General features: G+C 38.0%; 1 pseudogene; it reads left to right on the top strand.

The window, feature by feature from the left end:
• The first annotated feature begins 32,439 nt into the window (after positions 1-32,439).
• LOC149188931 (protein ACTIVITY OF BC1 COMPLEX KINASE 1, chloroplastic pseudogene) lies at positions 32,440-129,129 on the top strand (annotated as a pseudogene).
• Positions 129,130-144,179: the final 15,050 nt, after the last annotated feature.

The raw sequence follows: 144,179 nt of genomic DNA, 5'->3' as shown, positions 1-144,179 counted from the left end.
CCTGAAACATAGGCATTGTATAAACACATAATATCAACTCATATCCACATGATAATGACCTCATAATTTTTTTAGAGCTGCTCTTCCCACTTGATTCCTCATAATACCAGGAACCTCTTCATGCCATTCACCTGCATAAGAAATCATTCCTCCACAAGAATGATACCTGAAAACCCTATCAGATAGTGACATATATACATAGATACATATGTATATATAATCATTAGCATAAAACAATCATGATCATGTCATACAACGACATACATACACACATATATACATATAAACATTAGCATTAAACAATCATGATCCATGACAACCCTGTTAGACACGATATACATACATACATGTATACATATATAAACATTAGCATAATCATGATCACAACATAATTACCAGATAGCATAAGGTCAAGGTTAAGAGAATTCCTTTTATCGATGGACAACATGCAGAACATTGAGAACAACAATTCCCAACATAGCCAAGGCATTTGACGACTCAAATCCATTTACTTTACCTTTTCGGTTACCTTTCTCATGTGTGTATTGCCAATGTCCATTTACCACGATGGGCCTAACCAGTCCAATCGGTTGTCATATTCTTACCTTCCGCTACCCTTATACATGCATCAGGGTTCATCTGAGTCTTACATTACCTATCAGGTTCCATTCATCCCTTCCTAAGCTTCATTAACTTTCCTCTTTCCCAAACCAATTCCAAAGACCCTCAAAACATAAAAGGCAAGAACAAGAAACAAACAAGAAGAAAACCATGAAAACCAATAACAATACGACACCACAAAAAAATTGGCATGGCCATGCACCAGTCATAAACAAAGCTGCAATCAAGTGCAACCAAATCATAAATACCGAAAGCAAGAAACTAGCAACAAACACCATGACTCCATCCCCATGGTTCCCACTGCTTCCAAAGGAAAGCTCAACCTGTTCCTTCTTCATAATTTCATGGCAGTCTCTTTGCCATGCAATCCCCTACATCCTATTGTCATAAACACATAATTGTCAGTGCATAAATAAATATAACAACATACTAGTTACCTTACCTTGTTGTGCCAAGCACATTGCCTTGTAACTAAACACATACATATATCATTTCTCAAGGGACTCTAATTCCCTTGATGAATCCAACTATAACTATAAACCGACTGTTATAACTATCAAATAGATGTTCATGAATATAACACATATCCTCATAATTTTAGAGAAAATCTAGGTTAAAAAGACTTCCTATACTCATGCAAGTGCTCATTCATTCAGAACTGTGGTTTCCAAGAATTGCCAAAGGAATTCTTACCCAATCCCTTTCTTTTATCTTGCTACAATCAAGCCTTACTATGTACTATCACATTACCTAATTGTTAGTTATATAAACAAATCAATTGTTACCTTGTCATGCTAATACCAAGCATGTTTTCTTGCAACTATTCACACATGTCAATGACATGTTTCGAATGTCAAGACATCATATCTATTGATTGAAATCAACCTTTACCGAGACTAACATCCATATCATAATCAATAGTCAACTCATAGTCATTAATCATAATACTTGATCCATGTGGATACTGGTGGCCACCCGCCTATTCCACCTAAACCTCCATTCGATTTGATCTGTTTCCTTGTTTATTTCAGGATTTACTATTTTTAGCAATTTTTCAGGTCCTTAACTTCTGGAGCAGTTTTGAAGCCCTAAACGATGTTTTTTTGAGGTTCATAATAAGCCCATAGCCATAGGAAATCGCAAATCCTGTAATATTGGGAGAGACCTTTCAAACAAGGTATCGTATGCGCCAAACAAAAATAATATGACCAAGTTATGACCCCAGGAAGTTGGCTGCCCAACTAACCCCAATGGGGCCCACAAACTCTTGGCATTACATCTCCTGGGTTAAGGTTTTGGTTGTTTAGGGTTTTCTCTTGTTGTTCAATAATAAATAGGTCCTTGAGACTTATTATAACACAGTTCAAAGGCATGTAGCTGCCACATCTCTTCCTAGAGATAAGCTACCATCGCCCAAGCTAGTTTATTTCCATTATGTTTGTAAACATATTTTAGTATTTTGATATTAATGAAATGAAGTGTTATTTCTGCTGCATCTTTGTATTTATGGTTATATTTGTATTTTTGTTGTGTTCCTCTTTAAGTTTGAATGAGTGGTATCAGAGCGGTCTACTATTTCTTTGTTTTTCTTTGCATGTCCCCAACGAGGTCAGGGTATAAGGAGTTAGGGATCGAACTAGTTGAACCTTTGCAAGACCAACCTCACAAACCTCAATAACCTCCCATGGTGGAAGAAAAGAAAGATGAGGGGGCAAGAGATCCTTTCAAAATATTGCTCGAGGAAGCTCTCGAGTGACAAAGGAATGCGATGATGGATAAATTTTCCCAAATCCTTCGACAGCTACCCACAGGCGATGCATTTTCATCTAGCAGCCACTCTGGAGGCACCACTCCTTTTAAGGTACAAGTTAACTTTGATATTCCTATATTTGAGGTCCAGATAGATGAAAACATCATAGATAAATGGTTAAATATGTTGGAAGGATATTTTTTTTCAGTTCATGACTTTTCCATTAAGGAAAAGATTACTTTTTCACTTCTCAAATCTGCCCCACACGTCAAGGACTATTGGGAAACCTACTATGAACAAAAGGACGAGAGGGAATCCTCATTGTTTTCAACCACATCCACTTGGGATTCTTTCTGAGATGCCATCAAGGAAGAATATTACCTTGTCAGGAGCTATGAATATAAATACATAAAGTGGACCATGCTACGACAGGGAAGGGACCAAGATGTGCCAGAGTTCACAAATGTTTTCCATACCCTCCGCACAAAGTTGGGTATCAAGGATTATGAAAGGCATTTGGTACTCAAGTATCGTGGTTGTCTACACAAGTACATCCAGGACGAGATGGATTTCCTCGACATCTCCTTGTTCGAAATGACATACAGATACGCTATCAAGATTGAGCATAACTTTAAATAGAAGAAGCGAGACTTTGGATCTGTGAATCCGAAGCAAGAAAAAGGTGACTCCAAACCACAGAGCAAAGGCTAAAGCCAAGGCAAGGCGACCTAGGACAACCCGTCGAAGCTGCAAGCAAAGAACAACACCACAAAGACAAAGAAGGACACCAAAAAATGGTGCGAGTTCCATAAGAGCTCCACTCATAACACAAGTGAGTGTCAGGCCAAGAAGTCATTGGTAGCCGAGCTGAAGGCTTCCGATACAGACACATTTTCCGACTCTGAGTCAAAACCCGACAAGGGGAATAACAAATGGAAGCAGATCATTGACGCGAATCCCAGTTCCACCATGGCCACCACCAAGATCGAGAAGAATGAGCTTGAAGATCCAGAGAAGGGGGAATGCCTCTTCCACTCACAGATGTGGGTGAAGGGTTCTCCACTGCAGTTCATTGTCGATAGCAGGAGCCAAAAGAACCTCATTTCAATAGAGGTCATGAAGCGGCTGGGTCTACCGATGACAACACATTCGTAGTTATACACCACAGGGTGGCTTCATCAAGGACGAGATCTCCGCATCAACCAACAGTGCTGCCTTCCCTACAACGTCAAGCCCTTCACGGATGAATTAATGTGTGATGTTGCTCCTCTTGAAGTTTGCAATATATTATTAGGACAATCATACTTATGCAAGCGACATGTTGTATATGAGTCTAAACCTCACTCTGTGATTATTACTTTGGACAATAAGTTGTACAGGATACCGGAGGTAGCCCCACTTACCGCCATCTCTTTGATCACTGCAAATCAATGTAGTAAGACTATGTCCTAGACTAGGAATTTTTTTTTCCTTATGATTCACCCTCAGGGAAAGAAGAAGGTTGTAGCCATGACTTCTGGACAGGGCTCATCCGCACAGCAACAATATATGGACAAGGTCGTGGAGGAGTATAGGGACATTTTCACCTCACCTACACATATACCTATGCATTGTCAGGTCAAGCACTCCATCAAATCTGACCTCAGAAGCGCCACTACCTAATGAACCGATCTATAGACAATCTGTTCTAGAGAACGATGACATCAAGGGGAAGATTCAGGAGCTGTTGTAGAAAGGGCACATCAGGCCAAGCTCATCACCCAGTGGAAGCCTGATTGTATTGGTACAAAAGAAAGACGGGACCTAGAGACTCTTTATTGACTATTAGGCACTGAACAAGATCATTGTCTGAAATAGGTACATGGATAGATGACCTTTTGGACCAGCTCAAGGGGGCCAAATATTTCAACAATATTGACTTGAAGTCCAGTTATCACCAGGTGCCTATTGAACCCTTTGATGTGTGGAATACTACCTTCAAATCCAAGGAGGGCCTTTTCAAATGGTTGGTCATACCTTTCGAGTTGACGAATGCCCCCGCAGCCTTCATGAGATTGACATACGACATCTTGTGACCCTTCACCAATGCATTCGTGGTGGTGTGTATTTAGATGACATCTTGATCTTCAGCCAGAGTTGGGAAGAGCACCTCCACCATATTCAACAGGTCCTTCAAACCCTGCGACAACACCAGTTGTGTGCCAATTTGAAGAAATTCACTTTTGGCATGACATAGGTTTAATAGCTAGGGTACATCATGATGAGCAGGGTGTGCATGTGGACCCAACCAAGATACAAGTCATTCGAGATTGGCTAGCCTCAACAACCGTAACAAAGCTCTGCAACTTTTTGGGTCTTTCCAATTTCTACCATAGGTTCGTGTTGGGGTTCTCTCATATCACTTGGAATTTAAGTCAAGTCACCAAGGGCAGAGCGAAAGCAAAGTTTTTTTTGGTCCGAAACCCAACAGAATGCATTTACCGAGTTGAAGCATCGCCTCTGCTCTACAACAGTGCTCACATTATCAGACCTGCATTAACAATTTGAGATTGAGACAGATGCCTCCGACTATGTTATTGGTGCAGTTCTTACTTAGCAGGAGCATCCAATGTCTTACCACAGTGAGACACTTTCAGACACAGTCCAAAAATATCCCACTTACAACAAAGAGATGTATTCCATTTTGCAGACCTGCCGTCAATGGAAGCATTACATTCTGGGGAAGGAAACAATCATTCACATAAACCATCGACCCCTGCAATTCATACAGACACAAGGGAAGTTGCAGAATGATCACCATCATAAATGGTCCACCTACTTGCAACAGTTCCATTTGAACATTAAGCACAAGAAGGGAAACACCAATAATGTTGCAGACTGCTTCAACCGACCACCAGTCCTGGCATTGATCATTGTGCTCGACTCCTATGGACACGAGACTTTGAGGTGGCCACATACGTACCAGAGCGATCTAGAATTCGATAACACATACTAGACACTCCTGGAAGGGAAGCAAGTTCCAAAATTTCACATTTAGGATGCACTGTTATGCCACTTGGGACACATATGTGTTTCCTTTAAGTGGGCATGCAAAGATGATTTGGGAGGCGCACTACAGTCGGGTCACTGGACATTTTGGAGTAGAGAAAACAATGGTGGTACTGTAGAAGTATTTTTATTGGCCAAAACTTCACGAGGATGTTGGAAAGTACATTAGATCTTGCACCGCCTGCACCACTGCCAAACCAACCATCAAGAAGCATGACCTATATACTCCTCTACCTACTCCTAGTTGACCTTGGGAATCTATCTCCCTGGATTGCATGTTAGGCCTTCCTTCTACTAAGCAAGGCAACGACTGCATTTTCATGGTCGTCGACAAATTCTCTAAGATGGCCATCATGGCAAATTGCAAGAAGAGTATCAAAGCAAAGGCCGCTGCTAAGCTCTTATTTGAGCGAGTGTGGGTACACTTTGGGATCCCACATTCCATTGTCTCAGATCAGGACAACAAGTTCCTGAGTGCATTTTGGTCAAGTCTCTGGTTGATGCTGGATACAAAACTTACTAAGTCCACGACTTTCCATCCTCAAACTGATGGCCAAACAAAGGTTGTCAACAGGTTGATCATACACACTCTACGCATGTACAATTCGAAGCATCCACACACATGGGATGAAAGCCTCCCCTATGTCCAACACAGCTACAACAGATCTCTCCATAGATCAATGGGCCACAATCCCTTTCAGGTAGGGTTGGGATTTCATCTATTATGTCTCATTGATGTGGCCATACCATTTGTAGCTACTCAGGCAGATTTGGCTCATGTCAGGTCTGAAGCTGACAGGGCTAACAACTTCATTAAGCGCATTCAACATCCGCCAGAAGGTCCATGATATATTGGACATAGCCAATGCTAAGTACAAGTAGCGCCATGATAAACATCGAGTGCTACACAAGTTCCAAGTGGGTGACAAAGTTTGGCTACATTTGCAGAAGGAGCACCTCGTTGAACCCCACCGCAAGCTTTGCCCACTCCAATATGTGCCATACACCATCATCAATGTTGTAGGTGTCAATGCCTTCGATCTCAACATCCCACGGTTCCTTGGTTTGCACCCAATGTTCAATGTAGACCACCTTTAATCGTACTTTCCACCATTGTTGGACACATCTGACATTGCAGAACAACTCACACCAACAGAACTCAACCCAGACTACATGGAACATGCCACCACTGATCAGCTTATGGACATGTAAATCAAGAACTCTCACCAATTGAGGATCCAACTATATCGAGTTGTCAAAGTAGGCCAACTCCTTCACTAGGGCAAGTGGTTCAGGGACCAGGTTCAACAAAAATTTCCTCACCTCGTGGAGGCTCTGCGTACAATGGGGACCATTGCTTCCTACGAGGGGAGGAATGATCCAAGTGGATATTGGTGGCCAACCGCCTATTCCACCTAGACCTCCACTCAATTTCATTTGTTTCCTTGTTTATTTCAGCATTTACTATTTTTAGCAGTTTTTTCAGGTCTCGAACTTCCGGAGTAGTTTTGACCCCCTAAACGATGTTTTTTTGAGGTCTGCAGTAGGCCCATAGCCATAGGCAAGGGCTTTTTTCAAATCATGTAGTACTCAGGGAGACCTTTCCAACAAGGTATCATATGTGCCAAACAGAGATAATATGACCAAGTCACTACTCTAGGAAGTTGGCTGCCCAACTAACCCCATTAGGGCCCACAAATTCTTGGCGTTACATCTCCTGGGTTTAGGGTTTTGGTTGGTTAGGGTTTTCTCTTGTTGTTCAATAATAAATATGCCCTTGAGAATCATTGTAACACAGTTCATAGGCATGTAGTAGCCACATCTCTTCTCAGAGATAAGCTACCATCGTCTGAGCTAGTTTATTTCCATTCTGTTTGTAAGCATATTTTAGTATTTTGATATTAATGAAATGAAGTGTTATTTCTATTGCATCTTTGTATATATGGTTATATCTGTGATTTTTTGCGTTCATGTTTAAGTTCGGATCAATACTACAAATAGCACTCACTTACACTCAAGTACAAACAACTATCTCATCACATATCATGTTAGTACAAACGTTTTCAAACAACATCATTCCTTCAACAATCTTATAGACCCATACTCATATCATACAATTAATCAAACACTCAAACGACAGATATATGAAATAAAAGACACCAAACACTCAAACACCAAATAGACTACATAATCAAACTCATGTGTTAATGTATCTCATAGGAGGTTATCTTGTTTGCACAATCAATCTAGATTAGCATGATATAAATTCACAACACATCAACTCAAACATAAATAAGGTCATGATATCCATAACAGTAACTAGCTAACATGTTCATATCATAAGCTCATAAACAATTGGCATTCATGCATAACAATCACATTTGCATAATCAGTCTAGATTAATATGACATAATATCACAATAGGTCGACTGATCCCTGAATATCGTAACCATAACCACCTGCATAGGCCAATCAAGGTTAGTACGATACATATAACATCAACATCTTAACTACAATGAACATAATCATCATGCATATGACCACAATGTATATAACAACAAGTTACTACCATGCATGACTATCTGATGCATGTACATATGGTCACGCTGATTAACTAACATCTATAATATATGTAACCATAACAACAATAAAATGACATGTATATAAGTAACCCTATGTCTTATAACAACTATTAAACACATACATGCACGCCCACCATAGAAACCTGTATGACGATCTGTTCTTACCCCGAAGTCTAGTTTTGCAACCTCTCCTTGATGATTTACATCTCCTGCTCTATCTCAACGATCACATCAACATCATAACATCCAACAACATCATGATGACACAAAATATATAATGAACTCACAATCCATGTCTGACTTACTATACATGCATAACTATAACCATGACAATGCATGCATAACAACATATAGAGACTAACATGCATAAAAAATGCATATACAGCTGACATGCATTCATGACAAACACATCCCAACAACAAAATCATCAACTCCTACATGGAAACACATCTGCAACAATAACTGCCATCATGCATATACATCAAGCACATATACAACCTTCATGCATGCATGACAATACACATTCTGCCCATATAGTCCAAGTGTTGAACCATGCTTTGATACACTTTGTAACTCCCTCCTCCCACTTTTAACCAAGCTAATTGGTCCATCGAGGTAAACATGCGATGAAGAGTTACTATGATATGATTCAACTCCCTAAGTGCAGTTAAGGAAGTGGAACTGATGAACCAACACTTCACAGACCTCCCTCAGATGCTACAGGACCCCTAGGAGCTATTCCACCACTCAAGGTGACCAACCCATGAGTTAACCTAGCCCTTTAATGAATTAAACCCCCAGTCACTCCCATAAGGCCTGCAAGTGAGAGACTACAATCTTTTTCATTCAGTTTTGTGCCAAAGACTGTGAGATTTAAGCCACTTTTTCAGGGCTAGTCTCAAAACCACTGCTCAGAACTTGATGAAACTTTCGATACAATGTATAACACCAAGACAAAGCCTCTAACACAAAACTTGATCAATGAATTGACCTAACCAATCCCAACTATGATATTCATTTCATCAAACATATCACAAATATGAAATCTATAGGTTTCGACAACATATCTTAGCATAGGGGTTTCATACTTATCTAATAATCATCAAGAAGGATTGATGGCTTCTCACATTAGCTATATTATCATCTATGAGGTCATTCATTCATTATTGTTTCACATACTAATCAAAACACGATGAGATCCATACATCATAATTGTCATAAAACATGCTTATAATCAGTAAATAACCAAAGATATATCAATGAGGAAATAACCATTAAAGCCATATAACATCAAATACCTTTACTCATGAAAATACCAAGGGAAAAATAACTCTTATTAACATATGAAAATCCAACCAAGTCAGGGACTTCCATGTACTACTTGACCATAGATTAGGCTAAACCAATTATTTCTTTCAGTTAGTCACCCTCATGCCATATTCCAAGCATGAATGCAAGATCTCATGGAATAATCCAAATAAAACCAAACCAGGACTTCCAAAGGCCAAACTGCCTCAACCCTCAACGAGTGATTCCAACTCATGGTCAGACATCACTAACCATCATCAGATTGGTCTCTACCCAAGCTGTCAAGGGCTCCAGAGCATTTGTTCCAACCAAGGATCGAGGACTAGTAACTCAACCCACAGTTGTTGCTGGGCTCTAGAGTGTTTGTCCAACCAAGGCTCTAAGACTAGTAACTCAACCCACCAAGGGCTCAAGATAATTTTTCCAACCAAGGCTCCAGGACTAGTAACTCAACCCAAGCTGTTATAGGGCTCCAAAGCGTTTGTCTAACCAAGGCTCTAGGATCTACTAACTCTACCCATAACCAAAGGAACATGAGAACCAACCAGAAATAAAAGGAAAGAAATCAACAACGCCATGGTTATCCAGCAAATGGCAAGGCTAGGCAAAACCTATGTCAATCTGGGAAATACTCCATGCCAATGATAGATCATAACCAAGAAACCACATGCATGTGCCATGCATGCTAAAACTAGCAAGGAAATCATACATGAACTCGAAACCTGTAAGAAAAACCCGTTGTATTTGTTGATCTCGATGTCCTCTTGAACTTTTATGTTCTTCCTTTTCCTTCTTGCCCCAAATCCCAAGTATGCCACACTCCTCTAAGAGTGCTCCAAGAAAACTCTAAGTGTCCAAGAGTATGAGAGAGAGAGAATAGAGAGAGAGCTCCAAAACTGAACTGAAAGTAGTCTATGAACTAATCCTCAGAAGCCTTTTTATCATTGAGGCCTCTATTTTCTTCATTTTCCATTATTTTTCTTTCATTTTCCTCCTCACATGAAAGATGTGACCTTTCACCTTCCTTTTCTCCTAATTTCCATTATTTTCATAAATAAAATGCCAATAAATGCCTCATGCCTTTCCATAGCCTTTTCCATTGCCTTTACCAATTTCCTTTAGCCATAATAAACCAAATGAACACCCACTAGGATGTTTTTTCCCACAATTTAGCTTGGGAATACGTGTCACATGACCTTCATCTTATATTTTCATTTACATGGATTTTTAACTAGCGCTGTTACAGAACCTTCCCCCTTGGGGGAACACCGTCCTCGGTGTTCAATGACACCTACAACCAGCAAACCGTTGAAAACCAAAACATACTTCCTCTGGAGCTTTATAACACAACTCATTGCAATATTTACAATGACCACTACTTAAAACTTGACAATCATACCCTTTACTGGAGCTTTATAACACAACTTGTTACAATATTTACAATAATAACCACATATATACTTATCCACATTTGCTTCAACCAACAAGTAACCATAGTGTTTATGGAGCTTTATAAATTCATCTCGATACAGCATTTACAATAATATACACATGCACATTTTCTCAACTAGAAAATAAAAGGATACGATGCCTGCATCCACAACAAGGAATCCAGAGGCTCACACCTCCACCCTCAAAAGTAGTACCAGGATTCACCTCCTTCCCTGGAAGTCCAAAATTCATTGTAACCACATATATACTTATGCACTTTGCTTCAACCAACAAGTAACCATAGTGTTTATGGAGCTTTTTAAATTCAACTCGATACAACATTTACAATAATATCTCAACCAGAAAATAAAAGGATACAATGCCTGCATCTGCAACAAGGAATCTAGAGGCTCACACCTCCACCCTCAAAAGTAGTACCAGGATTCAGCTCCTTCCCTGGAAGTCCAAAATCCATTGTCAACATCAAATCTACAACCAATGTACAACGTTACAATCATACACCACGTGTCCTCTCAATGAATAGTTACCGGCTCATTGTTCCAGGGAACAGCCCCAATGTGCATCTGATTCCATCTAGAAATGTTAATGACCAAATAGAATCCATCCCTGACCTTCCCTTCTCTGCTACACAGTCCCTTGAGCAATCCGGTCACCCCCTTCCATGCAGTTACACACCTTCCAAGTTCCACGGGCATTCCCTTCTCTGCTACATAGTCCCTCGGGCAACCCCTCCCTTGGTAAGGTTTCCTCGCATCGAAAGGTCCAAAACCCAAGGCATATCCCTACCTCAAAACCATCATATTGTTCTTAGCATGCTCATGGCAATCAATGGACACTACTGCTGCTTGTTCCAATTCATTTCACTGGCATTGCAAATTCTTGCAGTCGGTTTCAACCATCCAAACTGGGCATTGCATGCTTTCTTGTACTAAGCACATAATTTCCATCAGATTCAAAATAAATTGAAATAACTTCAAATCATACCTCATTTGTAGCTCGTCAATAAGGTACATTTTCAATCTTATTTACTTGCTGTCACAATATGTCAAACCAATTGTTTGATCAAATGATCATGTATAAAGATATCACATTTAGTTAGCTCAAAACACAACCATCATAAATTAAAATAATTAATCACATGAAATCATCATAAACCATAATCATAAATCACATGTAACCATCATAAGTCAAAACCATAAATCACATGCATAATAAAACTGAAATAAAATACCGATACTTATCCTTCATCGGTCCTTACTTTTGCCTTTGTTCTTTCTGTACACACACCGAATTGGTTTCCACACCCGGCAAGCACCCAATGCCTTTGATTCTCTTCATTCACATACACGTACACACAGTGTACATCACAACACATACATCCACACACGACGTGCAACGCCACACAATACATACACCCACACTTGGCACACATACACCTACACCTGATGTACAACACAAAAAATACACCTATATCATATGTACAAAATAATACATATACATACACAGAGTGCAACACAACAAATACACATGTCATGATACCACGACTACACAATGCACATACATAGTATCGCATGCCCGCAACATAGCATGTATGACATGCACACAATACCACATGTACACCAGTACCATATGTACAACATGTACACAGTACCACCTGTACACAACACCACGTGTACAACATGTGCACAACATCACATGTACATGACACCACCTACACAATGTGTACACATCGCCACATGTACACCCCACCACCTATACAACATGTACCTAATACCACATGTACAAAACACCACATGTACAACATGTACACAACACCACATGTACACAAAGCCACATGGACAACATGTACACAACACCACTTGCACACAACACCACATGCACAATCATGCACACAACACCATATGTACATAGCACCACATCTACAATGTTCGCGCAACACCATATGTACATAGCACTGCATATACAACATGTACATAACACCATATGTACATATCACCGCATATCTAACATGTGCACAACACCATATTCTCACAACACCACATATCCATCATGCAGACAATACAATATGTACACAAGACCACATATCCAACATGTACATAGCATCATCTATACCAAGCACTACATATGCAATATGCACACAACACCATGTATACAATAGGCACACAACACCATAAGTACAATCATTGAATGTACAATATGCACAACATACATACAACGGTAGCACTACACATCCAAAACCACATTGTCAACCAAGAAACCTTGCTTCCAGTGTCTCTCTACCATCCATGCTTATCCTAGCATGTTGTAGATCACAATGTTTTCATTCCGTTGATGTATATCTCAGCGTTACCTACCCAAAACATAAGCATAGTATAAACAAATAATATCAATTCTTATCCACATGATATTGACCTCATAAATCTGTCAGGACTACTCTTCCCACTTGATTCCCCATAAGACCAGGAACCTCTTCATGCCATTCACCTGCATAAGAAATCATTCCTCCACAAGAATGATCCCTGAAAACCCTATCAGATAGTGACATAGATACATACATACATACATATATATAATCATTAGCATAAAACAATCATGATCCTGTCAGACAACGACACACATACACACATATATACATATAAAAATTAGCATTAAACAATCATGATCCATGATGACCCTATCAGACACGACATACATACATACATACATGTATACATATATAAACATCAACATAATCATGATCACAACATAATTACCAGATAGCATAAGGTCAAGGTTAAGAGAACACCCTTTATCCATGCACAACATTGAGAACAATAGTTCCCAACATAGCCAAAGAATCTGACACCTCAAATCCATTTATTTTACCTTTTCGGTTACCTTTCTCTTGTTTGTACAACTGATGAGTCTCATCACTGAGTAATTATATGGGCCTTAATTGGCCTTAATTCACCTCCTAGCTTGGTCAAACCAACTATTCTCACAACCTATTACATACTTTTGATTATATTTTGCTTATGAGTTGAGTTAGAGTCAGATATTTTGCTTTGTGGTCTAATGTGCATATAATGCAGGAATAAAAGGATAAAAGCAAAGGAAATGCAGGGGTAAAAGGTAAAAGCAAGGAACTATGGTAAAAGACCTTGGTAAAAACTCGGATGGGACAAGAAAGAGGAATTACAGGAGGTAAATCTTCCTCATTTACTGCCCATCCATTCGAATATCCCTCCATCTGCTAAAAGTACACACAGCCAAATCAAGAGTACAACAAGACAACCAAGCAAGTGGAAGTACAAGCAACCTCCCTACTAGAAGGCAATCCAGTTAGTGAAAGTGAAAGGACAAGTTACCATTAAGTTGGGATCTGTACCTCCCTAATTTTGAGGGAAGTCGATGAGACTTCAGATGTATAAATAAAGAGGCTCATGACCTCAATTTTTTTTTAGTTAGTCAATAGCCAGTTATAAGTTAGTCAGCTAGGCAATCAGACAGTGAGAAGTATGCAGACCTTTTGACTTGTAACAGTTTGATGTAATACAATGTTCTTTGATAATGAAGATGAGTTTTGATTTAAGCCAGCACTGAGTTAACTTAGAGGGCCGAAGCTCTTCGGTTAGGGCCCGACCCTAGCAGCCAAAGCTCCTCTTTCTTGTATTGTTAAGTAGCTTGGCTTCCTACTTTTTGTCCATTTGTTTAATCATATGCATTCTCATTACAACAATAATATAGATTCATGTTTTCTGTTCATTTACTTAAGCAATTCATTTCCATTGTAGCACTAGCATAGATGCATGGTTTGATTATTCCTTTGGTTAAGTAGATGCATGTTCATTCTAGTGGTTTAGCACATATTCCTAGCTTTCTTGTTCATTTACTTAAGTAGTTTCCTGTTTTCTGTTCATTTGAATGAATAGTTGCAGTCCATTACATCAGGGTAGAACAGAGTAGTTGTATTTCAGTTTGTTCCACTCATGTCTACATTTAATCAATAGATTGGCAAAGAAAAAGATCCACGAGGTTGCTCACAGGTGTCTCAGCGTCACCTCCTCCCTTTAGGACCATGAGGTGAGGAAGAAACCTTGCTGCAACCCCAAAAACACATGGTTTTGATTTTTTATAGAGGGTTTGTTGTTTTGCCCCGTCACCGAGTCGTTTCATAGTGCTCTGCCCCTTTAATGGTCATCATCTTGTTTACTCTCTCCTTGTTAGTCGCCCTCACTCACATTCCCCGTTCATTCTCTTGCAATATGAAAAGCTTAGTAGAAGTCGTTCATCCATGTTCAAACTGTTTTTAACCGTCGAATGATTTTTTTCAAGCCAAACTGCCCAAACTGCCCAATCACCGCTCAACTTGACTTTTTGCGCTAACTTTCTACCTTTTGAATCCCCACTGTCGATCAATCTCCACCGTAGATCTGCCTTGACAGATCCGACGGTCATCGCACCATATCGTGGACTCCCGTCTGACGGTTATTGGGCTGAGGGCACGCGATATGGGTGGTTCCCCATGCTACGTGTCGGCCGGGGAGGTTAATCGCGTGAAATTCTACAAAACCATTTATGGTTTTGAGGACACGCAAGATACCGCCGACTGCCCTCAAAACTTGCCTGTCACATCGCCTTATCATTTTTCACGCTCCAACCTCCACCGTCAATCTACCCTGCCAGATCTGACAACTGTCGTTTCACCCGATCCCATTTCCGCACGTTCCTTTTCACCCGCGATCTCTGCCATCCATCTACTGATCACCTCCACGATATAATCCTAGCCGTCCATCCCGTTAGTTGACCAGGTTCGCCCATCTGCCTACGTACTCTCCTGCGTCCTGATCTCATCCGTCTGTTTGTCTTCCACCCGCATGATTCAATAGTCCTGGTGCGCTTTTGCTCCATCGCGTCCTCCCTTCGCCATTTTGACCCCCGATTGCTTCTGTCCACTCAAAAACAGACTTAGCCTAGTTTCATTGTTTACCCCTCAATCTAGTTTGATGCTTTCTAGATGGAGCAATAGGTTAGTGTTAATTTCTGATTCTTCTTAACATAGTTGTGTAATTGGTTAGCTAGGGTTTGGTATGAGTTAGGCTTGTATGTTGTTTTCATCATCTCTGCAGTAGGATAGCTCTCTCCTAGAATAGGTTTGCTCTCCTTCCATCAAAATCAAGCTTCTTCTGATCCTATAGAAGTCTGGCTTGGAACCCCTGGGGTCTCTTTCCAGATAAGAAGTGATAATAGTGAGTACCCTCACTCCTACTTGTGGATACAACATAGTCACCTCCAAGTTTGTATGAACCCCGGGTTGATAAGTAAAGTCGGTAGCCCTAAGAGTTGTATCATTCTTGCTGCAATACCTAGGCTCATCAATTTTTGGTGCCATTGCCAGGGACATGTCAAAGTAGGATGTGAACTACTGTTTTCTTCTATTTTCTAGTTTCCAACTTTCTTCCACTAGTTTATTTATGCAAAAGTAATCTAGTTTCTTTCTGTCATTTTGTCATTTATCTGCTTTCCATTCTGCAAGTTAATCTAGTTTCCTTTCTGTCAGTCGCCTTTCATTTAGCAATTTCATTATGCAAAGTAGTTTCCATTATGTTAGTTGTTTTTCATTTAATCAACAATTTCCTTTCTACAATTACTTTCCAGATTTCAAGAAAAATCTCACAAAAACCCAAAAACATTTCCTTTCATGCCTCGTAGGATTAGGGATACTTCAGGAAAATTCTTGCCAAACACCCCCACCTCATCCAACAGTCAACCTTCTTTCTTCTTCACTGACGGTGAATTGGAAGCCCCTTTAGGTGAGCAACTTGACATATTTGAGGAACCTATAGGGGAAGAAGAAGAGGAAGAACCCATTCCTACTGAACCAATGGCTGAACACTTAAATGACAGAGGAGATAGAGGGAGAATTGGGAGTGCCTTCCCCCACCAATGGGGACACTAGAATGAAGAACATCAACCCTTTTTCTCTACCTCATTTCCATGGCTTAACCACAGAGGATCCTTATACTTTCCTATTTGAGTTTACTATTGTCTGTTGAACTTATGACTACACAAATGATGAGCAGAAGTTGAAACTGTTTCCATCTACCCTCAAGGAGGCAGCATTGCACTGGTTCATGGGTTTACCTGGAGATAGCATAACAACTTGGGCTCAGATGCAGCAGGCCTTTAACAACAAATATAGGGACTACTATAGGTCAAAGGACACTAAGGATGAAATTTTTAGGATGACCATAGGCCATGATGAATCCCTAGAAGACTATGAAGAGAGATTCCAGCTCAACTACAAAAGGGCCAGGTGCACACTTGACCCTGAGTCACTGAAGTTGGTCTTGCTTAGAGGAATAAGGGAGGATATCCTAGACACCTTACATATGTTATTAGGAGGAGATATCTACCAACTACCCTATGAGGACATCAAGACTGTCTTTAGAAACCATTCTAGGGCAACCAGAAACAAGGGTAGAAGTAGTCAACCTATGGCCAATACCTCATCTTCCAACTCATCCATCAAGGGTGAAATTGGAAATATGATTGAGGACTTCAAAAGTGAGATGCTGCAAACCCTTTCCTTGCAATTGGATACCATGCATATCAGAAGAAAGCAACAGGAAGAAGAGAGATCCCTTGCCATCTTCTGCCCTAAGTGCACCAGAAGGCGTCCTAGGAATGAATGCCCATTAAACTGTATTGAGATCTGCTCATTCTGTGAAGAAAACCACTTCACAGACAAGTGCCCTTCCTTACCTGGACTTAAAGTTGTATACCAAGGAGCTGAATGGGTCAATGAGCAGCTTTTCTACATTAACCAAAGGAGACCTCCTAGGCCTAGACCGTTCCAACAGGGTATGCAAGGATCATCCCCTGCATATTACAAACCCAACCAAACCACAACTACACCCTCTTTGGGACCCCCTGCAAATCCTTCCTGGTCTACACCCCTCCATGGGCCTATGCATCTCAATAACATTCCCATCCAGCCAACCAATCATTTCAACCGTACAATCAGCCACAACATCAGTGGAATGCCCCACCCCAAGGGTGGAGGCCCCAATTCAACAATGTTCCAGCTCTATTGCCTCCATCACCTACCCAACCACAACTCCTTCACTCTTCTCCACCTAGGCAACCCTTTATGTCTGCCCAACCAAATCCAAACCCAAACAATAGGTAGGCCTAACAAACGTATGGTGGAGAGACATCATACCCAACTTATGTTGTTGAAATTCAAGAGATCAACCTGAGATCTAGGAGAATTCTCCTAGATAACCAACCTCCCTCTCCACATAAGGAGGTTAAGGAAAAAGGAGAGGAAAGCAACCTTAAAGAATATCCACCCTTTCCTAAAAGATTAGCCCAACCACACAAGCCTACCCCAGAAGAAACTAAACTTCTGGGAGAATTGGAAAACCTATGTGTAAAGATCCCCCTTCTCCAAGCAATCAAAGATGTTCCTATTTACAATAATCTGATTAAGGAGAAGTTCTTTAAGCATCCAGGAAGAAGAAAAAGGGATGCCCCTACCATTAATGTCATTGGGCAGTTATCTGACTTAATGCTGGGGCAAGCAATATGTCCAAAATACTTAGACCCTGGAAGCCCTGTAGTTGATGTCCACATCAATGGCACCATTGTCCCTCACACTCTGATTGATCTTGGGGCTGCCATTAATGTGATGAAAAACAACACCATGCTCAAGATTAACCTCCAAGGGTCATTAAGGAAGACCACATTAGTGTTGCAACTTGCAGACCATTCCACAGTCACCCCTGAGGGAATTGTGGAGTATGTTATGGTCTCCATTGATTCCTGGGAGTGCCCAACATATTTCCTAGTTCTCCAGCCCAAGGCTAAGCTTACAGTTACCCTCTCATCCTTGGGAGGCCATGGTTGGCCACAACTGATGCCTACATTAGCTGCAGAGCTGGGAATATGACCATCAAGAATGGGCATATGTCCAAGCAATTAGTCCTATACCCTCCTGCTCAACCCTCCCTAGAACATGACTTACCTTTATGGTTGGAGGAGGAGGAAGAAGATGAGCTTTATTCTGCTGAACTGTATACTTTGGAAGCCATCATAGGAGGAGGACAACAAGATGAGGACGATGTAATTGAACACCTGCTCCAAAGTCCAACTCCCAATCCATTACCCCTAGAAGAAGAAGTAAAAGAAACACTGAACAATCATCCATTTGACTTATGCTTGGCCGATTCCAACCCAATCCGAGTCAAAACCATAGAATTTGGGCTAGAGAAAACCTTGAAGATTAATCCATCTCTCTCTACTTCAGAGGAGGAACAACTATGCAACTTGTTGAGGGAGAACCTAGAAGCCTTTTCTTGGAACTACAAGGAAATGAAGGGAGTACACCCCTCGGTGTGTACTCACCACATATACATCAAGGAAGGTTGCAAGCCAGTCAGGCAACCCCAAAGGAGAATGAATCTAGCCCTCAAAGACATAGTCAAGGAAGAACTGTAGAAACTGTTAGATGCAGGGTTCATTTACCCTATCTCTGATAGTGAGTGGGTCTCTCCTTTGGTGTTAGTTCCCAAGAAGAATGGGAAGTGGAGGATTTGTGTCAATTATAGGGAGCTGAACAAAGCCACCAAGAAGGATCATTTTCCCTTACCCTTCATTGACCAAGTGTTAGATGGCCTGGCAGGGAAGAAATTATTTTCTTTCCTAGATGGATTCAGTGGGTACAACCAGATCCAAATCTACCTAGAAGACCAGGATAAAACCACTTTCACATGTCCTTCAGGTACTTTTTCCTATAGGGTCCTTCCTTTCGGCCTATGCAATGTTCCTACCACTTTCCAGAGAGCAGTCCTAAGTATTTTTGCTGAATTAGTTCATGACGCTGTGGAGATTTATATGGATGATTTTACACCTTATGGTTGTGATTTCCAAGAGGCCCTGACTAACCTAGGCAAAGTATTATGCAAATGGATTGAGATGAACCTGTCCTTCAGTCCAGAAAAATGTGAATTCCTAATGACTAAAGGGACTGTGCTAGGTCACTTAATCTCTTAGTAAGGGATGCAGGTGGACCCAAGAAAAGTAGCAATCATTCAAAGGGTCCCACCTCCACAAAATCTAAGAGATGTTGGGAATTTATTAGGGTTAGATGGATATTACAGAAGATTCATCAAAGACTTCAACAATCTAGCCTCTCCTCTGTTTGGATTATTGGCCAAGGATTCTAAATTTATATGGTCAAAGAGCTGTCAAGAGTTCTTGAACATTTTAAAGGGTAAGGTAACAACATTTTAGAGGCCCAAACTAGACCCTCCCCTTTCACATTCATGCTGATGCCTCACATAAAGCCATAGGAGCAGCCTTAGGACAGGTAGAAGAGAAATTGCCTTATGCCATCTATTTTACCAGTAAAAACCTGTCAAAGGCCGAACTAAACTATACTGTGACAGAAAAAGAACTCCTGGCTGTTGTGCATTCATTGAAAAATTTTAGGCATTACATTATAGGCTATCAAACATTTGTGCATACTGATCATGCTGCAATTAAATATTTAATGAGCAAACTAGATGTAAATGCTAGAATCATAAGATGGTTACTTTTATTGCAACAGTTTGATTTAACTATTGTTAATAATGTTGTTGCTGACTTTCTGTCTAGAATGAATCTACCTACAGGTGAAGAAGGAATGGTGGATGATCAGTTCCCAAATGAGCATTTATTTTCTATTTCAGTGCTCTCCCCATGGTTTGCTGATATAGCAAACTATCTGGTTTCAGCACAGTTCCCACCAAACCTGCCCTCCATAGAAAGGAGCAAGATAATAAGGAAAAGTGCCCCCTTCACTTGGATTGGGGGTAATCTATTAAAACTTGGCCTAGATCAAATCTTGAGAAGATGTGTAAGGGAAGAGGAAGTCTTTGACATCCTTCTGACTTGCCATGATGGGCCTTGTGGAGGTCACTTTGCGGCAAAAAGACAACATTCAAGGTGTTGCAAGCAGGGTATTATTGGCCTACTCTTCGTCAGGATGTGAAGAAATATGTTAGTAGTATGATTGGTGCGAGAGGATGGGAAATCCAACTTCAAGGGATGAAATGCCCCTACAGCCTCAAGTGACTTTCGAGCCATTTGACAAGTGGGGCATTGACTTCATTGGGCCTATCAACCCTCCTTCAAAGCAAAAACATCACATCATTGTGTGCACTGATTATCTAACTAAGTGGGCAGAAACCAAAGCAATCAAGGCAACAACAGAAGAAAAGGTGGCTGAGTTCCTAAGGGAGAACATATTCTACAAATTTGGGTACCCTAGAGAACTAGTCACAGACCAAGGCAGCCAGTTCACCTCCAACATGATCGAAGAACTGCTCAAGCATCACAAGATCAAACACAGGACCTCCACTCCTTATCATCCACAAGCTAATGGGTAAGTGGAGGTGACCAACAGAGCACTGGAGAACATCCTGACCAAATTAGTGAAAAGCAATAGAAAGGACTGGGCTGAGAAACTAGTTGAGGCCACATGGGCCTATAATACAACATGGAAGGCCACCACTGGGTTTACATCCTATGAGTTGGTCTATGGGAAAGAGGCTTTGCTATCCATTGAATTTGAATATAACACATTGAGGATGGCAGCCCAACAAGATTTAGATCTTAGCCATGCACAAAAAGAAAGGTTGTTCCATTTGAATGGCCTAGATGAATTCAAAATGCAGACCCTCCTTCATACAAAGATAATTCAGCTTCAGAGGAAGATCTGGCATGACAAGCATATTAAGGAGAAGCTATTTCAAGAAGGAGATTGGGCATTATTATATGATTCAAGGTACAAAGACTTCAAGGGAAAGCTAAGAACGAGATGGCTTGGACCATATGTGGTGGAAAGATGCCATGACAATGGTTCAGTGCGAATCAGGACTATAGATGAAGAATCCATTCCGTTACTAGTTAATGGACACATATTGAAATTACACAAGAAGCCTTCATCTAAACAAGAGTTCATTGACAACATCAATAAGACAGTGATGGTGGTGGAGCAAGTTTCAGCTCCTCCCTCATCAGGTCACTGAAAAAGAAAAAAAAATAGAATAAGGATTCAGGCGAAAACCTCCATGAGGCGCCTGAGTTCCATCTTTGGGTTGAAAACATCCATGAAGCGGCCCAAGGATGAGAAAAAAGGAAAGAAAAAGAAGATCCCTGGGTGAAAACCTTCCTTGAGGCGCCCAAGGTAGATATCTAGGGTGAAAACCTCTTTGAGGCAGCCTAGGTGTTTTTCAAAAAAATATAATAATAAAAGAAAAAGAAAAAGAAAACATAATTGTTGTTTGTAGGAGGATGAGAAAGACAATCAAGGAGCAAAGAGAAGATCTAAAGGGGGCCCCTCCTCACATATGTTCATCTCCACTCCTTACCATGCATCCCTCCATAAATTCCATTGTTTTTCACTTCACTACTTCAATTTAGGAGCAGATTATGTTTTCCACAGCATCACCTCATCCATTACCATCATCCCTGCCTTCACACACACTCCTACTTCCTCTATACATGCAGCAACATCTGATATGCAGTCACAGAAATCATCATCGGACAACAGAGGAGGAGGAAGAATGACCATCAGTAGCACCTCTGATCTTTGACACCTGTAGCGTGGCATTAAGGCCACAGGTAAGTGTCCTACTCACTCACTCATCTGCATCATCTGATCAAAATTTTTAAAGGGTAAGAGGTAGTTGGTTTGCAAGTGAAAAGGTGGCCAGTTTCCTCTAAAAAAAGGCTATGCCCCCAAAACCTCTGGATGCCTATAACATGGACAGTCTTCAATGACTTGCCAGTAGAGGTTGACATCAAAACTTTTATCTATGGTGTCAGTCCTTCTGTCAGTAAGGAGGAGACAAAACAAGAAAAAACAAACATAGCTAGATGTGGATGAGATGGATACAGAAGAAACTAATACAGAGGGACATAATGAAGAAGGACACAAGGAAACATGATGCTAAAACATCATAAGAAACAAAGCAAGAAACTGATGAAGATGAGACAAAATAGAAAAAAGAAGAAAATCAGAAAAATAGAGAGGCAGAAGGCATTGAAACAAAAAGAGAAGAACCAAAAGAAGCATGTATAGCCAGCCTCTCCTTGAAGGCCATCCAGTAGAATACTAGCTAAACCTTATGCTCTTTACCTCAGAAAATAATGGCTGCAATTTTAGAATCACACACTGAGTATGAGGACATGTTTAGGTTGCTAAAGAAATGATAATATCACATGCCTACTAAAAGAGATGAAACACTGCCACCTAGCCTCAAAATCAGACAATATCAGTGGGAAGAAGGAGAAAGGAAAGAAGACTGCTATAAATAAGAAGAAAAGAGACCACAACAGAAGCAAGAAATGTTAGTAAGGCTACCAGAGCCACTAAGTTGTTTAGAGGATGAGCAACACTTTCAGTAGGGGGGTGATGACGAGTCTCATCATTGAGTAATTATATGGGCCTTAATTGGCCTTAATTCACCTCCTAGCTTAGTCAAACCAACTATTATCACAACCTATTACATACCTTTGATTATATTTTGCTTATGAGTTGAGCTAGAGTTGGATATTTTTCTTTGTGGCCTAATGTGCATATAATGCAGGAATAAAAGGACAAAAGCAAAGGAAATGCAGGGATAAAAGGTAAAAGCAAGGAACTATGGTAAAATACCTTGGTAAAAACTCGGATGGGACAAGAAAGAGGAATTACAGGAGGTAAATCCTCCTCATTTATTGCCCATCCATTCAAATATCCCTCCATCAGCTGAAAGTACACACAACCAAATTAGGAGTACAACAAGACAACCAAGAAAGTGGAAGTACAAGCAACCTCCCTACTAGAAGGCAACCGAGCTAGTGAAAGTGAAAGGACAAGTTACCATTAAGTTGGGAGTTGTACCTCCCTAATTTTGAGGGAAGTCATTGAGACTTCAGATGTAGAAATAAAGAGACTCAAGATCTCAGTTATTTTAGTTATCCAATAGCCAGTCATAAGTTAGTCAGCTAGGCAGTTAGACAGTTAGAAGTATGCAGACCTTTTGACTTGTAACAATTTGATGTAATACAATGTTCTTTGATAATGAAGATGAATTTTGATTTGAGCCAACACTGAGTTAACTCAGAGGGCTAAAGCTTTTGGGTTAGGGCCTGACCCTAGCAGCCAAAACTCCTCTTTCTTGTATTGTTAAGTAGCTTGGCTTCCTGCTTTTTGTCCATTTGTTTAATCAAATGCATTCTCATTACAACAACAATATAGATTCATGTTTTCTGTTCATTTACTCAAGAAATTCATTTCCATTGCAACACTAGCATAGATGCATGGTTTGACTATTCCTTTGGTTAAGTAGATGCATGTTCATTCTAGTGGTTCAACACAGATTCCTGGCTTTCCTATTCATTTACTTAAGTAGTTTCTTGTTTTTTGTTAATTTGCTTGAACAATTGCAATCAATTACAACAGGGTAGAACAGGGTAGTTGTATTTCAGTTTGTTCCACTCATATATTCATTTATTCAATAGATTGGCAAAGAAAAAGATCCACAAGGTTGCTCACAGGTGTCTTGGCCTCACCTCCTCCCTCTGGAACCATGAGGTGAGGAAGAAACCCTGCTGCAACCCCAAAAACATAGGGTTTTGATTTTTTACAGAGGGTTTTTTGTTTTTCCCTATCGCCGAGTCGTTTCATAGTGCTCTACCCCTTTAATGGTCATTAGCTTGTTCACTCTCTCCCTATCAGTCGCCCTCACTCACATTCCCTGTTCATTCTCCTGCAGCAAGAAAAGCTCAGAAAAAGTCGTTCATCCATGTTCAAATGGTTTTTAACTGTCGAACACTTTTTTTCAAGCCAAACTACCCAAGCTGCCCAATCATCGCTCAACTTCACTTTTCATGATTACTTCTGCCTTTTGAATCCCCACCATTGATCTGCGTTTTCAGATCTAATGGTCCTCGCGCACCTTCTCACCAACTTGCTCGATCAATCTCCACGGTAGCTTTGCCTTGATAGATCTGACGGTCATCGCGCCATATCACGTGGACTCCCATCCAACCATTATCGGGCTGAGGGCACACGATATGGGTGGTTTCCCCATGTTACGTGTCGGCCAGGGAGGATAATCACGTGAAATTCTACAAAACCATTTACGGTTTTGAGGGCACGCGAGATACCGCCGACCACCCTCCAAACCCACTTGTCACATCGCCTGATCACTTTTCGCACTCCAACCTCCACCGTCAATTTGCCTTACCAGATTTGACGGCTGTTGTTTCACCCAATCCCATTTCTGCACATTCCTTTTCGCCCGTGATCTCTGTCGTCCATCTGCCTATCGCCTCTGCGATATAATCCTAGCCATCCATCCCGTTAGTTTACCATGTTCGCCCATTTGCCTACGTACTCTCCTACGACCCGATCTCAGCCGTCCATTTGTCTTCCACCCACTTGATCCAACGGTCCTCATGCGCTTTTGCTCCACCGCATCCTCCCTTCGCCATTTTGACCCCCGATTGCTTCTATCCGCTCAGACACAAACTTAGCCTAGTTTCATTGTTTACCCCTCAGTCTAGTTTGATGCTTTCTAGATGGCAACAATAGGTTAGTGTTAATTTTTTATTATGCTTAACATAGTTGTGTAATCGGTTAGCTAGGGTTTGGTGTGAGTTAGGATTGCATGTTGTTTTCATCATATTTGCAGTAGGATAACTCTCCCCTAGAATAGGTTTGCTCTCCTTCCATCAAAATCTGGCTTCTTTTGACCCTATAGAAGTCTAACTTAGAACCCCTGGGGTCTCTTGCCAGATAAGCAGTAACAACAGGCAGTACCATCACTCCTACTTGTGTATACAACACAATCACCTCCAAGTAGGTACGAACCCCTGGTTGATAAGTAAAGCTGGAAGCCTTGAGAGTTGCAACATTCTTGCTGCAATACCTAGGCTCATCAATGACCACCATACATTTACCACAATGGACCTAACCAGTCCAACCAATTGTCATTTTCTTACCTTCCACTACCCTTATACATGCATTGAGCTTCATTTTATTCTTACATTGCCTATCAGATTCCATTCAACCCTTCCTAAGCTTCGTTAAATTTCCTCTTTCCCAAACCAATTCTCAAGATCCTCAAAACATAAAAGGCAAGAAGAAGAAATAAACAAGAAGAAAATCATGAAAACCAATAACAATATGACACCGCAAACAAAGTGGCATGGCCATGCACCAGTCATAAACAAATCCGCAATCAAGTGTAACCAAATTACAAATACAAAAGCAAAAAACTAGCAAAAAACACCATGACTCCATCCCCCATGGTTCCCAGTGCTTCCAAAGGAAATCTCAACCTGATCCTTCTTCAAAATTCCATGGCAGTCTCTTTGCCATGCAATCCCCTACATCATATTGCCATAAACACATAACTGTCAGTGTAGAAATAAACATAACAACATACTAGTTACCTTACCTTGTTGTGCCAAGCACATTTCCTTGTAACTGAACACACATATATATATATATATTATTTCTCAAGGGACTCTAATTCCCTTAATGAATCCAGCTATAACTAGAAACCGACTATTATAACTGTCAGATATATGTTCATGACTATAACACATATCCTCGTAATGTCAGACAAAATCCAGGTTAAGACAACTTCCTATACTCATGCAAGCACTCATTCATTTGGAAGTGCAGTTTCCAAACATTGACAAAGAATTTCTTACCCAATTCCTTTCTTTTATCTTGCTGCATTCAAGCCTTACTGTGTACTATCACATTACCCAACTGTTTTTTATATAGACAAATCAATTGTTACTTTGTCATGCTAATACCAAGCATGTTTTCTTGCAACTATTCACACATGTTTGTGACATGTTCCAAATGTTAAGACATCATATCTATTGATTGAAGTCAACCTTTACCAAGACTAATATCCATATCATAATCAACAAGCAACTCAGAGTCATTAATCATAATACTACAACTAGCACACACTTACACTCAATTACATATCAGCTATATCAACACATATCATGTTAGTAAAACCGTCTTAAAACAACATCATTCCTTCATACAATCTTATAGACCCATCCTCGTATCATACAATTAATCAAACACTCTATCAGACCAGGCAGTAACTCCTCGAAAACAACTTATTCCTATTCATTTAGGTTGGTCTGTATTATATACATGAGGGAGAGACTGTTCACTTCATCTCCCGGTGACTATTCATATTTCTTATTATTTATTTACATCAGTTACACCTATTCACCCAATCCTGATGATTAGGTGTCAACATTCCCCACCTTAATCTGAAGGGATGTTGGTGAGTCCAAGCATCGTTCAAGCTTTTCTCTTCCAAGCGCTTTAGTGAAGATGTCTGCAATTTGCTTGTTCGTGGAACAATGGCAGAGATGGATGGTTTTGGCCTCAACATGATGTCAAATAAGATGATATTTAGTATTGATGTGCTTCGTTCGATCATGGAAATTTGGGTTCTTGGCCAACTTTATTGCAGAGGTATTATCAATCATGAGTGGAGTTGATTGTACTTGTTTTACCTGCAAATCTTCAAGAATTTTCCTGAGCCACACAATTTCTTTTGTTGCCTTAGCTACTGCCACGTATTCTGCTTTTGTTGTGGAATCTGCTGGAACTGATTGTTTGCGTGATCTCCAGGAGACAACTCCTGATCCAAGACTCATAGCATATCCTGAAGTAGATACCCCAGTTTCTTTGTCTCCATCGAAGTCTGAATCATAGTATCCAATCAAGCTGAAGTTGTCCACCTGTGTATACTTGATTCCAAAGTCTCGAGTTCCCTCCAAGTACCTTAGAACTCTTTTTGCAGCAAACCAATGTCCCTCACAAGGCTTTTGCATAAACCTGGAGAGGATTCCAACAGCAAACGAAATGTCTAGTCTAGTAGTAGTTAGGTAGTTGAGACTTCCTACAAGTTGTCTATACTTTGTTGCATCCTCAAATTCTTTTCCTTCAATGGATGTGAGCTTTAAGTTTTGTTCCATTAGAGTCGTAAGAGGATTGAATTTTTTCATGCCAAACCTGTTCAACAGATCTCCAGTGTACTTCTTTTGAGAAAGAAATATGTACTTCAGATGTTGATTTACTTCAATCCCAAGATAGTAATGAACATAGCCCAAATCAGTGATTTCAAAACCTTTCCCCAATTCCTTCTTTATGGATGCAATGTAGCTTTCATTGTTCCCTGTCATCAAAAGATCATCTACATATACCACAAGATATACAACTGTTTTGACAACTTTCTTGACAAATAAAGTTGCATCATCAAGATCATAATGTTTGAAATTGAGTTTCAGAAGATGCTTAGTTATTTTTTCATACCAGGCTCACGGTGCTTGTTTGAGGCCATACAAGGATTTCACAAATTTGCATACTTTATGTTCATGTCCTTTCACAGCAAATCCTTCAGGCTGGGACATAAAAACATTCTCTTTTAGATCTCCATTCAAGAAAGCATTTTTTACATCCATTTGATGGACTTTCCAACCGTTCTGAGCTGCTAGGGCAAAGAGTGTTTGGATGGTAACCCATTTTGCTATGGGGGCAAAAGTCTCCTCATAATCAACCCCTTCCTTATGTGCAAAACCTTTTGCCACAAGCCTGGATTTGTGCTTGTCAAGTGAGGCATCAGCTTTATACTTGTTCTTGTAGACCCACTTGCAGCCAATTGGTTTGGTTCCTAATGGAGGATCAACCAGCTTCCAAGTGCCATTCTTTATGAGGGCATCATACTCCTTTTGCATTGCTTCTTTCCATTCATCATGAGAAGCAGTTTCTTTAAAGGAAGTTGGTTCAAAATTTGTAGAAAAATTCAATTCACAATCATAAGAAACATCCATATCAACAGGTGAATTAGAGTCATCTACATCACCTCCATTTTGCCGGTTTGAATTTCTAGTTCCTGCCTTTCCAACCTCATCAGGATGAACACTTTCAAGTGTCTTTGTCAGCCACTTTGGAGGACCTTTCTCAGACGGTCCAGGCTGCTCTGTTGATTGAGTTGGCACAGAATCAAGATTGAGTCTCCCAATTCTATCAATCACATCACTTAAAGCATCATCCGTTGTTGGAGTTTCATGCGGGGGAGAGAGTGCTTTAGAAGAAGATTCCACATGTTCTAGTATAGGAATCCCCCCTTCAAGATGTGGAATCTGATTATCAAATTCTTGAAATGATTTTGCATTTGTGAATCTATCCAAGCGATCAAGTACCGCTCAACAACATTGTCAGTTTTGGATGATTCAAGAAAGATTACATCTCTAGATATATCAAACTTTTTATTGACTTCATCATAGAGACGGTATGCTTTGGAGGTGTTTGAATACCCCAGGAAGATACACTTACGACTTCTTGCAACAAGTTTATTTCTATGTACCTTTGGTATCAAGGCATAACAGGTGGAACCAATGACCCTGAGATGCTTTACCGAAGGAATGTGACCATACCACATTTCATAGGGAGTTTTGTTTCTGATAGCATTAGATGGACATCTATTCTTTATATATGCAACACATAGAACAACATCAGCCCAAAACATTATTTTTACATTTTTGAAGAAGAGCATGGAGCGTACCATATTTAAGATTGTCCTATTCATTCTTTCAGCTACACCATTCTGTTGGGGATTATAAGGCACAATTTTTTGATCCCATGTTGGCAAAGATAGTTTTCAAATTCATTTGATGTGTATTCTTTTCCATTATCAGTGCAAATAGACCCAATATGAGATTGTGCATCATTTTCAATCCATTTATAAAAGTTCTTGAATGTTTGAAAAGCATCAGATTTGTTCTTCAATAAATAAACCCAACACATTCTGGTGTAGTCATCAATAGATGTCATCATATATTTATTTCCATTTGCAGAAGGAACATGCATTGGACCACATAAATCTGAATGAATGAGTTCAAGTTTTCTATGTGCTCTTGAATGTGAATCATGAAAACATTGTTCGCTATGCTTTCCTAGAATGAAAGCATCACATTGCTTAAATTTCCTGGGAATTGTAGGCAAACCAGCAACACCATTTTTCTTCAACAAGCAGAGGCTGCCATAGTTCAAATGTCCAAATCTAGCATGCCATAATAAACTTGATGGAAGTGTACCTTCTTCATAATGAGAATTGTATGAGAAATGTTGTGCACGAGCAGAGGTACCTTGCAGCTTGAGAAGCCTTTCTTCTTCTATTCCTCTCATGACAAGTGAGTGGTCAGATGCTTTTCTCACCTAAAGCTTGCCATCAAACATATGAATGGAGTGACCTTGCTGGCGGATGTGGACCAAGGACAACAAGTTTCTCTTCAGCTGTGGGAGATATAGAACATGATGTAGAAGGAAGTCTGGAAGACAATGCAATTTAAGCCTGATTGTGCTAAGCCCTGATGGCTTGATTTTTGATTGGTCTGCAAAATATACTGCTCCATCAACGTTGTCAGTAAATTATTCAAAAAAATCTTTTCTATGAGTCATGTGGCAAGTTGCTCCTGAATCAAGCAACCAATCATTTTTCCAAGAAGCAAGTGAAGCATTAAATAAATCTTCATTTACTTTGATATTACATTGTGCCACAACATAATGAGCAGATTCAGGTGCTTTACCTTTGTCTGTGTCATTAGTTTTACCTTTCTGTTGGTTTCTTTGCTGCTCAATTTTGTCCCAAGGTAACCTGCATGTAGAGGCATCATGTGATCCATTTCTTTTGCAGCGTATGCAATGCAAATCTGCCTTTTCTCCTTGAGAGTGTCTGCCCCCCTGCCTCTGAAATATCTTCCTCTTCCTCTTCGACCACCTCTTCCTCTGGAATAATCTTGAGCAAGATTCTTTTCTTTATGAGCAAGGCACACAGCCTCTTCAGAAGATTCAGGGGTTGTCTTCTTTCCAAAAGCTTTCTCTCTTTCAACAAATTTTTTCACAAGAGAGTCAAAGGTAATATCTTTGAGATTTCCATTTGCTTGCAATGACTCAAGATAATTGGAGTAAGTAGGATAAAGTGCCTTGAGAAAAGCGATAAGAGGAATATCCAATTCAACCTTAGTGGCTTTGATATCATGCATTATAGATTTTACTTCGGATGCAAGAGCAAGAGGATCATTATTTTGCAATTCAAGAGTGAAGAGTTTAATCATGAGTTGAACAACTTCAAGTGCAGAATGTGAGTCATAGAGTTCTTTCAGCTTTTGTAAGGCTTTGAAAGCAGTTGAAAATGGTGAAATATGGCGACTCACCTCTTCAATTACAGATGCTGCAATTAATGCATAGGCTTTGCTGTTCTTATTTTCCCAAATGGCAAACTCTTTGTCTGAGGTAGGCTGTTCTGGCTCTTTGTCTCCGTCTCCAATACACACTCCTTTCCACAACTCATTGAAAATGAGGGTGTGTTTTATCATTCGGGACCACTCAGGATAGTTCTCCTTGCCAGTAAGAATTATTCCCGTAATAGATATGATTGAATGCATACTATAAAAAAATACTTATTTTGGCAAAAATCTGTATACTGTAAAAAATACTTCTGTTGATAGAAAAATACTTCTGGCAATATACAATAAAATTGTACTTCTGGTGGTAATTTTAAAAAATTACAATTCAAAGGGGCATTGGTATGACAGTACCATATTGAAATAAAGTACTATAATGAAAAACTTAGTGTATTCAAACTATATAGAAAAATAGTACTATTGTGCACATGGTCTCACGCATAGCCATTAACTATGGACTTTCAAAGCTTTTTTTTTTCAACGCACAACAGCAGGTGAACATACCAATCAAACACACCATTTATGCCATGATATTCTCACTTCATATAACATTCAATGCACTCTCACGGTGTTCCCACACATCACACTCTTCAATTAAAGGTCGAGAAGCATCACACTGTGTTAAAGCATTAAAGAATTTTGACCAGTGAAAGAACCAACAAATCAATCACCTCGATTAGACTATTCCTCTGGCCTGTGAGGAATTTAGAAAAATGGATCAGCCTTGGGAATCCACGTACAAAATCTTTTCTTGGGCGCCACCAGCACCGACCCCTTCTGTTTTGAAATGTTGATGAAAGACAGCTTCACTGACAGTCGAGACATCTTTAGCAAAACCGGATAGAAACCATGTTAGATAGGCTAGCGAACTTGTGTGAACGCGCTGCTATATAATATCCCTTTTCTTTAGACAGGCGAATGCATAATATAATGGAATGGAGGTCTCAGTTCAGTTAATGGAATGCTAGCAGCAGTTTGAAAGCACATCTTGTCTCTTGCAGATCGTCATGTACATTCTGCGCAGGCTCACGATGTCGCATAGCAATAACTGTGCAAAGTGAGAGCCTCTGTCGATCTCCCATGAACTCTACCGGAACCAGCAAGAGTCCACTTCTCACCATGCAATCCACACCATTTGTGAACATCGCTACCTCCGGTGAGGAATTTCCAAAATCAATTCTCCATCAAGAGAACCAGGCAAACCATTCTCAAAGGAGAGAGAAGCATCGTGACACCTGGTGACACTGGTGAGCCACTACGCAGGAACAGAATACAAAATCTCAATTGTTAATAAAAAGGGAAGGAAGACACAAGCAGAAAACAATAACAAAAAACTTGGAGAGAGCAGCGTATGGAGGGAGCAGCGTTCAGATGTTTATGAAATTCATTGATAGCGTTTCAACACAGTACAAGGAGCAACGTATATATGAGAAGCAGAATTCGGTCAGATGGGTAGGTGTGAATTCTACAACATACACTGAATATAAGCAGAAACTGACATCAGGAGTTGCACAAAACCTAATTTTGGGAGCTGTCTCTGATACCATGTCCGACTCGGCAGTAACTCCTCAAAAACAACTTATTCCTATTCATTCAGGTTGGTCTTTATTATATACATGAGGGAGAGACTGTTCACTTCATCTACTGATGACTATTCATATTTCTTATTATTTATTTACATCAGTTACACCTATTCACCCAATCCTGATGATTAGGTGTCAACACACTCAAATGACATATAGACGAAATAATAGACACCAAACACTCAAACATCAAACAAACTACATTATCAAACTCATACACTAATGTATCTCAGGGGAGGCTATCTTGTTTGCACAATCAATCTAGATTAGCACGCTATAACTTAACAACACATCAACTCAAACATAAATAAGGTCATGATATCCATAACAGTAACTAGCTAACATTTTCACATCATAAGCTCATAAACAATTGTAAGTCATGCATAATAATCACATATGCACAATTAGTCTAGATTAGTAGACATAATATCACAACATGTCGACTCATACCTGAATATTGTAATCATAACCATCTGCATAAGCCAATCCAGGTTAGCATGATACATATAACACCAACATCTTAACTACAATGAACATAATCATCACACATATGACCACAATGCATATAATAACAAGTTACTACCATGCATGATTATCCGACACATGTACATATGATCACACTGATTAACTAACATCTATCATACATGTAACCATAACAACAATAAAATGACAAGTATATAAGTAACCTTAATTCTGATAACAACCATTAACCACATACCTACACACCCACCATACAAACCTATATTACTTCTGATCTTACCCTAAAGTCTAGTGTTGCAACCTCGCCTTGATGATTTGCATCTCCTACTCTATCTCAACCATCACATCAACATCATAACATCCAAAAAAATCATGATGGCACAAACTATATACAATTACCTCACAATGCATAATTATAACCATGACAATGCATGCATAACAACATATAGACACTGACATGCATAACAAATGCATATACAACCAACATGCATTCATGACAAACACATCCCAACAACAACATCATCAACTCCTACATGGAAACACAATTGCAACAATAACCACCACCATGCATACACATCAAGCACGTATATAACCTTCATGCATGCATGACAATCCACATTTTGCCCATCCAGTCCAAGAGTTGAACCATGTTCTGATACCACTCTGTAACGCCCTCCTCCCACATTTACCCAAGCTAAATGGCCCATCGGGGTAAACACGTGACAAAGAGTTACTATGATATGATAAACTCCCTAAGTGCTATTAAGGAAGTGGAATTGACGAACCAAGACTTCACAAACCTCCTTCAGATGCTACAGGACCCCCATGAGCTAATCCACCACGCCAAGTGCCCAACCACTATGTTAACCTAGACTTTCAATGAATTAAACCCCCAGTCTTTCCCATGACAAGGCATGCATGCGACTGAAACCCTCCAGTTTCTCCCATAATGTCTGTAAGTGAGAGACTGCACTCTTTTTCATCCAGTTATGTGCTAGAGACTGTGATATTTAAGCCACTTTTTCAGGGTTAGTCTCCAAACCACTTCTTGAAACTTGATGAGACTTTTCAAGACAATATATGACACCAAGACAACGCCTCTAACACAAAACTTGATCAATGCCTTGACCTAAACAAGCCCAACCATGACAATCATTTCGTCAAACATAAATATGAAATCTACAGGTTTCAACAACATATTTGAGCATAGGGGTCTCATACTTATCTGAGAATCGTCAAGAAGGATTGATGCCTTCTCAAATTAGTTGCATTATCATCTATTAGGTCATTCATTCATTATTGTTTCACATACTAATCAAAACATGATGAGATCCATATATTATAACTATCATAAAACATGCTTATAATCAACAAAGAATTAGAGATATATCAATGAGGAAATAACCATTAAATCCACATTACATCAGGTACCTTTACTCATGAAAATACCAAGGGAAAAATAGCTCTTATTAACATATGAAAATCCAACCAAGTCAGGGACTTTCACGTATCACCCAACTATAGACTAGGCTGATACAAATATTTCTTTCAATCAGTCACTCTCATGCCATATTCCAAGCATGAATGCGGGATCTCATGGAATAATCCAAATAAAACCAAACCAGGTTTTCCAGAGGCTAAACCGCCTCAACTCTCAACTAGTGATTCCACCTCATGGTCATACATCACTAACCATCACCAGATTGGTCTCTACCCAAGTTGTCAAGGGCTCCAGAGTGTTTGTTCCAACCAAGGCTCCATGACTAGTAACAACCCACAACTGTTGTTAGGCTCTAGAGCATTTGTCCAACCAAGGCTCTAGGACTAGTAACTCAACCCACCAAGGGCTCTAGAGCATTTGTCCAACCAAGGCTTTAGGACTAGTAACTCAACCGAAGTTGTTACAGGGCTCCAATGCATTTGTCCAACCAAGGCTCCAAGAACTAATAACTCAAACCACAACCAAAGGAACATAATAACCAACTAGAAACAAAATGAAAGAAACCCACAACACCATGGCTATCTAGAAAATGGAAAGGTTAGGCAAAACCTCTGTCAATCCAGGCAATCTGTTATGAAACCAACTCAAGAAAAGATAGAAAAGATAAATCAACGCCTTAGAATTCAGACTCTTCGAGGGGGCAACCTCCTTTACATTACATAAATGAACAATTCTTGGATGATACAAATGAAAAGACCTCCTTTCTATAAATAGGAGTCTAAGGGGTCATAACATAATCAGAGCCGACATAACAATAATAATGTAAGGGCACAATAATAACAATAGTGGGCTTCTATGGGGCACAATAGTAACAATATGGGCACTACATGGGTACATCAATATAATAAGTGGGTTGTACTAATAACAATAAGGGCTTACACTAGTAGTATAGGGGCCTAACATGCCCCTCTCCTTCAAAAAGCGTTGTCCTCAACGCTTGAGTAGTTCTTGATGCTTCTGTATAAAATTCTTGTCCTCCCATGTGGAATCTTCAGTGGGTAAGTTCTTCCACTTGATGAGATACTCTGAAATTGATCGATTTCGTAGATGTCGGGTTCTTGTTTCTGTGACTGCTCCAGGTTCCAATATGATTTTTCCTTCCTCTTCAATTTCTGGCAATATTGTTTGAATTGGGATCTTTTGCAACTTTTGAATAAGTGGCCATACTTCTTCATCCTTCTTCCATTCATCCCTTGCTTCGTTTATCCAATTTGGTTGGATAATAGAAATAGCACAAAACAATGCTTCCACATCCTCATCCTTGAAGAGTCTTCCCATTCGGTAAGGTCGCCATTTTTTAAGTGCATGTAGTATTGCCAACATTTCCTTCTCATAAATAGCTTGCTTGAGATGTAGTAGTAAAAATACCCAATCACCTACATCAAAACAATTTTCACTACGATGTTGATCTACCTGTTGTTTCGTTTGATTTTGCACCAAAGTGGCATTATCCTTTAAAATTTGGAGAACTTGTTGTTGATGCTCGATGTGATCTTTCACTGCTTGAACCTTTTTCTTCTTGATATGTCCTTCTATCTCTAGATTTTGAGTGGTAATTTCTTCCAATCCTTTACAAGATATGGTCGGATTCATTTCTTGATGCTCGATGTGATCTTTCACTTCTTGAACATTTTTCTTCTTGATATGTCCTTCTATCTTGATAGTTTGAGGAGTGGTAATTTCGACCAATGAATTACAAGATATGGTTGGATTCATTTCTTCTTTCTCGATGTGATCTTTCACTTCTTGCACCTTTTTCTTCTTGATATGTCCTTCTATCTTGAGAGTTTGAGGAGTGGTAATTCTTGCCAATGCTTTACAAGATATGGTCTGATTCATTTCTTCTTTCTCTGGGGTGGGGTCCTGGTGTATATCTTCTTCTTTTGATGTTTCTTGATCCTTTTCTTCCTCCTCTTCATATTCTATGTAAAATAATTTCTTCCCAGCACACTTATGACCTTTAGTGCATTTGCTATCACAATTGTAACAAAGCCCTTTTTCTCTTTTTTCTTCCAATTGTTGTGGTGTAACCCTTGTAGGTTGCGGAAGGCTAGGAGAAACAACACTTCCATCTTTATAGTTGTGAGAGGTATGCTTCCTATTTTCCATAATTTTGCTTTCCAATATGTCACAAAGCCCTTTTAATCTTTCCAATTGTTGTGGTGTTGCTTTAAAGAAGGTGTTTCTCTTTGTATCCTCATAATGTGCTATCATTTCCTCCGTGAAAATTGACCACGTAACGAGTTGTTTACGAGAACAAAGCCCTTCATACCATAAAAATTGATCCGGTTCTAAATATGAAGATGCAATACATACCTTTTGTAACAATGGTACACCATGTAGATCAAAATATTGCTCCATCTGAAGTATCCAATTTACTGGATCCTTGCCGTCAAACTTCCTCATCTTGCTTTTTCTTGATTTTAGGAGCTCGATCTTGAAACAACTATAACTCTGTAGTTTCAGATCTTTGAGTTCTAAAATTTCAACCTATAGTAGCCCTCTGCGTCCTCTTTCCAATGCCACCAATTTGATTCCAATTGGATTCTCCAAGGAAGAGTTATGCCAAATCTCCCACAGTGACCTGATTATAGACTAGTTCAGTAGAGCAAACTTGTACGACGTGCCATGAATCACTGTTTCGACCTTTGGATCTAAAAAATGCATACAAGAAACTACAGTCCGTCCTCTTTCTGTACCTTCTTATGAAATTTCAATCTGATCCCCAGAGACAAAGTTATGACGATTTTCCCTAGGTCGCCTGTTTGGAATGTAATTCAGTAGTTTGCAAAAAGACCAACTTCCTCAGATCATATCTCCGCAAATATAGAGCAAAAAGCTCTGAAATTTGGACCCCGAGGTTCAGCGCGATTTCTTCTCAAATGGGTTTTTTTTTCAACTTCTGAAATGTCGTAGAAAAAAATTTATAGCGAAAATGCCACGATGACCTGTTTGGAGCAGCGAAACCCTAGAATCCAAAGCTCTGATACCAAATGTTATCAAACCAGCTAAAGAAAAGATAGAAAAGATAGATCAACACCTTAGAATTTAGCCTCTTCGAAGGGGAAACCTCCTTTACATTACATAAATGAACAATTCTTGGATGATACAAATGAAAAGACCTCCTTTCTATATATAGGAGTCTAAGGGGTCATAACATAATCAGAGCCGACATAACAATAATAATGTAAGGGCACAATAATAACAATAGTGGGCTTCTATGGGGCACAATAGTAACAATATGGGCACTACATGTGTACATCAATATAATAAGTGGGTTGTACTAGTAACAATAAGGGGTTACACTAGTAGTATAGGGGCCTAACACAATCCTCCATGTGAATGACAGATCATAAACAAGGAAGCACATGCATGCAAAAACTAGCAAGGAAGTCATACATGCAACTCGGTGCTTGTAAGCAAAACCCATTTTAGTTTTTGATCCCAATGTCCTCTTGCGCTTTCTTGCTCTTCCTTTTCCTTCTTGCTCCAAATCCCAAGTATGCCACACTCCTCCTAGAGTGCTCCAAGAAAACTCTAGTGTCCAAGAGTATGAGAGAGAGAGAATATAGGGAGAGCTCCAAAACTTAACTTACAAAAGTCTATGAACTGAACCTCAAAATCCTTTTTATCATTTAGGCATATATTTTCTTCATGTTTCATTATTTTTCCTTCGTTTTCCTCCTCACATGCAACTTGTGGCCTTTCACCTTCATTTTCTCCTAATTTCCATTATTTTCATAAATAAAATGCCAATAAATGTCTCATGCCTTTCCAAAGACTTTTCCATTGCCTTTGTCAATTTCCTTTAGCCATAATAAACCAAATGAACACCCACTATGATTTTTTTTTACCCCACCATTCAGCTTGGAATACATGTCCCATGACCTTGGTCTTATATTTTTTTTTTACATGGATTTTTAACCATGGTTGTTATAATTGATGACTTATTTCATTAGTTGAATGGAGAAATAATGTTCTCAAAGATTGATTTGAGATCATGATATCATCAGGTACACATTAAAGAAGAGGGCACCTACAAGACTGCCTATGAGTTTGTTGTAGTTCCATTCGGTTTGACTAATGCTCCAACTACTTTTATGTGCTCGATGAATAGTGTGTTGTGTCCTTATCTGGACAAGTTTGTTATTGTGTTCATTGATGATATATTGATATATTTTAAGAGTGAGGAATAACATGCCAAGCATTTAGCAGAAGCATTGAAATTGCTAAGAAAGCATCATTTGTATGCCATCCTTAGCAAGTATAGTTTCTTTCATATGGAAGTACAATACTTGGGACATGTTGTTTCCAAGGAAGGTATAGCAGTAGATCCAGAAAAGGTAAGGGCCATCATGGAGTGGGAAACTCTTAGGAATGTTGATAAAGTCAGATCATTAATGGGATTGGCAGGTTATTATAGGAGGTTCATCAAGAAATTCTCACACATTGCATATCCTATTACATGTTTGCAGAGGAAAGGTAAGAAGTTTGAATGGACAAAGGAATGTGCCGCCAATTTTGAGCAGTTGAAGCAGTTGTTGACAAATTCTCCAGTTCTTTAGATTGTAGATCCAGACAAAGAGTTCATGGTGTGTACAGATGCTTGCAAGAGAGGACTTGGTGGATTCCTTATGCAGGAGGGACAAATGGTATGCTATGAGTCTAGAAAACTAAATGAGCAAGAGAAGAAATATGTGACTCATGATCTTGAGTTGACAACTATTATTCATGACGTGAATATGTTGAGGCATTATCTTCTTGGCAGAAGGTTTGTATTGATAAGCGATCAGAGTGGATTGAGGTACTTGTTTTATCATCCGAATCTGAATTCCAGGCAAGCTAGATGGTTGGCCATGATTAGTGAGTTTTACTTCGAGATCAGATACATCAAGGGTAAGGAGAACAAGGTTGTAGATGCTATTATTTCTTATCATTGCTCTTTATTTAAGCCATTTCCATGGTCTGCTTCTTCATCTGGTCTTGATAATGAACCACACTTGTTGGTTCGAAATGCGTCGGCCAAAAAATTCTCTCATGTGATTTTTATTGAAAAACTTTGTTTAACTTAGTTATATATTCTCTCAGCAGAAAAGTACAATTGAACCATGTTGCAAAAGTGAGCTCATATGGTAAAAATTTACAGGATCAAATCTTACAGGTAGGACAATAGGATGACAGTACATGGAGCTTATGCACAGGTTATAGTAGGGTGCGGGTGATCAGGATGTGGAATAATGCCTCATGACAGATGGCTTGGTGAGATTCAGGGACATGATCTATGTGCTAGATGACAGTGAGCTCAAGAAGCTTATCTTAAGGGAGTTTCATGTCAAGCGATATACAGGACACCCAGGATATTAGAAGATGTTGATAGTAATGAAGAAGTTCTAAAACTGTCTGAATTTGAAGAAGGAAGTGGCCAAGTTTGTGGCTAGATGTTTGGACTGTCAATAGGTGAAAGCAATGTGTATGCATCTAGGTGGGTTGCTTCAACCTATTCCGATTCCAAAATGGAAATTGGAGGTCATTTCTATGGACTTCATTATAGGTCTTTCAAGGACATCGAGGCAACATGATTCTGTCATGGTTTTGGTTGACGGGTTGAACAAGGTAGCTCACTTCATTCTAGTGAAGACTACTTATTCAACTAGTGAGGTAGCACAGGTCTTCATCAGGGAGATCGTGAGCTTGCATGGTGTTTCGAAGAATATTGTGTCAGACAGGGATGTTAAGTTCACTTCCAAGTTTTGGAAGGAGTTGTTTGTAGGTTTGGGGACAGAGTTGGCCTTCAATACAACTTATCATCCATAGACAAATGGACAGAAAAAGAGGGTTATGGGATCCTGGAGGATATGTTGAGGATGAATGTCATGCATCAACAGAAGAGATGGGAGGAGTATATTCCATTGGTCGAGTTTGCTTATAACAATGGTTATCAGGAGTCGCTGAGGATGAGTATGTTTGAGGCACTGTATTGGTGGATTTGTAACACTCCCATCAACTGGAGTGAGCCAGTGAATAGGGCACATATTGGACTAGATATGTTGGGAGAAATGGAACATGAAATGCAAATTATAAAGAAGAATCCTAAGGTAGCACAGGACACACAAAAAAAAGTTATGCATACTAGCACATGGCATTTAAGGAGTTTCAGGTTGGGGAGCATGTGTATTTTTGCATCAAGCCCAAGAATATCTCCTTGAGGATCGGATCATGTGCCAAGTTGGCACCATGGTATTGTGGGCCTTTTTAGATCCTTGAAAGGATTGGACCAATGTCCTACAAAATTGCATTGCCTCTGACAGTGAAAGTCCATGATGTTTTTCATGTTTCATTGCTTAAAAGATATGTAAAGGATGTTTATCATGTTATTGATTGGTCTGTATTGAAGGTGGAACTAGAAGGAGAATTCCAACCAAAACCTCAGTGCATATTGTAGTGGAAACAACTCATGCTCCAAAACCGAGCAATCGAGTAAGTTAAAGTGTAGCGGAAGCACTTTGGGCCTAATGAAGCTACATGGGAGATGGTTGATCAAATGGAGTCTATGTATCCTTCATTGCTTGCTAATGGAGGAAAGTTAGTTTTTGATATTGTACATATTTATGTATGGTTTCCATTGTAAATACCCAATGAGTTGTGTTATAAAGCTCCAATAAGTGGTATGGTTGTCATATTACTCATGATGGTTTTACTTTTGAGCAGGATGTCATTGTAAATACTGCAACAAGCTAGGTTATAAATCTCCATAGGCAATATGTTTTTGGTTTTCAACGGTTTTGTTGGTTGTAGGTGTCATAGAACATGGAGGATGGTGTTCCCCTAAGGGGAGGGGTCTGTAACAACCTTGAGTTAAAAGTTAATGTAATAAAAGTTAATAAAGGCAAAATAAAACCAAGGTCATGGGACACTTATTCCAAGCTAGATGTTGGGCAAAATATCCTAGTGGGCATCACTTGATGTGTTTATGGCTAAGGGAAAATTGGAAAAGGCATTGGAAAAGGATTTGAAAAGGCAAAAAAAAGGTATTTTTGGCACTTTATTTATGAAAATAAAGGAAATTAGGAGAAAATGAAGGTGAAAGGTCACAGGTTGCATGTGAGGAGGAAATTGAAGGAAAATAGATGAAAAATGAAGAAATTTGGGGCATCAAGAATAAAAAGATATCAGAGCACATGATTGTAGCCCTTTTTCAATTCAGTTTTGGAGTTAGTCTCAGAGAGCATAAGAGCACCAAGAGGAGAAGGAAAAGCAAGCATGAAAAGGAAGGAAACAAAAGGCAAAGGGAGGCAAAGGAAGGACAAGGAAAGCAAATGAAAGAAAGGAAAAGTTGGATCAAGCAGCTTCAATGGGAATACTTGTAGGTAATAGGTTGGATGTATGATTTCCCAACTAGTTTTGACATGCATGATATGTGCATGTTGGTATTTGGTCCTTTTGTTGCCATTGGCATGGGTTTTTCCATGTTTGACAGTGGATTCTAACCTTGCCTTGCCATTTTTGGATAACCATGGTGTGATGGATTTTTATTGATTTGAGCTTTGGATTACTGGAAGGTTTTGGATCTGGGTGAGGTTTTCTTGGGAAAATTCCCAAAGGCCCAGGAATCCCTTGAATGGTAATGGCGGGATACACGGTAAAGCCTGAGGGTGGAGACAGGACAGTTCCTCAACTTATTGGTGAAGAAATTCTTAGGCATCCAAGCTTGGTTTGGTTTTGTGATCTCGGGACCAGTTTAGGTGAGATCATGGTATGGTGAGGGTGGAGGTGGTTTAACCTCTGGATTCCCTTGGTTGTTTTTGGATTGGTTTATCCTATGAGATCTCGCATTTATGCTTGGAATATGGCACGAGGGTGATTGGCTGAAAGAAAGATTTGGTTCAACCGAATCTATGGTCGAGTGGTACGTGGAAGTCTTGGACCTGGTTGACTTTTTCATATGCTTAATAAGAGCTAAGTTTCTCTTGATTTTGATGAGGGGTTGGGCACCTAGAGGGGTTGGGTTGCTCCTGGAGGTCCCGTAGCACCCGAGGGAAGTTAATAAGGTCTTAGGTTGTCGACTCCATTTCCTTAAGCTCATATAGGAGGTTGAGTCTTATCATAGTGACCCTGAGCTCATGTTTACCCCGGGAAAGCCGATGAAAGTAGGTAAATGTGGGAGGAGGTAGTTACAGTTCCCTCCTTTACTGAATAAACTGAAACTTTCCATCCTACCTGATATTCTTCCTCTAATTTCCATGGCATGCATCCCACCAATCAACCACAAAGCTTGAAGTCCAAGTACTAAAAAAATTGTAAAATATTTCTAAGGTTCCATCTAGTCTAATTACCTTCCTCGTCCCATTTGGAATATTACCGAGGGTGAATTTTTTTGAGCACATAAGAATTCTCTTAAAGGAAGAAGCTCTTAAAAACATTCTAGTGGCTACCAATCCATTATTTTATTAGTCCAAAAATTTATATTTTCCACATTTCTTGGCTTCCAATATTGACCTGAATGAATGAGAGGGGTCGCTGATACAAATAATTTCCAGATCGAGGAGGAACCTCTTGAGGCTTGAATTGAATCCAGACTTCTTATTCTTTCTCCTTGAGAACTTCCTTCCACCAGTATGCTTCTTGAATGATGAATATCCAAACCAATTTCCCCCCTATTGATTGATTCATTAGCATAGAGTCCCTAATGTGAAGCCCTCCATGATTTTTAGGATGATTCACTATATACCATTTAATCAAATGGAAAATATTTATTCTTGTTTTGCCTCCTTCACATAAAAAATTGAATTTTTTTTTGCCAAAACAAAGATAATGTTGTGTGGATCAAGAAGCATTGAAAATTGATAAAGTGGTAAAGCAGAGAGGACTTCTTTGCTTAGACGACACGCCCTGTAAGATTGCACCATTTACCCCGCCACCCCCCAAGCAACATATTTTCATTTGAATTTTGAAAGAACACTTTCCAAATCTTGGGTTGAGTGTCATTTCAAGTAGACAAGAATGCCCAAATACTTAAATTCTTTCCATGTTTCCACCGTTTAAAAGCCCATTATTTTTACTACTTATCTTTGCTTTCTAAATGAAATATTCCATGTATAAATTTGAGATTCCCTAGAATTTGCTTGACCTCCCAAAGCTCTTCAAGAAAATTATCCAGAACGCTTTTGAATATTTTTGTTATTATCGAGGAAGCTCCACCCATCAAAGGTGTATCATCATTAAATTAAGAGTGATTGATGCTCTTGATAACTCTAAAAAACTTTATTCTTAGGAGGTGCTCACATCTTCTTTCAAATTTCAATATGTGGCTGAGGGAATTTGTCATAGTGATATGGAATAAGGGAGATAAGGGTAGCCTTGGCAAAGGCCTCATGAGGCATAGAAAAATATAGCTGCTTTCCCATTAACAAAGGGGGGAATCCAAGGCGATTTTATGCAAAGAGAAACCAAATGAATGAATTTAGCCTCAAAGCCAAAAAATTTTATCAACTCAAAAAGGAAGTCATGACTCACTCTCTCAAAGGAATTTTCCATGTCAAATTTGACAAGCATGCCTTTGTCTCCCTAAATTTGACTGGAATTGATATCCTCTTGAGCAAGATTGATTTTATCAAATATTCACCTATGATGCACGAAACCTCCTTGGTTTTTTGATATTACTTTTTGGAAGAAGGGGATTAAGTCTTCTAGCCAAAATCTTAGAAATCACTTTATATGAAAATTACAAAGCGAAATGAACCTAAATATTAAAAAATAAACAGGGCTTAATTATTTTGGAATTAACGCTAAAAAGGAAGAGTTAGTTCCACTCCCCGTGCAATTGTTCTTAAAAGTATAACCCACCATTTTACAAAAATAAGATTTTATTACCTCCAAAAACCAATGATAGAAGTGGGCAGAAAATCCATTTGGTCCAAGACCTTTGTTTGGGTTGACAAAGAATGCTACCTCATGGATTTCCTCTTCGGCGACCTCTTTTATCAAAGCAAGGTTATACTCCTGAGATATAGATTTTGGAATCTGTTCCAATATTGATAATTCCACTTCATAGCTACCTAGGGCCATGGCGTTGTACAAATCAGTAAAGTAACATATCACCTCTTCCTTGAGTTAAGTCTAAGATTTTAGTACCTCTTAATGTTATCTCTTTGATATTATTTTTTTAGACTCGATACTTTTCCTGTTTAGGAAAAAAATATATATTCATATATCCTGTCTTTAACCAAATACTTTGGGACTTTAAACATTAAATTTCCTCTTCCTCTTCTATTTCTTTATGATAAACAACAAATTATTCTCTTTCTTCCTTCAACAGGTCATTTGTCATAGGGCCATCCTCTATTTTGGATTATAAAATTTCCATTCTCTTTTCATGTGTCAGTCTCATTGATTGTCTCTCTGTATGTTGTTCTCAAGCCCAATCTTTAAATGCACTTTTTAATCACTTAATATTTTGTTCCCAGGTTGTCATTGAGCTTCCCATGACCCATTCTCACTAGGCTTCCTTTACAAGATCATTGAAACCCATGGTTCTTTCCTAGATTGGACAATAACGTAAGGAAAGGGGCCCAAAATCAATATTTTCAGTGATTTCAAGCACAATTGGTTTGTGATCCAAACTACTTCAAGGAAGGATTCGAGAACAGACCAATATATTTTGAGACAAGAATGACTCAACTATTAAGAATATATCTAAATGAGCAGTAATATGGCTTGGTCCAGATCATTTGTTTCTCCAAGTAAATATGGCGGAGGAAGGTTTTGTGTCCAACAAATTTAATTTCTGGATGAGATCTTCCAAATTTTCTTAAAACTGATCTCTAACTCAAGATTACATTTTCTTTTTCCAATGATGCAAAGTTGTATGAAAATATCCTCCAAAGATGCAATCAAAGCCAAAAATGGAATCCCCAAGGGCCAATAAAGAATCCAAACATTCTTGTTTCTCTCAAAATTGTACTGGCATATAGATATTAACAAAAGATAAAGCCTAGATAAATTCCTTCCATATATTTATATGGAGCAAATGATGCAACCTCTCACATTCACTAGTGTATTTCCCTAATTGATTGCCTATTCTCCTAGTGTGATCCTTCTTGCAAATCCCCACTATGTGGTTTTCACAATTCATTAATCAATGATGAACTCTCGTGATTTAGCAAGGAAACCAGAATATCTTGAATGAATGATAGTTGGTTCTGCAAATTATTCCTCTCAGGCAGCGCAAGCCACAGTTTTGTATAGTGCCATGTCGAAGTCTAGAACTGTTCTTCTGGTAGTTCAAGAAGCTCATGCTTTTAATGTTCCTTTGGAAGAGGAAGCCTTTAGCTTTGAAACTTTTTTTCCAGATCAAGGTTTGGTATGCAAATTTAATGGGTTTTGGTCACAGTTGACTGATCTCTGCAAGTGAATTTCTAGTTTGTGGAAACCTCTCTTGATTGATGAATTCAATATTTACACTAGCTTGGGGTTTTTGTTGTTGTTGTCTTTGATAATATTTAGGATAACAAAGTTATTTGTGAATTTGGGCCCTAGTTCTAGGGTAGTGTTAGTCTCTTCATGCAACCCTAATCTCTTACCTTTGATCCAATTACGATGTCAATCTCCACGACTCTAGTTTGGGTAAGGTTCCCGAACCTTCCCTTGCATCTTTGGAATCTACCATCATTAAATTCTATTGGAAATGCAATTGGGAAGTTTTATTTCCACAACCCATAAAATGAATTTTTTTATAAGACCACTTATGCTTGAATATGTGTGGAGATTGTAACTGCCCTGGTAAAAAATCGATGTAATAAAGTTAATAAAGGAAAAATAATAACTAAGGTCATGGGACACGTATTCCAAGTTGAATGTTGGGAAAAACATAGTGATGGGGATCACTTGTGATTAATTAATGGCCATGGAAATTGGCAAAGGCAATGGAAAAGGCTTTGGAAAGGAATGATGAATTTATTGGTATTTTATTTATGAAAATAAGGGAAAATTGAAGAAAATAGAGGCCTCATTAATAAAAAGGCTTATGAGGACCAGTTGGTATCTTTTGTCAGTTCAGTTTTGGAGCTCTCATTCTTTTCTCTTACTCTCTCATACTGTTGGACACTTAGAGTTTTCTTGGAGCACTCTTAGAGGAGTGTGGCATACTTGGGATTTGGAGCAATAAGGCAAAAGAGGAGCAGGGAAGTGCAAGAGGAAATCAGGATCAACAACTACAATGGGTTTTACTTTGCAGGTATTGAGTTGCATGTATGATTTCCTTGCTATTTTTGGCATGCATGTCACATGCATGTGCTTTCTTGGTTGTGATTTGTCATTGGCATGGAGGATTGCCTAGATTGACAAAGGTTTTGCCTAGACTTGCCATTTCTTGGATAGCCATGGTGTTGTAGGTTACTTCCCTTTTTTTTGGTTGGTTCTCATGTTCCTTTGGTTGTGGGTTGAGTTACTAGTTCCTGGAAGCCTTGGTTGGACAAACACTCTTGAACCCCTATAATAGCTTGGGTTGAGTTACTAGTCCTGGAAGCCTTGGTTGGAAAAATGCTTTGAAAGCCCTTGGTGGGTTGAGTTACTAATCCTGGAAGCCATGGTTGGAAAATGCTTTGGAAGTTCAACAACAGTTGTGGGTTGAGTTACTAGTCCTAGAATCCCTAGTTGGAACAAATGCTCTATAACCCTAGACAACTTGGGTAGAGACCAATCTCGTGATGTTGAGTGATTTCTGGCTAGGAGGTGGAATCACTGGTTGATGGTTGAGGTGGTTTGGCCTTTGGATTCCTTAGTTTGGTTTGTTTGATTTGTTTCATGAGATCCCACATTCATGCTTGGAATATGGCACGGGGGTGATTAGCTAAAATAAAGACTTGGTTAGACCTAATCTATGGTCATGTGGTTCGTGGAAGTCCCAAACTCGGTTGCATTTTGCATATGTCAATAAGAGTTTTTTTCCTCTTGTATTTGATGGGTAAATGTACTTGTTATTATGTGGTTTATATGGCTGTTATATCCTTGTTATTTATGTTTTCTATATGCTGGTTATGAGTATGTTTTATAACAATGATGATGTATGGATCGCATCATGTTTTGATTAGTAAACGAATGAATAATGAATATATGACCTAATTGTTGATAATGCAGCTATTATGGCAAGTCATCAATGTTTCTTAACGATTCTCATATCATTAAGATAGTAGGGGTACAGTCAAGTACTTGTACCAATATTTGCATTAGTAGCCTTATTCCCTTGTTATTTATCATTTCTGAAAGTTTCATGAAGTTTTGGGCAGTGGCCTAAGCCCTGGCCTTGAAAAAGTGGCACAAATTCCAGGGTCATTGGCTCAAAACTAGGTGGAAAATTCCACAGTTGCTAGCATGCCTTGTTGTGGAAGTGACTAGAAGGCCTCAATCACTTGAAGGGCTTGTCATGGGAGCGGCTAAGGGTCCAAACTAGTCAAATTCCAGGTTTCCTTAGGGGTTAGTCACCTGGAAGTGTTGGTTGGCTTCTGAAGGTTCCGTAGTATGTGTGGAAGGTCAGATGAGATGTGTTTTATAGATTTGAGGCTTCTGCGATCTGCATTTTGTGTAGTGATGTCTTCTGGAGTCATCATATTCATGTTTTATTGTATTGACGTTTTGAACCAACCTCTGTGGTTCATCATCAGGACCAGATGTGTGAAAAAGTCAGATAATGATGGGGCAATAAATAGAGGAGAGGTTGGGAAGGTAATGTATGGAGCCAACAGGTAATGTATGGAAGGTAATGTGTGGACTGATTAGCTTGGTTAAATATGGGTGGAGGGTGTTACAGGGTGGTATTAGAGCATGGTTTTGTTCTCCTTGGGTGATGTCTGGTTTCCGTTTTTTTGGATGAATGCATTTTCATATGTATATGTAAGTTGCATATGTGTCCTTATGCTTGTGGTCTATGCGCTTGTTGTGTATGCAAGGTAGTAGTCATGGTTGTTGTTGTGATGTCATGCATAAGTGGATGGTGTTGTTGTCTGAATGTATTCGTCATGAATGTGTGTCAGTGTTTGTATGTATTGTGTATGCATGCATGTCGTACATATGTTGTTATGCATGAATTATGTCTAGTTAGTGTTTTAGTTGTGGCATCATTCATGGTAACTGGGATAATGATTGAGATGATGTCTATATACTATGATTATTGTGATTATACATATATTGTGCTAATATGATTGGTCTTGCAAACGAGATATCCTCCCCTGAACTAAACTGAGGTATGTTGGTTTGTTTATGATTTGGTTTAGCTGACATGATATACCTTGCAGGAAGAGAAGAGAAAATATGACTAACAAGATGGTAGACTAGAGTTCATGAGATTATCCCTATAGTTCAAAGGAGAAGCATGGTGATGAGTACTCCCCTCACATAGCAGATACTTTTAGAAGTTTGAAGGCATAAATAAGGAGTTGCAATGAGGACAATGACTGAATCATTTAATCATAAGAGAGACTTGCTAGGGCACATGAGAAACAAGTAGAAGTCAATGTAGTTATCCTTCAGAGCTTGTCAAACTTGCAGAGAAAAGGACCACTTTAGATTAGCCATGGGTAGGAGGATAAGACTAATGGGGCATATGACAGTAGATCTCATGGTCGGAACATGTTCGATAGAGATGACACTGTCAAATATGGCAAATTCTTGGATACACCTAATAGATAAGGAGGTGGACATGGGTGTTACTGTAGTTCCGGTTCAGAAAAGTATCATGATCATGATCATTATCATCCTTATAGGAGGAGTGACAGGGGATATTTTCTAGATGAGTTCAAGAAAACAAAGCCACCTACATTTGATGGAGAAATGAAGAAGTCACAGGATGCAGAAGCGAGGTTATTTGGGACGAACAAGTTCTTCATATTGCATGATTACTCAGAGAACATGAAGGCTAGAATAGCTATGTTCAGTCTTAAAGGTAAAATAGACACTTGGTGGGAAGATTTAAAGAATATCAGAGGTCTTCATGAAGAGGAGTTGACTTGGAGTGAGTTCAAGATATTATTCAGGAAGAAGTATCTATCCGAGAGATACTACGATGAATTCTATGAGCTAAAGATGGGATCTATGACCGATGAGGAGTACACTAACAGATTTTTGGAGTTATTGAGGTATGTGCCTTACCTCAAGGAGGGGAAGGGAAATATTCAACGATTCATCAATGGGATTTTGGTAGAATTCAAGGAAATAACTAAGTTCGATGAGCCTAGACCATTGAGGAGGCCATCTAGAAGCTAAAGAATTGTTATGAGCAATCAAAGTGTAGATCTGAGAATAAGCCAGACTAGAAAGGCAATGAAAAGAATAAAGGAAAATGGGACAAGAAGTGAACAATACCTCAAGACATAGGTAACAAAGAAAATGCGGCACCACCTAAGAAGTTCAACAAGTTGGATAGAGGACAAGGATATCAGTCTGAGGAGAAGAACAAGGGTGTAGGTTGGAAACCCTTGTAATGTTGGACTTGTGTAGTAGATCATTGTAGGAGAAATATTCCACAACATCAGGGTGGTAAACTGAAAATCAATAATGCTAAGGAGGCACATACAATGGGGGGTGTTGGACAAAGTATTCCTAGGATTTATGTAGTATTGGATAATAGGGAGGCAGATCACCAAACATCTATCATCGAAATGGACGATAAGCTTTGTGATCAAGTTGTTTATATTTTGATTGACCCTAGATCTAATTATAGTTACGTTAATCTTGACCTGGTGGATAAGTGTGGTTTGAATAAATAAGTGAATGTAGAGTCTTGGTTAGTGCAGTTGGCTATAGGTACAAAGAAGAGATTTAATCATTGGGTAAGAGCTTGTGCTTTTGTGTTGAATGACATGCCTACATCAACGGATTCGAATGTACTGCCGTTAGGATCATATAATAAGATTTTGGGTATGGATTGGTTGTATCTTCATAGGACCAATGTTAGGAAACCAGCTCACAAAAAGATATAAAAGATAGACCAATGCTTTAGAATTCAGCCTCTTCGAGGGGGCAACCTCCTTTACATTACACAAATGAATAATTCTTGGATGATACAAATGACTAAACCTACCTTCTATATATAGGAGTTTAAGGGGTCACAACATAATCAACCCGACATAAACAGTTATAACATAAGGGTACAAAAATAACAATAGTGGGTTTCTATGGGGCATACTAATAACAATATGTGGACAATAGGGGCACAATAATAACGATAAGGGATACAATGACAATAGTAATGGGGGAATCACTAGTATTATAGGGGCCTAACATGTCCCTCTCCTTCCAAAAAGCATTGTCCTCAATGCTTGAGTAGTTCTAGATGCTTCTGTATAAAATTCTCATCCTCCCATGTGGAATCTTCGGCGGATAAGTTCTTCCACTTGATGAGATACTTCGAAATTAATTGATTTTGTAGCTATCGAGTTCTTGTTTCTGTGACTTCTTTTGGTTCCAATATGATTTTTCCTTCCATGTCAAGTTCTGGCAATATTGTTTGAACTGGGAGCTTGTCACCTATAACCTTCTTTAAACATGAAACATGGAAAATTGGGTGCACTCGGGAAGCTGCAGGAAACTCCAATTTGTATGCCATAGTACCAATCTTTTGCAACACCTTGTACGAACCATAATAATTTGGTGATAATTTATTATCCTTCTTAGCTTTCTTGAGGGACATTTGTTTATATGGTTGTAGTCGTAGGAATACCCTATCACCTACATCAAAACTTCTTTCGCTGCGATGTTGATCTACCTGCTGTTTCATTCTATTCTGCGCCAAGGTGAGGTTATCCTTTAAGAGTTGGAGAACTTGTTGCTGATGCTCGATGTGATCTTCCACTGCTTGAACCTTATAATTTTCTCTTAAATATGATGTGATGGATGGTGGATGATATCCATAAAGTGCCATAAATGGGGTCATTTTTGCTACAGTATAGAAGGAAGTGTTATGTTGGGTGTGGAGCCTGATTATCTTCTATATTCAAAGGTATCGCCACATTGGACCCCAGTTCGAAATGGGGGCGGCAATGCCGCCCGTAAAATATTCGCTGCAGGGGGGTCCAGGGGGGGCGGCTGCGACCTTTGGGAGCCCCCCTTGGCGGGGGGTTTCGGGGGCAACACCCCCGAAGCTAAAAACAGCTATAAAATTGCCTTGTAAAAGTATAGTAATTTCTAGTCAATCTGGGCCGTTCATTAGGCGGATGATCTGACGGTAGAACTTATGTTTAGTTTAGGGTTTTTTGCCCTAGAAGGCAACCCCTCTCTTTGTATGAGGGCATTGTATTTGAGGCTGTGTGATAGATGTGTATTCTGTGAGCGGGAAATAGAGAGGTGAGACTGTGAGAGAAAACAGAGGATATTACAGCGGATCTGCTGTAGGTTGTGTCTCTTCATTTTGCTGGATAATAGAAAGGAAGGACTGGCTGTTCGGGGTGGACGTAGCCCAAACTGGGTGAACCATGTATATCTGTGTCTCTCTTGTTTTATACGTTTTCTGTGTTTATATTTCTGCAATATTTTATGTGTTCCATTGCTCCATAATATATAATTTTCTAACAACTGGTATCAGAGCCAAAGGTCTATTTGGCTGATAAACTCGTAGGAAAGAAGGGTTCCTGGTTCGAGTGGGAGCAATGGTGGAAGATGGTAAGTTTAGGGTCGAGAAATTTAACGGCCAAAACTTCTCACTGTGGAAGATGCAAATGGAAGATTATATGTATCAAAAAGATATATACCTACCATTGGGCGGAAAAACAAAGATGTCGACGGGTATGAAAGACGAAGAATGGAACCTTCTCGATAGAAAGGCACTCGGAACAATACGGTTGTGCCTTGCTGCGTCAGTCGCCTTCAACATTTTGAAGGAAACCACGACAGAGGGTTTGATGCAGACGTTGTTGAAACTATATGAAAAACCTCGGCCTCAAACAAGGTATTTCTTATGAAACAGTTATTTAATATGAATATGTCGGAAGGTGGATCTGTTGCAAACCAATTAAATGATTTTAATACAGTTACAAGTCAGTTTGATGATGTTGTCGGTGCTATCCTTAGTGAGGAAATGCGGCGGAAAAGCTCCGGTGAGACATCGGGAAATGCTTTGAGTGCAGAGTCTAGAGGAAGAAAAATGGAAAGAGGAAAGAGCTCAGGATATCGCAGTAAATCAAGGAAAGGCAGATCCAAGTCCAGATCAGGGATAGTGTGCTGGAAACGTGGAAAGAAAGGACACCTAAAGAAATACTGTAGATCTCGAAAGGGAAAAGAAGGAGATGCACAGCAAGAAAACAATCATGAAGCAAATGTGACAGGTGAGGTGTTACAAGATGCTTTGATTCTTTCTTTCGAAAATATTACTGATTCCTGGGTGCTAGATTCAGGGGCTTCATTCCATGCCACACCTAATAAGAAATACTTTCATGACTATGCTCAAGGAGATTTTGGACAAGTTCGTCTGGGTGATGATAAACCCTGTAAAATCGTTGGAATGGGTAAGGTTCTTGTAAAACAACAGAATGGAAACCAATGGCTATTAAAGGAGGTAAGGCATGTTCCAGATCTAAAGAAAAATCTGATTTCAACAGGGCAGTTAGGCGGTGAAGGTTGTGTGACAACTTTCACAGATAAAGCTTGGAAGGTCACCAAAGGAGCCCTGGTAATAGCAAAAGGTGAAAAGGTTGGTACATTGTATTTATGCAATGGTATTTCTAACTCTGTTAATGCTTTAACTTCCAAAGGAGCAGATGCAACATTATGGCATCATAGGCTCGGACACATGAGTGAAAAGGGGATGAAGATTCTTCACTCAAGGAATTTGTTGCCGGGTTTGAAGAATGTTGATTTGGACTTCTGTGAGAATTGCATTTATGGAAAACAGAAGAGAGTCAGATTTCTCAGAGTTGGGAAAGAAAAGAAGAATGAAAAATTAGAGCTTGTGCATACAGATGTATGGGGACCTGCTCAGGTATCATATCTCGGTGGCTCTCATTATTATGTTACTTTTATTGATGATGCAACTAGAAAAACCTGGATTTATTGTATTAAGAATAAATCTGATGTATTTGATACTTTCAAGAAATGGAAAGCTTTGGTTGAAATTGAGACAGGAAAGAAATTGAAGTGTCTTAGATCAGACAATGGAGGTGAATATTGCAGCAAAGAGTTTGATAGGTACTGTTCAGAGCATGGAATTCGCAGAGAGAAGACAGTTCCAAGAACGCCACAAGAAAATGGTGTGTCAGAAAGGATGAACAGAACAATCATGGAGCGTGCAAGGTGCATGAGATTGCATGCAGGATTGCCTTTACAGTTTTGGGCAGATGCTGTAGATACTGCTGTTTATCTAATAAATAGAGGGCCTTCAAGTTCCTTGGATGGTGGTGTTCCAGAGGAAGCATGGACAGGTAAAAAGGTAAACTACTCTATTTTAAAGCCTTTTTGTTGTGAGGCCTTTGTCCATATTGATAAAGAAAATAGAACAAAGCTTGAGGCAAAGTCAAAGAAATGTACCTTTATTGGATATGGTGTTAATGATTTTGGTTATCGCTTATATGATTACAAAAATCACAAAATCATTAGGAGCAGAGATGTAATATTCAATGAAAAGGTCTTGTATAAGAATCAGTTGCAGGAAAAGAAACAGGAAAAGGAAAACAAGGAATACACAGTTCTTGATGAAATCACTGAAAAAGTAAAGGTGCCTGAAAATAATAATAATCAACAACCACAACAACAGCAACCACCACAACAACAATAGGCACCCCAAACACCTGAAAGTGGCGTTAGAAGATCTACCAAGATAAATAGACCCCCTGAACGATACTCTCCTTCATTATATTATTTATTGTTGACTGATCCCGGTGAACCCGAATGTTATGAAGAAGCAATGCAGGTTGAAAGCAGGAAGAAGTGGGAGGTAGCCATGGAAGAAGAGATGGACTCCTTAATGCATAACCAGACTTGGGATTTAGTCAGGTTGCCTGCAGGAAAAACTACATTGAAGAATAAATGGGTTTACAGGCTGAAGGAAGAAGATGGAGGAAAACAGAGGTACAAAGCTAGACTTGTGGTGAAGGGGTTTGCATAGAAGAAAGGTATTGATTTTGATGAAATATTTTCTCCTGTTGTTAAAATGACTTCAATCAGAACTATTTTAAGTTTTGTTGCAGCTGAAGATTTGCATCTTGAGCAGTTAGATGTAAAGACAACCTTTCTCCATGGGGATTTGGAGGAAGAGATATATATGCAGCAGCCACAAGCATATGAGGTGAAAGGGAAGGAGAAACTAGTGTGCAGGTTGAAGAAGAGCTTGTATGGCTTAAAACAGGCTCCAAGGCAGTGGTATCTAAAATTTGACAAGTTTATGTCTGAACAAGGTTATACTAGATGTCACTCTGATCATTGTGTTTATTTGAAAAAGCAAAATGATGGCAGCTATATTATATTTTTATTGTATGTAGATGACATGCTTGTTGCAAGATCTAACATGTAGGAAATAAATGTGCTCAAAAGAAAATTGGCAAATTCATTTGCAATGAAGGATTTGGGAGCTGCAAAACAAATCCTTGGTATGAGAATAACTAGAGACAGGAAAAATCGAAAATTAACATTGTCTCAGAATGAGTACATACAAAAGGTGTTGAAAAGATTTAACATGCACAATGCAAAACCAGTTAGTACACCTTTTGCTAGCCATTTCAAACTTAGCAAGGAAATGTGCCCAAAGACCCAAGAAGACATGGATTATATATCTAAAGTTCCATATGCATCAGCAGTTGGAAGCTTAATGTATGCAATGGTCTGCACAAGGCCTGATATTGCACATGCAGTGGGAGTTGTAAGCAGGTACATGAACAATCCAGGAAAGGAACATTGGATGGCAGTGAAATGGATTCTTAGATATTTTAAAGGTACCACAAATCAAGCATTATGCTTTGGTGGTTCAAACATTTCCCTACAAGGATATGTTGATGCAGATATGGCAGGTGACAGAGATAATAGGAGGAGCACTACAGGATATGTATTTACTGTTGGAGGAACAACTGTCAGTTGGGTTTCAAAAATCCAAAGTGTTGTTGCACTTTCAACAACAGAAGCAGAGTATGTTGCTACTACAGAGGCTAGTAAAGAAATGATTTGGTTACAAAGGTTTATGGGTGAATTGGGTAAGGAGCATGATATGGGCACGTTATACAGTGATAGCCAAAGTGCCATTCATCTTGCAAAGGACTCAGCATTTCATTCCAGGACTAAACACATACAGCTCAAGTACCATTTCATACAATCAGTGTTGGAAGATGGAGAGTTGAAGCTGGAAAAGATACACACTAGCCAGAATCCTGCAGATATGCTAACAAAAGTTGTAACCAGGGAGAAACTGAGAATATGCTCAGTTTCAATTGGTCTTCAAGGATGACGATGAAGATGAGAAACAACCAGGTCCAAATAGGAGTCATTGTCCAACAAATGGAGCAACAGTGGAGTTGCTACAATCAGTATCCAAGTGGGAGATTGTTGGGTGTGGAGCCTGATTATCTATATATTCAAAGGTATCGCCACATTGGACCCTAGTTCGAAATGGGGGCGACAACGCCACCCGTAAAATATTCGCTGCAGGGGGGGTCCACGGGGGGGCGGCTGCGACCTTTGGGAGCCCCCCCTGGCGGGGGGTTTCGGGGGCAGCACCCCCGAAGCTAAAAACAACTGTAAAATTGCCTTGTAAAAGTATAGTAATTTCTAGTCAATCTGGGCCGTTCATTAGGCGGATGATCTGACGGTAGAAATTATGTTTAGTTTAGGGTTTTTTTCCCTAGAAGGCAACCCTCTCTTTGTATGAGGGCATTGTATTTGAGGCTGTGTGATAGATGTGTATTCTGTGAGCGGGAAATAGAGAGGTGAGACTGTGAGAGAAAACAGAGGATATTACAGCGGATCTGCTGTAGGTTGTGTCTCTTCATTTTGCTGGATAATAGAAAGGAAGGACTGGCTGTTCGGGGTGGACGTAGCCCAAACTGGGTGAACCACGTATATCTGTGTCTCTCTTGTTTTATGCATTTTCTGTGTTTATATTTCTGCAATATTTTATGTGTTCCATTGCTCCATAATATATAATTTTCTAACATGTTATACCACCATTCAACCAGAGGCAACCATTTGACCCATTGTGTCTGTTTATCATATACAAAGCAATGAAGATATCTTTCCAAACATTTGTTTACTATCTCAACTTTCCCATCAGATTGAGGATGATAAGATGAGCTATGAGCTAACTGAGTACCGAGACAAGAAAATAATTCTGTCCAAAAATTTCTAGTGAAAATGGGATCTATGTCGCTTACAATAATCTTTGGGTTTCCATGTAGCTTTTGAATTGTTTCCATAAATGCAATAGAAACTGTATTGACTTTAAATGGATGTGATAATGCACAAAAGTGTGCATACTTGGTAAGTCTGTCAACTACCACCATGATGACACTCTTTCCTTTGGACTTGGGTAAACCTATGATAAAATCCATTGAAACCTCCTCCCAACGTTGGCTTGCAATGGATAAAGGTTGTAATATACCTAGGGTCTAAATTGTTTCAACTTTATTTTGTTGGCAAAACAAACATTCCGCCACAAACTTTTGAATATTTGATTTAAGGCCATCCCAAAAAAATTCCTTCTTAACCCTGTGGTAAGTTTTTAAAAATCTTGAGTGCCCTTCGAAGGGAGAAGTGTGCAATTCCATAAAAATATTTTGTTTGAGTTGGGAATTCTTATATAGGTATAAGCGATCTTTGTACCATAACGAATCATTTTTCCACCTAAATGTATCAGATGCACTGGGATCTTGTTGTAACTTTCAAATGAGTGCCCACACTTCTTTGTCATTCTTCCATTCCTCCCTTGCTTCGTTTATCCAATCTGGTTGGATAATAGAAATGGCACACAACAATGCTTCCACATCCTCATCCTTTCTTGAGAGTGCATTTGCCACAACATTTTTCTTCCCTTTTTTGTAGATGATTTCAAAGTCATAACCCAACATCTTTGTGACCCATTTTTGTTGCTCTTTAGAGGATAATCTTTGTTCTAAAAAGTATTTAAGACTATCATGATCCGTTTTTACCTTGAAGTGTCTTCCCATTAGGTAGGGTCGCCATTTCTTAAGTGCATGTAGTATTGCCAACATTTCCTTCTCATAAATAGCTTTGTGTAAATACTTTCCCTTGATTGGATGACTTTCGAAAGAAATGGGTCTTTCATCTTGCATTAAAAAAACACCAATTCCATTTCCTAAAGCATCACATTCCACAATAAAGGTTTTTGTGAAGTCTAGCGTAGCTAAGACCGGTGCTTGGCACATTGCCTCTTTAAGATGTTCGAAGGCCTTTGTTGCTTCTGGAGTCCATGTAAATGCATCTTTCATCAATAATGTTGTTAGAGGTGCTACTATTCTCCCATAATTCTTAACAAACTTGTGATAATACCCTGTCAACCCGAGAAATCCTCGCAGATGCTTTATGGATGTGGGGATTTTCCATTCCTTAATGGCTTTAATTTTGCTAGGGTCTACCTTAACACCTTCATGAGATACAATATGACCCATATATTCCACCTCTTGGACTCCAAAGAAACATTTGGAGCTTTTTGCATATAATTGTTTCTCCTCCAATAGTTTGAGAATTCTGTCAACATGATCCTTCCAAGACTTGCTGTAGATTAGTATATCATCAAAGAATACTAACACAAATTTTCTAAGGAAGGGTTTGATAATGGAATTCATAAAACCTTGAAATGTAGAAGGTGCATTGGTAAGGCCAAAAGGCATGACCAAAAATTCATAATGACCCTCATGAGTTGTAAATGTTGTTTTCGAAATGTCTTTAGTCTTCATTCTGATTTGATGATATCCTAAACGAAGATCCAACTTGGTGAAGTAAATTTATCCATGTAATTCATCCAATAATTTATCAATGACAGGAATGGGAAATTTATCTTTAATAGTGAGCTTGTTGAGCTCCCTATAATCTGGACACATGCGCCATGATCCATCCTTCTTGTGCACCAATACTACAGGCGTAGAGAAAGAACTTTGACTAGGTTGAATTATACCAGCCTCTAGCATTTATGCAACCATATGTTCAATTTCACTCTTTTGGGAATAGGGATATCTGTACGGCCTGATGTTTGGAGGAACACTTCCTGGAATCAAATGAATAGCATGATCATGATCACGAATAGGTGGGAGACCTTTGGGAGTCTCAAATACATTGGAATGATTGTCCAAGGCTTTTTGGAGATCTAGAGAAATAGATGATTTCGATGTGGGAACCTCTAGCGAACATAATTGTGCAATTACATCTCGTTGTTCCTTCTTTAGAAGCTTTGTCATACCGTTAGAGTTGATTAACTTTCCCGGTTTCCCTACAATACCCCTTAATTCAACTTCCTTTCCTTCCGCACAAAATTTCATGAAAAGTTCTTGAAAATTAAAAGATATTGTACCCAAGGATTGTAGCCATTAGACTCCTAGTACAACATCAGCACCACCCATTGGAATGGAAAGCATTGGGCTATTCAATACATATTCTCCCATGGATAGCTTGATATTATGGCACTTTCCAGAGCAATTTGTGGTTCCTCCACTTGCAACCATCACTTGACACTTTGGTGCTGGATATAGGAAGCAATTCAATTCCTTTGCTATCTTACAATGAATGAAATTATGGGTACTTCCTGAATCAATCAACACTATTACCTTTTTCTTCTTGATATGTCCTTCTATCTCGATAGTGTGAGGAGTGGTAATTCCAACCAATGCATTAATAAATATGGTCAAAATCATTTCTTCTTTATCTAGGGTTTGTTCCTGGAGTATATCCTCTTCTTTTGAAATTTCTTGTTACTTTTCTTCCTCCTCTTCACAATCTATGTAGAATAATTTTTTCTTATCACACTTATGACCTTTAGTGTATTTTCTATCACAACTGTCACAAAGCCCTTTTGCTCTTTTTTCTTCCAATTGTTGTGGTGTCAACCTTGTAGGTTGTGGAAGGCTAGGGGAAACAACACTTCCATTTTTATAGTTGTGAGTGGTAGGCTTCCTGGTTGCCATAATTTTGCTTTCCATTTTTCTTGCTAACCTGAATGCCTTCTCTAATGAATCAGGTTCCCAAAGGTGAACCTCATGTTGGATATTATCCTTTAAAGTCCCATGAACACATCAATCCTATGTTCCTCTGGAATATATTTTACCCTTATGTTCAATTTTTGGAAGTCCTCAATGTGCTCCATCATTGAACCCTTTTGTTTGAGATTTATCAATTGTCTAAAAAAGGTGTTGCTTTTTGTATCCTCATAATGTGCTATAATTTCTTCCGTAAAAATTGCCCAAGTGACAATTTGTTTACGAGAGAAAAGCTATCGATACCATACAAACTGATTTGGTTCCAAATATAAAGTTGTAATACGTACCTTTTGTGTGTTTTGCACATTATGGAGATCGAAAAATTGCTCCATCTGTAGTATCCATGGTCCGGGATCCTTGCCATCAAACTTCCTCATATAGATTTTTGGAACATGGTGGGTCTTCAATCCAACATTAGACTCTATGAAATCATGATTAACATTTCTTTTGTTCTCATCATGAGTTTCCTTTTCTACCCTTTCACCATTAGTGACCATTTCTTGTAGCAACTTATTCAAATTTATCTTCAATTCTTCCATCTTATCGTCCATGCCATTCATCTTAGCATCCATGCCATTCATCTTAGCTTCCATTACATCCATCTTAGCTTCCACGCCATCCATCTTAGCTTCCATGCCATCCATCTTAGCTTCCATGCCATCCATCATAACTTGCATTCCATTCATATTAGCTTCCACGCCATTCATCTTGGCTTCATTTACTTTTAGTGAGAGTGAAATTTGTTGTACCTGGTCTTGTAATTTTGATATATCATGTTGCATTTCTACCTCTTCTTCATGAGTCATGCTAGAGCTTTCAGGGTTCTTACTAGGTATTTCCATTTTTTTTCTTCTGGGAATTAATTAATGCTAATAATTCTTCACTATTCCCTTTGAATTCCTTCAAACTACTTTTTCAAACCAATCTTATGCAAAATTTAAAAGAAAACTACACAACTTTTTTTCACTTTGTAAGAGCTCGATATTGAATCTATTGTATCTGAAGTCTCATCCTACTATAACTCTTTGAGTCCTTTTTCTAACCCCACAAGTCTGATCAAGATTGGATTCTCCAAGGAAGAGTTAAGCCAAATCTCCCACGGTAACCTGATTATAGACTAGTTCAGTAGAGTGAACTTGTATGACGTGCCACCTGTCACTGTTTCGACCTTAGTACATGAAACTGATACACAGAGAAATACCGGCCGTCCACTTTCTGAAACTTCTTACAAAATATCAATATGATTCTCAAAACAAAAGTTATGACCATTTTCCCCAGGTCACCTGTTTGGAATGTAATTCGAGAGTCTGCAAAAACCTAACTTACTCATATCATATCTCCGTAAATATAGCGATACAAGCTCTGAAATTCGGACCTGAAGTTCAGAACGATTTCGACTCAAATGGGTTTTTCTTGTAGCTTTTGAAACATCACAGAAAAAAAATTATAGCGAAAATTCCACGATGACCTATTTGGAGCAGCAAAACCCTAGAATCCAAAGCTTTGATACCAAATGTTAGGAAACCAACTCACAAAAAGATAGAAAAGATAGATTAATGCCTTAGAATTCAACCTCTTCGAGAGGGCAACCTCCTTTACATTACACAAATGAACAATTCTTGAATGATACAAATGACTAAACCTCCCTTCTATATATAGGAGTCTAAGGGGTCACAATATAATCAAGCTGACATAACAGTAATAAGATAAGGTCACAAAAATAACAATAATGGGTTACTATGGGGCATACTAATAACAATATGGGGACAACAGGGGCACAATAATAGCAATAAGGGATACAATGGCAATAGTAATGGGGGAATCACTAGTATTATAGGGGCCTAACATGGTGGATTGTTATGACAAGGCTATTGAGTGCTTACATGACAATGGAGAGCAGAGAATCTTGATGGGTAAGAAGAAGACAACATCAGTTAGAATGGTGATCAAAAAATGATCCAGGACCTTAACCAAGGTTAATAACAATGTCGAAAACAATGTACATGCACATGACCACCAGTTCTGCGTAAATAAGCGTGAAAAGGTTAGTATTGGTGTTAAGCGCTAAAACCTTTGATAAAGTGTTAAAACCTTTGTAAAGCGCTAAAAATTTTAACAAGTGCTAAAACCTTTATAAAGTGCTTTTTCTTTAAATTCAAATTAAGCACATAGGCAGTATGCGGCCAAGCGGTAAACGATATATCGTGCGGGTGAAAGGCTGGAACCGGTACTCAACCCAAAGCATGCGATTCCACTCAGCGGTCAACACGTAGCAGAGCAAAACTGCTTTTCTCGCACGCCCTCGATTAGATATCATTCATGCATGAAATCTACGTGAGATTGGGCAATGTGCATTGGATTGAGTGGGGTCACATCAATGGTGGAGATCGTCCAGGCAAGTTGGCCAGTGGATGATGTGACAACCATTGGATGGACGGGATAGATAGACAGTTTAGGATTAACCCGATCACAAAAGATCTATGGAGGATTGTCCCTAACTGCCGGGGTTATATTGCACATATGTGTGCCCAAAAGTTACGGGAAGGCTAATGGCTACCTCCGACAGTCAGCCTGGCAGAGCAGCTAAAGTTTAGCAGATGTACTAAGTTTAGTTGAAGTCAGGTGCGGTGGCTAATATTGGTGGAGATACCACATAAAAGAACTCACAAAGTAGTTTTACAGGGGAATGCAGAGAGGAAAATCCATAGAAACAGAGGTAGAGCCCGCGAGATAGAGGTAGAGCCCGAGAGCTAGAGAAACTCAGAGAGAGTGAAAAAAGAGGCTCGCTAGGCTAATTAGAGCCTTCTGAAGCTGATGGAATAATCAATAGAAGCTGAAGAAGTCATCTTCATGGATAATTCCAGCCAAGAAGATTGATTCTGGAGTTCAAAGCCACCACAGGTTGGAGGTAGTTGCAGGAGCTACCATAGCTCATTCTCAGTGATCTAATAGTCAATTATGACTGTAATAAGCCTTCTGAATCCATTGCAGGGATTTGCAGAAGCATTTAAAGGCTTCTAAGGGCCAAGAAGCTACAGGGAAGTTTTAGGCAACAAATGATCAAATGATCAGTTTGTTGTAGGTGTCTAATATGTACTGAAGACAGAAGAAGAAGTTCCTAGGCAATTACAGAATTTTGAGGGAGTTAGTTCCATCAAGAAGCTCAAGTTAGCTCAAAGCATTAATTGAAGTAATCATGTCGAGGGAAGCCTAGATCTGTTTTCAGAGTGAAGACAGCCAGGGATATAGATGGTATTCTAAGCCCATTGGTTCAATTGTTAACCTTTGGAGTTAAGTGTGGAACTTGTAAAAGAAGCTTTACCACAATCTTAAAGAGCCAAGTCAAGTTGACAAGAGCTCAAGGAGATGTAGCCCTTGATATTAGGGTAAACTGCTAGATTATATTGCTATTATGTGTGGTTGTTTATTTGCTGCATTTATTGTTATGTGTGTTTAATATCAGCATAAGCAAATAAGCACTTAAACAATTATAAACAAAGACATACACCTATTTCAAGTACTTAATTCCGCAATTGTCAACATAAGCTAGATCATATATTTGTTAAGATTTGGAGTGGGAGGTTCTTGTAAGTATAACAATATGTTAAAACCTCATTTCAGATCAGGTGGTATCAGAGCTAGCTGCTTGATTGATAGAGCATAACTGCTTGATTGACAAAGCAATAGATTGCTTGTTTGACTTGAAAGGTGTTAAACAACACAAGGGATTTGACTGTTTAATTGTTTGTAAACTGACTATTGTTTGAGTTTGCAAAGGTGAAGGGAAAGCTACTGATAGCTAAGTCCAGGAAGGACAAGAAGGAAGAAGGGCTGGAGGCATTCTCCTTACCCAAAGGACCTCAAGGCAATCCTTGAAGCACAAGAGGTTTGTTTGCAAAAGGCTGCTTGAATGAATTTGCAGTCATTTAGTTCAGAAATTTGTCAATAGATTCTGAATTTTATTGAAGTACTTTTGTTCATTTCGATAATGACAACTTCTACAAGTGAGTTCTCAAAATCTTCCTCCTTCGCAATATTATTTGATGAATACATGAAGCAAGACTTGTTCATCATGGTGGATATGGTGAGAGAAATGTATGAGGATGAAAGGAAGAGTAACAAACTTCGAGAGCAGTTGAAATCCATGAAGGAAGAGAGGCAGTTTATTTCTGACAAATTGTAGGAAATGGAGAGACAACTTCATATTGCAAATATGAATCTGGAAAGGATGCATGAGTTTGAGACAACTCCTTGTTGCTAGAGAAGCCTTAATCAAGTATTAGCTTGAAGAAGAGGTAAAAAATCCTAGTTTATCTTCAATTTACTCTAAGAATGTTTATGTTGGTTCTTTTGAAAGACATACAAGAGGCATAGGGTCCAAGTTGATGTCACAAATGGGCTATGAAGGAAAAGGATTGGGAAAACATGCACAGGGCATTGTTGAGCCAATAATGGTTGAGGAAAGGCCTAAGTATTTGGGTCTTGGCTATGGACAATCTTATGGAAAAAGTTCCAAAGAAGCCATGAATGTAAATGAACAGTTCCTAGAAGGATTTTCATTACAGGTCTTCTACCTCAAGAGTTTAAAGATTGTATTCTTGGGGAATGCAATAGTTTGAAACATACTTTGCAGGAAGAAGGTGTTCATAAGCATGCACTTGAACTAGAGAGTTGTGAAAGCTCTAAAAGCATTGAAGAGATTAATGGTGTTCCAAAGGGAGCTTCTTCTTCATTCAACTCACCTCCTCATGAAGATAATAAAGGTGAAAGAGAAAGGTATAAATCTGATTTCAATCATATTTCCTTTGATCATGTAAAGCATGGTAAATTTCCACATAAGCATTGGAAAATAATTGCATGTTCCTTTTGTGGTTTGGATAACCATAGTGTTTCTAGATGTTGGAAGAGAATGGCCACATATAGGAAACTACTGAAGAAAAGGAGGCAAGAAGCCAAAGGTCCACTGGACAAGGAAAATCATGCTGTCAAGAATATGCACATGCGTTGCACTTACTTCCATAAGCAAGGACATATTGCTGAAAATCTAATCCGAATTGGATCCATAAAGAATGATTAAACAAAGCCATGGTTGTACCAGGTCAGGAAAAACTTCTAAAAATTCCAAAATAGTGATCAAAAACACCCTGAACCAGTGGCAATGGCAGCCAACGTGGAATGACGAGGACCCTGGTCAAAGTGTGCTGACCGAGGCCCATGGAGACTGCGCGGGAGGCTGAATTAGCCCTTGGGAGCCTCGGATCGGGAAACAGAGGTGGATTTTTAGCGCTAATTGTGCATCGCTGGGCGAAAGGGCCAAAATGGAGAAGCCCTAAGCACTCAGACACATGGGGAGCCATAGAATCGTGGGCGAAAAGCGAAAAAGCACTAAAGGACAAGGCAGGACCCGCGCTTCGAAAAACCGGTGGTATTGATCGGGGCACCCTCAAACGGTAAGTGGTTTTGGAGAAATCAGAGCGATCCCACTCAATGATCGAGAGAGAAAACCGCCACTGATCACGCGTTAATGGTCGAGCTAGTCAATTGTGCGAAACGTGCATATGGCGTCGGATCTGGAGGCCCCAGATCGGACGGCTGAGATCGCGCTCGATGGGGGAAGTGGAATCAACGAAGGAATGAGCCGCGATTTAGAAGGATTTGAAGTTCGTTTTGACCGCCACGGTGGAGGAAGACTTCATCCACGATGTAACCGAAGAACTAAACCAACGAAGCAGGCTGGCGTGTTACAGGAGGACATGTGGCCACTCCCTGTGAGCCGATGATGACGCTGAGCCAGGGAACTCCAAGCGCAGCTACAGAAGGCGATTTGACGGAGGCGGAAGAGGAACTGAATAGACATGGAAACGAATGGCTTAAAGCCATGAACAGAGACAAAATACACAGTCAGTCAGAGAGAGAGACAGAGGAACCAGAATCCCGAGAGGAGGACGGAACACAAGGGAAAAGACAGTGAAGAAAAAGCAGAAGAGGACAGAGGGCCGAGCTAACAAAAGGCAGCGTCAAGCACCCAAGAGCTTGAGGGATCCAAGCCATCCCAAAGGGGATCTATCTGGACTGAGCACCACATTGGGCTCTTTCCATTGTAGACCAGAAGGTCATAAAGCTAGTAGACAAATGAGTCTGTGCACTCCAGTGGCTTGGGGAATCCAAGAACCACCCAGCCAAGCAAATCTATTTTAGGTGACTCATATTGAGCTCCTGCATTGTAATTCTCTGCTTGAAACACAATAAAATAAGGCCACCACTAAAGCTGGACTGGAGATGTAGCCCAGGAGAATAGGGTGAACTCCTTATTAAATTCTTGTGTTCTTATATTGCTTACTGTATTTCTCTGCTGTCTTTCCATTCAACTGTCTGTGTATTGGAAATCTGATCGATCTGTTGCTTAAATAACATAGATACACACACCAACACATGGGTATGTAATACCTTCATTTAATAAATCTTTAACTGAGTCACTCATAGGGTGATTATCAGATCAAGTGGTATCAGAGCTCTAGGCTGTAAGGTTAGACAAGATTGTGTTGGTTAGCTGTTGAATGCTCACTAGATCAAAGCTCAAATTAGGAGAAGGAGAGTTGGTCGAAACTGATCCTGAAATTAGGAGAGTCTATCCTCGGAAGACAATGTCAGAGGAAGGGTCTATGGGGCCAGATCCTCAATTCATAGAGAGTTTCCTAGATATAAAGTCTATGGTAGAAGAAATGTATAGGGACTTTAGAAAGCATAAGGATGGAGATTCATTAGGTTCTAAACAAGATAAAGAAGAAGATCAGTCTCATTCCCATGAACACTCAAAAGGAAAAGGGAAAGATGAAAGCTTTCTCACACCTCCTAATAGCCCTGTGCATAATACGAAAGCATCTTTGATTAAGCTAGATGTTAAATTTGATTTTCCTATATATGATGGAGAGCTAAATGCTAAAAAGTTGGACAATTGGATTAGACAAATTTATGTATATTGCAGAGTGCAAAACATTGAATTAGACAAGAGCAAAATTCAGCTGGCAAGTCTACGCCTAGGAGGCACTGCCTTGGTTTGGTGGGAAGGCAGAACCCAAGCTGACATGAAAAGACATGGTAAGACTATCTCTGTCTGGAGTGACTTTGTTTCTGCAATCAAGAAGCAGTTCTATCCATTGGCCTACATGCAACAAGCCATGATGAGTTGGCAAACTCTTCGGCAGTTGAAAGGGCAAAGTGTACAAGGGTATACTCAAGAATTTAGAAAGAAAGCATTGATTCTAGGGATCTCATTAGACTCACCAGAGACTCTTTTGAAGTACATTGGTGGTCTACACAGCTACATGAGGCATACCATCCTCATGTTTAATCCCACTAGTATAGATGAGGTATCTGTACAAGCTACTCATCTAGAAGCTAGAGGAAAGAATGGAAATCCAAAAGTTGGGGGACCATCCCAATCCACTGCAAGCAAGAGCAAGGAGAAAAGAAAGCAGAAGTGGAAAGCAAGGAAGGCTAACACTGCACAGAAAAGCAGAGCTTCATGCACTCACTGTAAAAAGGATGGGCATGATGATGAGCATTGTTGGATTTTGCATCGAGAGCTGAGACCTAAGAAGTCCGAGGGCAAGAAGAAGAAGACTGCTGCAGCTATTCAGAAATATTTGGGGTTAGACTCGGGAGATGAAACAATCATTGCAGCCACAGGTATAAAACGTTGTCTGCTTTAGAGAATGCTGAAATCAAGAAGCAGGTGCAGGAGTTGCTTGAGAAGGGGTTCATCAGGCCTAGCACATCACCATGTGGGTCACCAATCATTTTGGTGAGAAAGAAAGATGGCTCATGGAGAATGTGCATTGACTATTGAGCACTGAATAAGATAACAATAAAAAATCGTTATCCCCTTCCTCGCATAGATGATCTTTTAGATCAATTGAAGGAAGCTGTTTATTTCACCAAGCTGGATTTGCACAGTGGATACCATCAGGTCAGAGTTGCAGAGCAAGATGCATGGAAGACTGCTTTCAAGACAAAGCAGGGATTGTATGAGTGGCTAGTTATGCCTTTTGGCTTGACCAATGCCCTTGCTACTTTCATGATATTAATGAATGATGTACTCAAGCCTTTTCTTGATGATTTTGTTATTGTGTATCTAGATGACATTCTAATTTTTAGTAAAATGCGGGAAGAACACTTAAAGCATGTTAAGCAGAAATTAGATGTTTTAAAAAGAGAAAAACTTTATGTTAAACTCTCAAAATGTGAATTTGGAAAAACATCTCTAAATTATTTGGGTCATATAGTAGGGGGTGGTGAATTGAAAATAGATCCCTCTAAAGTGGCAGTCATTATAAACTGGCCTAAACCCAAGTCTGCTACAGAAGTGAGAAGCTTCTTAGGAGCAACACGATATTGGAGGAAGCTCATTTCTATTTTTTCCTCAATTGCAGCTCCCTTACATGCTTTGACGGGATTGAACAAGTTGTTTCAGTGGGGAGGCAAACATCAGAAAGCCTTCGACACCTTGAAAGAAAATATTAGTACAACACCTATACTAGCACTGCCTGATCTACAAAGACCATTTGAGATCCAAACAGATGCTAGTGACTATGCCATGGGAGCAGTGTTGACACAACACGGTAAACCCATATGTTATCATTCTGAGAATTTTAATCCTGCAGTAGTTAACTATCCTACATATGATAAAGAATTGTATGCATTAGTTCAGAGTGTGAAAAAGTGGAAACATTAATTAATGGGCAAAGAGACAGTAATACATACTGATCATCAACCACTTCAATATCTACACTCCCAAACTAAGTTGCAGCAATCAAGACACTACAGATGGATGGGGTTTCTACAACAGTTTCATTTAGTCATCAGATATAAAAAGGGCATACATAACAAAGTTGCAGACATGTTATCTAGACCCATTATAAATGCATCTACTATACTTAAGCATAATTCTATACTACATGAAAGCTACATTGAATAATATGCTCAAGATATAGACTTTAAAGATGTATATGCAACTTTGAGTCAAGGAAAAAAGGTAGAAGAATTGGATTATCATGTGAAGGACCGACTCTTATATCATTGTGGGAAACTCTGCATTCCACAAACAGAGAGAGTAAAGATAATTAGAGAGGCACACACTTCTCTGATATCAGGTCACTTTGGGGTAAGTAAAACAGTTGCACAGCTGCAAAGATTTTGCTATTGGCTGAAAATGAATGAGACAGTTTCTAGATATGTAAGAGGGTGTACTATGTGTGCTAAGAGAAAGCCCGGTAATAGAAAACTAGGCTTGTACACTCCATTACCAATTCCTTCTCACACCTGGGAAAGTGTTTCCATGGATTTTGTTGGAGGACTGCCTAAGTCAAGGAAAGGTCACGATTATCTGTATGTGGTTGTGGATAGGTTCAGCAAAATGTGTATTTTGATACCTTGTAATAAACAGATTACAACTGAAGAAACTACAAAATTGTTCTTTGAACATGTATGGGTTCATTTTGGATTACCCACTTCTATTGTATCTAATCGAGACACCCGATTTGTGGGGAAGTTTTGGTCAAGTCTATGGGAGCTGATGGACACCCAACTGAAGAAAAGCATAGCTTTTCATCCACAAACCGATGGCCAGACAGAAGTAGTTAATAGGACAGTGATCCAGTTACTCAGGGGATATTGCGGCAAACATCCTAAGCTTTGGGATGAACATTTTTGTTATATGCAGCATGCTTACAACAGAGCAAAACACTCTTCTACACAGATATCTCCTTTTGAGACCTGTTTTGGTTTCATACCAAGGTCTCCTTTGGATTTTGTCTTTGGTAAAGATACCATAGTTGATGGACACAGTGATGTGGACAAGGCAACTAGGTTCATTGAACAGATCCAGGAGATCCACTAGGCAGTACAAGAACAGTTGGAAAAGAGCCAAGCCAAATACAAGGCTATGCATGACAAGCATCGGATGGAGCATAGTTTTCAAATTGGAGACCAGGTCTGGCTGTATATCAGCAAGGACAGGATGCAAGGTGAAGGTAAAAAGCTAAAGCCTATCAGGTATGGACCTTTTAGGATACTTGAAAAGATTGGTGAAAATTCTTTTCGCCTTGATCTACCAGCTTACATGCACATCTACTTAGTCGTAAATGCAGATTGCTTGAGATTGTTTGAACCTTCAATGATTGAGGATCCTGAAGAGCAAAGTCAATTGCCTTCTACTGATGACCTGCTACCTGAATATTTGAATGAGTTGCAGGAAGACACCGTCTTGGATAGGAAGGTGAGGGCGACGTACAAAGGAGATGTTGAGTACCTCAGAATTAGACTCAAAGGTTCAAAGCTAAGCAGTGCAAAGTGGATTGAGATTGGGCAAGTGAGACAACAGTACCCTCACTTAGTCGATGCTTGAAAGAAAACCAAATTTTGGTGGTCCAAAAGCTTTTTAGTGGGAAGGCCATGATCCAAATTGGATCCATAAAGAATGAGTAAACAAAGCCATGGCTGTACCAAGTCGGGACAAACTTCTAAAAATTCCAAAACAGCGATCAAAAACACCCTGAACTAGTGGCAATGGCAGCCAACGTGGAACGACGAGGACCCCGGTCAAAGTGCGCTGACCGAGGCCCATGGAGACTGCGCGGGAGACCGAATTAGCCCCTGGGAGCCCCGGATCAGGAAACAGAGGTGGATTTTTAGTGCTAATCGTGCATCGCTGGGTGAAAAGGGCCAAAATGGAGAAGGTCCGAGCACTCAGACGTGTGGGGAACCGGAGAACCTTGGGAAAAAAGCGATAAGGCACTAAAGGACAAGGCGGGACCCGCGCTCCGAAAAACCGACGGTATTGATCGGGGCGCCCTCAAACGGTAAGTGGTTTTGGAGAAATTGGAGCGATCCCACTCAACGATCGATGCATGGCAAGCGGAGGAGAGAGAAAATTGTCACTGATCGCGTGTTGACAGTCGAGCTAGTCAACTGCATGAAACATGCGTATGGTGTCGGATCTGGAGGCTCCAGATCAGACAGCTAAGATCGCGCCCGATGGGGGAAGCAGAATCGACGAAGGAATGAGCTGTGATTTAGAAGGATTTGAAGTCCATTTTGACCACCACAGTGGAGGAAAAATTCATCCGCGATGTAACCGAAGAACTGAACCAATGAAGCAGGCTGGCACGTTACAGGAGGACATGTGGCCACTCCCTATGAGCCGATGATGACGCCGAGTCAGGGAACTCCAAGCGCAGCTGCAGAAGGCGATTCGACAGAGGCAGAAGAGGAACTGAACAGACATGGAAACGAATGGCTTAAAGCCATGAATAGAGACAGAATACACAGTCAGTCAGAGAGAGAGATAGAGGAGCCAAAATCCTGAGAGGAGGACAGAACACATGGGAAAAGATATTGAAGCAAAAGCAGAAGAGGACAGAGGGCCGAGCTGACCAAGGCAGCGTCGAGCACCCGAGAGTTTGAGGGATCCAAGCCATCCCAGAGAGGATCTGTTTGGACTGAGCACCACATTGGGCTCTTTCCATTGTAGACCAGAAGGTCACAGAGCTGGTAGGAAAACGAGTCTGTGCACTCCAGTGGCTTAGGGAATCCAAGAACCACCCTGCCAAGAAAATCTGTTTCAGGTGACTCATATTGAGCTCCTGCATTGTAATTCTCTGCTTGAAACACAATAAAATAAGGCCACCACTGAAGCTGGACCGGAGATGTAGCTCTGGAGAATAGGGTGAACTCCTTATTAAATTCTTGTGTTCTTATATTGCTTACTGTATTTCTCTGCTGTCTTTCCATTCAATTGTCTATGTATTTGCAATCTAATCGATCCGTTGCTTAAATAACATAGACACACACACCAACACATGGGTCTATAATACCTTCATTTAATAAATCTTTAACTGAGGTCACTCATAGGGTGATTATTAGATCAAAATCATTGGACTCTAAATCCAACAATGCTTCCACGAAATCCGAAGAAGGTGGAAAGAGAGAATGGCAAGAATGGAAAGGAAGTTTCCATAATTGATGTGCTGCAGGATGATTCAAAGGTTGATATCAATGTGCAGTCAAAGGAAGCACCTTTGATATGGATTGGTAAGAAATGGTTAGAGTTCTTATCCAATTAAAGTTGCATGTCTTTTGATTTGATGCATTTCTCTGCTAATGGAATGCAAGTTGCAGGGTTTTGCCAATAAGGTGAATGGAAAAGTTGCTTATGTAGACTCACTTCATTGCAACAAAAATTATATTCATTTCAACTCTGTAAGTACGACGTGCTTAAGAGAAAGTTTAAGGATGGAATGCATGCATGAGAATGATATGTATGGACATAGGGATGTTGATGATTTCCTTGTATTTGAACATGTATGTGTAATTGACTTGATGGTCGATTGCCTTGTTTAAACATGCATGCAATGTAATATTGACTTGGAAAAAGTTGATTTGGTCTCCAAGATTGTAAAAGGGAGATAATGATGAAGTGTTTCATCTTTGAAAAATAATCATTAAAGTTATTTTTGTACATGCTTGACTTGAAGGGTCAATTGTTTGAAAAGGCATGTTTTGTTGGCTTGTTATCTAGTCAATCATTTGTATACAAGATGTAAAGATATGATGTGATTCACATGATGTGAAATCTGTTTCTTTTGATGAAGCAAGAGTCTATGTTGCTTTTGATAGGATGTCAGTAAAACATACTCTCATTGGTACAAATGTAAATTTATATTAAGAAGATGTAATCTCACATTTGTTTTAGCCACCTTGGATCAATGATAGAGAAAGATATGTTTAGCTACCTTCTGTAACCTTCTTAGCAGAAGTTCTGAATGAGTTAAAGGAAGACAGTTCTTAACAGGAGGACAAGTGCATCCAGGAAGGAAACTGTTGACTACCTTCAAAGTTTTTGGTTCAGAGGCACTAGCTATGTAGGGCAAGTGTGTGAAGGCTGAAAGAAGAGGGCATTGTTACTCTCATCTACTGTACAGATCAGAATATCAGCCTCTTGGGGTCCAAAAGATTCTCAATGGGGAGGAGTGACCAAAAAATGATCTAGGACCTTAACCAAGGTTAAGAACAAGGGTTAATAACAATGTCGGAAACAATGTACATGCACATGACCGCTAGTTCTGCGTAAATAAGCGTGAAAGGGTTAGTATTGGTGTTAAGCTCTAAAACCTTTGATAAAGTGTTAAAACCTTTGTAAAGCACTAAAACCCTTAACAAGCGCTAAAACTTTTATAAGGTGCTTTTTCTTTAAATCTGAATTAAGCATGTGGGCAGTATTCGACCAAGCGGTAAATGGTATATCACACGGATGAAAGGCTGGAAGCGATATTCAACCCAAAGCACATGATTCCACTCAGTGGTCGACACGTAGCAGAGCAAAAAAAAAATTCTCGCTCGCCCTCAATTATATATCGTTTGTGCCTGAAATTTGCATGAGATTGAGCGACGTCCATTAGTTTGAGCGGGGTCGATCAACGACGGAGATCGTCCGGACAAGTTAGCCAGCGAACGACGTGACATCCGTTGGATGGATGGGATAGATCGATGGTTCAGGATTAACATGATCGCAAAATCTATATGGAGGATTGTCCCTAACTTCCGGGGCTATATCGCACATATTTGCGCCCAACAGTTACGGGAAGGCTAATGGCTACCTCCGACAGTCAACCTGGCAGAGCAGCTAAAGTTTAGTGGACATGCTAAGTTTAGTTGAATTCAGGTGCAATTGCTAATATTGGTGGAGATACCACATAAAATCACTCACAGAGTAGTTTTACAAGGGAGTCCAGAGAGGAAAATCCAGAGAAACAGAGGCAGAGCCTGAGAGACAGAGGTAGAGCCTGAGAGCCAAAGAAACTCAGAGAGAATGTAACAAGAGGCTCGATAGGATAATTAGAGCCTTCTAAAGCTGAAGGAATAGTCCATAGAATATGAATAAGTCATCTTCATGGAGAATTCTAGCCATGAAGATTGATTATGGAGTTCATAGCCACCAGAGGTTGGAGTCAGTTGGAGGAGCTACCGGAGCTCATTCTCAGTGATCCAATAGTCAATTCTGACTGTAATAAGACTTATGAATCCATTGCAGGGATTTGGAGAAGCATCTGAAGACTTCTAAGTGCCAAGAACCTATAGGGAAGTTTCAGGAAACAAATGAATAAATGATTAGTTTGTTGTAGGTGTCTGATATGTGTTGAAGGCAGAAGAAGAAGTTCCAGAGACAGTTGCAGAATTCTGAGGGAGTTAGTGCCATCAAGAAGCTCAAGATAGCTCAGAGCACTGATTGAAGGAATAAAGTCCAGGGAAGCCTAGATCTGTTTGCAGAGTGAGGAAAACCAGGGATATAGATGGTATTCTAAGCCCATTGGTTCAGTTGTGAACCTTTGGAGTTAAGTGTGGAACTTGTAAAAGAAGCTTTACCATAATCCTAAAGAGCCAAGTCAAGTTGACAAGAGCTCAAGGAGACGTAGCCCATGATATCAGGGTGAACTCCTATATTATGTTGTTGTTATGTGTGGTTGTTTATTTGCTGCATTTACTGCTATGTGTGTTTAATATCAACATAAGCAAATAAGCACTTAAACAATTATAAACAAAGACATACACCTATTTCGAGTACTTAATTCCGTAATTATCAACATAAGCTAGATCATATATTTGTTAAGATTTGGAGTGGGAGGTTCTTGTAAGTATAACAATATGTTAAACCCTCATTGCAGATCAGGTGGTTTCAGAGCTAGCTACTTGATTGACAAAGCATAGTTGCTTGATTGACAAAGCATAGTTGCTTGATTGATAGAGCAATAGATTGCTTGTTTGACTTGAAAGGTGTTAAACAACACAAGGGATTTGACTGTTTCATTGTTTGTAAACTGACTATTGTTTGAGTTTGCAAAGGTGAAGGGAAAGCTACTGATAGCTAAGTCCAGGAAGGACAAGAAGGGCTGGAGGCATTCTCCTTACCCAAAGGACCTCAAGGCAATCCTTGAAGCACAAGAGGTTTGTTTGCAAAAGGCTGCTTGAATAAGAGTTTGACTCTGCAGTCATTTAGTTCAGAAATTTGTCAATAGATTCGCAAGATTATTTGATGAAGACATGAAGCAAGACTTGTTCATCATGATGGATATGGTGAGAGAAATGTATGAGGATGAAAGGAAGATCAACAAACTTCGAGAGCAGTTGAATTTCATGAAGGAAGAGAAGCAGTTTCTTTCTGACAAATTGCAGGAAATGGAGAGACAACTTCATATTGCAATTATGAACCTGGAAAGGATGCATGAGTTGGAGACACAGCTCCTTGTTGCCAGAGAAGCCTTAATCAGTATCAGCTTGAAGGAGAGGTAAACAATCCTAGTTTATCTTCAATTTCCTCTAAGAATGTTTATGTTGGTTATTTTGAAAGATATACAAGAGGCATAGGGTCCAAGTTGATGTCACAAATGGGCTATGAAGGAAAAGGATTGGGCAAACATGCATAGGGCATTGTTGAGTCAATAATGGTTGAGTAAAGGCCTAAGTATTTGGGTCTTGGCTATGGACAATCTTATGGATAAAACTCCAAAGCAACTATGAAGGTAAATGAAACAGTTCCTAGAAGGAGTTTCATTACAGGTCTTCTACCTCAAGAGTTTAAAGATTGTATTCTTGGGGAATGCAATAGTTTGAAACATACTTTGCAGGAAGAAGGTGTTCATAAGCATGCACTTGAACTAGAGAGTCGTGAAAGCTCTAAAAGCATTGACAAGATTGATGGTGTTCCAAAGGGAGCTTCTTCTTCATTCAACTCACCTCTTCATGAAGATAATAAAGGTGAAAGAGAAAGGTATAAATCTGATTTCAATCATATTTCTTTGATCATGTAAAGCATGGTAAATTTTCACATAAGAATTGGAAAAGAATTGCATGTTCTTTTTGTGGTTTGGATAACCATAGTGTTTCTAGATGTTGGAAGAGAATGGCCACATACAGGAAACTACTAAAGAAAAGGAGGCAAGAAGCCAAAGGTCCACTGGACAAGGAAAATCATGTTGTCAAGAAGATGCACATGCATTGCACTTACTGCCATAAGCAAGGACATATTTCTGAAAAGCATTGGACTCTGAATCCAACAATGCTTCCACGAAATCTGAAGAAGGTGGAAAGAGAGAATGGCAAGGATGGAAAGGAAGTTTCCATAATTGATGTGCTGCAGGATGATTCACAGGTTGATATCAATGTGCAGTCAAAGGAAGACTCTTTGATATAGTTTGGTAAGAAATGGTTAGAGTTCTTATCCAATTAAGGTTGCATGTCTTTTGATTTGATGCATTTCTTTGCTAATGGAATGCAAGTTGCAGGGTTTTACCAATAAGGAGAATGGAAAAGTTGAGTATGTAGACTCACTTCATTGCAGCAAAAACTATATTCATTTTAGCTTTGTAAGTACAGTGTGCTTAAGAGAAAGTTTAAGGATGGAATACATGCATGAGAATGATATGTATGGACACAGGGATGTTGATGATTTCCTTGTATTTGAACATGTATGTGTAATTGACTTGATGGTCGATTGCTTTGTTTAAACATGCATGCAATGTAATATTGACTTGGAAAAAGTTGATTTGGTCTCCAAGATTGTAAAAGGGAGATAATGATGAAGTGTTTCATCTTTGAAAAAGAATCATTAAAGTTCTTTTTGTACATGCTTGACTTGAAGGGTCAATTGTTTGAAAAGGCATGTTTTGTTGGCTTGTTATCTAGTCAATCATTTGTATACAAGATGTAAAGACATGATGATGATTCACATGATGTGAAATCTGTTTCTTTTGATGAAGCAAGAGTCTATGTTGTTTTTGACAGGATGTCAATAAAACATACTCTCATTGGTAGAAATGTAAATTTCTGTTAAGAAGATGAAATCTCACATTTGTTTGAGCCACCTTGGATCAATGATCAAGGAAGAGATGTTCAATTACCTTCTATGACATTCTCAGCAGAAGTTCTGAATGAGTTAAAGGAAGATAGTTCTTAACAGGAGTGTTACCGGGAAAAGTGTCTATTTAGAACTGCTCTATCCCACTAAGGTGTGACAGCTGCCTTAGAAACAAACAGAGAAAAACTACTTTTGTATTTCCTTTATGAATTAAAGATAGAGGGGGATAGAAAGAACCGACCTGTGTCTTGCGCTAGTCCTTTGATCCAATCCCCCTTTTCTTTGACAGCTTCCAGCTACTTGCTCCCTTACTTTGCCCAGCTTCACCAAGTACCTGTAAGATCACAGAAGAAGAAAACTATACAAAGACATGGATCTATATTCATAAACAGCTTAGGATCAGATTTAAGCTAACCATACAAATGTAACAAGCATCAATGATACAAAAGCATGGAGGAGAAACTCAAATAGTTTTTATTGATATACAAGAAGATCTAGGAGGAGTTACAACCGATGATTCCTGGCCCAGCATCAACCTCCCAGCAAAGAAGCCCCTCTTCACCTCCAACAAAGCATAAATCACCCAATACTCTGATATCTATCTCAAAACCAACAGAAATTCCTTACAATGTGCAAAATTCCAGCCTCTGGATCTCTGGGATGAGGGATCCATATATAGATGTATGCAAGGAGGATGAGTCAGCCTGTGATTTGATTAGTGTCTTCTCTCTGTCAGTTCTTGCTTCCACTTGGAGATTGAAAGCCTCTTACTCATCCTTGGTCGAATTCAGTGAGGCAAGTGTCATAGGAGAAGATTCTGGAAGCTTCCATTGTCTTTCCACCTCGCGGAATGGCACTGCCATTTGTCATTTCCCGCTCAAAGCACCCTCATAGTGCATTTAGGTGCGTTGCAACACACCTAGCTAGTGTGTTTAGGTGCTATGCAACGCAGCTAACCAGTGGAGCAGCTGAAATGATCCTGTTTTGACTTATTCTGAGCAGTTTCTGGTGGAGAACTTCTGGGAGAAGCTGTAATTTGTTGACCTTGTTCCTTTAGGGGTTGGAACAACACTTTTAGGGACTTAGGAGCCCTTGGTTTATGGACATTTCATGCTTGGAGCTGCAAGGCACAAAAATGTCTATAACAAGGAGGACAAGTGCATCCAGGAAGGAAAGCATTGACTACCTTCAAAGTTTTTGGTTCAGAGGCACTAGCTATGCAGGGCAAGTGTATGAAGGTTGAAAGAAGAGGATGTTGTTACTCTCATCTACTGCATAGATCATAATATCATTCTTTTGGGGTCCAAAGGATTCTCAATGGGGAGGAGTTATCAGAAAATGATCCAGGACCTTAACCAAGGTTAAGAACAAGGGTTAAGAACAATTTCAGAAACAATGTACATGCACATGACTGCCGGTTCTGCGTAAATAAGCGTGAGAGGGTTAGTATTAGCGTTAAGCACTCAAACCTTTGATAACGTGTTAAAACCTTTGTAAAGTGCTAAAACCTTTAACAAGCGCTAAAACCTTTATAAAGTGATTTTTCTTTAAATCTGAATTAAGCACGTGGGCAGTATGCGGCCAAGTGGTAAATGGTATATCACATGGGTGAAAGGCTGGAAGCGGTATTCAACCCAAAGCACGTGATTCCACTCAACGGTCGACACGTAGCAGTGCAAAACTGCTTTTCTCGCGCGCCCTCGGTTAGATATTGTTCATGCATGAAATCTTTTGGAGATTGAGCGATGTCCGTTGGATTCAGTGGGGTCACATCAACGACGGAGATCACCCAGGCAAGTTGGCCAATGAAGGACGCGACAGTCGTTGGATGGACATGATATACCGATGGTTTAGGATTAACCCGATTCCAAAATCTCTATGGAGGATTGTCCCTAACCATCGGGGTTATATTGCACATATGTGCGCCCAACAGTTACGGGAAGGCTAATGACTACCTTCGATGGTTAGCTTGGCGGAGCGGCTAAAGTTTAGTGGATGTGCTAAGTTTAGTTCAAGTTAGGTGTGGTTGCTAATATTGGTGGAGATACCACATAAAAGCACTCATAAAGTAGTTTTATAGGGGAGTTCTGAGAGGAAAATCCAGAGAAACAGAGGCAGAGCCCAAGAGACAAAGGTAGAGCCCGATAGCCAGAGAAACTCAGGGAGAGTGAAACAAGAAGCTCGCTAGGCTAATTAGAGCCTTCTGAAGCTGATGGAATAGTCCATAGAAGTTGAAGAAGTCATCTTCATGGAGAATTCAGAGCCACTAGAGGATGGAGGCAGTTGCAGGAGCTACCAGAGTTCATTCTCAATGATCCAATAGTCAATTCTGACTATAATAAGCCTTTTGAATCCATTGTAGGGATTTGCAGAAGCATCTAAAGACTTCTAAGGGCCAAGAAGCTACAGGGAAGTTTCAGGCAACAAATGATCAAATGATCAGTTTGTTGTAGGTATCTGATATGTGCTAAAGACAGAAGAAGAAGTTCCAGAGATAGTTGCAGAATTCTGAGGGAGTTAGTGCCATCAAGAAGCTAAATATAGCTTAGAGCACTGATTGAAGGAATTAAGTCCAGGGAAGCCTAGATCTGTTTGCAAAGTGAGGACAACTAGGGATATAGATGGTATTCTAAGCCCATTGGTTCAGTTGTTAACCTTTGGAGTTAAGTGCGGAACTTGTAAAAGAAGCTTTACCATAATCCCAAAGAGCCAAGTCAAGTTGACAAGAGCTCAAGGAGACGTAGCCCATCATATCAGGGTGAACTCCTAGATTATATTGCTGTTATGTGTGGTTGTTTATTTGTTGCATTTACTGTTATGTGTGTTTAATATCAGCATAAGCAAATAAGCACTTAAACAGTTATAAATAAAGACATACACCTATTTCAAGTACTTAATTCCGCAATTGTCAACATAAGCTAGATCATATATTTGTTAAGCTTTGGAGTGGGAGGATCTTGTAAGTATAACAAGATGTTAAACCCTTATTTCAGATCAAATGGTGACATCTATGCTGGCAAAGCACAGTCGGAGGAAAGGGTGTGTGTTATTTGTAGTGCATATTTCTTTGTGACAAAGGTAAGGAAGTTGAGGATGCAAATGTCTTGAGTAGGTACCTAGTTCTACAATAGTTTCAGGATGTGTTTCCGACAAAGATTTCAGAGTTGCCCCCTCATAGGGAAGTGGAATTTTCTATTTAGTTGGTACCAAGGGCAACACCAGCATCAAAGGCATCATATAGGATGAACACTCCAGAGTTAGTAGAGTTGAATTTGCAATTAAAGGAAATGCTTGACAAGGGGTACATTAGGCCAAGTGTTTCGCCTTGGGGCGGACTAGTATTGTTTGTGAAGAAGAAGGATGGTACTCACAAGCTATGCATTGATTACAGGAAGTTGAACAAAGTAACAATCAAGAACATGTATCCATTACCGAGGATTTATGACTTGTTCGACCAGTTGAAGGTAGAAGAAATGTTCTCGAAGAATTATCTAACATTTGGATATCATCAGGTACACATTAAGGAAGAGGAAATATACAAGAAAACTTTCAAGACCAAGTATGGGCATTATGAGTTTTTTGTAGTTCCATTCAGTTTGACTAATTCTCTAACTACTTTTATGTTCTTAATGAATAGTGTGTTGCGTCCTTATCTGAACAGGTTTGTTATTGTATTGATTGATGATATATTGGTATATTCTAAAAATGAAGAAGATCATGTTGAACAATTAGCAAGAGTATTGATATTGATGAGAGAGCATCAATTGTATGCTAAGCTCAGTAAGTGCAGTTTCTTTCAGAAAAAGGTACATTACTTTAGATACATGGTTTCCAAGGAAGGCAAAACAATGGATCCAAAGAAGATAAGGGCTATCATGGAGTGAGAAGCTCCTGGGAATGTGGATGAGGTAAGATCATTCATGGGGTTAGCAGGTTATTACAAGAGGTTCATCAGGAACTTCTCGCATATTGCTTATCATATTACACCATTGCAAAGGAAAGGTAAGAAATTTGAATGGATAAAGGAATGTGCAGCCAGCTTTGAGCAGTTGTTGATAAATGCTCCAGTTCTAAAGATTGAAAATCCGAACAAAGAGTTTGTGGTATGTACAAATGCTTGCAAGATAGGACTTGGAGGATTCCTTATGTAGGAAGGACAGGTAGTGTGTTATAAGTCACAGAAACTAAATGAGCACGAGCATAATTATTTGACACATGATCTTGAGTTGGCAACGATCATCCATGCATTGAACATGTGGAGACACTATCTTCTTGGCAGGAGGTTTGTATTGATGACCGATCAAAATGGATTGAGATACTTGTTTGATCAGCCCAAATTGAATTCTAGGTAAGCTAGATGGTTGGTCATGATCAATGACTTTGACTCTGAGATGAGGTACATTAAGGGAAAAGAGAACAAGGTTGCAGATGCTCTTAGCAGGAGGATACAAGTGAATCATATAGCAGATACGAGTTCTTATGGGATAGACTTACATGAACGGATTTTAAGGGCAGGAAAACAAGATGATAGGTACATGGAGATTAGGCATAGGTTATAATAGGGTTCATGTGAGTAGGATGTGGACTATTGTCTCACAACAGATGATTTGATCAAATTTAGAGGCATAATCTATGTACCAGATAACAACAAGCTCAAGAAGACTATCTTGCAAGAGTTTCATGCAAAACCATATTTAGGTCACCCATGGTACCAAAAGACACTGAAAATAGTGAGGAAATTTTATTATTGGCCGAATCTGAAAAAGGAAGTGGCAGAGTTTATGGCTAGATGCTTGGATTGTCAACAGGTGGAATACTTAACTGATTTTGATTCCAAAGTGGAAGTGGGAGGTCATTTCCATGGATTTCATCACAGGTTTTCTAATGACATCTAGATAACATGATTCCATCATGGTTGTGGAGGACAAGTTGACTATGGTAGCACACTTCATTCCAATGAATTCTACTTATTCAACTAATGATGTAGCACATGTATTCATCAAATATGTAGTGAGGTTGTATGGTGTTATCAAGAATATTGGTTAGACAAGGATGTTAAGTTCACTTCCAAGTTTTGGAAGGAAATGTTTGTAGGTTTGGGTACAGAGTTGGCCTTCAATACAAGTTATCATCCGCAAACAGATGGACAGACAGAGAGGGTCAACCGGATATTGGAGGACATGTTGAGGATGTGTGTGATGCATCAAAAAAGGATATGGGAGGAGTACCTTCCATTGGTTGAGTTCACTTACAATAATGGGTATCAGGAGTCTTTGAGGATGAGTTTGTTTGAGGCACTCTATGGGCAGAGTTGTAACACTCCCATCAATTGGAGTGATCCACTTAACAGGGTATTGATCGGACTGGACATGTTAGCAAAGATGGACAAGAAATGAAAGTAATCAAGAAGAATATGAAGGTAGCACAGGACAAACAAAAAAGTTATGCAGATTAGAACATGATGTTTAAGGAGTTTTAGGTTGGGGAACAAGTGTACTTGTGCATCAATCCCAAGAATAGCTACTTGAGGATTGGATCATGTGCCAAGCTGACATCGCGATATTGTGGACCTTTCAAGATCCTTTAAAGGATTGGACCAATAGTCTGTCAACTTGCACTACCTTTGATAGTGAAATGCCATGATGATTTCCATGTGTCATTGCTTAAAAAATATGTTAAAGATGTTGATCATGTGATTGAATGGTATGTATTGCAGGTGGAGCCAGAAGGAGAATTCTAGCCGAAACCTCAATGCATTTTGCAGAGAAAGATGCTCATGCTCCAGAATCGAGAAATCGAGTAGGTTAAAGTGCAGTGGAAGCACTTTGGGCTAGATGAAGCTACATGGGAGATGGTTGATCAGATGTAGGCTATGTATCCTTCTCTATTCGTTGTTTGAGCGAATGTTCTTGGCATACGTTTTTGTGTGATATTTTGGGGTATGTATATATGTATATGGATGTAAATACCTCCATGAGCTATGTTATAAAGCTCTAATAGGTGGTATGGGTGTCAGTTCATTATGGTTGTCATGTTGTTATGTTTGTCATTCTGGTTTGCTTCTCAGTATGATGATCATTGTAAATACTACAACAAGCTAAGTTATAAAGCTCCATGGGAAGTATGTTATGACTTTCAATGGTATTGTTGTTTTTTAGTGTCATTAAACACTGAGGATGGTGTTCCCCCAAGGGGGAGGGTTTTGTAACAACCCTGGTAAAAAATCCATGTAATAAAGTTAATAAAGGAAAAATAATAACTAAGTTCATGGGACAAATATTCCAAGCTGAACATTGGGAAAAACATAGATGTGGGGATCACTTTTGATTAATTAATGGCTATGGAAATTGGAAAAGACAACGACAAAGGCTTTAGAAAGGCATGAGCCATTTATTGGCATTTTATTTATGAAAATAATGGAAAATAGAAGAAAAGGGAGGTGAAAGGTCACAAGTTTCACGTGAGGAGGAAAATGAAGGAAAATAATGGAAAATTGAAGAAAACAGAGGCCTCGTTAATAAAAAGGCTTCTGAGGATCACTTGGTACCTTTTGTCAATTTAGTTTTGGATCTCTCATTCTATTCTCTCCCTCTCTCTCTCTCATATTATTGGACACTTAGAGTTTTCTTGGAGCACTCTTGGAGGAGTGTGGCATACTTGGGATTTGGAGCAAGAAGGAAAAAGAGGATTAGGAAAGCACAAAGGACATTGGAGTCAACAACTACAATTGGTTTTTCTTGCAGGTACCAAGTTGCATGTATGATTTCCTTGCTAGTTTTGGTATGCATGACATATGCATGTGGTTTCTTGGTTATGATATGTCATTGGCATGGAGGATCGCCTGGATTGATAGTGGTTTTTCCTAGACTTGCCATTTCTGGGATAACCATGGTGTTGTGGGTTACTTCCATTTTGTTTTTGGTTGGTTGTCATGTTCCTTTAGCTATGGTTTGAGTTAGTGGTTCTTGGAAGCCTTGGTTGGACAAACACTCTGGAAGCCCTGTAATAGCTTGGGTTGAGTTACTAGTCCTGAAAGCCTTGGTTGGACAAACACTCTAGAAGCCCTTGGTGGGTTGAATTACTAATCTTGGAAGCCCTGGTTGGACAAACGCTTTGGAAGCCTGGAAACTGTTGTGGGTTGAGTTACTAGTCCTGGAAGCCCTAGTTGGAACAAACACTATAGAGCCCTTGACAACTTGGGTAGAGACCAATCTGGTGATGGTGAGTGGTGTACGTCCGGGAGATGGAACAATTAGTTGAGGGTTGAGGTGGTATGGCCTATGGAAGCCCTAATTTGGTTTGTTTGATTTGTTTCATGAGATTCCACATTCATGCTTGGAATATGGCACGAGGGTGACTGGCTAAAAGAAAGATTTTGTTCAACTCAGTCTATGGTTGACTGGTTCGTGGAAGTCCCAGACCTAGTTGCATTTTTCATATGTCAATAAGAGCTATTTTCCTCTTGTATTTGACGGGTAAATTTACTTGTTATTATGTGGTTTACATGGATGTTATATCCTTGTTATTTATGTTGCCTATATGTTGGTTATGAGTATGTTTTATAACAATGATGATGTATGTCTCTCATCATGTTTTGATTAGTAAACAAATGAACAATGAATAAATGACCTAATTGTTGATAATGCAATTTTATAAGGCATCAATATTTATTAATGATTCTCAGATTGGTATGAGACCCCTATGCTCAGATATGTTGCTATGACATGTAGAATGCACAATTGTGATATGTTTGATGAAATGCCTATCATGGATAGTAGGGGTCCAGTCAAGTACTCGTACCAATATTTGCATTAGTATCCTTAATCCCTTGCTATTTATCATTTCTGAAAGTTTCATGAAGTTCTGGGCAGTGGCCTGAGCCTTGGCCCTGAAAAAGTGGCATAGAATCAGGGGTTATTGGCTCAGAACTAGATGGAAAAGGCCACAGTTGTTGGCATGCCTTGTTGTGGGTGTGACTGGAAGGCCTCGGTCACTTGCAGGCTTGGTCATGGGAGCGACTGAGGGTCCAAACTAGTTAAATTCCAAGTTCCCTCAGGGGTTGGTCACCTGGAAGGGTTGGTTGGCTCCTAAAGGTTTCGTAGTATGCGTGGAAGGTCAGATTGGCTGTTTTTTTTCAGTTCCACTTCCTTAAGGTGACCTAGGAGGTTGAATCACATCATAGTGTCCTCTCGTCACATGTTTACCCCAGTGGATTAGTTAGCTTGGGTAAATATGGGAGGAGGGTGTTACAGAGATGGATTTTAATAAGGATTTTCCTTCCAAGATAAACCCAATGGCTCTAGAATATGTATGTGTTCAAAAATCTAGATTATGAAAATGTTTCATTTTGATCGAGCATGTTATGAAACATAGCATGTAATAAAAAACTACCCCAAGTGTTTGTAGAATAATAGAGCTCAGAAAAATAATTGGAGGCCTAAATGGTGGGAAGGATCTCAGATTGAACATTATACAATATACGAAGAAGAAGAGACTCGGGGTAAGAAAGAAGCAAACAAAAACGTAGAAGAAGTTCTTGTCAAAGAAGATTCAGAAAAGGAAACAAAAATCAGTCAGGAAGAAGTGCATACCAATTATGAACCTCCAAATTCAGTGACAATGAAGTCATTCAAAACAAAACCTTGTGAAAGGTGGATCCCCTTTTGAATCCTCAAGGAATAATTCTAGAAAAGAAATTTCTTGGGCACATCAGGGACACAAGGAAGAACCTAAAGACCACAATGCTTATTCTCCAAAAGGTGACCCATCCTATTTAGCAGAAAACACAAGTTGGATCCAAGTTGGGAAGAATGAAAAAATTATTTCGCCAAGGAAAATAAGAAGCTAGTCAAAATCAAACCAAAAAATAGTGAAAAATGGAATGTAAATGTATTTGTATCTTGGGAGTATTTTTGAAAGTTTTTAGCTAGAAAGGGAATAAAATTTGTGTATCATGGGGTGCTCACTTAAGGGTTTGGACTAAGCATCTGTGCTCAATCTCAAACCCCCAAGGAATATTGGTAACTTTGATTAAATGTAATTATTCTAGGCTAGATCCCAACTTTCCTTTTTAATAAAAATTTCATACCCATTTCATTTAAAAAAACAAACAAAAGAACATACCTAATTTGAAGGGTTATTAAGAAATTTGGTAACCATCCAGTGGACTAAAGACTGATGATCAAGCAACCCAAGTGATGATTGATCACATTAGGTGGACACACCACCTGAGGCTCCTCTTGAAATAACAGAAATAATGCCACTGCCATTACAAATCTTATATTTTTTTTAAGGATCTCTTGATACCTCGTTTTTGTGTCTTGGATTAAGAGAACTAAGGGTCGTTCTTTCTTGATTAATGATTTCACTTCCTCCATTATTTTTCTGACCCTAATTCCTTGCAATTACAGGAATAACCTTCATTACTTACATCTTGGTTGAGTTTCCCCTTATTGAGGGGCAAAGTTTCCTCCTTTTTTGATGTTTCTACTTCCTTTTAGTTTTGGATCTAGAATTGACAGAGTGCCCATTTCCTGATCTTCTTCCATTTTCTCCAATCTCACCTCTCTATTAGTCTTTCAACATGCCTTTCATTAGAGCCTCTATTGTTCTTTTTCCTTCTCAACATCTGATTCCTCATTTGTCAAACTCAAAAATGATGGCCCCATCCTGGTGGTTTTGGGATAGATGAATTCTTCCTGCTCAATAGAAGACTCCATTATCTATTGTGTTGGCATCATATCTTCTTCTAAAGTGGGCATATTTTCATCAATTCTTTCTAGATATGGACCTAATGTCGATTTTTTATCTCTCTTGTAAGGAGGGGTTATCATATAGGATTTGCCCTTCTTCATTTTCCATATTTAATGCCTCATAATTGTTACTATTCCCTTTCTTCCCTTTGTTGGTTCCTTCTCTACTTCCAGGATTGGTTTTTTTGGGGGAGGTTGGTCCATTCCCTTTATTTCGAGTCTGATTTGGTTTCCTCGATTGATTGTTTTATTTTTTTATTGGGCCAATTCTCCTTTTTTGTTATTGTCATTATTCTCTTTCCTTTGTTTTTGTTGCTCCTCCTATTCTTTTTGCAACTTCTTGCAAAGTGGCCATATTCATGGCATACTTTGCATTTGAATGGAAGTTGGTCATAGTCTACCTCTTGGATATGGGACCAACTATCCAGATTGATATTTATGGTTGTTGGGATTCCCTTATCTAGATCCACTTCCATGTAGATCGTGGTGCAAGAGAAAATCCCCTCTTATGGCTCAACATGATCGATATATTTTCCAAAGGAATTTCCAATACTTATGAAAATGGTATCATTCCAACAATATAATGGAAAAAATGGGAGTTTCACCCATATTGGGACTATAGATAGAAAATCACTTTCCAGGTTAAAATATGGACTCCACCGATCTAGATATAAAACTTGAGCCCCCATGAAATAAGGCCCACTTCTGGAAATCAGGGCTCAATCCTCCTTGTTTTCAAAGAAGAAAGTAAAAAACCCTTTTTTTGCAGAAGGTCAAAGAGACAAAACCCTTGATTATGGGTTTCCATTTTTTTTCCAATCACAACCTCAAAAAATGCAAGGAGGGTCATATCCCAATTAACTGGTCGATCAGATGCACTCACCCAGTTATAAAGCTCAATTTCTTGACTTAGGCGCAAATACCTCCACATTTGATATTTTTTTTCTAATTTCTTGATGGAACAAGAAGGATGTGTCTTCTGAAACCTTGGCCCATTCACAACCATCGACTTAAAAGCATCTATATCAAGAGCGGGCAAAGGGGCAGGGGCACAAACCAGTGGACACATGATCGATGATCAAGCAACCCAAGAAATGATTGATCACATAAGGTGGACACACCACCTGAAGCTCCTCTTGAATTAATAGAAATAATCCCACTGCCATTCAAAATCTTATAATTTTTTTTAAGGATCTCTCGATCCCCCATTTTTGTCTCTTTGAGTAGGAGAACTAAGGGTCGTTCTTTCTTGATTAATTATTTCACTTCCTCCATTATTTTTTATGACCCTAATTCCTTTCAATTCTAGGAAATAACCTTCATTACTTACATCTTGTTTGATTTTCCCCTTATTGAGGGGCAAAGTTTCCCCTTTTTTGATGTTTCTACTTCCTTTGAGTTTTGGATCTATAATTGACAGAGTGCCCATTTCCTTATCTTTTTCCATTTTCTCCAATATCACCTCTCTATTAGTCTTTCAACTTACCTTTCATTAGAGCCTCTCTAGTCCTTTTTCCTTCTCAACATCTGATTTCTCGTTCATTGAACTCAAAAATGATGTCCCCATCCTGGTGGTTTTATGAGAGATGAATTCTTCATCCTCCATAGAAGACTCCATGATCTATTGTGTTGGTACCATATATTCTTCTAATGAGGGCATATTTTCATCAATTCTTTCTGGATATGGACCTCATACCAATTTTTTATCTCTCTTGTAAGGAGGGTTTATTTGATAGGATTTTCCTTTCTTCATTTTCCATATTTAATGCCTCATAGTTGTTACTATTATATTTCTTCCCTTTGTTGGTTCCTTCTCTGCTTCCAGGATTGGTTTTTGTTGGGGGAGGTTGGTCCATTCCCTTTATTCTGAGTTTGATTTGGTTTTCTTAGATGATTATTTTATTATTTTATTGGGCCTCTTATCCTTTTTTATGGTTGTCATTATTCTCCTTCCTTTGTTTTTGTTGCTCCTCCTATTTCTTTTTGCATCTTCCTGCAAAGTGGCCATACTCATGGCATATTTTGCATTAGAATGGAAGTTTGTCGTAGTCTACCTCTTGGACATGGGACCAACTATCCAGTTTGATATTTATGGTTGTTGGGATTCCCTTATCTAGATCCACTTCCATGTAGATGGTGGCGCAGGATAAAATCCCCTCTTATGGATTAGCATGATCGATATACTTGCTAATGACATTGCCAATACTTATGAAAGTGGTATCATTCCAACAATGCAATGGAAAAAAGGGGAGTTTCACCCATATTGGGACTATAGATGGAACATCACTTTCCGGGTTAAAATATGGACTCCACCGATCTAGATATAAACCTTGAGCCCCCATGAAATAAGGCCCACTTCCTAAAATCAGGGCTCAATCTTCCTTGTTTTCAAAGAAGAAAGTAAATAAACCCTTTTTTGGAGGAGGTCAAGGAGACAAAACCCTTGATCATAGGTTTCCATTTTTTTTCCAATAACAACCTCACAAAATGCAGGGAGGGTCATATCCCAATAAATTGGGCGATTAGGATGCACTCGCTCAATTATAAATCTTAAGTTCTTGACTGAGGCGCAAATACCTCCACATTTGAGATTTTTTCCAATTTTTTGACGGAACAAGAAAGCTTTGCCTTATGAAACCTTATCCCATTCACAACCAATGAGTTAAAAGCATCTATATTAGGAGCGAGCAAAGGGGCACAAACAACCCCCACCCAAATTGGTCATTATGCCACTAAAAACACCAACATGTCAAAAACCCTCAAAGGCCCACGATTGTAGAAAATAATTGGATGTTTTCTAAAGTTGTAGATTCTAAAAGGTAATTATATGCCATAAAGTATGCTAAGTTGGATTTAGTTAGTGATAATATTTAAAATTTATGGGAAATATGTAGTGGTGTTAATAGTATTATAGATCTATTGGAACTCACTACCGATACTTTCAAACAATCAAATTTCTTAAGATGTAAACTTTAGATTAGAGTTAAGAACAACCTAGATCCATCTCAACTACACAAAGCTCAAGAATGATTAAATCTCTTTTTATTCTAAAAGATATTTGAATCTCAAGAGAGTTAAGATGGATTTAGGTTGGTTTAATTTTCTCCTTTAAATAGGCTATATTACACATGAATACCATGGGTGAATACCATGAGTGCTCATGAGCTTGGAGCTCAAAACCACCAATAACTTGACCAAGACAAGTTTACCTTATTATTTTAGTTTAAAGTTATATTATTTTAACATAGAGTTATTTTTAATTTTTTCTTTATTTTATTTCTAACCGAGTAAAAATATTTAACTTAGTGTTAATTTTATTTTTTATTAATAATTATAACTATTACTTTTATTTTATTTTTATTTTTATGTTATTTAGCCAAGTAAAATGTTTGCATAACATAACCCTACATGACAACATTTCTTCCATACTAGGTTGGATAACAAGGTCATGGCCAATTTATAATTTTAATAAAATTTTGATAATATATGCAATGACATATATATGAGGGATTTTTTTTTTGACATGTTTTATAATTTTATTTATTGATGTGATATAGCATTAATGAAATATATAAATAGATATTTAAGTTGGAAAAAAATTGTAAAGATTAAATTTTTATATAGTCATTAATTAAATATACATATGAAATTCTAAAATATAATGAGTATGAAGGAATTATTATTTTAATTTGTATGTTGAAATGAATCTTAATATCTATATATATATATATGAAATATGTATATATATATATATATATATTTCATATTTTTATATTTTTATATTTTAAAATATATGTATTTTGAATTATATATTTATTAACTAAATTATGTTTTTTAATATGATGATTATAAATATGATTTATTATTATTTAAATTTATTTTGATGTAATATATATATATATATATATATATATATGATTTTTTTGTTAGAAAAAATTGTTAGTAATTTTATTCCATATAACAAATTGAATTACATTGATTTATTTTTATTACTTTTACAATTGAGTCGGTATTATTATTATTATTATTGATGATGTCTTATTTTACAAACACAACATGTCTCTCATATTTATTTGACATTTAATGTTTACACTAGTTTACACCCATCACAACAACTCCTCTACGTGATATTTTAGATTGCCTCTCTACACAATGATGTATATTGGTTTAACTTCTAAAAAAATTCAAATGAATATTGGTGAAATAAAAAAATATCTAAAAATAATTAAACAAACATTGGAAATAAAGTAAGATGTATGTAAAATATAAATTATATTTCACTTAAATATTGATTGGTTGTGATGAGATTACAAGGATAAGTATAAGACATATTTTTTTTAAAAGGAAATGGACATTTTATATTACTTCAACTAGGAACAGGGCAACACCTTTACATTCAGAGAAATTTTTTCATCTTCATTGTTCCAGAAAGTCACAAAAATGATCCTACTTCTAACTGGCCAATTATTGAATATACTTCTAACTTCATTTATTTTAAAGAGTCTCCAAAAGACTCCATTATACAATATATACATGTAGCTCATAAAAAACAGTTAAAGAGCTAACTACCAACTTGCCCATTTTTAGTGGTTTCTTCATGTTCTAGCTAAGCAAATTCCGAATGAGGGAGAGGATCCTCGAGCATAGATTGATCATGAATTTCCTCCTGGTGTTGGCCTTCTCAAGCTCCCTGAACCACGTTGTCCGCAACTCCAAACATCACCTTGAGGATGCCCAACGTTGTTGTCTCCACGGTGAGTTCAATGTTGTTGACTTTGAATGCCATCCTATCTACTAGCAATTGTAAGCGATCAACAACGGTCATCCTCAATTCAAGATGATCACATATCATAGAAAAATTAGGGTGAGAATCCATAGATGCCTTATCACCTTGCTTAGATATGAGAGTTGCTATGCTTGTATCCATTTGGTCCTTCAAAGTTATCCTACTTTTGACTGAACTGGGCTCTCCATCCTACTTATATTGCCAGAATTCAAGTGTTTTAATGAAATCTCCAGAACCATCAGTCTCCATTTATAATACATCTCTCACAATCCACTTCTACCTCCCACCCTCTACTCGCATTCAATTCCTTCCCCTTGTTTTTGCAACTATTTGACATGTTTTTCGATCACTAAACCACCTCTGTTGTTCGTGGGCTCTAATGATATTGAAGCATTCAAGGCTTGTTGCATGCAAGCTTACTGACTTACTGGATTATAACACAATATAGAGGAATAAGAAACCAAATCCTCCACCTGGTAGGAAGCATGGGTCCATCCCTCTTGATGACACAACTGGTGGGGATCAGTTGCAAGTCATCAGATATGTCAGCCGCTAGTTCCAAATTTCCAAGCTATTCCTCATGCATACAATTAATGCCATAGCATATTGTTTTTGATCTCTATATCTTGATGGGTCAGGATATTAAATTTGTTCTCAATGTTTGATTTTTATTCATGGTGAATTAACTATAGATGAAGAATGATAACCCATCATTAACACTCCTTGATCAAAGAGATACTACTTTATCACCAAACGAGTCTGCAACTTGGTTATGGTCCCTTTTTACATGGTAAAATTCAACCTTCTCAAATTTTTGGACTTGCATTTAGATTTTGAGAATTATTGAAGAGAGATCACTTTTTAGAGCTTTGATTATTTTTAGAATTACAATCATGGAATCCTCGTAGACTACCAAATAAGCAATCTTCTTTGCTATTGCCACTTCCAGGTCTTGTGGTAAATCCATAAGCTTTGCTTGGTTATTGATAGCTCTTCCTAGTCCCTAAGCAAATTGTGTCTCTATTTCTTCCTGAGGGCGATAAATTATCCCTCCCACTCTTGCCTCCCTAGTATAAGATTTTATGAGTGAATTTTTAAGATATTTTGACTTTTTCTAAGTTACATGTCATTGAGTTAGTATTGATTTTGTGGGTTGGTGATAGTAGCAAGAATTTAAACTAGGAACCATTCCAATAACTCTCACTCTAAACCTTTTTATTGTTAAATAAACATTTAATATATATATATATATATATATATATATATATATATATATATATATAGATATATATAAAATTTATTTAAGATAAATTGTTTGGTGAACACTACAAAATTTTTGTGATTCCTTGCAACTAAACCCTAGTTTTTGCATCCTCTGCAACCTCCCAACCACCCTTTCCATGGTTGACGCTAGCGAAAGAAGTGGCACTCCTTCATACAGTTGGATAACTGCAAGCTACAACCACACTAGACAACCCTCTGCTTCCAACCCCAATGGATCTAGGTAGAACACCAACTCAGATCACCAACATGGTTTGTTGCCTCAAAATTTGTTTGGAAAACATACACTAGGCAATTGCCTCCCAAAAGCAACAAAGGATCCCAAATTCAAATTCCAATCTAGTTGCATTGGAGATATATTTAATATATGCGAGATCACGTCATAATAGGTAAATTTATGGGCATTTAGCCCTCAAAGAAAACACTCTCCTATTGGATCTAACAAAAATGGAAAATTAAAGGGTAGATTAAACTCGAACTAGGAGCTAAAGGACTCATTACCATAATATTTTCCATCATTGAAGAGAGAACTTAGGTGTTTGAAAATGGAACGTACTTCTTTAACTCAGCTAGGCTATACCTTTGCTTCAGGATGTAAATATTTATTCCTGGCAAGGAAGACTTAACAATTGCACTAATTTGGATCCAAATGTACTCACTAATTCCTTGCAATTGCCTAGCATTAGTAATGCCTTGGCCACTTTTTAAAAGATTTTAAAGCAACCAAACAAGCCAAGCATATATTCTATGATTTCATTTGTGTTTACATGAATATCTCAAAACCACTCCTAGAGTCCATCGATATTTACTATCTAAATGAGCTCTGGAAACAAACCTTAGAGTATGAGCTCATCCCCTTTTGTTGTAAAAGGTGCCATGAGTACGACCACCTCAAAATAAAATGTGTTATTCTTGTAGCTAACTCAATCCCTAACATTGTTCCTTCCCCTGATTATGATGGCTTCTCAGAGCCAACAAACAAGTGCAAGGATCCCAAAAAACATCCCCCGCAACCAACTCTTTCAGGGAAGCAACCACTGACCAAAAATCATTTCAACCCCCTCTCCTCTCTGGATAGCCATGATCCCTCTTTAACCAATTTGTTTCTGAAAGTCAATATGCCTAATTCCAATCCTCCACCGAATCATTCCGTTGATCCACCCCTCTCCTACCCTCTACCTTCCAAGACCCCTCCCCTAAATCAACCTAATATTGGTTGTGGCCTTGACATCTCCATGTATCCCAATGAGGACATGGATATGGAGTCTCTTGATCTCCCAAGAATCACTAAAGCATGGAAATGAAATGACCCCAACTCCCTTCCAAAACACCAAGTCAAACTCCTAAGTAGAGCATTTATCAAATCTCACAAGAAAGATTCCAAATCCTCACTTGGTCAACCCTCTACGGGATCATTAAGAGTCCAATCCAAAACAATTAAGGAGACTGAAAATCATGACAGTGAAGAAAAAACAACATAAACTTTGAAACGGGAACTGATATTGTTACCCGTTTCGTAGAGATAGCAAAAAATTGACCCGATTTTGAAAAGGGGCGATGCAAAACACACATATTTTTTTAGAACATAGTTTTTGGCACTTTAAATAACTGATACGATTACCCGTTTCGTAGGGGTAGTAAAAACGTGACCCGATTTTGAAAAGTGGTGGCGCAAAATACAATTCTTTTTTTTTGGGAGCATATTCTTGATAATTTAAATTTTCTTATGTATCAAATATAAATATTTGTTTTTAAATGTTAGTGGTTTTCATGCTGATTTTGAAAGGTGTTGATGCGGCATACCTTTTTTTAGAGGACTTATTTTTCACGCTCTAAAAATTATTATATCCTTCTTCTTTTTTTTCTTCTTAATGAATTTTCAAGTTGTTTTATTTTTCTTTTTTTAAATGTTGATTACTTAAAAAAACAAATATATATATATATATATATATATATATATATATATATATATATATATATTTTTAAACCATAAAAGAATTTGAAAAAATATATATATATATATATATATATATATATAAAATTAGGTAAACAAAAATTAAAAAATTAACAAAAAAATAAAATAAAATTTAAAAACAAACTAAATTAAAAAAAATAGAAAATTTAAAAATACTTGTAAAATGAATATTAAAAACATTTTAAAAAAATCTAAAAAAATAAATAAACTAATATACTTATATATATATATATATATATATATATATATATATATATATATAGATATATATTAAACTTACATTTTTTATTTAAACACAAAACAAATTTTTTTAAACAATTATTATTATTATTGTTTTTAAATATTAAAAAAAAATTAACCATTTTTTTTTATTAAAAAAAATTCTTAACAACTACTTCTTCTTCTTCTTTTTTTTCAACAAATTTTTATTTTTATTTAAAAAAAAATAAATTATTGAAAAAATATTAAAAAACTTTCTAAAAAATAAAAAATAAAAACTCCTCTGGCCGCCCGTGGTTGCGTGGCAGCACCATCATGGACGGCCAGAGGAGATTTTTTTTATTTTTTTAGAATAATATTTAAAAATAAATAAATAAATAAAAACAAAAAATAAAATAAAATATTTTTTTTAATATATTTTTTTTAAATAAAAAAAATGGTTTAATTCTTTTTTTAAACCCAAAAAAATATGTTTAAAAAAATATTTTAAAATATATATATTTAAAAAAAAATTGTTTAAAAAAATTTAAATTTTTTAGTTTATATATATATTTAAATAAAAAAAATGTAAGTTTAATAAAAAAAATATTTGTTTTGTTTTTGTTTTTTTTTTAAATAGAAAATACATATTTCTTTATAAATTTTAAATGTTTTTTTTATTTTTTATGTTTTCTTTAATTTGAAAAGACATATATATTTTTAGATTTTTCATATTTTGTTGGTTTTTTATTTTTTATATTTTGAGTTTATTTTTGTTTTTTCTAATGTTTTTAATATTAATTTTACTAGTTTTTAAATTTTTTTAAATTTAGTTTGTTTTTAATTTATTATTATATTATTATTTATTTTTTTATTTTTTTCTAGTTTTGTTAATGTTTTCTTTAGTTTTTCTATTTTTATTTACTTTTATATATATATATATATATATATATATATATATATATTTTTCCAAATTCTTATATGAGATTATTTCTTTTTATATATATTTTTTTATATTTGGTTTTTTTTCAGTAATCAACATTTTAATCTTAATTTTAGTAGTTTTTAATTTTTTTTATTAATTTTCCTTCTTTTTTTAAATTTAATTTGTTTTTTATTTTCATTTTTTTTTAGTTTTTTGTTAATGTTTTTAAAAATTTTCTATTTTTACCTACTTAATTTTATTATTTATTTTATTTTATCTTTTCTTTTCCATATTTTTTTTTATAAAGGATTTTTCGGCGAAGATCACATGAGACATCATTTGTCGACGCGTTTCGAACCAACCAGTGTGGTTCATCGTCAGGACAAGTTGAAGAAACAGATCCAGCTTAGCAGGTTAAATAGACAGAGCAAAGCCTCCAACGGCTAAAAAGACAACAACTACTTTTGACTAGGTCCAGGGATCAAAAACCCTATTATTAACCTGGGGGGCTAGACCAATAAATAAAATAATAATATGATAAAAAATATTAATAAATAATTAAAATAATAAAAATAATTAAACAGTTATGTACGATTAGTACCTAAAAATAATTCCTAATAATAGTTAGTTAAAGATAAATAATAAAAATTATATCTAGGAAAAAATAAATAAATAAATAATAAATAATTAATTAATTAATTAATAAATAAATAAATAAAAATTAATCTAGAGAAGGACCGGTCCCTTAAAAATAATATTATGATAATAGTTAAGTACCAATATTAATAAATAAAAAAAATTTAATAATTAATTAAAAAGCAAATAGGTCCCATTAGTAACTAAAATTAATTCAGAATTAAAATTCTATTCAATTATTAAATATAATTAAAATTATATAAAGTTATAATATATTTATTTAGTTATAAATAAATAAATAAATAATTAATTAATTAATTATATAAAATTATATAAATTAAAACTATATTTATTTAGTTATAAATAAATAAATAAATTAATAAATAATAATAAATTAATAAATAAAATTTAATCTAGAGAGGGACCAGTCCCTTAAAAATAATATTATGATAATAGTTAAATACCAATATTAATAGAAAATTAAAATTTTTAATAAATAATTAAAAAGCAAATAAGTCCCATCAGTAACTAAAATTAATAAATATAATTAAAATTACATATAATTAATATAATATATATAATTAAAATTATTTTAATTAATATAATATAATTAAAATAACTTTAATTATATTATATTAATTAACCTCATTATATTATTTAAATTTATATAAAGTTATATTAAAATTAAAATAATATTTATATTAAAATTATGTTTTTAAATTAAAGTTATATTATCCTAGGGACCAACCCCTAAAAAGATTTAAAAAAATAAGTAAATAAAATAATAAATAAATATATAAAATAAAAAAAATAATACTAATGATAATAAAAAAAAAAAAAAAAAAAACTAGGACGAGAGTGCTGGGACCCAACACCGACTGATTTTCCAGCCATCATCTCTATTGAGATTACTCGGCCTCTTTTCAATCTCAAGCGCCTCCCTAAATTTCCGATGATGGAAGTGCGAAACCTTCGCAATAACACTAGCTTCCTCAATACAAACATGATGCTTGGTTTTCTCGGCGTGCTCAGCTAAAGCGGAAGACTTAGTACGCCTATGCTTGAGATCTGCTACATGCTCACTAATCCGTTGATTAATGGAGCGACCATTAATTTTTTTAAATATGTTTTTTTACTATTTATTTGTTTATATTTTTTAAGTTTTTCAATTATTACCTTTTATAGGTTAATTTTGTGTTTCTTTTTTACATTTTTATGATTTATTTATTTATTTTTATTTTTTTTAATTTCTTTCTTTTATTTTTTATTTATTTATTTTTTGTTTGTTTGTTTGTTTTTGTTTGTTTGTTTTTTTCTTTTTTCTTTTGGTTTTGTTTTTGTTTTTGTTTGTTTGTTTGTTTGTTTGTTTTTTTTTAAGTTTTGTTTTTAGTATATACTTTAATTTATGTTTTGTTATGTTTTTTTACCTTCTTCTTCTTCTTCTTCTTCTTCCTTTTTTTCTTTCTTTCTTTCTTTCTTTTTTTTGTGTTTTTTCTTTTCTTTTTTTGTGTTTTTTCATTGTTTTAATTTTTATTTTTATTTTATGTTTTCATTATTTTTTTGAAATTTTAATGTTTTTCGGGGTCATGATAAAATATTTTACGCCATTATTTCGAAATGTTGAAATTTACTCTTGAAAAAAATAAGTGTTATCCCAACATCAACACTTTTCGTTTTGAAGGTGTTTTTTGCATAAAATTTACCAATGAAAAAAAAGTGTTATTCGAACATCAACACTTTTCGTTTTCAGGGTGTTTTTTGGACAATTTTTGCACAAAAAAATGGTTTTCACCGCCATTTTTAAAACATGTTGAAAATTTGCCCTAGAAAAAAAGGGTGTTATTCCAGCATCAACACTTTTCGTTTTTAGCACTGTTTTTGATGTTTTTACGAGGTTTTTTGGCCAGAGTTCCCATTTTGAGTTCATAGTTCCCGTTTCAAAGTTTACATTGTTAAAATCAAAACAATAGAAAAAACAATCAACAAATCCTAGAAGAATAAGGAGGTATCCTGGTCAAATTAGGGAGAATTAAGTTAATCTTGGAAGTTTTCTCTGCCACCAACCCATCCCCAACATGAAGATCATCTCTTGGAATACAAAAGGCCTCAATTGCAAAGGAAAATAGAGGCTCCTTAAGGGAAAATGGTATTCTGAACATTCTATCTTCATGATAATTTAGGAAACAAAATCTACAGGTGATTTAATTAATAAAATAACTAGTAAATGCGATAGAGATTGCAAATCAGTAGAAATTGATGCTTAAGAAAAATTTGGTGGCTTAACCATCATATGGATTGCGCAGGAAGCTCTTATTCTAAATATGCTTTCTACTTTTAGAATTATCACTATTCAATTTCTTCTCATTAGCTTAACTTGAAACTGACTTGATCAAGTTTGAGGAAACAATGTTGATCTCCCACCTGGTTGACCTAGATACCAACAATGGCATTTTTACCTAGAACAATTGGTACAATGATTCCCAATAAGTGGCCTTCGAGCTAGATATATTCCTTGTATTTGAAACAATAATTAATTGAAACATCTTCCTTGAAGCCTCGATCCTCCTTAGCTATGGCTCTAACCAATGGCCTATACGCCTAAAAATTGACATTAAAACTTGTCCCAAGAATAGACCTTTTCGTTTATATAAATTTTGGTTCCAATATATTGACTTCTACATGAACATAAGCACCTAGTGGGATGAACAAATAACTATAGAGGAAATGTCTATGTATAAGCTTTAGTAGAAACTAAAATATATCAAATCAAAACTCAAATGCTAGAACAAACAAAATTTGGTAACATTTTACTAGAAAAACAAAGACTAGAAGAGCAGATACAAAATATATAACATGAAGCTATCCTTTTTTAGCAAAATATAGCAACTAGTTAAAGAGGAGGCCTCCACTATCTCTCAAATTAAGGAATACCAAAAGAAAGAATAACTCTTATGTCGACAAAAATCAAGGTTACATTGGCTCACATGAGGAGAGAAAATACAACGTTGTTCCACAAAACAATGCTACAACATCACCATCACAATTGTATCTCTTCCCTCAAAAATCTTGAGGTAGTCAAATTACAAGAGCATCAATATATAACATAAGAGCTCAATCAATTTTATCAAGAGTTCTTAACAGATCCTCTTCCCTCTAGGAAACAAGAGGTCCAACAGATAACCCAACAGATCCCATCGTTATTAACTTGGAAATAGAACAAGGCTCTTCTCATGGAAATTTACTTTGAATAAGTTAAAGCGACAATTAGAGTGATTCCTTGCAATAAAGCTCCAGGCCTTGATGGGTTTACCACTAATTTTATCCAAAATTGTTGGCTCATAGTGGGACAAGACGCCTGGTAAGAAATGGAAGAACCCAAGCAGTGAAATCCATACTAAAAGCCTTCAATGCCGCCTTTCTCACATTGTTGCCAAATAAAGAGAAAGTGGAGAATCCAAATGGATATAGGCCTATATGCAATTTCATCTACAAAGTCATCATGAAAATCATTTCCAACAAGATTTAACCTCTCCTTCCACAACTCATCTCATTGGAGCAAATAGGTTATGTCAAGGGGCACCAAATACTAGATGGAATCATGGTTGCACACGAAACCATCTACTCCCTAAATGCTTCAAAAAAAATGGGCATGCTTTTGAAAGTGGATATTTCAAAGGCCTTCGATAACCTCAACTCTCTTAATCATTCTTGCAGCCTTTGATTTTAAACAAGATCGGATTGAATGGATCCAAATCCTATTATCTTATGCATTCTTCTCCATCCTTGCAAACAAATCTCCCATCAGTCCATTCATAACATCTTAGGGAATTTTTCAAGGAGATCCCATTTTACCCTTCCTCTTCATATTTATAATTCCTGTTAAAGTGGTGATAGAAAAGAACAAAATCAAAGGACTTCGACTATTTGGAGCAGACCTCCCTCTAACTCATAATTTTTTTATAGATGATACCATGGGCATGGGCATCCCCACCATCTAAGAGGCAAATATCCTCTTTCAAATTTTGGATAAATCTCTCAAGCCTTAGGTATGGAGAGTAACAAAACCAAATCTCAATTCACTTTTTTAACACTTCTCTTTATGTCTAGTGACACATAGAAAGATTCCTCAAATTCCAAGTAATAAACCTCCCCTAAAATTACTTAGGCACCCTTATCACGAACAAATCCCTCAAATGGATCTTATGGGAATAACTTATAACCAAGCTCAATAATAAACTGGCTACATGGGCATTCTTCTTTCTTAATGTAGTTGGTTTCCTCATCATTATTAAAGTTGTCCTCCAAGCCCTCCACATCTACCTTTTATCTACCCTCATCCTTCCCACTTCCATTTTAAACAAAATCCGTTGAATCCAGTGCACATTTCTCTTAGGGGGATCCATAAAGGAAAAAAATGGTCCCTGGTTGCATGGGACAAACTTTTTCTACCCAAAATAAAGGGTGGATTGGGATTGTTGGATCCCATCACCATGGAAAAAGTACTTAGCACTAAAACATGGTGGAGATGGATCTAAGGGGGACTAGATCTATGGAAGTGTCTTTGGCACTATAAATATGTCAATCATACCCTCCTTAGATACTCATATGAATGTATTTTCCCCATGTAGTCTTATCTATCTAGACTCTAGCAAAAAAGGGCATGCATCTAATTTAGAAACGTTATTTCTAGGAAGTCATGGATGGATACTTCTGATTTATTACGGGAAGATTCATGGAAAAAACTCCCTAAATTTCAAAGTTAAGAACACCTAGATAAGCTTCACCTACAAATGAAAACTCAAGGTCTAACAAAGGTAAATGACTACTGGAAAGGCCCTCACCTAAATCAACCATGGAGGGATGACTCCCATTAGAAGAATGACACCCAAAGCCATAGGAGGAATTGTGGAGAAAGTTTTGGAACAACCTCCAAAAAAGGCTCATTCCCATATCCTCTCAACCCGATAAAGTTGGATGGGTTTACAGTCCAAATAGTTCCTTCACTATTCAAGAAGCATATAATCTAGAAGCAGGACAGCAAGATATACCAAAAGCACTCATATGGAACAACATTTGGAAACAAAAATTATTGCCAAAATTATCCTTTTTCCTATGGCTTCTTGTCCAAAATAAGACCTTAACATGGGACCATATTCAAAAGTTCAATCATCTTGGACCCTCTTGCTACCCCCTATGTGAAAGTACATCAATGTATACCTTCCAGCAAAGGAGATACTATCCTCAAGCTTGTAGTGTGGTCTCCTCTCCCAATACAACAGAGCTCTCGTGCTATATTTTGGATACCTCCTCTTTCCTCCCTTCCTCTTGGTGAGATTATGTAGGCTAATTATATCCTCTAGGAGAATGTATCTAGACACCTATGGGCTTGAGAAGTTAAGAAAATTCTACAATAATGGACCCCTAGCCAACTCATACACAAGTGGGTCAAGTTGATCTTCTTGGGAATGATAGACTCTAGAAACATTTTTCACAATTATGAAATAATTATTATCTCATAATTATAATATTTTGGAAAATTAATTATGAGAATTTGCTCAATCATGTAATTCCACACTTTTATCATGGGATAAATCTCACATAAGTAAAAGAAAAGGTGAAAAGGGATGCATTTTAGCCAAACAACTAAGGTAAGTTGATATTGGGTTTCTCTCACTGTAATGGAGTGGAAAATAGGGTTATAACAGTGTGGTAGAAAACATCTTTGGAAATAGTTTGTATCTAAAGGTTACATCAATGCTCTAGGGTGGAAAGCAAATAAAATCAATGTTTGAGGGTTATGCCTTGAGAAATATGGGTTATTGAGGCTTCAATATATGAAGAACCATCCTTGAGAAGTCACATAGAGTAATTTATTGCGCACATCCAAGCATGAAGAATATTTATGATGAGATTAAGAAGCTTTTCTATGGGAAAACATGAAGTATGACGTGGACCAATTTTTTGCTCAAGAGAAGGCGACCATCACCACCCAATAGAACTCCTACAACTACATGACATCCCTATGTCTAAATTAGAGTTCATCTCTACAGATTTTGTTGTAGATTTTCCAATCACGTCAAAAAGGCACAAAACCATCTTGGTCATCGTTTATAAGTGGACCAAAAGTTCCCATTTCATTCCAATTAGAGACATGCATGATGTCACTGATAGGTTTATAAGTGAAGTTATCCAGCTACATAGATTACCCACAAAGATAATTTCTAATATACTCTTGATTTACATCTAGGTTTTGAACAATTTTGCAATCATTGTTGGGGACTCATTTGAAATTTAGCACTGCATATCATTCAGAAATAGATAGAAAAATTAAAAGAGTAAGTTAGGTTATGGAAGACATGCTTAGAATGAATGTTATGGTTAGCCAAACTCATTGGAAGAAATACCTACTATTAGTAGAGTTCAAATACAACAAAAATTAGCATAGTTCAATCAGGATACCTCCTTAACAAGCTTTGTATGGGAGGCCACATAACATATTGTTGAGTTAGGAAAGGTTGGAGAACAAAGTGACACTATGGCCTGAATTGGTACAATAAATGGAGAAACATGTGATTCAGATTTGAAAAAGGTTTAAGGAAGTGTAGGATAGACATAATTGTTATGTTGATTCACATATTAACAATCTAAGTTATGGTGGGGGACCAAGTTTTTATTCATATCCCACTCAATAAGAGCACCATTATGTTTGAGAAATGAATGTAGTTGTCACCCTGATTTATAGGACCTTTTAGAATCAAAGAGAAAATTAGACCAATTGCCTATCCATTAGAGAAATTTTGAGGTCTAAAATGGGCTTCCTAAGGAATATTATAAAATAATAGTGGAAATAATAAAATAATATTAGATTACCTCATCAAATTTTAAAGGGAAAAAAGAAAAATATTTTTTGAACTTGTATTTTCAACTTATCTCCCTATGATTTTACTCAAATTTCGAGTGGGAGCACACCTTGGATGAAAAATTTAATTCTGCATCCAAGGAGTACCCATGTTTCATACTGTTTTGATGGACCTTACTACACAAAAAATGTGAAATACATGTGAAAACGTGATTGCAATCACTTTTTCACATGTATTTCACATTTTTTGTGTAGTAGGGTCCATAAAAATTATGCAACATTGGTACTCCTTGGATGCAAAATTAAATTCCACATCCAACGGGTGCTCCCACTCGAAATTTGAGTAAAATCATAGGGATATAAGTTGAAAAAATGGTGAATCGTCCCCTAGTGGTTCACTGGTCATATTAGTTCTTATAAAGTTTATTTTTGTTGTACATTTTTGTTTTAAGGCCCATTTTTTACCTCAAAAGTTCTCTAATGATCCTATGTTGTCATCCCACTTGCATTCATGATGTTTTCCATGTATCATTTTTATGACATATGTTTATCATGAATCTCACAAACCAAATTGGAGGGAATTGCAAGTATCAAACATGGGAACCATTATGGTTGAACCATTACGCATAATGGACCATAGGGTTTGACAACTTAGACAATGCTTGGTGGACTAGGTTAAGGTCTAGTGGGACAAATATAGCTTAGGGTCTGCTACCTTGGAGAAAGAAGAGACTTTATGTCGAGACTAGCCCACATTTCTTGACCACATGTGATGCCACATTTTGACCTAGACAACTACTTATATTGAGGCCCTATTTGTATTTTCATGGTGTATTATCGATTCATACCATATGATATTGTTGCATTTCAAATTAGATTAGACAAATGGACTTAATTATATAAAACGCTCCATGAATTATCTTTTGTTGATTAAAATATCTAATGTATGATTTACTTCGAGCATGTTGAGGTTATTTGTAAATAATTGGTTTGTGGATACGAAGTCTGATAATATGATGATTAAGATCTTATGTATATATATATATATATATATATGTTGGAGCCCAAGTATAACTTTGGGTTAATTTTGGAAATTTAATGTAAGTGTATAGTAAAATATAAATGTAAATGTGAAAAAATGAGAAATGACATGTGATGGAATGTAATGGAGGGTAAAGTTGTTAGAGATATTTTATTAAAAATATTAAAATAATCCATCCTAGGTTTAGGGTTAGGGGTTTTTGAAATATATTTCTAATGATATTCGTGGTTGGTCTCGAGTTGGCATTTGGAGAGAGGGTTTTTGTGAACTGCATATGAGGGTTTGGAGGCAATACGACCTTCCTGCCACCATGGTAGGGAGGGTTGCAACTTTTGTACATTTTGTCTGTGTTAATGGAGGAGTTTGAATTCCCATTTTATGTGTTATTTGTAATTGTCTAGTGTTTATATGTTATTTTACAACAAAGTTGTGTGTGAGTTCAATAATGTTTATTTTCAACAGTTGTATTTATGTCGAGTTTATGTAGTTGTTTATAAAGGTTTTTATATTAAATTTATAGTTTTCTATTTTAAAGCACAACAATGTTATGAGTTTATTTCCATTTTTGTGTATTATGCAACAACATTTATGTACAATAATTTGGGAAATGTGATGTGCTAGTACTCTGTTATGTAATGGGGCACGCATGCTGGTTTAAGTTGTTTTTAGTCTTATTTGTTGTGTAATTGTTGGTTATGTTGATGTCTATTTATTTTGCAATGGTTTATTTTCTAGGTTTCTACCATTGTCAATAACGACACTGATATTGTCTTCGTCACTGTGGGTGATGACATTGTCAGTGTTTCCGCTACTTTCAGTGACGACATTGTCAATGTTTCTACAAATTTTGGTGATGACACTATTGATGTCGCTATTGTCATTGTAGCATTGTCGATGTTGCAACTACCTATGTTGTCATCATTGTTAATGTAGCATTTTCATTGTCACAATTGTTCGTTTTGTTGCCGCTATCAATGTATCATTGTTTATGTAGCGTTGTTTGTGGTTTTGCGGTTGTGTAAATGTTCATATGTCAGATTCAGTTCTTTATTTTCTTTTCATTTTTCATATCTCTCGTTTGCCCTCCTAGCCAGAGAGTAAGGGAATTTCACCAACAAATGCACCAGCTAGGAGCAAATTTATGTTGGGTGAAATATTCACCAATAATTTGCACCAGCCAAGAAAATCATGGTCCCCCTCTTCAATAGAGTAGCAATGGAGAGAATCCAAGGTGGATGAACTTTTGGCCTGAGGGAGGATATGGGCATGACCATCTTGTAGCTTCAGGAAGAGTGCAAAATCAATAGTTTCTTAGCTAAAAAATTTCTGGGTTGATTGTGCAATGTATTGTGTTAGGGGAGATACAGTCCAATCCAGGTCAGTTCACAGAGGACCCATGCAACACCAAATTGAAATCTGGGACAGACATATGGGAAGTATTTTTTAAGACCCCCACTTGTATCTCTGGCTATTCCTATGCAAAACAATTGGCACATTAGTAAAATATAAATGTAAATGTGAAAAAATGAGAAATGACATGTGATGGAATGTAATGGAGGGTAAAGTTGTTAGAGATATTTTATTAAAAATATTAAAATAATCCCTCCTAGGTTTAGGGTTAGGGATTTTTGAAATATGTGTAATGAGATTCGTGGTTGGTCTCAAGTTGGCATTTGGAGAGAGGGTTTTTGTTAACTGCATATGAGAGTTTGGAGGCAATGCAACCTTCTTGCCACCATGGTAGGGAGGGCTGCAACTTTTGTACATTTTGTCTGTGTTAATGGAGGAGTTTGAATTCCCATTTTATGTGTTATTTGCAATTGTCTAGTGCTTATATGTTATTTTACAACAAAGTTATGTGTGAGTTCAACAATGTTTATTTTCAACAGTTGTATTTATGTTGAGTTTATGCAGTTGTTTATAAAGGTTTTTATATTAAATTTATAGTTTTCTATTTTAAAGCACAACAACATTATGAGTTTATTTCTATTTTTGTGTATTATGCAACAACATACATTATGTACAATAATTTGGGAAATGTAATGTGCTAGGTACTCTGTTATGTAATGGGGTGCACATGCTAGTTTAAGTTGTTGTTAGTCTTATTTGTTGTGTAATTGTTGGTTATGTTGATGTCTGTTTATTTTGCTATTGTTTATTTTCTGGGTTTCTGCCATTGTCAATAACGACACTGTTAGTGTTTTCGTTACTGTTGGTGATGACATTATCAGTGTTTCCGCTACTTTCAGTGACGACATTGTCAATGTTTCTGCAACTTTTGGTGATGACACCATTGTCGATGTTGCAACTGTCTATGTTGTCATCATTGTTAATGTAGCATTTCCATTATCATAATTGTTCGTGTTGTTTCCGCTATCAATGTAGCATTGTTTATGTAGCGTTGTTTTTGGTTTTGTAGTTGTGTAAATGTTCGTGTGTCAGATTCAGTTCTTTATTTTCTTTTCATTTTTCATATCTCTTGTCGACCCTCCTAGCCAGAGAGTAAGGGAATTTCACCAACAAATGCACCAGCTAGGAACAAATTTATGTTGGGTCAAATATTCACCAATAATTTGCACCAGCCAGGAAAATCATGGTCCCCCTCTTCAATCGAGTGACAATAGCGATGGAGAGAATCCAAGGTGGATGAACTTTTGGCTTGCGGTAGGATATGGGCATAACCATCCTGTAGCTTCAAGAAGAGTGCAAAATCAGTAGTTTCTTAGCTCAAAATTTTATGGGTTGATTGTGCAATGTATTGTGTTGGTCAGTCCAGGTCAGTTCACAGAGAGCCCATGCAACACCAAAATGAAATCTGGGACAAACATATGGGAAGTATTTTTTAAGACCCCCACTAGTATCTCTGGCTATTCCTATGCAAACCAATTGGCACATTACTTTTTCAACTATCCTAGAACAAAAAAAGATATAGAGGCAGACTTTTGCAAATGGCGAAACTAACCCAACAAGAGAAGAGGAATCCAACAACACTAAAAAGTGATAGAGGACTAAGTATCTAAGTAGATGTAATGGGCGTGGATAGTGGAAGAAGGGAGAGCAGTAGAGATATATAAGCAGGTTGTAGTAGATAGAATAGAGTAGAGAATAAAAGAGGACATGGGGTCTTGCGAGCAAGAGTTTGGGATGCCCAAAGAGGAAGATGTGTGTCAAGAAGGAGTGCAGAGTAGAGAAACATATTAGAGAGAAACCTTCAAATCAATATTCAAAGTGGTTTTGGATTACGCAGTAACAGTGCACATGGACATGGATGTTCAATTGTAGCTGTCTTGGGATGAGGCAGATTTTTGTCAGGGTCTATTGGAGCCCAAGTATAACTTTGGGTTAATTTTGGAAATTTAATATAAATATAATTGTAAAATATAAATGTAAATGTTAAGAAATGAGAAATGACATGTGATGGAATGTAATGGAGGGAAAATTTGTTAGATATATTTTATTAAAAGATTAAAATAATCCCTCCTAGGTTTAGGGTTAGGGGTTTTTGAAATACATGTGTAATGAGATTCGTGGTTGGTCTCGATTTGGAATTTGGAGAGAGGGTTTTTGTGACCTGCATATGAGGGCTTATAGGCAACACAATTTCCCTACTTCCATGACAGGAAGGGCTGCAAATTTTGTACATTTTCTTTGTGTTAATGGAGAAGAAGTTTGAACTCCCGTTTTATGTGTGTTATTTGAAGTTGACTAGTGCTTACATGTTAATTTTTAGCAGAGTTTTGACTATCAGTTCAACAATGTTTACCTTCAATAGTTGTGTTTATGTGCTTATGTTGAGTTTATGCAGCTGTTTACGAAGGTTTTTATGTTAAATCTCTAGTTTTTTGTTTTAAAGCACAACAATGTTGTGAGTTTATTTCCAGTTTTTTGTATTATGCAACAATATATTTTTATGTACAACAGTTTCGGAAATGTAATGTATTTGTACTTTGTTGTTTAATGGGGTGGGTATACTATTTTAAGTTGTTGTTAGTCTTATTTGTTTTGTAATTTCTAGTTATATTGATGTTTGTATATTCTGCTATGGTTTATTTTCTAGGTTTCTTCCATTGTCAGTGTTTCCTCCACTGTCGGTGATGACACCGTTGGTGTTTCTGCCACTGTTAGTGGTGGCATTGTTGGTGTTTCGACTACTTTCGATGAAAAATCTATAGGTGTTTCCACCACTATCAGTGATGACATTGCCAGTGTCGTAGTTATTTGTGTTGCCTCCACTATTAGTGTGGCGCTGTTTATGTAGTGATGTTTGTGGTTTTGCAGTTATGTTAATGTTCATGTGTCATATTTAGTTATTTATTTTCTTTTCATTTTTTATCTCTCTTTTTGGCCCTCCTAGCCAGATGGTAAGGTAATTTCACCAACAAATGCACCAACCAGGAACAAATTTCTAGCAGGTGAAATTTTCACCAACAATATATATGTTATCATTTTATGCTTGGATGATAACTAATTTGTAGGTTGGAAGGAGGATATATAAATAGATCCATGCTAGTAACTAGTTTATGTCAAGACATCTAGTCAGTAATTGTATGATGTACATTGTTCTATTATACTTTGCATTAATTTATATGCATTGTTGTGGAATTGGATAAGGTGCAAATTGCAAGTAACATGATTTCCCAATTGAATAATTCAATGAAAAGCATCCAAAACTAGTGTTATAGTCATGTTACATGTTAGAGTGTTGACCCTAGTTCTTTGAGGAGGGGTGGAGGCATTTCCCATAGTATAACCTCCAAACCTATAGTCATGGGAGGTCTATGATGGACACACTCCCCTAAACAAGTGATGTTGACTATCAGTTTCCTGCTAGGGAAGTTAGGTTGATATGGTTGACGATTCTGCCATTTTGGTTCTATTAGTGGTTAGATCGATATAATCAATCCAATGGTATATTACAGTAGAGGACGGATAGTATGGGAGAAGAAATAAGTTAGGGAGGTTGGGAGGATCCAGGTTAGCTATAAACTCTAGATGGGAGGTGTTGGATACCAAATTTTTTTGTTAAATTTTTACAAGTATAGGGCCACATAGTAGGGATGAGGAGCGTGGGTGGTATGAGAAGCGTGCAGCACAGGGTTGGCGTAGGAATCATAACACGACGCATATGGACATTGCGCAAGGAGGTGATGGTGGTGCCCGAGGATGGAAAGCATAGACAAAGAAATATCAACAGTTAGGATTCTACAAGAGAAGGGAGCCGACTGAGGATGTTGTGGCAGAGTGGAGGTGGGAGGTGACGGTGGTGCTCAAGGATGGAAGGCATGGACATAGAAATATCAACAGTTAGGATTATGCGGGAGAAGGGATCCAACTAAGGATCGCATGGCAGAGTGGAGGTTGGAGATATTTTGCAGGTGGACGAAAAGGCGCAAAGTGGAGTTGTTAGGCGGGAATATATTTTGAAGGTTAGTTGTTATGCATGGTCCAACTCGGGGAGGGAAGTAGGAAATATCTTAACGGTTTGCAAGACAGCTAGAACGATCAGGCAGAGGGCCGAGAAGGTTTGAGGGGCTACCAAGCGAGGATAAAACAAGATGATAAGGACATAATGCAGGTTGATGGTCAAATGTCGGATGTCGAGAAGAAGAGGAAGAATGACCATAGAGTCTATGTCTATTTTTATTCTATGTTTGCATATTATATGTGTCAGTATGTCTAATTTATAAAAGTATCTATTAGAGTTGATAATCGTGGAGAAACCCTCATTAAAGAAAATTCGAGGTAAAAAATGGCCCTCAAAACAAAATGTACAACCAAAATCAACTTTATAAGAACCAATATGATTCAAGATGATGATGTCAACCATGGGGGATGATTCACCATTTTTGGAGTAAAAAGGTAAAAAGATTAAAAATTTTAAATTTAAAAAAAAATACTTTTTCAACTCGTATTTTCAACTTATCTTCGTATGGTTTTACTCAAATTTCGAGCAGGAGCACTTGTTGGATGTGGAATTCAATTCCTCATCCAAGGAGTACTCATGTTGCATACTTTTGATGGACCTTGCTGCACAAAAAATGAGAAATACATGAAAAACGTGATTACAATCACATTTTTTCATGTATTTCTCATTTTTCGTGTAGTAGGGTCCATAAAAAGTATGCAAAATGGGTACTCCTTCAATGAGTAATTTAATTTTGTATCCAACGAATGCTCTCACTCGAAATTTGAGTAAAACCATAGGGAGATAAATTGAAAATACAAGTTGAAAAGTAGTTTTTTCTTTTTTCCCTCTAAAATTTGATGATGTAATCTAATCTTATTTTATTATTTCCATAATTTTTTATAATATTCCTTAGGAGGCCCATTTTAGACCTCAAAATTTCTCTAATTATTGTACCATTCTTGTATATCTAAAGTTTATGTTATCAGTTCAAGTTCTGTCTGTATATGGTATGGATGTGAATAACCAATGAGCCTCTTAATCTGTTGAATGTAATTTAGTGCATAATGCTTCTTTCTTTGATGCTAATATATTCTAATGAAGGGACGAGTTGTCGTTTATATCTTGCATTGATATCTAAATGTGTTGCTTTTGTGTATTGGTTTCCTGGACGTTAAATGGATTTATATTAGTTCTAAATACATGTAATTGTGTTTAATAGTCTGAGCATCTATAATGTTTATGTTGTATGGGACTAATGTTTATCGTATGGTTTGTTATTGGTTCATATATTCATTAGTGGGATTAATGGGACAAATGGTTGCAAGGTAGTAGGAGTCAACATGTCATGTTTTTTTTTTGTAAAAGGGAATAGTCATGGGCAGTGTTGTATAATATCTAATGGCCAAAAGAGTAAGCCATTAGAACTCCCTGCACCCGATTGGTTTTGACTAGTGCATTGTCTAGTAGATTGAGGAGCTCAAAGATCTATGTAGCATGCAGTAGTGGCGTGATGGTCAATTGTGTGTCACTAGGAGTTCAATGTCGTAGGTCATAGATAGTCCTATTAGACTATGGAAACCTAGTTCCAACAGTCACCCATTAGCATCTTAGGTGAGACCTCACTCACTTCATGGGTGTTGCCAAAACAATTGATGTTGAGTGGGTTTTTATTTGCCACTACGTAGAAAATCCCGAGTCTATCAGTATCTTGCATTCCAACCAATAGTTCTATTGTCATGACTAGGATGGTTGTGTGACGAGATTGTCTCGTAAGAATGTGGAATCTATGGAACCCTACTAGGGATGAAATTACACAGTGGTTCAGATAGAAACTATGCAAGTTTGTTGTGAAAGAAATAGGAGACAAGAACTAGAGCATGGATAATTGGCTACAAAAGTATGCATTCACCGAATTTCATGAAGTTTTCTTTGGGGAGTTCCCTAATATCTTGACGAAGAGGATTCAACGATTAAAGGACAATAAATCGACATATTTCCATGACAACCCAAGGAGGTGAACCTTAGAGGAGATATACCAGTTGGAGGAAGTAAGTAACAAAACTTCTCATGCTTTTTATTTCTAGTTTGAAAGTGTATTAGAAGGATATATAGTTGAATTTGTAGTGGAAGTGATAGTATCTTACACTACAATGGAGTGGAAATTTCTAAGGGGATCGAGATGCATATTTATAAGGTCACAACCATTACTTATCAAGATGTTTTTATATGACCACGAAGTTCTTCCCCTGGAATCTGACAACATGAGAAGCTAAGCCACCCGCGCACAAGGGGAAATTGGGGAGAACTAGGAGATGGTTTGAGGAAAATGTAAGGGGGCAAGGTAGAAAATTGTTGTGGAAGCTGACAATGGGCCTGAAATTATGCATAAAAATGAGAAGGGAACGGATGGAATAGGGAGTTTCGAGGGTGGCACTTTGAGGAGTGGAAGGAGGTTTCAACGGGATGATGCAGAAGGAGGTCGGTCAACATTAATGCATGTTGAGAGAAGAAGAAGCCTGGAGGGAGGGGTCAAGAAAGGCCACCGAAGGACAAGGAGTAGTACTAGTGATCAAAGTTATGAAGGGACACAATTCAATATGCCATGAAAAAAGGAAGGGGAAGGAGAATAGTTAATTCCACACAGTACAAAAGATTCAAAACTAGAAAAATAGAGTCAGATTGTGCCTGATGTTGAGCCCACGACCCCACACGCATCTACAAGCCATGAGGTAAGTACTCAGTGCACTGATATGACTAGTGTGGAAGGTAATATTAGTTAAGGAGGAGAAAATACCAGCAATAATGGAATTGGTTAGAATTGGTAAGAGGTTCGACATAAAGTTCCCAAGCTCAGGGTGGTGTGCAATTGGGTGTGTAGTTTTTTGGTAATACAACAAGCACAGGTGGGAATACTTCGTTAAGGAGTGTTGCACAGACTACAATTGTAGGCATAGATTTAAAGATGCCCATATTTCATGGTGTTGGGGACCTAGGACATAGAATAGCATTTTTTCATATGTGAGGTTATCTCGGTAGCTAAACAAGTCCAGGATGAGGCCACAAAGATTGCCCAGATGGAAGAAACTTTTAGGGATTGCACCCTAACATGGTATATGAAGTTCAAAAGGGAGTCTTTAGCTGGAAAAAACCATATCTAAGTGGAAATCAAACAGGCATTGATTAGGTAGTTCCAGAAGCCAAAGTCGAAATCCCAATGCATCACAGAGCTGAAGGAAATCAAAAAGGGTCCAATTGAGTTGGTATGGGACTTTGAGTAGCAATTAAAGTTCTAAAGCACAGGCTGATGTTCAAGATCTCAGATTTGCAGCATAAATAATGGTTTATTGTATCAGGATACCCCTAATGCAACAACGAATAAGCATGCAATTAGATGCTCTAGAGTTTGTGTTGAAGCAAGAGGTCACACTAGTTGAAGGTGGAAAAAATAATGGCATGGTGCAAGTGCAATCACAGTTGGTTGTGTTAAATTTATGACTTCAAGATTTAACGAAGGGGAAGGAAAAGTGGGGGAAGTTTGGTGCACCATCTCTCAGATAGAGGGTCACCATATAAATGAATGTAAGTTGTTGATAGATTACATGGTGACTGTTGGGTCCCTATAATACTAGTGATTACCCCATTACTATTGTAGTTATACCCCTTATTAATATTGTTGTGCCCCTATTTCCCCCATATTGTTATCACTGTGCCCCATAGAATCCCTCTATTGTTATTTTTGTGGCTTTATATTATTATTGTTAGGTCAGCTATATTATATTGTGACTCCTTAGACTCCTATATATAGAAAGGAGGTTTTGTCATTTGAATCATCCAAGAATTGTTCATTTATGTAATGTAAAGGAGGTTGCCCCCTCGAAGAGGCTGAATTCTAAGGCGTTGATCTATCTTTTCTATCTTTTCTTGAGCTGGTTTCATAACATTTGGTATCAGAGCTTTGGATTCTAGGGTTTCGCTGCTCCAAACAAGTCATCGTGGCATTTTTGCTATAACTTTTTTCTGTGATGTTTCAAAAGTCGCAAAAAACACCCATTTGAGAAGAAATGACGCTGAACCTTGGGTCCGAATTTCAGAGCTTTTCGCGCGATATTTGCGGAGATATGATCTGAGGAAGTTGGTATTTTTGCAGACTCCTGAATTACATTCAAAACAGGTGACCTGGGGAAAATCGTCATAACTTTCTCTCTGGGGATCGGATTGAAATTTCGTAAGAAGGTACAGAAGAGGACGGACTGTAGTTTCTTGTATGCATGTTTCAGATCCAAAGGTCGAAACAGTGACTCGTGGCACGTCGTACAAGTTCTCTACTGAACTAGTCTATAAGCAAGTCACTGTGGGAGATTCACATAACTCTTCCTTGGAGAATCCAATTTGGGTCAGACTTGTGGCATTGGAAAGAGGACACAGAGGGCTACTACAGCTCACAAATTTAGAACTAGATGATTGGAAAGTACAGAGATACATCAGAGGCAATATCGAGCTCCTACAAAGTGAAAAAAGGTGTGTAGATTTTCTTAAATTTTTGCTTAAGCTTGGTTTGAAAATTTATTTTGAAGGAATTCAAAGGGCATAGTAGAGCATTATTATCGGTAACTGATGCCCCGAGGAAAGAAAATGCAAACACCTAGTAAGGAACCTGAAAGCTCTAGCATGACTCATGAAGAAGAGGAAGAAATGCAACATGATATATCAAAATTACAAGACCAAGTGCAACAACTGTCCCTTGCACAAAAAGGAACAGAATCTAAGATGGATGGTTTAAAGAAAGATGTAGAAGCTAAGATGAATGGTTTAAAGAAAGGTGTAGAAGCTAAGATGGACTGTTTAAAGAAAGGCGTAGAAGCTAAGATGATTGACGTGGAAGCTAAGATGGATGATTTGAAGATAGATTTGAAGACAGACATGGACGAATTGAAGATAAATATGAATAGTTGCTACAAGAAATGGTCCCTAAGGTGAAAGGGTACTAAAGGAAACTCATGATGAGAACAAAAGAAATGTTAATCATGATTCCATAGACTCTAATGTTGGATCGAAGAATCACCATATTCCAAAAATCGATATGAGGAAGTTTGATGGCAAGGATCCCGCCACATGGATATTACAGATGGAGCAATTCTTCGATCTCAATAATGTGCAAAACACACAAAAGGTACGTATGGCAACTTTATATTTGGAACCAAATCAGTTTGTATGGTATCAATGGCTTTGCTCTCGTAAACAATTTATCACTTGGGCAATTTTTACGGAAGAATTGATAGCACATTATGAGGATACAAAAAGCAACACTTTTTTTAGCCAATTGATAAGTCTCAAACAAAAGGGTTCAATAATGGAGCACATTGAGGAGTTCCAAAAATTGAACATAAGGGTAAAAGATATTCCAGAGGAGCATAGGATTGATGTGTTCATAGGGTCTTTAAAGGATAATATCCAACATGATGTTCGCCTTTGGGAACCTGATTCATTAGAGAAGGCATTCAGGTTAGCAAGAAAAATGGAAAGCAAAATTATGGCAACCAGGAAGCATACCACTCACAACTATAAAGACGGAAGTGTTGTTGCCCCTAGTCTTCCACAACCTATAAGGTTGACACCACAACAATTGGAAGAAAAAAGAGCAAAAGGGCTTTGTTACAGTTGTGATAGCAAATACACTAAAGGTCATAAGTGTGCTGAGAAGAAATTATTCTACATAGATTGTGAAGAGGAAGAAGAAAAGGAGCAAGAAAGGTCAAAAGAAGAGGATATACTCCAGGAACAAAGCCTAGATGAAGAACAAATAAATCCGACCATATCTTGTAATGCATTGGCGGGAATTACCACTCCTCAAACCATCAAGATAGAAGGACAAATCAAGAAGAAAAAGGTAATAGTGTTGATTGATTCAGGAAGCACCCACAATTTTATTCATTGTAAGGTAGCAAAAGAATTGAATTGCTTCCTATATCCAGCACCAGAGTGTCAAGTGATGATTGCAAATGGAGGAACAATAAATTGCTCTGGAAAGTGCCATAATATCAAGCTATCCATGGGAGAATATGTATTGACTAGCCCAATGCTTTCCATTCCAATGGGAGGTGCTGATGTTGTACTAGGAGTCCAATGGCTACAATCCTTGGGTACAATAGCTTTTAATTTTCAAGAACTTTTCATCAAATTTTCTACGGAAGGAAAGGAAGTTGAATTAAGGGGTATTGCAGGGAAACCAGGAAAGATAATCAGCTCTAATGGTATGACAAAGCTTCTAAAAAAGGAGCAAAGAGGTGTAATTGCACAATTATGTTCGCTAGATGTTTCCACATTGGAATCATCTATTTCTCCAGATCTCCAAAAAGTCCTGGACAATCATTCCAAGGTATTTGAGACTCCCAAAGGTCTCCCACCTATGCGTGATCATGATCATGCTATTCATCTGATTCCAGGAAGTGTTCCTCCAAACATCAGGCCGTACAGATATCCCTATGTCCAAAAGAGTGAAATTGAACGTATGGTTGCAGAAATGCTAGAGGCTGGTATAATTCAACCGAGTCAAAGTTCTTTCTCTGCTCCAGTAGTATTGGTGCACAAGAAGGATGGATCATGGCGCATGTGTCCGGATTATAGGGAGCTCAACAAGCTCACTATTAAAGATAAGTTCCCCATTCCTGTCATTGATGAATTACTGGATGAATTGCATGGATCAATTTACTTCACCAAGTTGGATCTTCGTTCAGGATATCATCAAATCAGAATGAAGATTGAAGACATTCCAAAAACAACATTTAGAACTCATGAGGGTCATTATGAATTTTTGGTCATGCCTTTTGGCCTTACCAATGCACCTTCAACATTTCAAGGTTTGATGAATTCAATTTTCAAACCATTCCTTAGAAAATTTGTGTTAGTATTTTTTGATGATATACTAATCTACAACAAGTCTTGGAAGGATCATGTTGAACATGTTGACAGGTGCTACAACTATTGGAGGAGAAACAATTATATGCAAAAAGATCCAAATGTTTCTTTGGAGTCCAGGAGGTGGAATATTTGGGTCATATTGTATCTCATGAAGGAGTTAAGGTAGACCCTAGCAAAATTAAAGCCATTAAGGAATGGAAAATCCCCACATCCATAAAGCATCTGCGAGGATTTCTTGGGTTGACAGGGTATTATCGCAAGTTTGTTAAGAATTATGGGAGAATAGCAGCACCTCTAACAACATTATTGAAGAAAGATGCATTTTCATGGACTCCGGAAGCAACAAAGGCCTTTGAACATCTTAAAGAGGCAATGTGCCAAGCACGGGTCTTAGCTACACCGGACTTCACAAAAACCTTTATTGTGGAATGTGATGCTTCAGGAAATGGAATTGGTGCTGTTCTAATGCAAGATGAAAGACCCATTGCTTTTGAAAGTCGTCCAATCAAGGGAAAGTTTTTAAGCAAAGCTATTTATGAGAAGGAAATGTTGGCAATACTCCATGCACTTAAGAAATGGCGACCCTACCTAATGGGAAGACACTTCAAGGTAAAAACGGATCATGATAGCCTTAAATACTTTTTAGAACAAAGATTATCCTCTGAAGAGCAACAAAAGTGGGTCACAAAGATGTTGGGTTATGACTTTGAAATCATCTACAAAAAAGGGAAGCAAAATGTGGTGGCAGATGCACTCTCAAGAAAGGATGAGGATGTGGAAGCATTGTTGTGCGCCATTTCTATTATCCAACCAGATTGGATAAACGAAGCAAGGGAGGAATGGAAGAATGACGAAGAAGTGTGGGCACTTATTCGAAAGTTACAACAAGATTCCAGTACGTCTGATACATTTAGCTGGAAAAATGATTCGTTATGGTACAAAGATCGCTTATACCTCTGTAAGAATTCCCAGCTAAAACAAAAGATTCTTATGGAATTGCACACTTCTCCCTTAGGAGGGCACTCAGGATTTTTAAAAACTTACCACAGGGTTAAGAAGGAATTTTTTTGGGATGGCCTTAAATCAGATATTCAAAAGTTTGTGGCGGAATGTTTGGTTTGCCAACAAAATAAAGTTGAAACAATTAAGACACCGGGTCTATTACAACCTTTATCCATTCCAAGCCAACGTTGGGAGGAGGTTTCAATGGATTTTATCACAGGTTTACCCAAGTCTGAGGGAAAGAGTGTCATCATGGTGGTAGTTGACAGACTTACCAAGTATGCACACTTTTGTGCATTATCACATCCATTTAAAGCCAGTACAGTTTCTACTGCATTTATGGAAACAATTCAAAAGCTACATGGAAACCCAAAGATTATTGTAAGTGACAGAGATCCCATTTTCACTGGAAATTTTTGGACAGAATTATTTTCTTGTCTTGGTACTCAGTTAGCTCATAGCTCATCTTATCATCCTCAATCTGATGGGCAAACTGAGATAGTAAACAAATGTTTGGAAGGATATCTTCGTTGCTTTGTATCTGATAAACAGACACAATGGGTCAAATGGTTGCCTCTGGCTGAATGGTGGTATAACACTTCCTTCCATACAGCAACAAAAATGACCCCATTTATGGCACTTTATGGGTATCAACCACCATCCATCACATCATATTTAAGAGAAAATTCTAAGGTTCAGGCAGTGGAACATCACATCGAACATCAACAACAAGTCCTCCAACTCTTAAAGGATAACCTCGTGTTGGCACAAATAGAATGAAACAACAGGCAGATCAACATCGCAGTGAAAGAAGTTTTGATGTAGGTGATTGGGTATTCCTACGGCTACAACCATATAAGCAAATGTCCCTCAAGCAAGCTAAGAAGGATAATAAATTATCACCAAAGTATTATGGTCCGTACAAGGTGTTGCAAAAGATTGGTACTATGGCATACAAATTGGAGCTTCCTGCAGCTTCTCGATTGCACCCAGTTTTCCATGTTTCATGTTTAAAGAAGGTTATAGGCGACAAGCTCCCAGTTCAAACAATATTGCCAGAACTTGACGAGGAAGGAAAAATTATATTGGAACCGGAAGCAGTCACAGAAACAAGAACTCGACAGCTACGAAATCGATCAATTTCAGAGTATCTTATCAAGTGGAAGAACTTATCCGCTGAAGATTCCACATGGGAGGATGAGAATTTTATGCAGAAGTATCCAGAACTACTCAAGCGTTGAGGACAACACTTTTTTGAAGGAGAGGGGCATGTTGGGTCCCTATAATACTAGTGATTACCCCATTACTATTGTAGTTATACCCCTTATTAATATTGTTGTGCCCCTATTGCCCCCATATTGTTATTACTGTGCCCCATAGAATCCCTCTATTGTTATTTTTGTGGCTTTATATTATTATTGTTAGGTCGGCTGGATTATATTGTGACTCCTTAGACTCCTATATATAGAAAGGAGGTTTTGTCATTTGAATCATCCAAGAATTGTTCATTTATGTAATGTAAAGGAGGTTGCCCCCTCGAAGAGGCTGAATTCTAAGGCATTGATCTATCTTTTCTATCTTTTCTTGAGCTGGTTTCATAATAGTGACTTGTGCAGGGAATCTGCTTGTGCAAGCCAGAGGGATGTGGTGTGAGATCTACGAAGTGTGGGGCCATATATCGACTAGTTGTCTCTATATTGTGATTTTTGCAAATCTGTAGGGAATGTTATCCATCATTGTCGCACACTAGAGCTAATTCGCGAGTGCACTTTTGATTCGTTCCGAGTACAGGGACTCGAAGGGACGAAGCCTATAATGATTAGCTTCAATCCAACTAGGTATAATTTGGGGGGGAGGATAAAATCAACAAGGTTGAGGCCAAGGCATGGAAACTAGAGGACCTAGAGGACTAGGTCAGGGAAGAGGAGGATTTGGCGAATGAAAAAGCACCATAGTGTGTTATAATTGTGAATAATAGGGCCACTTGGCACAGGATTACATTAACCCTTGTTGCACTTGTATCTATTGCAAATCATTAGACCATTTGACTGAGAATCTTCCCCAACTAATCACCAAGTGGCAAGAGAAGAAGGGAATCAACATCCAAATGATTGTTGTCGAGCCCTATAAGATAGCAGTGAGTTGACATAGTAATGCGGGAAGGTGTTAGGAAAGGGGCAGATGCTGCAAAACCTTTGACACCACAAACCCATTGGGTTAGGGGAGCACCTAACCCACCTTTGAAATTCAACCCTGCATGAGAAAAGGTGACCTATAAGGAGGCTCAACAATAGATGGTTGAAATGTAATAGGATAGGTGAAAGGCCAGGCGTGAAGTGACCATGCCGGAGGTATATGATAACACCACAAGTGAAGAATTGAGGAAAACAATAGTTCTGATTCCAAATTTTCTGCAGAGTTGTTTATAGTTAGTCAAAGATCCCTAGTCTCTAGATAAATTTAGGAACATGGTGGAGTAGTGTGCGAATGGACTTGAGGTAGCCATTGCACAGAATTCAATTCAACACACATATTCAGGAATATGAGATGGATAATATCATCTTAGACTTGGGATCAAATGTATATATTTTACCAAAAATCACGTGGGAGACAATGGGGAAGTTGGAGTTGACGTGGTCATCGATTTAGCTCAAATTGGTGAACTGACATCACATATATCCCATTGGACGACTGACATGAGTGACAATGGATATTAGTTTGAGGGTCCCTAGAGGTAAATATTCAGGCATGGAATGATCTAGGACACACCTAAAGAGATGCATTGTAGCATGGACCAAGGGACGAGTGCCACACCAAGAATGGGTGCATCGATTTATACACACCCTAGACACCATTCCAACGAATTGGTATATTGAACTGGAGGTACACACAAGAACATAGGATTGGAACAAAATGGCACAAAACTTTAGGGCCATGTTTAGTTTTGAAGCAGAAGAAGCAATGCTAGATGAAGCATTGAAAGTGTTGTGATGGAAGATATTTACTGCAAAGGAACCATCAGTGCTAGGAAGCATGCCCATATGTTATACACATAAGCATCTACAATAGGTATAGGAGTTCTTAGAATGTTACAATGTAGCGGATCAAGGAGAAGATGAAGATGATCACTGAAATATACAAATTCCATAGGTGGAGGGAGAATGCACAGTAAGTGGACCACCATTACAATATGGAGAATATACATAACCAATTAAGACACGGAAGGTGAACACAGGAACCGAGGAAAGTTCTAATATGGCGACCATTGGGGAATATTGGGATGATGGTATTGTTGAAAATATTGGTGACTTTCTACGTGAGTATTAGGACCTATTTCATACCACTTCTCATCGAATGGAAATAATTGTCAAAGCCAAGGTCAAATATGTGGAGGCAAAAAAGAACGTTATGCATCATGAGAAGGTGGGTATGAGTCGCAGACAATGCGTTGTCTTCCAAGAAATGGGCTAGTTTGAATAAGTAATGATAATAAGAAAGGGTATTATACCCAATGTATATATGTAAAGTCAAATGTAAATAAATTAGGATTGAATAGGAGGGAGTAATGTTTGAATTTTTTATTTGGGATCGTACGAAGAAAAGGTGCAAACCAACTCGGTGTGCAAACAGAAAAAAGGTTAAGTTGAAGGCAGGTCAGTACAGGAGTATTTTCAAATATGGATAGCATGTTGTGTTGGGGGCAGCTCTGCTGGGGAATAATCATGTGACGAGTCGAAGGTGAGAGACGACAATCACAAATTTTCAGATCAAGCACACCAATGACAGTGTGTCTTAACATGTGAAGAATCAGAGTGTCAAGTGAAGGAGAGGACTGCAAGATAAGAATTAAATTAGAGTGACCATCCCCTTCATGGCAATATTTTTTGGAATGAAAGAAAGTGGTTGAGAGGATTTCCTAATCCTGGTCTATGATAGCAGGAAGCTCGTGAGTTTTTAATAGACCCATGGATTATCGAGATGAGGGCTCAAAAGGGGTTGATAATGAGTTCAAGAAATTAAAATCAACTGATACTGACTAGGCAAGGCAGGTAGCATGTGGGAGCCATTGTCTTGGGTTGATCTTAAAGATGACAGTGAATCATGTCGATGCAAAATCAACATGATTCAGATAAAAAAACCCATGATGGTGAGGCCAAAGTCAAAAGCAGATACAACAAAGGAGCAAGGAGTAGGAAATACTATAAAATACTACCTAAGGGACCTATGGAGAAAAAATAAATGTCTAAGAAAAAGCTTGAGGCTAAGAAGGGAACAAAATAAATAAGGATTGTTCAGAAGTGAGGAAGAGAGGACAATGCAAAAGTGACGCAACAAAGAAAGGATACCTATGGAGACACGTAGAGGGAGTGAAAGAAAGAATGAGAATAATTAGGGAAATGACAAGAGGAACTGCCCTAGGCTTAGTTTCCAACACGAGGATGCAACCATGGAAAAGGTGGTTGCGTCAAAGAAGCCTATATGAAAGGAATGGGAATGGGAGGTATAGGCAAAGAAAGGTGGTTAAGCTATATCGGGTGGCCCAGACGAAGGAGGGTCCCCATCACTCACTAAGATGGTTCTCACATCATGCTATAGTCTCACTAGTAAGTATATCCTAAGGCTCCTTGAAGGAAGGGTTTGTGAGTCCATATCACAGAACAATGTCGAGGCAAACTCCACCAGGGGGGATGTATTGATCGGACTGGGTTTTTCCTAAAGCATGATGGCATCACATGGAGTAACATGGGATAAATCTCCTGTAAGGGCGAGTGGACAAGACTGAGACTTGTGTCACGAAGAAAAAAGACAACTCAAGTTCTTGCCTATATCCGCCGAGGAAGGAAGCAGGTAAAATTGTAGGAAGGAGATAAATCTTAGGGATATACATGGAATTCAACCCTGGATCAACAGTGGTGATCATGTTTCTCTTTTTGAGACCACTGCTATGAGGAAGAGGGACGTGGATATTTCCTCTTAGCCTATTGGAGGAGATTCAGGATGACTAGTTTCCCTAATCGTACCCACAACAATTGTACTAGAAGCAATAAGACAACCTTAGTAATAGCTGAGGTTCCAGTTCCACGGGGATAGGAGGATTGAGTGGCTTATGACAAGCCACAATTTTGTGTTGGTTGCATGTTGGACCCCATAATTTTTTTGTTAAATTTTTACAAGTATAAGACTATGCAGTAGGGATGAGGAGCACATGAGATATGAGTAGAGTGCAACACATGGTTGGTGCAAGAAGCATAGTGTGGTTCAGATGGACGTCACACAAGAAGGTGATGGTGGTACCCAAGGATGGAAGGCATATATAGAGGAATATCGTTATTTAGGATTCTATGGGAGAAGGGAGCTGACCAAGGATGTCATGGCAGATTGGAGGTTCGAGATATTTTTCATGTGGAGGAGAAGGGGCAGAGTGGAGTCATCTAGTAGGCAGATATTTTGAAGGTTTGTTGTTACGCATGGGCCAGCTTGAGGATGGAAGCGGGAAATATCTTAACGGTCTACAAGACAACTGTAAAAAACACGCAGAGGGTTGAGAAGGTTTGAGGGGATACCAGGCAGGATTAAGCGAGTTGTTGAGGATAGAATGTAGATTGATGCTAAGATGTTGGATGTTGAGTAGAGGAGGAAGCAAGACCATAGAGTATGTGTCTAGTTTTATTTTTTGTTTGCATTTTGTATGTGTTAGTATGTCCAAGTTATAAACGGGTCTGTTAGAGCTTATAGCTACACAACAACCCTATTGTGCCATTCTTGTATATATTAAGTTTGTGTTTTGAGTTCATGTTTTGTCTGTATATGGTATGCTTGTGAATGGATGGTGATCCTATTAATCGGTTTAATGTAATTCAGTCCATAACACTTCTTTCTTTGATGCTAATATAAACTAATGAAGGGACTAGTTGCCTCATATATCTTGCATTGATATTTGAATGTGTTACTTGTCTGTATTGGTTTCCTGGACGTTAAAGGAGTTTATATTAGTTATGAATACCAATAGGTGTGTTTAATGGTCTGAGCATCTATATTTTTTACATTATATGGTACTTATGTATATCATTTGGTTTGTTATTGTTTTGTATATTCATTAATGGGCTTAATGGGATAAATGGTTGCAAGGTAATAGGTATTAATGATGATGTTTTCTATTTGTAAAGGTGAATATTCATGGGTAGTGTCGGTATAATATCTAATGGATAAAAATATAAGCCATTGGAACTTCCCCCACCCTATTGCTTTCGACTAGTGCGCCATTTGGTAGGTCGAGGAGTTCAAATCTCTACACAGCATGTAACACTGGGGTGATGGTCAATTGTGTGCCACTAGGAGTTCAGTGGCTCAAGTTATAGAAAATATTGTTAGACTGCGAAAACCTGGTTCTGATAGTCACCCATTAGCATCTTGAGTGAGACCTGACTCATTTCGTGGGTGTTTCTAAAAGGGTTGATGTTGAGCGGGTTTTTGTTGGCCACTACATAGAAAATCTTGGGTCTGTCAGTATCTCGCACACCAACAGGAGGTGATCTCTTCTTAGTTTTTTACTTAGGTTCATTACTACACCTTTCTCATTGTTCGATTATGTCTAGTTGTTATTTTACTCATCGATTGTTGTATCCTCTTAACTTCAACTTTGAGACATTTTTCTGAAAGAAAGGTGTATGTAATTCCCACTCCCTTATCTTATTGGGCTACCTTAGGTTGTTAACCTACCCACTATAATATTTATTAATGTGATAAACAATCATTATTATTATTAGTAGTATAAGTACAAGGTATGCATATGCTAGTTAAATACCCACTCCTCGCATGGATATAATAGCTTTCCATGGCCTATTATGCTAGATGATTACTTGATGGCTAGGATTGATTAACAATTAAGTTATATTAATCTTAAGCTTGATTAATGATCAAGCTTATGATTAGCCTTAAGATTAATTAGTGATTAATTAATCAATTAACCCTTAATCCTAATTAATAATTAATCAATTAATTATATTTTATCATGATCAATTTGATATTTAAAATTTTAGGATTCTTATGAATCCATTGATTTAACTAAAATTCAAAATATGTAATTATTTTATTTTTTAAAGGGTGGGTGGGTGAATCGACCACTGAAGGCATTAACTAGGAATAGTGAGGTAGGTGAAAAGGATAAGAAGGGGTGGGCTTGAGGATGGTTTTAGGGGGAATTGATTGATGGAGGGAGATAAGTGTGGGGGAAGCACACAAAAGGGAGACACTTTTCTATTTTTGGAGTTTTGGCGGGATCATCATGGTCACAGGGAAAGTGGGAGGAAGAGGAGAAAGTTTTGGAGAATTAAGCAGATTTGAAGGGATACATTAGGAAAAGTGTTGGATTGAGAACTCAAACACGCTACAGTTTTGGTTTGGACTTGGGTTTGAAGTGCTAGGGATCCTATGGAGGTTTCTTGGATTATGAAGTCGGATAGGTTGTTATGAGATGGCAAAGTGACATATTAATTCTAGTGGTCCCAAGAGGAACACCATAACCGAGCCACCATAACCAAGTATTTTTCTTGTTAATTGTTATTGTCAAATTATTTGAGTCGTTCATGAATCAAATTGTGTTTGTTCAGAATATGTTGTTAAATATGATAATGAAAAATATGTTATGGAATGAATACAAAAATATCTAGCAGTAATAAACATTTTTTTTTGGTTGAATAGCTTTTTTTAATACAAACTTGAGGCCCAAAGAAGGGGTCTCATAGAGATGGAAGATTTCAAACTTATGGACACACCGATAATAACTAATTTAAAGATGGTGACAATTTCAGATTCAATTAGTGGATCCCAAGTTGTCTAGGAAATTGGTAGGTTCCTAATGCATCTGGTCAACGCCATACCAAATATATGTTTTGGAGTGAACACCTTGAATCAATTCAATTTATGGTGGATCCAACGCATGAGCATTGGTTAACAACAAAACATGTGCTTATATATTTGAGGGGCATGCAGTGCAACAACATGAATATCTCCTTGGGGTGTTGCTTTAACTTGGAGTTAGAAACAATATCTTGGTGGTGGGCCCCAGTATTGTAGCAATAATGCTACAACTCCTGGAACTCCCTTCTTTAATTTTATCAACCCGGTAGTTCGTAACAAACTTGGAAGCGACGGTGTTGTATGCACAAGTACTAGCTCTTGCCGCAGCTGTCACTTGGTCAGTTGGCACAAGTCCGCTAGGAGCTTAAGCCAACTTCTATGAGCTCTTAGAAGAATCTTTTTAATTGATGGATGAAAGCTAACTCAAATGAAGCTAATCTACTTGCGGAAAGAAACTGAAAGCCAAACAGAAACGCAAACCCTAGCAAACCTTAATTCTACCAACTAGTCCTACTGATGCAAAGATGAGAATGCAAACTACTAAAAGAGATGTCATTACTTCTATGAAGGTAAAATACATGTGCCTAGACTACCTCTACCTGAAGAAAACATCTTTTTGTATTTTTGAATCAGTTATTAGAATTATCATGCATGTGCTTTTAACTAGCTTTTTACTGTGCAGAGGTGGATCAAGGAGGAGAAATGCTTGGAAAAGGTTGGGAAGGTACGGAGAGGGTCTAAGGGGTCCCTAACACCCTTCTGGAGAGTTTCACAAAGTTTGGCTATCAAGAAACCTCATTTGTGAGCTTCTACAGGAAGTCTGCAGGGGTTCTACAGGATGTTCAGAGATTTCTACAGGATGTTCTGAAAAGAGGATTTTGGAGAATGGATGGAGGGAAAAAGGTGGAGGAACGAGTATGGAGGTGAAATAGGGGTGTAGGGGAGTTGAAGACTTGGAGGATGGAGTTGAGGAGAAGGTGTAGATGGTGAGATTTGTTCAAGGAGGGATGAAACGATGTTGCACAAGAAGATGAGAATCATGGCAAAGTAAGCGAATGAGTTAAATGTAAGGTAAGGGTTTTGAGTGAAGAATGAAATAGGTAGGTTGGATGGAGTATGTGCAGGTAAGGAAGGGTAATAGGTACTCTGCAAGTGGTTTTTCAAAGTGAACAAACAAACACTTATAAAACCTATGACCTAGTTACTTCACTCTAATCTGACCTAACAACAAAAGGAAATGAACAAAAGTTTATTCGAAATGAAATATGTGAAATAACTATGCAACTAAGCAACCATAAACTGAAGCATACAATCAAAACTGATATCAAGTTTGGCAACTAAAAATCCAACACTACTAATTGCATGGTGAAGCAAAAAGACAGTGTTTTTGTTGGTAGCAAAGTCACATTGGTCCCAGCTCATGATTCCACTGAGGGGGAGGTGAGATCCAAAGTACTTGGTAGCCTTTTTCTGAATATATTCCCTATGATTAACCAATCAAGTAAATCTGAACATGAAGAACATTTTTAATCATCAAGAGCAACTTAAATAACAACACAACATTTAAATCTAAATAGCAGATTTTATTCTAAGAATGTAGCAAAGACACATGAAAGTAAACAAAGGAGGTACTAGGCGCTTGAGATGGGCCCAACCCCAAGAGCTACAGCCTCCTAAGAGAGATTTAGAGCTGGTGTAAAGCTGGATTCATCTTTATTGATCAAAAGAAATGTTACATTCCAAAAACTGTCCACAAGGAGAACTTGAAAATGTGCTGAAAGCAAAGCTAATCTACTGCCTAAAAATCGAACTACAAAATGACTACAAAATGAATACCAAATGACTAACTACTGGATACAAAATGACTAACCACTAGCTAACAAAAATGACTAACTGAAATGAGGCCCTAAGCCCTCTTATTTATACAAATTGAGGACCCCAACAGTCCTCCTAAACTTTAGGGGCTCGGCTGCCCAAAACTTGTAGTTAACAGCAGTCCTACTTGACTTGCTTCGCTGCCCTTGTGCTAATTGATTTGGTGGCCCTTGAACTCCGAGATGATGGTGGAGAATTCGAGGTAAGGGCCCATAAATGAAGGGAACACCTTCCTAAAAATACTCTCCACGAATTTGGCTGCCAAGTGCTCATTTCAACCATTGACTTTGTCTCCAAATTCACCAAAAAGGCTACATAAAGCACACATTAGACTTGTTGGCATAATTACTAACCCAATTCACTCTATTATCATAAATATAATAAAAAACATGCAATAAACTTGTTATCACTGAAAATTCTGATGCCAAAGTTGCTTAGACTAGCTTGAGGACAAAGTGTTTCCGCAGCGCATAGATCCCTTTATCAGTTTCGCAGCGCAACATCTTTTAGGTGATTTCGTAGCGCGTAATTCATATGTTGCACTGGTTGCGCTACGAAATTGGGAATTTTTTCGAATCCATAGCCATTTTCACCCAGCTGTTATACTTATCAGAATCTGCTGTGTGTTTAGATCGATTAGGTGTTGTGGTACTGACACATGTTGCAGTTGTTGTTGACAAGGTGACAGTTTTAGTGATTGCAAGGTACTACCTCAGGTTAAAGGCACCCTTGTTGTTTGTCCCATGGTAGCTGTTATTCAATGAAGGAACGAGAGTGCTCGGTTCACTACTGAAGGAAGCACTAAACTTGCCATAGTTGGAAAAGGATTGACATTTGATAGTGGAGGTTACAATATCAAGACAGGACCAGGATGTCTTATTGAACTCATGAAGTCTGACATGTGAGGTTCTGCAGCAGTTCTTGGTGCAGCAAAGGCTATTAGTCAAATTAAGCCTCCCGAGGTGGAGGTCCATTTCATTGTTGCTGCATATGAAAACATGATTAGTGGCACTGATATGCGGCCTGGTGACATAGTTACAGCTTCAAACGGAAAGACAGTTGAGGTAAATAACACGGATGCTGAAGGCAGGTTGATATTGTCAGATGTTTTGGTTTATGCATGTAAACAAGGCGTTCATAAGGTGGTCGATCTTGTAACTCTCACTGGAGCCTGCATAATTGCTCTTGGAAATGAAATTGCTGGAATGTACACTCCCAATGATGAAATGGCAGAAGAAATATCCAAAGCTGCAGAAATTGCAGGAGAAAAGTTTTGGAGAATGCCACTTGAGGAAAGCACTGAGAAATTTAACAAACTTGTATACCAGTATCCAATCCGTATTCCTGAAAGGTTTTCTCTTGTTATTCGATTATTATTGACTCAAGAAGGAATTTGTTTCACTCTTCAACCAGACTTCAAGTTTCTTGAGGTAGCTTACTCATATGTGGCGAAACTTCTCCTAACAGACCCAGATCCAGCATTACGAGAGCGCCTCATTCAGGTGTTTTTTAAAGACGGAGTATTTCAATGGAAACGCTTAGAAAAGCTCATTATATTGGCTAAGGAACAGGTAGCTATTATGAGTCGGAATCCAGCACTGTAAGAAGCAAGCAGACAAGATACAGAAAATCGGCGAGTTGAAAGAAAATTAGATCTGACAGACACACTTAAGGATGGTGCTCGAGTGGTAATAGTAGATGCTAGTATTCGGCGTAAAGTTCTTTTGGCTTTGACTGAAGATTCTAAATTGCACATTCAGGAGCTTATGGATATTTACAGATTAGTTGAAGGGCAATTTGATATTCCTTCCTTGGCTATAGATCTTGTTCAAAGACTCCCAGTTGCTACACGAGATATGATGCTCGCTTGGAGTGAATCTGTCCTGGTAGATCGTTGAGAATGGCTGAACAAAGGGGTTCTGTTGACATTTATTATTTCAATATTTTCGTGAACATGATCAACTGGTCTGCTGTATCGTCTTTTCTAGCATGGATTGACTGGTCAAATAAATATGAAGATTGGGGGCCAAGGTTTTGTTCCATTTGTTCCCAGTTCACCAGCTGAAGCTAGAAATGGCGATGCATAGGCACGGTAATTCCAACCGAGTGTTGATGATCTACCGGTTTCTGGTTGAAATTGTATATCTGAATGAGCTGAGACACACAAGTTACAACAGGCATGAGTTTGCTAACTGTGTGTCGTAAGGGCGCTTGAATGAGAATCATAGCTCATGGAAATAAATCTTCTTTTATCCTTATCATCGTCAGAATCCAGATAATGTGATCATTTGCAGGGTCTTACTTTATTTGTATATGACCTATGTTTGAAACTTAGATTGTTTAGCTGATTGGTGTCACGCATCAGAACAGAGTAATAAACACGCGGCACTTTAAATTGAGCAACATGTGGCATTTTAAATTGAGGATGCCCGACGGTGATATCGACGGATCCAGCTCTCAACAGATATATCTTATTGAATGAAGGCCGAGGACTAATTCCTGGATACCCGCAGTTTATGCTTGACTTATTAAGGAGGTGCTTGGGATAATGAAAATTGAAGATCTAAAGAACACAGTTAGTTATGGCTTTGATTATATATATAATACAATATGTTCTTGTTAATCACGGGAATTAGAAATACAAGCTGAGATACGAGCTATGGCAGATAACATCAAAGGGGCGCTTCCGTTATATTTGCTGTGGGTTATTCATGCCTTCAATTGTCATGTTTTATGTTGAAGTTTTAGTGCTGAAGGTCCATGTGATAGGGCGAGCTGCAGTTGGGGATTGTGTTTCATTCTGCGTGTGGAACATGTGCATCACCAAAGGAATAGCTGTTAAAGCTTCAGATGTGTGCTCACATTGCAGCTTTTGACTTCTGGGTTTGTTCTGTTCTCCATTATGACAGTACATCTGCAAAACACTCACTGTCAATGCCGTAATGGGCATGTCCATGGTTAGATTGAAAACTGGATTTTTGAACTTATGCGCACAGGTGTTATGTATAAAATGGATCAACATTCAGTACAACTGAGACATATTCTAATGGAGACATTGCTATATGATAACACGAGACATGATGTCCTTTTTCAGGTTTTATGCATAAAGAGCAGGGTCCCTGGAGGAATTATATCTTAACCGAATGCTTCATCCAAGAGAAAATGAGTGGCCATTGAGAAAATAAAGCTCAAGACAGTCAGAGTTTAATACAGGAAACTGTGATTTTCGGGAACAACTCAGCAGTTTCGTAGCGCGCTACGAAACTGCTGAAGCTGCATAATTAATGATCAGTGAACCAAATTTTGAAGACTTTCCTATCAGCATTAAAAAGGTTTTTGTGTCATCACACAGGTACATGGAAAGGGGTGTCCAGCATATCAGGAGCATGGTGTTGCCCTATTTTCTTGGGTTATTAAGGACTTAAAGTATCCACTGCTGCATACTCGGTGATGGGGGACCAGAACCGAAAATTTAGGGATATTTTCAGCCAATACAGAACAGATCAAAGCCTTCGGTATTCAAAGCCAGCATGGGACATTAATTGCCCATCTCATGCCATCTCAGCTGAACGAAGAGAAAGCCAGGTGTCAAGGATCAAGAAAGAATCATGCTACGAGGAGAATAAAATCAGAGTTTTAGTTTAGTTAGGACTCTTTGTAATTACAGCTCAGCACTTAATGCATTTAATGAAGTTAGTTAAATGGTAGATAGGGGTAATTAGTAGCAGTCATCGAGCTCCCCTCATGCTGGAGGAGGAAGCTCAAGTTAGTTAAGGGTGTATCTCTATATATAGATAAAACTTTGATGTAATGGGGGTTGGATGTTTTGGAGAAGACTGTTTTTGGTTTATGTATAAACAAATTTCAGTAATGCAAATGACTGTGTTTTCTTCTCAGGATTCACAATGGATCTTCTTGTTCAAATGTGTGATGGTATTCTTTCTTTAAGGTTCTTTTACAGTTTTGTTAATGCATAATCACTCAGAACTCATGAATCATGCTCTGACTTCCTGTATGCCTTGGCAAACTGTGGTTTCAAAGTTATGTTTGAACATATAGATGTAAAGTGCCCTGATTTCTATGAAAAGATAGTGGTTTTGTTTGCTGAGATATGAGAGACTCCATAAGCCCAATGGGAATCAGTTCAATGTTGTCCAGCCAGCTTATTTTTCCTGTGTCTTATAAGAGTTAGCCATCTTTTCTTGTCATTAGTCAATATTCATAATCTGTGAGAGAGCCCTCTTAGACTAAGGAGGCTAAGCCTTAGTCCAAAGCCTGGTTTGAAATAGTTACACAGAATCTTGCTGATTGGCAGCCTTCAGTGCTTGATTTTGTGATAACAAAACTAATGAGAATGGTGGATTAAGTCGAATTAGGAAGTTGAATGAGCCCAAATAATTATCCATTTTTGGGGCTCATCATCACCCCCCTACTAAAAGTGTTGCTCATCCTCTGAGCAACCAATCTATCTCCTCATATTTGATGGCGCTGGTGGCCTCCCTGTCATGCCAAGCTTCTGAAGTGATGTCTCTTCTCTGTCATGAAACCATGCTTTTCCCTTTGCTTCTTCCCACTACTTGCTCCTTTTCCTAGAGAATTCTCAGCTTTGGTATGATTGTGCAAGTATATTCAATCTGATGGCGGCAATGGTGGTGGAAGGAGATGAAACCAGTGGAGGATGGAAGAAAAGAGTGGTTGCATGCCTCCTCAACAGAATTCAAGCTTCAAATCCCTCTCCATAATTGATTCTGGCCTGCCCAAAGGCTTCTACAGGATGTTTCTGGTAAAAATACAGAACTTCCTGTAGAAAGTCCTGTAGCTTCATGTAGAAGGTTGAACCATGACTAAATTGTGTCCGAACCCTGAAAAAAATGAGTTTTCATGGAGGGGATGGATGTGCTTAGGGTGGCTAGCACAGGTGCTGCCTCCCTAGCTAAAATCTCGGCCAATTTCTCCTTCTGCTGCCCTTTCCCCAAACTTCCTGTAGAAAGTCCTGTAGTGGTTGTTTTCTGTATTCCTGTAGAAACAATCTTCACTGTTTTGGCCTGCTTGGCTGAGGGTGCCTTCTCTTTTGATTTTGTTGTGGTTGCCTTGGGTGTGCCTTTACTTGTTTGGCCTTTTTCAGTCTTTTCTGCCTGGGTCTGCAATCTTTTTTCTGAGGTGTTTGTGCCATTGTTCCTCCCACAGTTTTAGGCTTAGCAATTTGGCCCATTTCTCCTTTTCCACTATGTTTCTTCCTTCTTTTTCTTTCTTGCTTTCCTTGTGATTGTTTCACTGTGATGCTTTACCCTAGGTTTTCTTTCCCTTAGCTTCCTTACCCTTAGTTTTCTTCTCTGCCTCAATATCTTGCTTCCTCACGCTCTGTTTTGGCTTTCACTGCTCAGAATGGGAATCGTGTATATGGTTTCCTCCCCAGAATGTGGAGGACAGTATCCCTCAAGTGTTTTTTTCTTTGCAAACCATTCAACCAGTCCTGTCATGTTTTTCACTCTATTGAGTCTTGACATAGAAAAGATAATGGGCTTTTTATGGTTATTCAAAATACACATGTGTTCAGCTGTCTGTTCGGGATTGAACAAGAGTTTTTCAATTGAACCATGTAAACCAGTAAGGCGATGCTGCTTCTCTATGTAAGGGAAATAACTCTGCATGTCTGCTCCAGGAGAAACAATGTTGAACTTGGGATAAAAAAACATCAATTCCATGAACCACAAGATAAAGACCAGCAAGGGTGAAAGCAGTTCCTGTCATACTGGCCAACAGTATCCTTGCTTCCAACAATCTCTTGATATGTGCTAGTGACAATAAAATCTATATGATTCATTGCAATTAGATCTGCAGTAAATTGGAAAGAGAAATGGTATTTTTCTTCATATTTTTTCAATGTCTGAATCTAAATATTTGGTCTTCTCCAAAGCATGGGCTATGTTGCACTGAAGACAATTCCAGGCAGCAATAAGAAAACGGCTTTTGAATTCATAGACAGACTTGCATTCACATTTTTCCTACCCCCTCAACACGTCGAATTCACCACCTTTTGAATTATTTGCATGGGAAAGTTATGTTCAGGCCTACCTCACTGAGAATTGCCACCCTCGACGTGAACAGTCCAAGCTTCTTTGTATGCTGGGTCTCCTGTAGCGCAGCTTCCTGTAGAAATGCCTGTAGAGTGCCCCTGCGCCTCTGAGCGAGCCCAGTACGTGGGAGAATTTTAAACTAGGCCGAAAAGCTCGGTGGAGGATGACAAGTTAACAGATTGTGGGAGCAGAGGACACGTACTTCAGCTAAGAACGTTGCAGGTGCAAATGAATCAGCGGGTGGTGAGAGTCAGCCGAGCCTTTTTTTAATTACAGCGTGATTCGTGGTGAGGAAGTGAAGTGGCCAGGCATACGTGGCCACATGCAGACTGCAGTGCTATCATGAACTGCATGTTCTCTTCTGGATCAGTTGCACTAGAGTTCAAACGGCCAACACTTCCTGTTTTTTTTAATTTTCACGTGAGTCAGCTGTCCACGTGTACTGCGTGACTTCCGGCTGAGTGCTAGAGAAGACAATCGGCTTAACCTTGCTAGATTCATGGCTTACCCCACCATTCCATTCGTTCATGCATTTCTTCAATTAGATTCATGCAATAGAGGAACAAGTTTTAGTCACATACCTGAAGTCAGATGGTTGTTGTGAGGTGCTTTTTGCTGCTGCATGCTCATATTCTGCTGCTGCATGCCTGGATCTTTTGTGCTATAAGCTCTTTGCTATCTGATGTGTTGTTGTTTTGCTTTTGCAGGTATCCTCTAGCCGGATCTAAGCTGCAGGAGTTCATTTCCACGTTCAGATCTGCACCTTCAAGCTGCTACTGCTGAATTTTCACAGGACCAAAACTTGTTTTCGCCATTGCTCTCAAACGGTAAACCAGATTGATATGAAACTTGTTGAGCACGTTCCTATCATCATTATGCATCTCCCATAGCAAAATTGTGATCAATGGATGCGCAGATTTAGAGAAAAATGGAAAATGGCTGAAGATTTCAGAGATCAATTTCTTGGAAATCGTGCATTGGAATTGGCTGAAACTGCTTGGGTAGGCTACTATCACCCATGTGCATCTCCTCATGAAACATGTTTTGAAACGGATGCACGGATATGGAGAAAATGCAAAAATGGCTGATGGTGATGGAGGCTAATTTCTTGGAAACCGTGCACCGGAATTGGCTGAAACTGCTCAGGCATGTTGCCATCACCCCTGTACAATTCCCCATAAAACGGTTTTTCAAATGGATGCATGGTTTTCAAGTTATGGAAGAAACAAATTCTATTCTATGTGTTTTTTTCTTCAAGGCATTTTGCAGTTTTGTTGCATGGTATGAAAAATTGAGCTTGGGTTGTGATGCAGGCATGGAGATGATGGAGGAGGAGTTTGAAAAGTGCAGGAGGACTTCTGAACCCTTGAGGAAGCTACCATGTTCGCCAAACCACCTTTTTGAAATCCATTTCTAGCTTCCTACAATTTCTACAGGAACTTCCTGTAGAAGCACAATGAAGAAGCACAATGAGGTGGAAAAGATGATGGAAAATGGTGAGGAATGGGAACATAGATGCTTGCAGGCATAACCAATGAATTCCAAGCTTTAGATCCCCTTCCAAAATTGAATCTGGCTCGCTTGAAGGTTCTACAGGATGTTTCCTGTAGAAATATAGAACTTCCTCTAGAAGGCACAAAAACTCCTTTGTCTTTGTTTTGAGTGATCCTCCTGACCTGCAATGTCATTGCTGCAACCTGAAAGTATTCAATGGAAATTAGATTTCTTTTTCTTTTCTTTTTCTCTTTTTTTTTTGAAAACAACTAGGGCGCCTCATGGAGGTTTTCACCCTAATTACCTGCCCTGGGCGCCTCCAAGGGAGGTTTTCACCCAGGGATCTTATTTTCTTTTCTCTTTTTTCCCAACCCATTGACCGCCTCATGGAGGTTTTCAATCAATGAGCCAATCTAAGGCGCCTCCGAGGAGGTTTTCACCTTAGATTTTTATTTTTCTTCTTATTTTCATTTTTTTTTATCTTTTTTTTTTCTCTTTTTTTTTTATCTTTTTTTTTTCTCTACCCTACCCTACTTGAAAAACAAAATCATTTTCAAGTATAAGAATACTTCCAATGGAGCCATGTGCACATCGAGATTAGGGACAAGATGATGTGAAGGCTCGAAATGCATGCTTTGACAGGTATCCGGATTTCAGAGACCAAATGATCTGACTTTGAAGGGATCAAACATAGCTGAAGAAGATAGTACCGCTGCAACTTAGTGACCGTCTGAAACCATATCTCAATATAGCTTTGATATCCTTGGTCCTTTTGCTGATCTGGATCATTCTTCATGTCACCTTCTATCATGACCTTCTCATCTTCCTCTTTTTGCGGATCTTTCTCTTGAGTACATGGAGGATTTGATGGTAACCATGAGGGAACTCTCTCAATCACTAATTCTGATCTCTTCTCTTCATCAAGTGCAGCCCATGGTTCTTTGATCTCCTCTTTTGAATCTTCTTTTGCCGGATGTGGTCCTTCAATGCTTCCAATATAGTCTCCGCTTTGCAACACTCTTCCTGAGCTATGGTGAAGATCGTTGAGCTCAAGAGGAGTCATTTGGACATGTTGTGCCTCAGCATTGTAATGGAGTTGAGCTACTCCAATGTGTGGATTTGGAAATGGTGGTATGGGTAGCTGAGTGGGGGTGTATATTTGAGATGGATGTGGATGGGGTTGTGGTTGGGCAGGCATTTGGGGTTGCCTTCATGGAGCAGGAGGCGATGGTTGTGGACGAGTAGGTGTTGGAGGAAAATGAGCGAGAGGAGTGTTGTACTGGGGCCTCCACCCCTGATGAGGTGCATTCCACTGAAGCTGTGGCTGAGCATAAGAGTGAAATGAATGAGCAGTTGGTTGGGAATAATATGGATCTATGAAGGAACAAGGAGGAGGTGTGAACCAGGAAGGATGAGTAGGGGGACCCCAAGAAGGCATGAAAGTGGCTTGATAGGGGTCATAATAGGTCTCGGGTGTCCCTTGCAGTTCCTGCTGGTAAGATCTAGGTCCATGTGGCCTCCTTTGGTTCATATAATAGAGTGATTCAGTGGCTCCTTTGGCTCTCTGATATGCAGCTTTGATTCTGGGTAAGGAAGGGCACTGATCTGTAGGATGGTATTCTTCACATACAAAACACACTTCTATGGGGTACAATGGACATTCATTCCTAGGATGCTTTCTAGTGCACCTAGGACAAAAAATGGCCAAAGTCCTCTTGGCTTCTTCTTGTTTCTTTTGGATCCGCAAGGTATCCAGTTGCATGGCAAGAAACTGCCTCATATCACTCTTGAAATCTTTGATCTGATTTTCAAATTCGTCTTTGGACAAGGTGCTGCTCCCAACATTTCTGCTTGTAGCCATTTGCTCCAGAGGAATGGTTTCTTCTTCTTCTTCCCTTGAGGTTCTTCAAATATGTCTTGCTTTCCACCTAAGGGTTCTTTAATCACAGCCATCGAAGAAGAGAGAATGTTGGCTGTGTGAAGCAGTGGGGGTGTTGTGCAATCATTTTTCTAACTTATCTCTACTCCTACAAGGCATGAAATGAAATCTTTTTGGTTGATTTTTGCTTTTTTCTACTTCTACCTGCAAAACTGAAATAGATTGAACTGCAACTAACTATCTTGCTAAAATGAAAATGTGGAATTGAAATGAAAGCAGGAAAGGACTAATCTATTTTGCTCAAATGAAATTGCAGGAATGAAATGCTAGTCTACGCTTGCGGAATTGAAATGCTAATCTACGCTTGCAGAAATGAAATTGTTAAATTGAAATGCTAATCTATGAAAGCGGGAAATGCTAATCTACTTTTGCATAAACGAAATTGCATAATGGAAATGAAATAAACTACTTAGCAGAAGATTGTAGTGGAAAATAGAAGAAAAGCGGCAATCACCAATACTCTGACGCTTCCCCGGCAACGGCGCCAAAAAGATGGTGGGCCCCAGTATTGTAGCAATAATGCTACAACTCCTGGAACTCCCTTCTTTAATTTTATCAACCCGGTAGTTCGTAACAAACTTGGAAGCGACGGTGCTGTATGAACAAGTACTAGCTCTTGCCGCAACTGTCACTTGGTCAGCTGGCACAAGTCCGCTAGGAGCTTAAGCCAACTTCTATGAGCTCTTAGAAGAAGCTTTTTAATTGATGGATGAAAGCTAACTCAAAGAAAGCTAATCTACTTGCGGAAAGAAACTAAAAGCCAAACAGAAACGCAAACCCTAATTCTACCAGCTAGTCCTACTGATGCAAAGATGAGAATGCAAACTACTAAAAGAGATTCCGTTACTTCTATGAAGGTAAAATACATGTGCCTAGACTACCTCTACATGAAGAAAACATCTTTTTGTATTTTTGAATAAATTATTAGAATTATCATGCATGTGCTTTTAACTAGCTTTTTACTGTGCAGAGGTGGATCAAGGAGGAGAAATGCTTGGAAAAGGTTAGGAAGGTACGGAGAGGGTCTAAGGGGTCCCTAACACCCTTCTGGAGAGTTTAACAAAGTTTGGCTATCAAGAAACCTCATTTGTGAGCTTCTACAGGAAGTCTGCAGGGGTTCTACAGGATGTTCAGAGATTTCTACAGGATGTTCTGAAAAGAGGATTTTGGAGAATGGATGGAGGTAAAAAGGTGGAGGAACGAGTATGGAGATGAAATACGGGTGTAGGGGAGTTCAAGACTTGGAGGATGGAGTTGAGGAGAAGGTGTAGAAGGTGAGATTTGTTCAAGGAGGGATGAAATGATGTTGCACAAGAAGATGAGAATCATGGCAAAGTAAGCGAATGAGGTAAATGTAAGGTAAGGGTTTTGAGTGAAGGATGAAACAGGTAGGTTGGATGGAGTATGTGCAGGTAAGGAAGGGTAATAGGTACTCTGCAAGTGGTTTTTCAAAGTGAACAAACAAACACTTATAAAACCTATGACCTAGTTACTTCACTCTAATCTGACCTAACAGCAAAAGGAAATGAACAGAAGTTTATTCGAAATGAAATACGTGAAATAACTATGCAACTAAGCAACCATAAATTGAAGCATACAATCAAAACTGATATCAAGTTTGGCAACTAAAAATCCAACGCTACTAATTGCATGGTGAAGCAAAAAGACAGTGTTTTTGTTGGCAGCAAGGTCACATTGGTCCCAGCTCATGATTCCACTGAGGGGGAGGTGAGATCCAAAGTACTTGGTAGCCTTTTTCTGAATATATTCCCTATGATTAACCAATCAAGTAAATCTGAACATGAAGAACCTTTTTAATCATCAAGAGCAACTTAAATAACAACACAACATTTAAATCTAAATAGCAGATTTTATTCTAAGAATGCAGCAAAGACACATGAAAGTAAACAAAGGAGATACTGGGCGCTTGAGATGGGCCCAACCCCAAGAGCTACAACTTCCTAAGAGAGATTTAGAGCTGGTGCAAAGCTGGATTCATCTTTATTAATCAAAAGAAATGTTACATTCCAAAAACTATCCACAAGGAGAACTTGAAAATGTGCTGAAAGCAAAGCTAATCTACTGCCTAAAAATCGAACTACAAAATGACTACAAAATGAATACCAAATGACTAACTACTGGATACAAAATGACTAACCACTAGCTAACAAAAATGACTAACTGAAATGAGGCCCTAAGCCCTCTTATTTATACAAATTGAGGACCCCAACAGTCCTCCTAAACTTTAGGAGCTCGGCTGCCCAAAACTTGTAGTTAACAGCAGTCCTACTTGACTTGCTTCGCTGCCCTTGTGCTAATTGATTTGGTGGCCCTTGAACTCCGAGCTGATGGTGGAGAATTCGAGGTAAGGGCCCATAAATGAAGGGAACACCTTCCTAAAAATACTCTCCACGAATTTGGCTGCCAAGTGCTCATTTCAACCATTGACTTTGTCTCCAAATTCACCAAAAAGGCTACACAAAGCACACATTAGACTTGTTGGCATAATGACTAACCCAATTCACTCTATTATCATAAATATAATCAAAAACATGCAATAAATTAATGAGAATGGTGGATTAAGTCGAATTAGGAAGTTGAATGAGCCCAAATAATTATCCATTTTTGGGGCTCATCACTTGGTTCAACAGTAAGAAGGCTTTTGTGACAGATAGATTAATAAAGGTAGAGTGCATAACAATTAATATTCTTAGCTATGAAGGCCTTTGGTTTCACACACTACCTACATGATTGTTTGATAAGGAGTTGGAACCCATAGCCATTTTCTATATTCCCTCATATCAACAAGGTGTTGATCAGGGAAAATTTTAAGAACCCCCCCTAAATTTACATGTATAATAAATGGGCGAATCTCCATGGTATATAGGAAAAATGGAAGGCGATTTTATCAATAATATGATATGTATATATAATTTTTTGGTGAATCTCTCACCAGGCATGGCGAATATTTTACTCAATTATAAAATTTTGTGTTTATTGAATACACAAATGAAATCATTGCATTTCTTTAATATATCTTTTGAAATCAAAATTACCGAAGTTACATATCGATAACCTAGTGGGTGTAGGATAAAATTCACCTGTGCCATTCACAGAAAGCATGAGAAAAAACCTAATACTATATATAAAACCAAGAAAAATTCAAATTCATCACTTCTAGGGACCTCGTAACCATCCTGCCAATACACAAGTATGTTCCTGTTTGCAATTAGAAAAATTACCCAAATTACAATCTGTTTACTCCAGCATATGTTGGAAATTTATAGAAGGATGACTAGTGCAATCAATCCATTCTTTTTAGCCTTGGATTTGTTTCAGTATAAAACAGAAGTATACAAATATACTTGTCCAATGTCTATGTTTTAACCATTCACCTTAAGATGTTTTTACAATATAATTTCCTAAGTCTATTTAATATCTTCATTATCATAAAAACCAACCTATATCCATCTTAACTCCACATCTACCACTCTTAGGGGGATGAATTCTATTTATCCCTCTGAGCACTTGGTAGACCCACAATTAAGATGGATCTAAGATGATAGAATTTCCCCTTTAAATAGTCTATGCTCACATGAATACCATGGTATTACCATGGGTTATCATAAACCTGGAGCCTAAAAATTACTATTAGTAATTTATAAAAATTAATAAAATTAATAGTTGATTTTTATTTTATTTTTTATTTTAACCAAGCTAAAATGTTTAACATACATTAAATTACAACATCCATTTTTACTCTTGATAGGATCAAATATTTTTTCACTCTATGCTAGTTTGCATATCACGATATTTGATACCTCTCGGAGGTCAGTAGATCCAGAGTAAAGATGGATCAAATATTTTTTCACTCTATGCTAGTTTGCATATCACGATATTTGATACCTCTCGAAGGTTAGTAGATCCAAGATGGATCTATGATGGTTTAATTACCCCATTTAAATAGGCTACATTCCAGGTGAATACCATGGGTCAATACCATGTGCCATTTTTATTTTTATTAATACTAATATTAGGGTTAATAATGTTTTTTTGCATTGTATTAATAACAATCTAGTCCATGGTATTTGTCCCATAGTATTTTTCTCATAGGTTTCACCTAAATATAATGCATTTTTTGAGTGTTCGTAAATATAAGGTGACTTATGGAGCAAATATAAAAAAATATTTTATTTGTTTACCATACCTCTCGTTTATTTATATTTTTATTAATTTACCATACCTCTTTTACAAATATGGAATTTGGCCCATAGGATTCACTTAAATAAAACCTCTTTCTTGAGCCTTCATAAATAGAACTAGGGTTATGGACTAAATATAAAAAGAGGTTTTATTTATTTACCATGCATCTAGTTTATTTATATTTTTATTTATTTACCACACCTTTTGAGTAAGTATAAAAAGACGTTTTATTTATTTACCATACCTCCACTTTACTTATATTTTTATCTGTTTACACCCTTGCATGTCTATAAGGTGACTTATGGAGTAAATATAAAAAATGTTTTATTTATTTACCATACCTCTCATTTATTTATATTTTTATTAATTTACCATACCTCTTTTATAAATATGGTATTTGGGCCTTTGGCCCATAGGATTCACTTAAATAAAACCTATTCTTGAAAATGGGTGAATGGATTCACTTAAATAAAACTTGTTCTTGAAATTGGGCGAATGGAAGGTTGTAACTCCTAATTTCAAGGGCTAAATTTACCTTTTTTACCCTCTCCCTTAAAATAAGGTGGGCTATTTGAGGTGATTTGTAAAAATGTACTATGATACAAAGCGAATGGAAGGTTGTAACTCCTAATTTCAAGGGCTAAATTTACCTTTTTTACCCTCTCCCTTAAAATAAGGTGGGCTATTTGAGGTGATTTGTAAAAATGTACTATGATACAAAGCGAATGGAAGGTTGTAACTCCTAATTTCAAGGGCTAAATTTACCTTTTTTACCCTCTCCCTTAAAATAAGGTGGGCTATTTGAGGTGATTTGTAAAAATGTACTATGATACAAAATATTCGTCCACTAAAAATTTAAAACCCCTTAATTTCGCCAAAGGGCGAACATTCGCCCCTAAAATTTTCTATGGTGTTGATACTCTGACTAAGTTCTTAGTAAAAGGGAAGTTTGAAGTGTTCAAATACAAACTAATATTGGTGCAAAGTTCCTTCCTTGTTAAGAGAGAGTGTTGAAAAATATAGCTTAGATAGGAGTATCTACATAGATCCAATGTTAACGTGCTAGAAGTAATTCAAGATATTTTGGAAAATGGTTCACTTTAGGAAAAGGTGAAGTATTATATTTAGTTTTCAACCCTAACAAGGTGTATTTCATAAATTTATTATTTAAACTAGGATTAATATCAATCGTACATCTCATTAAGAGATTAGGGTCTTGGTAGATTAAGGTTTCAACTAAAATATAACCATAGTTTAAGATAGTTTAGACATAGTTTTAGCACTGAATAACTCCACGTGTTAAGAATTATGTATTAAAGTAGGCCAAGTATATATACAAAAAAAATGACCTTTGGTTTCATCTTATAATAGGAAGATGGTTTTTCCTATTCACCCATGTCTCTTCATTTTCTCCTAAATTAAACTTGACAATAATATTTGCAGTAATACAATACTAAGTATAAGGTATTTGACATTCCCCCCCTTAGTCCAAAGGGGTGTTTGTAAGTTTAAGCATCTTTCTAAACTTTTCAAACTTTTCTCTTTCTAATGCTTTGGTGAAGATGTCCGTAATTTTCTCAATTGCGGAACAATGTATCAACGGAATGTTCTTGGCCTCAGACATGATGTTAAACAAAATGGTATTTTGTGTGAATGTGCTTGGTTCAATCATGGAATCTAGGATTTTTGGCCAACTTGATTGCAAAAATATTATCAATTAGAAGTGGAGTAGCATTCACAGTTTTCTCTAACAAATCCTCTAATATCTTCCTGAGCCATACAAATTTCTTTATTTCTTTTGCAATAACCACATATTCTACCTTTGTAGTGGAATATGTTAGAATGAATTATGTGTGATTTCCAAGAGATAGTTATTGATACAAGAATCATGAGGTATCTTGAAGTAGACACTCCATTCTCCTTATCCCATTGGAGTCTGAATCTAAGTGCTCAGTTAGTTTTAAGTTATCCACCTTAGAGTATTTGGGTCCAAAACCTTTAGTTTCTTTTAAGTACTTTAGAACTCTATTTGTAACACACCAGTGTCCTTCTTAAGTTTTTTGCATAACCTTGGAAAGAATCTCAATTGAAAATGAAATATTTGGTCTAGTAGTAGTAAGGGTGAGAAGACTTCCTATGGGTTGTCTATATTTTGTTGCATCCTCAAATTCATTCCCTTCTTTTGATGTTAGCTTTAGATTTTGTTCCATTGGAGTAGAGAGGGGATTACAATCAACCATGCCAAATTTGCTCAACATTTCTCCAATGTTCTTATTTTGGGAGATGAATACATGATTTGGATTCTAAGTTACTTCAATACTCAAGTAGTAATGAACATATCACATGTCTATCATTTCAAAACCCTTCTTCAATTATTTATTTATGAATGCATTATATGCTTCATTGTTTATTGTTATTAAAATATCATCTACATAAACCACAAGATATACAACAATTTTTCCAATTTTCTTGACAAACAAAGTTGCATCATAAAGATTGTAATATTTGAAATTGACCTTCAAAATTTGCTCAGTTGCCTTTTCATACTATGGGTTGGGTGTTTTCTTTAGGCCATACAAATACTTGATGAACATACATACCTTTTATTATTGACCTTTCATAGCAAATCCTTGTTGATTTTTCCTTGGCACTTCAAATTCAGGTCTGTCTAAAACAAGATCACAAACACACTAAAATGCCACAACACAAGCACTTTGCACAACAGAAAATGTACAACAATGAATCAATGTAGTACACAAGAATTTTTCAACCCAAAATTTGTTATATTACAACTTCGATACAACAAACATAGGGCTCTCGTACCAGGGATCACGACCCTTACAATTATCCCTGATACAAGGAAAATTAGGGCTTGAAGACAACAACACTTGACCATCAATTTTCCCAAAAAGAACAAATTGACTTACTTGTTGAAGAAGCGCTTACACTAGCCCTTTTAGTCCACATTCCTTGAACACCTGACAGTTCCTTGGCCACCTCTATTTCTACTCACAAGTACTTTTTTTCTCCAAAATTTCTTGTATCTTCAGCTGATCAAACTGCCTCTATCAACCCTCCTGCTACTCTAAGATAGAACGTAGGTCTTCACAATTATTCCCTCACACAGTCCCCTTCTTATTCAATAATTACTGAACTTAGGTCTTCTATAAACTACCCTCACAACATCCTTCTTGATCCACCAAGATGACAATACTTAGATATTTACCAAACAACCGA

The sequence above is a fragment of the Pinus tabuliformis genome, chromosome 3_1 (genome assembly GCF_031772625.1).
Source record: "Pinus tabuliformis cultivar Carrire ecotype Pingquan chromosome 3_1, CPIR1, whole genome shotgun sequence".
Classification (NCBI taxonomy): Eukaryota; Viridiplantae; Streptophyta; class Pinopsida; order Pinales; family Pinaceae; genus Pinus; species Pinus tabuliformis.
The sequence above is the reverse complement of the archived record's forward strand: the minus strand, read 5'-3'. Positions and strand labels throughout refer to the sequence as shown.